General features: G+C 37.0%; 1 protein-coding gene across 11 annotated transcripts; it reads left to right on the plus strand.

Moving 5' to 3' along the window:
- Positions 1-24,843: 24,843 nt before the first annotated feature.
- Positions 24,844-120,444, plus strand: DEUP1 (deuterosome assembly protein 1). Of its 11 annotated transcripts, none has more exons than XM_054439298.2 (16): positions 24,844-25,121; positions 27,108-27,180; positions 53,026-53,197; positions 54,607-54,702; positions 61,927-62,061; positions 67,525-67,638; positions 68,502-68,744; positions 80,745-80,890; positions 84,375-84,480; positions 89,144-89,341; positions 90,915-91,001; positions 91,802-91,893; positions 92,753-92,774; positions 103,008-103,204; positions 109,800-109,914; positions 119,521-120,444. In XM_054439298.2, the coding sequence occupies exons 2-16, from the start codon at positions 27,152-27,154 to the stop codon at positions 119,695-119,697; spliced, it is 1,929 nt and encodes a 642-aa protein (XP_054295273.2). In that variant the 5' UTR covers positions 24,844-25,121; positions 27,108-27,151; the 3' UTR covers positions 119,698-120,444. The 11 variants fall into 11 exon arrangements, with proteins under 11 accessions (XP_054295273.2, XP_054295277.2, XP_054295272.2 ...); XM_054439297.2 differs by lacking the exon at positions 24,844-25,121 and adding an exon at positions 25,533-25,662; XM_054439299.2 differs by lacking the exon at positions 24,844-25,121 and adding an exon at positions 25,690-26,310.
- Positions 120,445-144,179: the final 23,735 nt, after the last annotated feature.

Genomic DNA, 144,179 nt, shown 5'->3' on the forward strand with positions numbered 1-144,179 from the left:
ACAAAAAAGAATGAAGAGAAATGAACAAAACCTCTGAGAAATATGGGATTATGTAAAGAGACCAAATTTATGACTGATTGTTGTACCTGAAAGAGGCAGAAAGAATGGAACCAATATGGAAAACATATTTCAGGATATCATCCAGAAGAACTTCCCTAACCTAGCAAGACAGGCCAACATTCAAATTCAGGAAATGCAGAGAACCCCAGTAAGATACTCTATGAGAAGATTATCCCCAAACCACATAATCCTCAGATTCCCCAAGGTCAGAATGAAAGAAAAAATGTTAAGGGCAGCCAGACAGAAAGGCCAGGTCACCTACAAAGGGAATCCCATCAGACTAACAGCAAACCTCTCACCAGAAACCCTACAAGCCAGAAGAGAGTGGGGGCCAATATTCAACATTCTTAAGGAAAAGAAATTCCAACCCAGAATTTGATATATAGCCAAACTAAGCTTCATAAGCAAAGGAAAAATAAAATCCTTTTCAGACAAGCAAATGCTGAGGGAATTCATTAACACCAGACCTGCCTTACGAGAGCTCCTGAAGGAAGCACAAAATATGGAAAGAAAAAACCATTACCAGCCACTACAAAAACACACCAAAGAACACAAACCAGTGGCTCTATGCAGCAACCACATAAACAAGTCTGCAAAGTAGCCAGCTAGCATCATGACAGGAAAAAATCCACACATAATAATACTAACCTTAAATGTACATGGGCTGAATGCCCCAATTAAAAGACACAGAGTGGTAAACTGGATAAAGAATCAACACCCATTGCTATGCTGTCTTTAAGAGACCCATCTCACATGCAAAGACACACATAGGCTCAAAATAAAGGGAGAGAGAAAATTTTACTGAGAAAATGGAAAATAGAAAAAACCAGGGGTTGTAATCCTCAGTTCTGACCAAACAGACTTGAAACCAACAAAGATCAAAAAAGACAAACAAGGGCATTACATAATGGTAAAAGGTTCAGGTCAACAAGAAGAGATAACTATCCTAAATATACATGCATCCAACACAGGAGCACCCAGATTCATAAAGAAAGTTCTTAGAGACCTTTAAAGAGTCTTAAATTCCCACACAATAATAGTGGGAGACTTTAACACTTCACTGACAATATTAGACAGACCATTGAGACAGAAAATTAACAAAGATATTCAGGACCTGAACTCAGTTCTGGATGAAGCAGACCTGAAAGATATCTACAGGACTTTCCACCAAAAACAACAGAATATACATTCTTCTCATCTTCAGGGCACTTACTCAAAAATTGATCACATAATCAGAAATAAAACACTCCTCAGCAAATACAATACAACTGAAGTCATAACAATCTCTCAGACCATAGTGCAATCAAATTAAAACTCAAGACTAAGAAATTCACTCAATGCCATACAACTACATGGAAATTGAACAACCTGCTCCAGAATGACTCCTGGGTAAATAATGAAATTAAGGCAGAAATCAAGATGTTATTTGAAACTAATGAAGCAAAGACACAATGTACCAGAATCTCTGGGACAGAGCTAAGGCAGTGTTAAGAGGGAAACTTATAGCACTAAATATCCACATCAAAAAGCTAGAAGGATCTCAAGTTAACAACCTGACATCTCATCTAAAAGAACTAGAGAACCAAGAGCAAAACAAACCCCAAAGCTAGCAGAAGACAAGAAATAACCAAGATCAGAGCTCAACTAAAGGATATAGAGATACTAAAAACCTTTCAAAAGATCATTGAATATAGAGGGTTTTTTCCAAAAAAAAATTAATAAATAGATCATTAGCTAGACTAATAAAGAAGAAAAAAGAGAAGATTCAAATAAACACAATGATAAATGATAAGGTGGATATTGCTACTGACCCCACAGAAATACAAATAACCATCAGAGAATATTATAAACACCTCTATGCATATAAACTAGAAAATCTAGATGAACTGAATGAAATCCTGGACACACATAATCTCCCAAGACTAAACCAGGAAGAAATTGAATCCCTGATCAGATGAATAACAAGTTCTGAAATTGCAGCAGTAATAAATAGTCTACCAACCAAAAAAAGCCCTGGACCAGGATTCACAGCCAAATTCTGCCAGATGTCCAAAGAAGAGCTGGTACATCTGGGAAAAGTCAGCTGTGAATTTGTCTGGTCCTGGATTTCTTTTTTCATTCCTACTGAAATTATTCCAAAAATTTGAAAAGGAGGGACTCCTCCCTAATTCATTCTATGAGGCCAGCATCATTCTGATGCCAAAATCTGGCAGAGATACAACCAAAAAAGAAAACTTTAGGCCAGTATTTTTGATGAACATCATTGCAAAAATTCTCAACAAAATACTGGCAAACCAAACAAAGCCAGAAGCTTATCCACCATGATCAAGCAGGCTTCATCCCCAGGATGCAAGGTTGGTTCAACATACACAAATCAATAAATGTGATTCACCACATAAACAGAACTAAAGACAAAAGCCACATGATTATCTCAATAGATGCAGAAAAGGCTTTTGATAAAATTCAACATCCCTTCATGTTATAAACTCTCAATAAACTAGATATTGAAAGAATATACCTCAAAATAATAAGAGCCTTATATGACAGCCTACAGACAATATTATACTGAGTGTGCAAAAGCTGGAAGCATTCCCCTTGAAAACTGGAACAAGACAAGGATTCCCTCTTTTACCACTCCTATTCAACATAGTATTGGAAGTTCTGGCCAGGGCAATTAGACAAGAGAAAGAAAGCCTATTGAAATAAGACTAGAGGAAGTCAAACTATTTTTGTTTGCCAATGACATGATCCTATATCCAGCAAATCCCATTGTCTCAGCCCTAAAAATTCTTAAGCTAACAAGCAACATCAGCAAAGTCTCAGGATACAAAATCCATGTGCAAAAATTACTAGCATTCCTATACACCGACAATAGGCAAACTGAGAGCCAAATCCTGAATAAACTGCCATTCACAATTGCCACAAAAACAATAAGATACCTAGGAATACAGCTAACAAGAGAAGTGAAAGACCTTTTCAAGGAGAACTACAAACCACTGCTCAAAGAACTCAGAGATGACACAAACAAATGGAAAAACATTCCATGATCATGGATATGGAGAATCAATATCATGAAAATGGCCATACTGCCCAAAGAAATTTATAGATTCAATGCTACCCTCATTAAATTGCCATTGACATTCTTCACAGAACCAGAAAAACAACGATTTTAAAATTCATATGGAATCAAAAAAGAGCCCAAATAGCCAAGACAATACTAAACAAAAAGAACAAAGCTGGAGGCATCACATTACTTGACTTCAAACTATGCTACAGGGCTACAGTAACCAAAACAGCATGGTACTGATACAAGAACAGACACACAGACCAATGGAACAGAATACAGAACCCAGAAATAAAACCACACACCTACAATTATCTGATCTTTGGCAAACCCGACAAAAACAAGCAATGGGGAAAGGATTCTTTATTTAATAAATGGTGCTGGGAAAACTGGCTAGCCATATGCAGAAAATTAAAACTGGACCCCTTCCTTACACTGTATACAAAAGTTAACTCAAGATGGATTAAAGACTTAAATGTAAAACCCAAAACTATAAAAACCCTATAAGAAAACCTAGGCAGTACCATTCTATACATAAGAATGGGCAAATGTTTCATGACAAAGACACAAAAAGCAATTGCAATAAAAGCAAAAATTGAAAAATGGGATCTGATTAAACTAAAGAGCTTCTGCACAGGAAAAGAAACTATCAACAGAGTAAACAGACAGCCTACAAAATGGGAGAAAGTTTTTGCAATCGATGCATCTGACAAAAGTCTAATATATTCATCATCTATAAGCAACTTAAACAAATTTACAAGAAAAAAAATTTCCATTTAAAAGTGGACAAAGGACATGAACAGACACTTTCACAGGGCCAAAAATCATATTAAAAAAAGTTTAACATCACTGATTATTAGAGAAATGCAAATCAAAACCACAATTAGATACCATTTCACACCAGTCACAATGGGTATTATTATTATTTTTTTTTTAGATTGGGAATTTTTATATTTCAGTGGTAAATACATTTGTGATCTTGTTTTTATTATTATTATTATTATACTTTAAGTTTTAGGGTACATGTGCACCATGTGCAGGTTAGTTACATATGTATACATGTGCCATGCTGGTGTGCTACACCCCACAATGGGTATTATTAAAAAGTCAAAAAATTAAAGATGGTGGTGATGGTGTGGAGAAAAGGGAACACTTTTACACTGTTGGTGGGAGTATAAATTAGTTCAACTATTGTGGAAGACAATGTGGGGATTCCTTAAAGACCTGAAAACAGAAATACCATTTGACCCAGCAATTCCATTACTGGGTATATACCCAAAGAAATGTAGATCATTCTATTGTAAAGACACATGCATGCCTATGTTCATTGCAGAACTATTCACAATAGCAAAGACATGTAATCAACCTAAATGCCCATCGATGATAGACTAGATTAAAAAAATGTGGTACATATACATGATGAAGTACTATGCAGTCATAAAAAGAAATGAGATCATGTCCTTTTCAGGGACATAGACAGAACTGGAGGCCATTATCCTTAGCAAACTACCCACAGGAACAGAAAACCAAATACTGCATATTCTCACTTATAAGTGGGAGCTAAATGATGAGAACACATGAATACATAGAGGGGAACAACACACACAGGGTCCTATCAAAAGGTGGAGGGTGGGAGGAGGGAGAGAATCAGGAAAAATAACTAATGACTACTAGGCTTAATACCTGAGTGATGAAATAATCTGTACAACAAACACCCATGACACACGTTTACCTATGTAACAAACCTGAATATCCTGCACATGTGCCCCTGAATAAATAAATAAACCCTTTGAACATTATTTGCTTAGAGACAACTTGAAAGAAATTTGTGAAAATTGTGTAAGTTTTTTTGTTTTTTGTTTTCTGTTTTGTTTTGTTTTGTTTTGTTTTGTTTTTGAGATGGAGTTTCGCTCTTGTTGCCCAGGCTGGAGTGCAACGGCGCAATCTCAGCTCACTGCAACCTCTGCCTCCCAGGTTCAAGTGTTTCTCCTGCCTCAGCCTCCTGAGTACCTGGGATTACAGGCATGTGCCATCACACCTGGATAATTTTGTATTTTTAGTAGAGATGGGGTTTCTCCATGTTAGTCAGGCAGGTCTCAAACTCCCGACCTCAGGTGATCCACTTGCCTCAGCCTCCCAAAGTGCTGGGATTACAGGCATGAGCCACCGTGCCCAGCTGAAAATTGTGTAAGTTTTTAAAAGATCATTTACCTTGATTAGAAGAAACACATAAAAGCATTTCAGAATATTCTGTTTTTAAATAAAAATTCAAAAGTGAAAAAAAGAAAACTATAAAACATTGATGCAAGAAGTTGAAGAGGACACCAAAAAATGGAAAGATATTCCATCTTCATGGACTGGAAGAATCAATATTGTTAAAATGTCCATAGTACACATAACAATCTACAGATTCAATGCAATCCCTATCAAAATACCAAAGACATTCATCACAGCAATAGAACAAAATGATCTTAAAATGTATATAGAACAAAAGACCCAGAGTAGCCAAAACTACCCTGAGCAAAAAGAACAAAACTGGAGAAATCATACTGCCTGACTTCAAATTATGTTCCAGAGCTATAGTAACCAAAACAGCATGTAGTGGCATAAAAACAGGTACATAGGCCAAAGGAACAGAATAGAGAATCCAGAAATAAACCCACACATCCACAGTAAACTCATTTTTGACAAAGGTGCCAAGAACATATGTTGAGGAAAGGATAGTCCCTTCAATAAATGGTGCTGGGAAAACTGGACATCCATATGTAGAAGAATGAATCTAGACCCCTATTTCTCACCATATACAAAAATGAAATCAAACTGGATTAAAGACAAATCTAAGACCTCAAACTACGAAACTACTAAAAGAAAACATTGGGGAAACTCTTCAGGGCATTGAACTGGGCAAAGATTTCTTGAGTAATACCCCACAAGCATAGGCAACCAAAGCAAAAGTGGACAAATGAGATCACATCAAGTTAAAAGTCTTGGCTGGGCATGGTGGCTCATGCCTGTAATCCCAGCACTTTGGGAGGCAGAGGCAGGCAAATCACGAGGTCAGGAGATTGAGACCATCCTGGCTAACATGGTGAAACCCCATCTCTACTAAAAATACATAAAAAAATTAGCTGGGTGTGGTGGCACATGCCTGTAGTCCCAGCTACTCAGGAGGCTGAGGCAGGAGAATCGCTTGAACCCAGGAGGCAGAGGTTGCAGTGAGCCAATATGCACCACTGCACTCCAGCCTGGGTGACACAGTGAGACTCCATTTCAAAAAGAAAAAAAAACATTTTGCACAGCAAAGGAAACAATTAACAAAGAAGAGACAACCACAGAATGGGAGAATATTTGCAAACTACCCACTTGACAAGAAACTAATAGCCAGAATATAGGTTACTATAGCTCTATAGCATAATTTGAAGTCAGTTAATGTGATTCCTCCAGTTCTGAACAACTTAATAGGGAAAAAAATGTAATGATCCAATTAAGAATGGGCAAAAGATCTGAATAGACATTTCTCAAAAGAAGACATACAAATGGCAAACAGGTATATGAAAAAGTGCTCAACATCATTAATCATCAGAGAAATGCACACCAAAACTACAGTGAGATAGCATCTCTCTCCAGTTAAAATGGCTTTTATCCAAAGGACAGAGAACAACAAATCCTAGTGAAAATGTGGAGAAAAGGGAAACCTTGTACACTGTTGATGGTAATGTAAATTAGTACAACCACTATCTAGAACAGTTTGAAGGTTCCTCAAAAAATCTAAAAATGGAGCTACAATGAGATCCAGCAATCCCACTGCCAGCTACGTACCCTAAAGAAAGGAAATCAGGATATCAAAGAGATATCTGTAATCCCATGATTATTGCAGCAGTATTCACAATAGCCAAGATTTGGAAGCAACCTAAGTGTCCATCAACAGACAAATGGATAAAGAAAATGCAGCACATATACACAGTGGAGTACTGTTCAGCCATAAAAAAGAATGAGATCCTGTCATTTGCAACAACATAGGTGGAACTGGAGGTCATTATGTTAAGTAAAATAAGCCAGGCACAGAAAGACAAACTTCACATGTTCTCACTCATTTGTAGGAACTAAAAATTAAAAGAATTGCACTCGTGGAGGTAAAAAATAGAACGATGGTTACCAGAGGCTAGGAAGGATAGGGGATGGGGAGAGAAAGTAGGATGGTTAATGGGTACAAAAATATATAGTTGGATAGAATGAATAAGATCCAGTATTTGATAGCACAGCAAAGTGACTACAGTTGACAATAATTTATTGTACATTTAAAAATAATGCAAAGAGTATAATTGTTCATAACACAAAGAAATAATAAATGCTTAAGGTGATGAAAACCCTATTTACACTAATGTGATTATTACACATTGTATACCTGTATTAAAATATCTCATATACCCCATAAATATATACACCTACTATGTACCCATAAAAATAAAAAATAATTGTTTAAAAAGGATGTTGTCTGAAAGATGCTGGACACCCTTAAAAGAAATGATGAATGCCTACCACAGCCTCCATGTTTTTAATAAACAAGTTTATTATATACTTTTTATTTTGCATTTCAGATATTGTCTAGGCACTCTTCACTGTTGAAGTTACATCATAACTTCCCTGAATACCCCCACAGAATTTTCACTCATCCACTTATACATAGCTATACCATATGTATTAGTCCATTCTCATGCTGCCAATAAAGACATACCTGAGACTGGGTAATTTATACAGGAAATAAATTTAACTGACTCACAGTTCCACATGGTTGCATTGGGTAAATACACTCATTCCAAATAGGAGAAATTGGCCAAAATGAAGGGGCTAAAGGTCACATGGGAGTCTGAAATCTAGCAGGGCAGTCAAATCTTAAAGCTTCAAAATGATTTCCTTTGACTCCATATCTCAAATCCAGGTCATGCTGAGCTGATGCAAGAGGTGAACTCTCATGGCCTTGGGCAGCTCCACTTCTGTGGCTTTGCAGGGTACACTCCCCTGCTTCTGGCTGTCTTCACAGGCTGGCATTGAGTGTCTGTGGCTTTTCCAGGCACATGGTGCAAGCTGTTGATGGATCTACCATTCTGGTGCCTGGAGGACAGTGAGCCCCTTCTCACAGCTCTAGTAGGCAGTGCCCCATTGGGGACTCTGTGTGGGTACTCCAACCCCACATTTCCCTTCTGCACTGCCTTAGCAGAGGTTCTCCAGGAGGCCCCATCCCTGCAGCAAACTTCTGTGTGCCCAAAGGCTCAACACCACATGAAAGCTGTCAAGGCTGGACTTGCATCCTCCGAATCCATTGGCCCAAGCTGTACCATCATAGCTAGCCACAGCTGGAGTGGATGGGATGCAGGGGGAGCTGGGCCCAGCCCACAAAACCATTTTTTCCTCCTAAGCCTCCCAACTTGTGATGGGAAAGACTGCAGTGAAGACCTCTGATATGCCCTGCAGACATTTTCCCCATTGTCTTAGTGATTAACATTTGGCTCCTCATTACTTATGCAAATTTCTGCAGCCAGCTTGAATTTCTCCTCAGAAAATGGGTTTTTCTTTTCTATGGCATAGTCAGGCTGCAAATGTTTTGAATTGTTATGCTCTGCTTCCCTTTTAAATATAAGTTCCAATTCCAAACCATATCTTTGTGAATACGTAAAACTGAATGCTTTTAACAGTACCCAAGTCAATTCTTGAACACTTCACTGCTTAGAAATTTCTTTGGCCAGGTACCCTAAATCATCTCTCTCAAGTTAAAAGTTCCATAAATCTCTGGCTCATGCCTGTAATCCCAGCTCTTTAGGAGGCCGAGATGGGCAGATCATGAGTTCAAGAGATCAAGATCATCCCGGCCAACATGGTGAAACCCCGTCTCTACTAAGAATACAAAAATTAGCTGGGTGTGGTGCTGCATGCCTGTAGTCCCAGCTACTTGGGAGGCTGAGGCAGGAGAATCGCTTGAATCCAGGAGGTGGAGGTTGCAATGAGCTGAGATCGTGTGTACTGCACTCCTGCCTGGCACAGAGTGAGACTCAGTCTCAAAAAAAAAACACAAAAAAACAAGTTCCACAAATCTCTAGGGCAGGGGAAAAGTGCTGCCAGTCTCTTTGCTAAACATAGCAAAAGTCACCTTTGTTCCAGTTTCCAATGAGTTCCTCATCTCCATCTGAGACCACCTCAGGCTGGACTTTATTGCCCATATCACTATCAGCATTTTGGTCAAAGCCATTCAACAAGTCTCTAGGAAGTTCCAAACTTTCCCACATCTTCCTGTCTTCTTCTGTGCACTCCAGACTGTTCCAACCTCTGCTTGTTACCCAGTTCCAAAGTCACCTCTACATTTCTGGGTATCTTTACAGCAGCACCCCACTCCTGGTACCAATTTACTGTATTAGTCCATTATCATGCTGCTAATAAAGACATACCTGAGACTAGGTAATTTATAAAGGAAAGAGGTTTAATTGACTCACAATTCCACATGGCTGGGGAGGCCTCATAATCATAGAAGAAGACAAAGGAGGAGCAAAGTCACATCTTACATGGCAGCAGGCAAAGAGCTTGTGTAGGGGAACTCCTCTTTATAAAACTATCAGAACTCGTGAGACTTATTCACTATCACAAGAACAGCATGGGAAAGATCTGCCCCCATGATTCAATTACATCCTACTGGGTCCCTCCCATGACACATGGGAATTACGGGAGCTACAATTCAAGATGAGATTTGAGTGGGGACACAGCAAAACCACATCACCATATTTTCAGATAGATTAGTATTGGGGCTTACATTATTTTGTCTATGCAAAAATTATTTATCTGAGCCAAATACTTTGTTAATTATATTCCTTTCTTGTATAATGTTATATGTTCCCTGGAATTAATAACCATCTTATTTTCCCTATTTGATAGTTTTATTTAATGCATTCTAAATTTTATTACAGAATTGTAATCTCCACTCAAAACATCAAACATATTGAAGATTATGTCAATTTTATACATATTACTTCCTCCTTTCCTCCTGGAGGTTCTGTCCTCCTCTTCAATCTGGGCCAGTTACATTCAAGGATGCAACACAGCTGTTGCCTTGGGAATCTTCTTTTGCTGTCATCCAGGGAATTCCCTTTGACTCTCCTGAGTGAGGTCCCTGTTTCTTGGATTCCATATCATGCCCTTTCTTAGTTTACTCTTTACTTAATGAACACATCCTCCTTTAGCTTTCTGAGAAATGATGCATAGAATGTAAATTTGCTGGGATCTTGCTTGCCTGAAACTGTCCTTATTCTAACTTCACACTTTATTAGTTGTTAGGGTACAGATTAGAGGTTGGAAACAATCATCTCTGAGAACTTTGAAGACATTGCTCCATTGTTCTGCAGTTTAACTTGCTGTAAGAAGTCTGACAATATTCTGATTTTCAATCCTGTGTATGTGAGTTTTTTAAAAAATCAGGATGCTTCTAGGGTCTGCATGTTCCCAGTGTTCCAAAATTTCATGATGATGTACTTCTGCATGAATCTACTTTAATGTGGGATGCTGAGTAGTTGGTGGTGTTCATTCAGTCTGGAAATATGTCCTTTCATTCTGAAAAATATTAGATTATTTATTTGACAATTTACCCCTCCATTTGCTCTGGTCTTTTTCTGGTATTGATATTATTCGAATGATAGACATGTAGACTTTATGTTTTCTCTGTTATTTTACATCTTCTTCTTGTTTTTGTTTCTTTTCTTTTGTTTCTTGTCTACATTTTTAAGACATTTTCTTAATCCTTTCCATAGAATATTTAAATTTTTGTTTCTTGCATCACATTTAAAATGTCTAAGGCTTTCATTTTGTTTTTCAAATATTGACTTTTTATAACTTTTTGTGTGTATGTCATGGATGTAACACCTTTTCTTATTTCCCTGATGATAATTAGTTTTTTTTCTTCTACTTCCTACGTGATTTGTTTTGTTCATGTTACCTTCTTCTTTGTTTTGGCCTTTCTGATGTTAAAAGTTTTTCTGAAATCTCTTGTCATTCTTATTTTGGCTCATATTAAGAAAGAAGCCAAGCCAGGTGCAGTGGCATGCACCTATAATCCTAGCCACTTGCCTGGTTGAGGTGGGAGAATCACTTGAGCCCAGGATCACTTGAGACTGAAGGAAACAGAGATAGTACCAGTGAGGTCCTCATTTCTGAAATAATAATTTTAAAAAATAACAACAATAAGGAGAGAGAAGCCTTACAGTTGTGTCTGTGTGAGAGAATAGGGCTTATTAAAGACTGGGCTTCACTGAAGAATAATTGACTCCCGTTTCATTGAAGGACTCCCCAACTGTCTGCATTTTGTTTTGTTTTGTTTTGTTTTGCTTTGCTTTGCTCTTGGGCTGATCATTTTCTTTTTGGAGAAATCCACCAATCTCCTGCCTTTAAATATGGCTGCCAGAATTCTAAAACTGAGCTATGGAAGAGATTGTTTAGAATAGAGACTTTCAGCTACTTTCCCTGTTTTTGGTATGGTATTCTTATTCTCCTCTCTACCTAATGCCCTAAGTCCAGAGTTCTCTGGCTTGACATCTCCAGAGAGTAAACCTCTAATTTTCTGCCAAGGTCAGAAAGAGAAAGTTGCCTGACTAGGGGTGGTGCTAAGAAAGGATCTGGGAAATAAACCATGTCCTAAATAGATTTTAAATCAATCCTCTTGTTTTCTTTTCTACTTGTGTCCCTTACATTCTGAAGTACCCGGTGCTTTCGACTTCCAAGATTGTTTTTGGAAATCCCTGACTTTCACCCTCGTGGGCTTGTATTTCAGCTTCTTCTGATCTGCAAAGGCAATTAACATGCATCAGCTTTCCAGCAGTCAAAATTATATTGTTGTTGTCCTCTCTTATGTTTTCTCTCTCTATCTCTCTCTTTCTGTCTCTTAAATGTGTGTGTGTACACACAGCCTTTACTGACACTGTAGTGGAGTTTCAGGAGGGAAGAGTAGGTAAAGTATGTTTCAGTCTGCCATGTTTCCATTTTAACCAGAAGTCCTTTGTTTTCTATTCTATCTTAAAATCTTGTCAACATTTACTCTGTAGTAAAGCAAATAGAGCTGAAGTTATGTTTTTCATAATTTACATGGCTGATTTTATCTACTTTGAACAAATCAGATCTTCAGTAGTAACTAAATTATTTTTCTCTTGCACATTTATTATCTTGAGACTTCTGGTGGATCATGCCCTCACGTCCATTGTCCTCCAATCTCAATTCAACATTTATAGCTGAGTAAACATTCTCCTCTTGGTAAGCACAGTTGTTAATTGTGTAAGCTACTCATGCTTATTTTAGAAAGTTTTTAAAACATGGAAAAACACAAGTAGAAATTTTAAAATGCATAAATTCTACCTCTTTTTAAAAGTAATATTTAAAACTCATTCTTCTTCTCTTATGTCTCACTAGGCTCATTCCAACTGCCTAACATATCTCTGTAAGAACTATCAACATTTTGGTCTGTAGGTTTCAAGAAATCTTTATGTTTTTACCCATGTATGCAAGGTTAGATTGCTTTCTCCCAAAACAGAATCATGTTATACATATAGATATAAAACTTGCTTTGTTTTTTTACATAATAATATATCAACGTTTTCTAGGTGAAAGGGTAGACCCTAACCCCCATCTCCTGAGTGTGGGCTGAACATTGTGACTCACTTCTAATGGACAGAATGTGGCAGAAGTTATAGTGTGTGACTTCTGAGACTACATCATAAAAGACGTTGTGACTCAATCCTTGCTTTCTCTCCCAGGTCACTCACTCTTGGGGGAGCCAACTTCTATGTCATGAGACCATTCAAGCAGCCGTAAGGAAAGGCCAACATAGCAAGGAATGGAGGCTTCCTGTTAATAGCCAGTGAAGAACTGTGGCCCTTTGCCAATGTATATGTGAGTCAGCCATCTTGGAAGTGGGTCCTTGGGCCTCCTTCAAGCCTACAGATGACTGTAGCCCCTACTGACATGTTGACTGTAACCTCATGAGAGACCCTGGGCCATAACCACCCACATAAGCTGCTCTCTGACACCTAACCCATAGAAACTGTGACATAATAAAAGGTTTTGGAGTAATTTGTTACACAGCAGAAAATAACTGATACAGATTTGATACCCCAAAATAGGTGCTGTAATAATAAATACATAAAACTGTGGACGTGTCTTTGGAACTGGATGTGGGCAAAAGCTGTAAAGGCTTTAAGGGAGAGTATTAGAAAAAGCCTAATGAAACTGTTAACAGAAGCCTGATGGCTATAGGAAGGCTAAGGGTAAAAGCTAAAAGAAAAGTAAGAAAAAGTTTATTGGAACTTGAAGAAAAGGGATCCTTAGGATATAGTGGCAGAAATTTTGCAATACTATTACTTGTGGTAATGTGGAAAGTAGAAAATGTACCTAATGAACTGAGTGATCTTCCCAAGGAGATAGCCAGGCAAAGTGCTGAATATTTCACCTGGTTTCTTCTTGATACTGAATGTGAGAGGAAGGAGATAAACTAAAAGAAGAATTGCTAAATGTGAAAAGCCATTACTTGATAGTTTTGAAAATCTCCACCATCTCTAGATGGCAAACAAACCTAAAATAAAGTCATGGCTTCCCAGCAAAAATCAAATTCAGGGCACTGATGGAAAGATATGTTCCAGAGATGAAGATGAGAGTGTGGCTGCAAAACACTTTGTTTACAACCTCAGAAAGATGTAAGATGGTGCCTCCGAGAACCACTCAGTGAAACAACAGAGCTTTGAACAAGCTTAAGGGTATGGTCCTTCCACAGTTCAGCAGAAGCCCAAAGTAGAGAATAACTTCCCTTGAAAATATTTTTGGGTATGACTTTTGTCTAATGAAGTGAGCTTGAATAACGTTCATAGGGGATTCAGAAAGTTTCAAGAATAATGATATTGACAGAAATGCCATCAGCTTAGACTGAAGGGAACAGAAAGAGTACACAATTAAAAGAGGTATTTGAAATTCCAAAGTTTTCCTGAGAAAACTGCACAGCTCCAAAACAGTCTATCTTTCAAGGGGAAGGAAAGATTAATCAGAGGAGAGAACCAATAAACCAAAGGGTACAGCCAAGAGCCATGGAGAACCATTCCTAGGAAGTTCCTTGAGTTAGAATCAAGAAACATTGAACATGTGCCTGGGTGGATTTCAGAATTGCTATGGACCAGTGATTGCTTTAGGCTTCCCATTTTTCCACTATTTGAACAGGATTGTCTACAGTTATCTTATGCATGTTGGATGAGTATGTGGGTAACTTGTCTCTTAAACCCACAGGCCTTGAGTTAAAAGGCACTGTACTCAAGGAGCTGCACTTAAAAAACAACACTAGAGAAGCCGCATTCACATTTAGGTCTGATTAAGATGGCAAATTTCTAGACTTTTAGCTGATGTTGTAAAAGATTAAGACCTGGCACTGGGAGTTGATATGGAAGAGGGTGAATATATTTTCCATGTATGAAGAATGTAAATAATTTGTAGCCAGAGGACAAAGAGGAATAGTTTTAAAATATGTCCACAGATTATTCAACACTTCTCTCTCCAAAAACTGAAGCCTAATTTGCCACCTCTTGAGCTTAGACTGCATTTGGGGATTCAGTGCTAATTGACAGAATATTGTAGAAATGATATTGTGTGACTTCTAAGACTAGGTCATAAAAGGTATTGCAGCTTTCTTTTTTTTAATTAGTTTTTAAACTACAAATAAAAATTGTATATATTTACCATGTACAACATGTTTTTAAATATGTATATATTGTAGAATGGCTAAATTAAGCTAATTAACATATGCATTACCTCACATACTTATTATTTTTTTGTGGTGGCAGCATATATCTTTCTCTCTTTTACATGACTTTCTCTGCAAGAAGTCAGTTGCCATGGCATAAGGATGCTCAATTAGCCCTATAGAGAGGTCCATGTTGTAAGGGACTAAGGTCCTCTGCCAACAGACATGTGAGTGTTAATATAGGAATATACTATTCTGTTGCACTCCTCCTTCCCTTTTATGTGATTACAAACAATACTGCAGTAAATCTCTCTGTCTCCCTCTCTTTCCCTAAAGAGAAAACATATCATTATGTTCTAAAGATATCTTTAGATCTAAAGACGTCTTTATGTTCCCATGATATTATTTCTGTAAGATAAATTCTTAGAATTGCTGGCTATGCACATTTTAAATTTAGATAAATATTTTCAAATTACTCAAATATTGCCAAAAATAATTGTAATAATTTACACACCTCCAAACAGCGGATGAGAGTATGCCTATATCATTGCCAATTTTAAATGTTACTAGTCTTTTTAATTTTTTGCATATAAGAGAAAGTATCTTATAATTTTATTGATTTATATTATTTAACTATTGGTGACAGTGAACATCTTTTTGTATGTTTGTGATTTGAAAAAAGTACTATAATTATTTAGATGAAATTCTCTTTGCATGCTCCTAACCCTTGAACTTTCTTCTTCCACAATGCCCAGCATATAGTTAATGTTACATAAATATGCAGTTTTGAATAAATGAATGAGTGAATATATAAAATTGAGACATGCAGAAAGTCTTCACTTAACCCCCTAGTTTTGACTTTTAACTGGGCAAAAATACTTTAGCAACCATTTAATTTAATTATCTTTTCACTTCCCCTTTATCACTATTCAATATATACCATTCAAGTGTCTTCTGGGTAAGCTCTTTATCGTTACAACTTGTTCTGGCTAATTTGTTTCTAAAGGAAGCCATATACTTTTTCTCTCTGAATATTTTTTAAAACAACAGAATAGTTATATAATAAATAATAGTAATAATAGCAATAACAATAATGATGCTACATGATAGGTGTGTTATATACATAACTGACCTAATTTAATCTTTACTACAGTCCTGTAAGTATTGCTATTCCCACTGTAGAAACAAGGGAACTAATTTTTGATGAGGGCAAATAAATTAGCCATACTCATTTAGCTATTAAAAGGCAGATTTGGGATTCAAATTCTTGTTGTCTGAATGCAAAGTCCATATTCCTTCTACAATGCTCAGCTGGCTTTCTTAGAAATAAATCATTTGTAGAGTTGTTTTCTCATATAGTATGTTCAAAAAAAAGAGGAAGACTCAAGAAAAGAAAAATATTCACAATTTTAAAAAATGTAAAATGAAATTAAATATTTTTTCCTGCCTGGGAGGGCTTACTGCTATTGATTGTTTTTTCAATCAGTACTGGAATGAAAAAAAAGATTAAGTAAGATGAAGAAACATTTTCCTTTCCTTCATGGTTTACAAACTTAATTCAGCTATCAACGGGCAAGTGACTGATACCTAGTTAAAATAAGAAAATGCAATTGAAACATTTAATCATGAAAAGAGAAAGAAAAGGAAATGTGATTTCTTCTCACAATGATTGGTCTCTATCATCTGAGGATTTATGTCAAGCTGAGGAATTTCTCCCAGTCAGTTCAGAAATAGGACTGCATGGTGGATTTTAATGCAACACTGTGATAATGAGACTGATGCCTTCTTTACAAAGCAATTTACACACTTTCAGAAATAATTTGGGTTTCTGGGTGTTGAGGTCACCTCAGACTGAAGATAGGTATCCTTTTCAGGTGACATTCTGAAATGTTCCAACAGAATGATGTAAATTTACTCTTTAGAGGAGATAACTCCCCAAAATTACCAAAAATTGTTTTCTAACAAGGCTTATACAAAATCATTGCATTTTGAAGTGCAACCATATGGGGAATAAATGGTACTGTATGTGAGGACATTATGAACTAGGTTTCATGTGTAAGCAACTGAGACATGTCTAAGAGTTTTACAATCTTAGTCTGGGAAAAGGAAAAGAGAAAATTGTTGTTATTTTCTACTGTATGTGGCAAGCTCATGTTCCTCAGATGTGTCCTAGAATAATGTTTTATAATAGGTATTACCACATATATTCAACAGCAGCAGCAACAATGCTAACATGCTTTATACCAAAAACAAAAACAAAAAAGGCATAATGGTGGCAACATGATGAGTGGTCTTACAGCACAAACCTAAGTAATGAGGACACTGAGAGTCATTTTTCTTCAACCTGCATGTTGCCCCACCTGATCATTGAAGGCTGACACTAAAATGGGTAAAACATTGGTATCTCTCTAAAACAGGTGCCGCAGTCTCAAGGTAATGACAGAATGTTTATTTATTAATATTTGTTTGAAGTATTTGCTCATATATTCCTAGCTCAGTTTTATTCAGCCAACTGCATATTAACATTGTTTATAGGGTAACCAGAAAACATGACACTCAGAGATATACAGAAAGTAATTCTCAATTCATGGAAGTCATTTCAGTAAAATTAAATAATAACAACAAAAATAACAGTTGAATTTCCTAATACAAAATTCTTGTTCTAAATGTATTTTAAAGACATGTTCTCTTATTTTATAAGTGGCTATATTGTATTCTTTAATTTTTCTCTAACATCACTATTTATAAAAGATGGAATCTGATCTTGAATCATTATTTATTTAACTCGCTCATAATTTCCCCTTTTTGTTTCCAAAAATAAAGAGCTGAGGAAATTTAAAAGATGTTTATAGATAATGAAATATTTTTTAAAAATTAAATAATGTAAAAAGGACTTCCATTTCTGGTAGCATGTTTGATTAGATACGCTGAACAATCTAATTGAAACAAGTAAAACATTATAAAAATGTAAATATCTTACTGAGTTTGAATGAAATAATAGAATCAATAGATTTCATAACCTAAGTTATGTGAGAAGTGAGAAGAGGAACCCCAACAAGGGAGTGAATGCTAAAACAAACTTTTGCTCTGAGTGTTTCTGCTTACACTGTGGTGGCTACGTGCAGAAGGATAATAGGACATAGGGCCCAAGACCAGCCCAGGTGAAGATTCCAACAGACTTCTGCATAAAACTGGGATTCCAAAAGGCTACCTTCACTATAAAAGTAAATAAGATCAGGCACAGTGGCTCACACCTATAATCCCAAAACTTTGGGAGGCTGAGGCAGGAGATTCACTTGAACTCAGGAGATCAAGACCAGCCTGGTCATCACAGAGAGACGTCTCAACAGAAAATAAACAAAATCAGCTGAGTGTGGTGGCATATGCCTGTGGTCTCAGTTACTCAGGAGGTTGAGGTGGGAGGATTGCCTGAGTCCAGGAGGTCAAGACTGCAGTGAGCTGAGATCATGCCACTGTACTCCAGCCTGGGCAATAGACCAAGACCTGTCTCAAAAAAAAAAAAAAAAAAAAAAAAAAGGAAATGAGTCTCAAATTGTGAACCTTAGTGTATGCAAATTTAAAAAAATATTTAGGAGGCCGGAAGATCCCAAAAGAGAATGGAGAATGTGACAAAACATCCTAACTGTATTACAGATTTGTAAAACAACCTCACTAAAAGAGGAAGACGGAAAAGGTACTGATTTAAGTAACTTTGGAAATGAGTGAAATCTATTGAGGCTAAAGGCAAAATTTACTATATATATGCACTGTACTCTAATTGATAACGTCGTTTTCCATATGGTACAGGTTAACAATTCTGATACTGTTATACACCTATACTGCAGTTGTGCGGTTAGGTAAATGGATGGCGGATCATGGGAAGCCACTTTTTTACCATTGGAGTAGGAATTTACAGATAAGTAAGGAGAAGAAGCTAGAACGATCTGTCTAACAGAGTTGGAGATAACAGTGTGAACTCATGTCCTTTTAGCTTAGATAAACTCATGTCTGTTTAGATACAAATGGTTGCATATAGAAATACTTACAGTTATTTGTATATACAAAGGTCAGTATTACACAAATATATTTCCTTGTTCTGTCAGCTGAGAGGGTTTAGGAACAAGAACAATCAAGTAGCAAGGAGCGTTCCTAGTGCCCAGGTACTGGTTTATAATTCATTGTTAATAAGTGCTCCCTGAAGAGAGCTGATTGCAGGAGCAGGAAATATACATACACAAGATGAGACTGGGACATCTTATAATGATAGAAAGTAATGAAGTTCTCAAAACCAAAAATCCCACAATGATGAGGTATGTTAAAGGAACATAGGAGCCAACTGGAAGAGCTCCCAATGACCACAGCTGGAATAATATGAGAAACTAAATTTGTTTATTTTCTCAAACAAAGTAGCCTTGGATTATAATTCAAAGTATACAATAAATATCCATGTGTCCATACTGATATAAATAAATGGGGGAGATGAGACAAATCTTCCATGAAGAATTCCAAATAATTGATATATACACTTTACCCTTTGGAAGGCAGAGCATAACTCCCTACCTCTGAAGCGTGTGCTGCGCACAATGACTTCCATTCAAAAAGTACAGTATGGAAGTGGGGGAAAGAGTAACTTTACAGCAGAGAGAGCTGACAAACACCATCTCAAGCCGATGATCAAGGTCAACATCAACAGTCATAAATCAAGTTGATAGTATGTACCCTTGATACAATGTGATGAAAATGGCAGTTAATTTCTGTGAGTTTCCTTCCAATCTAATCATGAGAAAAACTGCAGACAAATTTCAATTAAGGGACATTCCATAAAATACCTAACAGCGCTCTTTAAAACTGCCAAGATCATTACAAAACTCTTGGAAACTGTCACAGCCAAAAAGTGCCAAAGGAGACATGACCACTATTTAGTGTGGTGTCCTGCAACTGAAATGACATTAGGTAAAAACCAAGAAAATCTGAATAAAGTATTAATTTTGGTTAATATTATCAGTATCAGTTTATTAATTGTAACAAATAGACCAGACTAATGTAAGATGTTAATAATAGACGCTACTGGATGTGGGGTAGATGGGAGCCCTCTGTACTATGCTAATAATTTTATGTAAATCTAAAACTGTTCTAAAATAAAAAGCTGATTTTTTTTAAAAAGGCAGAAAAATTGAACAGTAGAAAACATGCCTATTTTGACTTTGGCACTGGGTGAAGAAAAACTAAGAAAAGGAAAAAAAAGTTTTGGAAATTTGTATCATAAGCTGACTCTAACACTTATTTTTCATTCATCATATTACCTGTGTTGTCTGGAAAACCTCCTGTAAAAAAAATTAATGTTAAGTAGTTTAGAGTTGGTGATACCCCCAGACAATTCTCATAAAAAAAAGCAAAATCAAAAAGTTCAGCCTCCATCCTGGCCTCAAAGATGTCCCAGAAATAAAGCTCCCCCTCAAAAGTATCTCATAGTTAAAAATTATAAACCCACACAAGAAAACAAGACAACATGAGTAAGAGCTAGCAGTAATAGATCCAAAATATTCTAGAGACTGGAATCATAACACACAAAATAAAATAGAAAATTCTTACTAATATGCTTTAAAAGTTGAAATAAAAAAATAAAACAGAAGCTTGAACATTTTGGCAAAGAAATGGAAATTATATAATATGAAAGAGATTACCTGCAAAATCAACAAATTAATTTTTTAAAATTTCAAATTCAACAAACACTTTTTGAGTTCTTCCTATGTGCTAGGGCATGTATTAAATACTTGCACACATATTATCTATTTTTACTTTCATAACAACAAATAATTCTATTAATAAGTACCAAAGTTACAAAAAACATGATACTAAAATATTTTATTATTTTTATTTTCTCTACAATCTGGATACTTTCTTCTGTTCTGTTTTCCAATTCACAAGTTATCCCTTCACGTGTACCAAATCTATCATTATTCGTATCTGTTGTGTTCTTATTTTTGGTTATTAGTAATTTTTTTCTAGTTTTAGAATTTCTATTTTTCTCTTTGTTCTGGCCTTTATATTTGAGAAGTTATTTCTAGGAAAATTTCTGCTTGCTTCTTCCAGGTATCTTAACCTACCAGTCTAGTATGACCCTATTCTGAGTTCGAAGATGGAGGTTGTCCCAAATTACAGATGATTGCAAGCTGGCTGCGAGTCAGTAGGAGTACTGATTTATTTCCACCTCACCATTTTCCTGAGGGCAAAGTCATTTGGAGCCCTAGCTTAAAGACAGGGGATGTTTATTTATTTATTGAGCCCAGGCTTTGTCTTCTGCCCCTTTTTTTCACAAGACTATCAAATGGCTGCTCAGTTTTGCAGCTGTTTCTTCCAGAGCATCAAATGCCTTTGAAAGCAGCCTTAAGTGCTGGGCTCACTTCTCCAGGTTCATGTCTTTTCCTAGATTTTGACCCAGTAATTTCTATCATATTAGCTAGTGACCCGAAAGGTTTCTGCAGAGTTGAGCTCAGAGAAGAAGTTGACCCAAGTGAAAAGAGGCCATTAAGCAGGCAGGCCCAACTTTCCTCTCTGGTTACAAATTTGTTTTTCCCATTAGGGCCCTTTCACTTCAACATTGTCCTAGTCATGAATGGCTCCAGGAAATAAGTATTACATCTTTAAAACTTTAGCTCATGACTATACAAAAATCTTTCTCCTTTAGCTCCCCTTAATATCCGAAAAAGGATGACATCTTCAAAACCACAGTTTCGAAACTCTAAAAGTCCATAAAAAGTAAAAGAGAATTTTAAAAATCATAATAGCCATTTTTCAAAGAATTTGGCTTTGTTTTCTGATCCTCAAGTGAAACCTGGTGCTTCTAAATTCCCATCAGGAGGAGAAGCAGCCCTGATAGTGATGATTGACAGGCCTAGCAGGCATGACACAATGAAAGGCCTCATGCTGCCTGGTTAAGGGCTCAAATTTATGCATTTCTCTTCAGATGTCTAATGCCTATCGCAGCCCAGAGCAGGTTGGTAAGGATACTGAGGTAGGACACTTTCAAAATCTCTCTCAAATCACACCCAAATAATTAAGAATCTCTCTCTTTGCATTGCCTTTCACACTTTAATGAAGAGCTTTAGGACATTGACCAGACACCCATATTCTCCAGCTTCCCTGTCCAATATGAGAGCCACCAGTCATGTGTGACTATGAAGCACCTACATGTGGCCAGAATGAACTGATTGAGCTTTAAGTAAAAACTATGCAAAAAATATATAAAATATCTCAATTTTTATATTGACTAGGTGTTAAAATGATATTTTAGATATATTAGATGAAATAAACGTATTATTAAAATAAACTTCATTTGTTTTTTACTTTTTAAAATTTGACTACTAGAATATTTAAAACTATACAAGTGGCTTGCATTATATTTCCATTGGACAGTGCTGCTCTAGGTGATCTTAGTTCTAAATACTGAATCTCTTCCTGCTGAATGGTTATTTTCTCAACTAGAATGTGTATTAAGCATCTCTGGAAAATTCCTTTGAAAATGTTTGCCATTAACTAACAATGAGACTAATCAAATAATTACAACTATTTGGATCTGAGTTTCTTCATATCCAAAATGAAGAGGTTAGACCAGCAGTCCCCAACCTCTTTGGCACCAGGGGGTATGGTTTCAGGATGAAACTGTTCCATGTCAGATCATCAGGCATTAGATTCTCATAAGGAGTGCACAGACTAGATCCCTGGCATGTGCAGTTCACAATAGGATTCGCGCTTCTATGAGAATCTAATGCCACCACTGACCTGACAGGAGGCGAAGCTCAGGCCGTAATGCTTGCCCGCTGCTCACCTCCTGCTGTGTGGCCAGGTTCCTAACAGGCCACTGACCAGTACCGGTATGCAGCCCAGGGGTTGGGGACCCCTGGGTTAGACTGTATCTCCTCTACAGTTTCTTACAATTCTATGATTATTTCATTATAATTGTTTTAAAAATTTTTTTAAGGTATGTTCTATGCATAAAGATATACTTGGTTTTTAAAATTATAATGTATATATATAATTTTTAAACTTGCTTTTTAAAAAATATAAAAATAAATATTTCCTTGTTGATACAAAGACAGACATGAAGTTATTTTATATAGCCACGCATATGCTAAAGTTGCACATTCATTTACTATATCGCTATTATAAATTTTCCCATGAAATGATTTTGTTATGAAGGTTTTTAAATTTTAAAAGTTTAGCCTATTGCTTTATTATTTATTCCCTATAATTCGTCCCTTAGCTTTTCTTCCATAGGTCATCCTTATTCTTCATCCATTTATGCCCCCTATATTCTCCTTAGAACATTTCTGGTTACATTTTATCTTATCCTCATTTTGCCATGTCCTCCAATTTTCTTTCATGACTAAGCTCTCTTGTCAACTCTCACTAACTCTGTTTAGGAAGATTTCCACCCTGGCCACCCTCTTCCACTCCTTTAAACTGGAGCCTTCCTGGTCTCATCCCTTTCAAAACAAACTTACCTGAAAACAGCTAATAATAAGGACATTTCAAGGTGAATTCAAGTCTTTACTGTTACTTCTTACTAGCAGGGTAGGGAGCAGGTATTTGCATTTTAAATCTTAACTCTCGTCCTGAAATGAAAACCTTTATTTGTATTAAATTGAATGGGATGTTCCTATTCTATATTTAAATTTTCCTGAAATCCATTATGGTATGTGTCTTCTTAAATGTTTTTGCAAGCATTCCCCTGCAGCTATTCTTCCATGTGAAAACATGAAACCTGGCCGGGTGCGGTGGCTCACGTCTGTAATCCCAGCACTTTGGGAGGCCGAGCTGGGTGGATCATGAGGTCAGGAGTTCGAGACCATCCTGGCTAACACAGCGAAACCCCGTCTCTACTAAAAATACAAAAAATTAGCCAGGCGTGGTGGAAGGTGCCTGTAGTCCCAGCTACTCGGGAGGGTAAGGCAGAAGAATGGCGTGAACCCGGGAGGCGAAGCTTACAGTGAGCCGAGATGGCGCCACTGCACTCCAGCCTGGGCAACAGAGCGAGACTCCGTCTCAAAAAAAAAAAAAAAAAAAGGAAAACATTAAACCTACAGTTTGCTAAGGAAGATCCTGACTGCTAAAGAAACTGACTCAACCTTAATGTTTGGAGAACACTGGATTTGGAGTAAGATGATCTAGGTTTATATCTTGATGTATCATCCATTTCAAGTGCAAATCCATGGACAAATCCATGGACATATCCTCCATTCGTTCTAAGCCTGGGTCTCCTAATCTTCTGAAAGGAGCTATTAATAACACCTGATACACTTGCTGAGTGTATTTCTGAGCCTCTAAAGAAATAATGAACATGGAAGTACTTAGCAATGTTACATAGCATTACTGATCTTGGGCATACTGAGATTTCATTAAATTTCACTCCTAGTTCCATTTTCCCTTCCTTGGGTTAGAAAAAATACATTGACCCATTCATTCAGACAAGAATAAAGAATATAAGAGTTTTCAGAATAATGAAAAGTTTCAAGTTAAGATAACACAGTCACTCTCTTCATGCAAACATGAGAGCTATGAAACACCTGTTAGAACTAATATCCCAGGTGACTGTATACAATTCATCTATGAAGCTCAATTTGTCAAGAAACAGCATAATGGTTTTATAAAATTCAGATGGAACCTGGACGGAGGGATATGGGTGCGCATTAAATTCATAGAATATTAAAGTAGCAAATTAGCGTTAAAGTGATGAAAGTAAAGTGCAAATAAAAGACTTTAAGAATTAACTAGTCGACTCCATGTATTAGGAAGGAATTCTTTGGTTAAAATAAATCAAACACAAAATTCAAGTGCTTAAAACAAATCACTCAAGATGTCAGTTGGAAAACATATATTCTTTCCTATTATTTCCTCTATGAAATGGAGAAAGAAATTCTGTCATCAGTGACTCTTGGAATTTGGTGGAAAAAGGAAAGAATCTGGAATCAGTCCCGTTGAGTTTCGTTCCAGCTTCTCCTCTTAGAAGCTATTCTTTTCTCCCTGAAGGGAGGCAACACTGTCCGTTCGCCTGACTGGCAGTGTTTTAAGGACCCATCGCGCTTGACGGGAAAGTCAGGTACAAGCTGATGCTGTTATCACCACAGGAACCAGGGGCTGAGCGGTGAAATCCAGCTCCTACCAGCTGGAAGACACTAGGGTGAACGGAGATAAAAGCAGTTCTCTTTACCCGAAGTTTATTTCTTTTTCATACCACTTCAAATTTGGGTAAGAGGAAAGAGAGCCAAGGGGATTTAAGGAACCTGGATGATGAACTCCCCAGCGGTTTACAGTTCCTTCGTGATCTATTTGGTTCATTCATTCAACAAGTATTTCCGGGCTGCAGCTTGGGTGCCCGGACCTGGGGTAGGCAGTGGGACTACAAAGAGGAAAGGACCCAGAATAGAGGGGGCACTGGACGCATAACTGCGGGACAGCGAGGTCGCGCTCGCGCGGGGTGAGGTTGGAGGCAGCCGAGGAGCCCCCACAGGGCAGCGCCTGCCGCCGCCGCCGCCGCCGCCGCGCCCATCCCCCACTCCGACGGCCAAGAGTTCGGGCCGCGACGTCCCCATGGCAACACGCGGCGGCTCTGCGCGCGGGGAGGGAGAGGCCCAACTGCCTCGTTGGTCGCGCGGCGGGAGGGCCCAGGCGGCGGGAGCGCGGCGGCGGGTGGCGGGGCACCTTGGGGCGGGTCTGGCCGGGCGGGAGGTGACCTACGCGGTCCTGCGCCCCCGCCTCAGATCTCTCGGGCGAGCGCGGCGCAGCGCAGGTAACGGCTTCTGGCCTTCCCAGCCCCACCTCGTCCCTGACCCTCACCCAAAGGCCAGGCTGCGCGGGTCCTCGAGCGGGACAAGGGGACCCCAAAAGGGCGGCCTCTCTGCGGGAGGCTGGGCTTGAACCGAGCGCGGGTCCTGGAGGGGCGCGTGGCGCGGGGACAGAGGCTGGGAGGGGAGACCCGCGCTTGCAAATCCAGAGCAGAGCAGCGCCCTAAGTTAGGACTGGGCTTTAGTCGTGTGGCCTTGGGCAAGCCACTTAACTTGTCTGTGCCTCAGTTTCCCTGACGTTTAAGTGAGAGATTTGAGAATCTACAAAACCATTTATTGGTCTGCTCGTTCTGGTCAGGTTTTCCTTCACCATCCCTGCTCCTCTCCGCTCTGTCCCACACACAATTCCAGGGTCTCTCTCAAACTCTTCCATTTGGAAGTGATGTGAGCTCGAATCTTCCTCCTCTTTCTACCTCCTTGAATGCTCTTTAATTGACTTTTATTCAGTGATTCGGAGGAGATGAAGTCCTTTTCAATACTTTCTCCAATTATCGTCATAGATTATTTTTTAACTAAAATTTTGTTACTGAGAAAAACTTTTTTTTTTTTTTTTTTACTTTAGGCAAATACTAACATCCCTATTTTGTCAAGAGGTGAGCCAGTGCCCATAGAGCCATTGAAGAATTTCAAGATTTCTTTTTAAAGGCGTTCTTAGCTTTTTTGTCCTAAATCTCATAGTTACATTCATCCTAACAAAACCCAGAGAGGGCCAAAGAAAGAATGTACTCAAATAAAGGCACACCTTTAGGGGAACCACAAGAATAGAAAGTTTGAGAACATTTGGCTAGAATTTCTCTTTTAATGGGAATTCGGTTTTACTCATTCTCAGGTACTGACCCCTTTGCAAACAACGTAGTACAAGCTATTATTCAATAAGTAGTAAATGGATGCTCATTTTAGTCCATACCACTTATTTCAATTCATCACTAAGTCAATATCATAAATGCATAGGGGTCGCTAAACAAAAAACTCAAGTTTGGGAGGCTGAGGTGGGTGGATCACGAGGTCAGGAGTTCGAGACCAGCCTGATGAACATGCTGAAACCCCGTCCCTACTAAAAATATAGAAATTAGCCGGGCATGGTGGCGATTGCCTGTCCCAGCTACTCAGGAGGCTGAGGTGAGAGAATCGCTAGAACCTGGGAGGCAGAGGTTGCAGTGAGCTGAGATCGTGCCTCTGCACTCCAGCCTGGGCGACAGAGCTAGACTCCATCTCAAAAAACAAACAAAAAACCAAAACAGAAAACTCAGGTTTCTATATTTTGTAGGATCAAGAGCTACTACACAGAAAAACTCATACTAAATGGTTTTTGCTAGTAGCGAAATTTTCATGTTTTATAGGTTAAAGAATGTAAACATTTTAGGAACTTGTATCATTTTCCTCCTAACAGATTAAAAATCAAGAAATATAAACCAGATGTAGCAGTTTCTTGACATGGAGAACCAAGCCCATAATACCATGGGGTAAGTGCTGAGAAATTTCTGTTTAATAAGTATGTACTTAACTATGCCAAAAACTTCCTGAGAACACATGAATTTTGAAATTTACTATTAATAGAAGGATATGACAATTATTTTTGGTGAGGCAGATGAGAGGAAATATGAAGTGACTGTAATTAAGGATTATAATGCGAGACTTTCTGATTTTGACACTGCAGATCTGCACTCAAAAATCACTGTTTTCCAACTTTTAGTGACTGTCCAATATCTAAGGGTGATGGATGCGGAGGCAGGCCTCATGTGCTCTTCTGTTACCACAATGCAACCTCTCTTCGCCAGCTTGCTCCTTTTTTGCTGCATTGAGTATCTCAAGTTTCCCTCTACTCTTGCCCCTTAAGGCTGAACTCAACGCTTAAACATAGCCTGAGAATAGATCCAACTCCGTAAAAACATCATCAAGAACTAGATATCTTACCAAAAGTTTCACAAAGAGATAAGAATAAAATTTGTATAGCATTTGTCGTTGTAGAAAATCAAATTCCTGTTTACAAATATCTGTCCTAACTCTTTACCTGCTACCAGCATCACAGAGTTTTCTCTTCCTATTGTTTCACTAGCCAACCGACCACTGGCTGAACACAGAGTTTGGGGAATGAAGGGGTGAAGGGGTGGTTGTATAGTGCCTAATCTTGATTGCAACTGACTTTGGCACTAGTCACACCACTTCAGGTGTCTCACTTTCAGAAATTCTGCCCAGACCATAACTTTGATATCAGGCTGAAAGAAAGCTGCACAAGGTTGGATAATAATCATAGCTATCGCTTTTTAGCTCCTACTGCATACTCCTTCTTACAACAGCCCTGCTAGGTATTACTCTCATTTTACAACTAAGAAAAGTAAATATATTCGAGTACAGTCTAAGCTCTTATAACAAAGAGTCTCCAAAAACAGCGGCTTAAATAAGATTGAAGATTATGTCTGTTTCATATAGTTGTCACAGGTGCTGCACTCACCCAAGATACACAGACCAGGATTGGTTTGGCAACTCTGCCATCTTCATTAATGATTTCTGTCTCTAGGACCAAAGTGGTTGTTTCAGCTTCCACCATCGTAAGTGTGCTCTGCCATCATGACTGTGCTCCTTCCATAGGGAAGGAGAAGGGCAAGAGGAGAAAGACCTTTTCTTTTAGGAGTATAACATGGAAATAGCAGGTCTCACTTCTGTTCACTTTCCATTGGCCAGAACTTAATTCCAGAGTTACAACTAGCAGCAAGAAAGGCTGGGAAATATGGTCTGTAACTAGGTAGCCATATGACCAGATGAAGCTTAGAAGATCTAGAACAAAGGAGGAATAATGGATATTGGTGAAAAACTAGCATCCTCTACCACATTGAGGCTCAGAAAGGTAGAAAGACAAAAAAAGCAGGAGCTCATCCTAGAATATACACCAGATTAGTAGAGAAAGTAGGATTTGAATTCAGGTATGCCTGGCTGCAATCCCTGTGTTCCTTCTTACATTGGAAATGGATGGCAATGAGATGCAGGGAGCAGCCTGCCTGGTATCCATAGCAGAGCCAGGTTAGGATTCTGGGTTAAGTATGTGTTGGGTCCCTGGTGTGATGATAGCACTAAGAGCTAAGATGCAGATTGAAGATGTTGAACCTAAGGTTGGGTCCCAGATATCGCTTCACTCCTACAAATCCAAGGCCATGGAGTCATTTAAGAAACAGATCTTGTCCTTAAAGAACTTAGAATTTAGTAAGGAACAGTAGAACTTGTTTGGGTATGGTGTAATTACAACCCCCCAAGTTAATGAGAGTTTTTAGAGGTTTTCCTGAGGGTACTGTTCCACTCATCACAGTAGACATGGGACCAGACATTGCCTACCATGGTCTCCAAAGCATGGAGACCCCAGGTTGGCATTGCCTCAGTCCCACATGCTATTGAGAATTATATATAAATCTAGATCATGAATACGATAAAACTTCATCATCAGGGACTTGTTATGTAGCTTATTAAACCATGTCACCTACATATACACTAATGTTTTGTGGAGCAGCCTACATTTAACAGATACCTATTTAGAGTCTACTGTGAGCTGCTCACTGGTCTAGGCACCAGGAAGGTAGCAGTGAACAAAACAGACAACTGTTTCTCAAGGGGCTTATACAATAGTGGAAGAGACAGATAATAAACATATAAATTTGTATCATATGGTGATAAGAAGAAAAATAAAGCAGGTTAAGGGTGGGAAAAATAGAGAGTGTGAATGGAGTGGTCAAACAAAGATGCTTTGGTAAGGCAGCATTCGAGCAGAGATTATATCTGGGGGAAAAGATTACACAGAGCAGAAGCAGAAAGTGCCAAGGCCTACAGTGGGAGCTTTCCCACAGAACATTTTCAGTGTGAGTGAATCAATATTCTCTGATATCATGGTTATAACCAGGTTTGATGTTAATTTATCCATGATTTCTTCCAATTATAGATGTTTGTATTTGTGTCATAATAATCTAAACTCCTTGTAATTGAAACTCAATTTTATGTTTGTTCTTTTTGTTTTTAAAGTGTGTTTCCAGAACATAATTATAGAATGAGTAAGTGATCCCTTTTATTGGCCTTTTTAAGAAAACCTTCTCTAGGTTTTTCCTTGTTTTTGCTTTCTTATTCATGAATTTCTACTTACTAGTTTTCCCTTTTATGGTTTATTTTATCTTGTTCCCATGGGTTGAAAAATGTGCTTCAGTTATTTTCATGATTTCTGGATTTCATGATTTCTTTAAATAATAAAAGCATGTAAGTTTCCTCCTGAGCACAGCTTTGCTGCCTGCCATAGGGTTAGTGTTCTCACCATCATTTTCTAAATAATCCGTCATTTCAAATTTGATATCTTCTTTGACTCAAGAGATATTTAGAAAACGTAATTTTGAGGGGCATTTAGTTATCTTTTTATTATTACTTTTTAATCTTTCTACTATCATAGTCATAGGATATGGGCTATATGATTTTGACTCTGTCAGTTTCACTAAGATTATTCTTGTAGTCTGTTGCAGGATCAACTTTTATTAATGTCCTTTGGGTATTTGAAAACACATGTACGTTCTCTTTTGGTTGAGTAAAAAGGCTAAAAAAGTTATATAATCAAACAATTTAATTGTTATTATGTTTAACTTGTGTTTTTCAAGTACAGTTACATTAATTTTTCTTTATTTGATCTGTCAAATTCTAAGGAAGATCTTCACTATAATTGTAGTTTGTCCAATCCTTCTTGTATTACTAACAATTTTTGGTTTACATATTTCAGTGTTCTGTTGCTTGATGTGTCAAGGTTTATGGGTATATCTTCTCAGCATATTATATGATTAACATGATAAAATATAGCACAAGTATAAACTAATGTTTTCTGTTTTAATTCTACTTTGCCTGATATTAATATTACCATCCGTGCTTTCTTTTTAATTTACTTTAATCAATAATATCTTTGTTCATCACCTTGTTTTCAACCTTTTTTATGTCATATCAAGTTTGTCTCCACATATAAATAGCATTTGGTTAGATTAACAAACAGAGGCCAGGCGCAGTGGCTCACGCCTGTAATCCCAGCACTTTGGGAAGCCAAGACAGGCGGATCACCTGAGGTTGGGAGTTCAAGACCAGCCTGACGAACATGGAGAAACCCCATCTCTACTAAAAATACAAAATTAGCCTGGTGTGGTGGTGCATGCCTGTAATACCAGCTATTCAGGAGGCTGAGGCAGGAGAATCATTTGAACCTGGGAGGCGGAAGTTGCAGTGAGCCGAGATTGTGCCATTCCACTCCAGCCTGGACAACAAGAACAAAACTCCATCTCAAAACAGAAACAAAAAACAAACCCCAAAAAACAAATAGGAAACATAGCTGGGGAGACCTCAGGAAACTTACAATCATGGTAGAAGGCGAAGAGGAAGGAGGCACGTTTTATGTGGCCAGAGCAGGAGGGAGAGAGAGAGAAGGGGGGAGTTGCATCTCCTGAGAACTCACTATCACAAGAACAAGGGGGAAGTTTGCCCGCATGATTCAGTCACCTCTAACCAGGCCCCTCCTCCAACACTGGGAATTACTATTCGACATGAGATTTGGTTAGGCACACAGAGCCAAACCATATCGGCGGGCTTATTGACAGTGGTCTTTACTCCATAATCATCAGGCTAGGCAGTTTCCTTGCAGGACCCCAGGTCACTCTCTTTCAGTCTTTTTTCTCAGGCTAATCAGATTCCAGAGAATTCTAATTTCCTACCTGGAGAGTATACCAGCATTCTGGGAGCTGAAAAGGAGGAGGGGGCTGAATTCAGACTTAGATTGTTGACCTTAACCCCCCAGTTTCCAGTACGGTGGTCCTGCCATCTACTGTACCTGGTGTTCCCCAACCCCAGTCCAGAGCCTTTCTGTTTTAGCTTCTCCAGAGAATGTGCCTGGATTTGAATGCCAGTGAGGAGATCTAGGAGTCAACCCCTCTTAGCCATTCCTCCTGTTTTCAGGCTGACACTCACTTGCTACTTCCAGATGTATCTAGTTGGTTTGCTACTTGGCTTTGTCCACTGCTAGTTCCTGTTATTTTTATCCTTGTAGGTTTGACCTTCTAGGTTAAAAATATCCCTTTACTTTGTGTTAGTAGGATTTGGGGAGGGAACAAAATGTGTGTGCATACATCTTCAACCAAATTCTCATTTTTCTCTACTGAATCTTTTACTGTACCTTTTATTCTGTGACTTTTATCTTAGCCATTCATCTCATTCATAGAATCTTGTCAAATGCTTCCTAAACATCTAGGTACTGCTACGTGATCCACCAGATTCTTCTTATCTGCTATGAAGATTATTATTTTCAAAGAACCAAGGTAGATGAATATTAAATCATAACTTCTTGCATCTGATTCAAAAGGTCCTTTAAAACTATACTCTTCTATGTGTGCATCTTTCTTAACCCTTAAAGTGTTCTTTCCCTCTGAGATATATTAATCATCTTTACTTTACTTACCAGGTTCTTGACTTTATGAATCATAACTTTACTTACCAGGTTCTTGATGAGTTAAACACAGTTTTAATAACAGTTTGTAAAATAAAATCTAATTTTTCTGATGTAAGTCAACATATTGGTACCTGAATAAATTATAGTAATATATTATTTTTGCACATTGAAAATTCTTTTTAAATTTGGTTAATTCCCTTGCTTTCTGGTTAGCCCAGATTATACCCCCTTACTCTCCCTCTCTTCATACTTTATTCACCTCCCCCCATATACACGTATATTCCCCCCCCCAGAGTAATCAAACTGGACAAGTTCTTCCAGTTTCTTGTATCTCTGAAGAAGAAACAAAGTAAAGTACATCTGGGTTAAAATCCTGATATGTCAAACTTGACGGTAGACTCAGAAATGTTAGCAGTGCTGAGTGACTGTAGGAATTAAATGCATGATTTTGAAAGGAAGGAAAGTTATTAGGAAGGAGAGAGAGGGAGGAAGGAAATAAGGAAAGAAAGGGAAGATTTCTACAAGAGACCTAGTCAAGCTACTAGTAAGTTTAAGGAAAGATGAAAAAGTACCACTGTGTAGGATAAATTTGCACATATATTTTACAGGAAAATCTTTACAAAAGATTAGTTACAACATACATTTTCTTAAAAATCTGATATGTGTGAATATAGATATGTACATCAGGTGCATATCCACCTAACTTGACCTGGTTGTCTATGGTGCTTAGTTGTGTGGGACCTTGGAACCACCTGGAATTTTGTGAGCCTCTAATCAGAGCACTGGTGAAACAGAGAAGTGCTAAAAACATGAATATTACAGATATGTGATGAGTGGGTTTGTTCTCTCCCCAAAAGAAAGAAGCAGTCTCATTGGACAGCAGTTAGTATAAAAGTTGTACCCTCCTTGAACTCAAGAAGCAGAAGGAAAAGGAGAAATAGAGACAAAAATAGAAAAGCTGGCAAGAGAAGTAGCAACACAAGTATCAGTGGTAATAAGAACATTAAGAAGTTAGTCCTATAACACTGTACGCCAGCGTATTCCAGGGGCCCCAGCTCAGTTCAGCAATGTTTTGTCTTCTCTTCTGTCACACCACAGGGACAAGCACAGTGCCTGACATAGGGTAATTGTGCAGTCAACTTTTTTTTTTTTTTTTTTTTGAGGCAGGGTCTTGCTCTGTCACCCAGGCTGGAGTACAGTGGTGTGATCTTGGCTCCCTGCAATGTCAGCCTCCCGGGCTCAAGCAATCCTCCACCTAAGCCTCCTGAGTAGCTGGAAGTTACACACCACCAAGACTGGTAATTTTTTTGTTTTGTTTTTTGTAGTGGTAGGGTCTCACTATGTTGACTAGGCTGGTTTCAAACTCCTGGACTCAAGCAATCCTCCCACTTTGGCCTCCCAAAGTACGAGAATTACAGGCATGAACCACTGCTCCCAGCTCAGTCAACATTTGTTGAATGAATGACTGAACTGAAAGAATGACAGCCTATTAAAGGCAATAAACTGTCAAAAAACAGGGAAATAAAATATAAATACCAATTTCAAAAGACTAGAGAAGAGTTGAATCAAGAGTTCAGAATTAGGTAGAAATGAGGTTGTATAAAAGCAGGGTGTGAAAAAATGAAGAGAATCCAGGACTATTTTCGTAGATACACTTAGGGTATTGAGGACTTGCCTTTTTAACTGGAGAATGTATGGGGAATGGTTACATAGGAATGGCTTCAGCCGGGGACAAAACATACCCATGTGCTTTCATGGAGTCTCCGAGGGTAACATACTAAGACTCACAGTTTTCACCCTTAAATGTTATTTAAGTTAGGTTGTGTCTTGAAATCAGAAGATAGGTTTGGCTATTATTCCCTTTTTCCTCTAAAAGCAATTGTTAAGTTATTGTTGCTTCTTATAATAGAAAGTGTTATAGAATGACAGAAATATGTTTCACATGTTGCCATATTAAAGCACAAACATATATGGCATAGCCATTTATGGGGAAATCCACTGGCCAACCCATAGTGCCGTGGAGTAACTATACCTATAATCTGTACAAATGCTAGAGTACAAGATGAGCAGCACAGAGCTAGGTGCACTATAGAATCCATGCAATAAAATGGTTTCCAGATTTTCTCTAAAAAGGAGAAAGGGGAAAATGCAAATACTTTATGCTAATCTTATAAATCTTCAAGTTATATACTACTTAAAATGGTTCAAGAACAGGAAAAAAAAAGATGAATCAACAAAAGAGCTGGCTCATAAAGGACAGCTAGTCAAATTACCCATAGAGGCTATCCATTTATATTAGAAACAGGTGGTATATGAGGCATAATTGGTGCAATGGCCCAGGGACTCAGGAATATCCAAATCTTGCCTCAAATCACCAACAACCCCAAGGGAGACTTACCATAGCAAAGGAAAGCAAGATACTTTTAGTGGTAATGATAACGAGGGAACCCACCTCACACAGTGTCGGAGGAGGCCATGTAGGAAAGAGTAATGAGGCATCCCTACCCGTCCCAGCCAAGGTGGTATCAGCACAGAGCTACTAGGGGCCTGAACTGTCACTCCCATCCAGCATTAATGAGGAGTTCCTCCCTCCAAGTGGCAACAGAGGCTGAGTCAAGAACCTGAACTTCCACCACTGTCTGGCAGTAATGAGGTGGCATTCTATTCCCCTGCTGGAGTATTGTCAGAAGAGTTCTGCTAAAACGCAAAATTTAAATAAAAACCAGAAGCTCATAATATAATACCCAAGCAAATTAGGGTTCCTATTTTTCTGGAGGTGGAAAATTTAGAGCTGATACTATAGCTCTGCGATGGTATCAGAGACCTCATTGGAGCTTACAATCTAGTGGAGGGAAACAGATTATAGCAAATAAATAAATCTATATTATGTTGGGGGGTGGTAATAATCACTATGTAGAAAACGTAAGCAGATTATGAGAATAGAGAGTTACAGAGTAAATCTGGCTAGGTGACATTTGAAGAAAGACCTAAAAAAAGTGAGAGATGTAGACATCTGGATATCTGGGGGAATGGCATTCCAGGCAGAGGAATCAGCAAAAGCAAAGCTTCTGTGACAGGAACATGATTGACGTTTGCAAGGAACAGCAAAGAGGCCAGTTAGAGAGGAGGAAGCAAGGGGGAAAGTGGAAGGAGATGACCTCAGAAAGGCAAATAGGGCCAAGTCCTGAAGGGCTTCGCAAACCTTAGTCAAGGCTTCAGATTTCACTGTGTAAAATGGGAAGTCACTGGAGGACTCTGAGCAAAGGAGTGACGTTTTCTGACTTAATATTTTAAAAGGCTCGCTCTAGTTGCTATGGGAAGAATAGACCATAGGAGGGTAAGGGTGGAAAAGGCAGACAAGCTAAGCTCTGGGAGATGACAGTAGATCAGATTGATAGATGTAGACATAGTGACAAATGGGTTTGTTTTCATGAAATAGCTGACAGTGTTATAGATCCTGGATTGGATATGGAGTGTGTGAGAAGATGATGAACAAAGGATGGTCCAAAGACTTTTGGCCTAAGAGCTGGAAGGGACAGAATTGTCATTTATTAAATAAGGAAGACTGGAGAAAATGCAAGCTTGGTTTGAGATGCCTGTTACATATCCAAGTGAAGACGTTTGTTGTATGTCCAAGTGAAGCTGCCTGTATGTACAGCTGTATATAGCTGTTTGTGGTCACCTTATCGTTTCAAGATAGCTGAACCATCTACAACATCATATCTGCCTTCCAAGAAGGAAGTAGAGAAAAGGCAGTGGGTAAAAACAAAAGAGTGTATGCAGCATTCTTATTTTGGGTTCCTAGAGAAGCCAGCTCTGAGATAAGAATTTGGATACACATTGTTTATTTGGGATATGAAGATATGGTGTAGGCTGGGCGTGGTGGCTCATGCCTGTAATCCCAGTGCTTTGGAAGGGCAAGGCAGGAGGATCGCTTGGCACCAGGAGTTTGAGACCAGCCTCAGCATCATAACAAGACTCTGTCTCTACAAAAAAAAAAAAAAAAAAAAATTAGCTGGGTGTGGTGGCACACACCTGTAGTCTCAGCTACTCAGGAGGCTGAGGCAGAAGGATCACTTGAGCTTCTTCCTCATTTTCTCTTGCCTCTGTTATATAAGAAGTGTCTTTCACCTCCCGCCATGATTCTGAGGCCTCTCCAGCCATGTGGAACTGTAAGTTCAATTAAACTTCTTTTTCTTCCCAGTCTCAGGCAAAGCAGCATGAAAACAAACTAATACAGGCAGGTATGGGGAGATACTGTAAGTCTTTAGACAGTGAGGTTACTATTAGTCATATACATAGTAATATCTTGGGTCTAGGAGGGTCTATTGAGTTTCAAACAAAATGCTTAGTATAACAGCTAGGATTATAGCAACTGTTAAGAGCCCAGGAGTTCTAGGCTGCAGTTGCCTATGACTGCTCTGCTGCACACCAGCCTGGGTGACAGAATAAGACCCTGTCTCTTAAAGATGTGGTGTGTTAGTTTCCTATGGTTATTATAATAAATTGCCACAAATTTAGTGGCTTAAAACAACCAAAATTTATTCACTCACAGTTCTAGAGGCCAGAAGCCCAAAATCAGTATCAATGGGCCAAAGTCAAAGTGATGGCAGGATTGCCCCCCTCTAGAGGCTCTAGGGGAGAATCTTTTCCTTGTCTCTCCAAGCTGCTGGTGACTGCCTGCATTCCTTGACTTGTGGACTCCAATCTTACAGGCCAGCATCTTCGGATTTTTCTCCGCTTCATCCTCATCTCCTCTTTTTCTCTGTGTGTCAAATCTCCCACTGCCATCTCAAGATTCTTAACTTACGTGAACCTCTCCATCTCAAGATTCTTAACTTATGTGAAGATCTTTTTTCCAAATTAAGTAACATTTACAGTTTACAGGGTTAGGACCTGATTATCTTTGGGAACAATTTTTCAGCCTACTTCATATGGGAATAGGAAGTGAAACAGGAAAGGCAGGTTACCAGCTACCACTGTGGGTGACTGAGTCAAATCCTGACGGGGAAGCTCTGGAACCCAGCACAAATCACACCCCACAAGAGTTCTCCCAGCCAAGGAAAAAGTGAGTATTTACACACCAATAGCGGACAGTCATTGGTCAAAGTTACTCCTGGGAGGGTTAATTCTCTGTCACTCTAACTTGTCACAGAGGCAGCAAAGAGGACTCTAGCTGCAAGAGAAGGCACTGAGGCAAAGGATGCAAGTTTTGTCTACAGGAAACCAGGCATGTGTCCTTAAGTGGTCACCATCAGGGATGTGTAGGGTACCAACAGTATCTGCTGCAGCCCTCTTTTAAATAGCCTTTTGGCACCTTCCACTTATATTTCATAGGACAGATTTTGTTACATGTCCATGCCTAGTTTCAAGGCAGACTGGGAAATGTGGTTGTTTCTTTAGCTGGTTGCATTTCCTCTCTGAATAATATCAAAGTTCTGTTAGCATGGAACAAAGGAAGGCTAGATATTGGGTAGGAAACTAGGAGAGAATCAATAAGGATGACTCAGACCAAGGTTTATCACTGTTTATGGGGAGAAGCAGTCAGAATTTAGAATATATATTGGAGGTAGTGCCAGTAGGACTTACTGTTGTGGGATTTGAGGGAAACACAAATCTAGGATCATGAAGGGTTTTTATCTCGAGCAACTGGTAGCAGTGGCAGCAGTTAAAGAGATGGAATGGACTGGAGTGGGGGCAGGTTTGCGATGCAGGGAGTCTAGTGCTCTGTTCTGAACATGTGAAGTTTGAGATGCCTCTGGCCATCCTCTGGACATGTCAGTGTTGAATAGATGGTTGGACATAGAAGTCTTCAACTCAGATGCTTAAGCTGCAGATACACAATTAGAAGTTATCAGAGCCAGCTGGCATAAGAATGAGGTTCATTGAAATTTCTGACATTCCAGAAGCAGTATATTAATTAAAACGTTGTCTAGATTAGAAAACAGATTTTATCAGTGTGTGCCTAATTCTTCCCTGTGGGATCCAATGAAACAGCCAGCTCCAGGTTTAATAGAAAAAGGGTAAAATAACTATCTTCAAACACACTAACACTGCAGTCACTCATCAAATAGATCTTCTAGCAAGAAAGAATTTAATTGTCCTAGAGACTGGCTTACAGAACCCAGTAATACATGTGTAGATCAACATTTGTTTATTATTAATTGCATCATACATTTATGTATGTCGATATGCAATAAGAATTAAGATACACAAGTTTATGAGGAGAGTGAAGCTATTAGTATTTTTAGATAAATGTAAAGATCGCCCTGAAGAAAGAGATTAGTGCCTGCTAATATTTCACTGTTGTCTTCTCTCCTCTAATCTGTGGACCAAGGGGTTACTTAGAATGTGAGAAGTTATGACAGAAAAAGTGTATCTGTAATAGAAATATTTTAACAGATCTTCTGCTCTTTTTAGAACATAAAAAAATGCGGCTTTAAATTTGTATGAGCCTATAATTCTGATAAAACAATTGGTAGGGACTTGGAGGCTATGGCGTTGTACTTTATTTCTATAAATATGTCCTTGTTATTATGATGAAGCCTTTAGAACAAGGCCTTTATAAGTACATTTAAGCACTTTTTTTTAGAATAATGAGGTTTATACCTTATCCATGTCCCAAAATTAAGCTTATTGCAAATGAGGGAAATGAATGGATTGAATGTGAGCCACCATCTCAATTATGTAATAAAAATAGGCATTTTAATGCTGCTAAGTTAGCAAACACTAATGATGACAGTAACATTTTTTGGATGACAAAAAAGTGCTTGAGGAAAAGCTATTTTTGTCTATGACTCAATAATTAATTTTGAACAAGAGTTTTCATGAAACTATGACCTAAAAACCATAAAATAATGTATCTTTCACTTTAGTATTTTAGAACAGACAGTTGACTAAAGAGCAGACTGACATCACAGACGTGTCTATGAAAGTGGGCTCTAGGACTTCTGCTGGGGGCTCTCCCCATTTGACCTTGTGTATGTCTCAGGTCTGATACAGTATTTGGTGTGCAGAATAGGGTCTGTGAGCCAGCAAGAAAAGTTAAATTATATTAGTATAGCCTATTAACTAAGGCAAATAAGTATGTAATATATTTTTGAGTGAGTTTCAGTAAAAGATTTTGAAAAAGTTAAGACCTAACTTAATTGCTCATCAGGCTTTGAAAACTCATTTTCTTAGACTATTCCATGTTTCATGACATAGTCTCCTGTCTCTCCTCTCTGTGCATCTCTTTCTTCCTAATTCCTCCCTCCTTCCCTTCTTTTTCTCCATGATGACTTCCATATTTGTCTTTTAAACCCCTCTCCCACGCTCCACACCCATTTCTATTTTAGATATCTCATGTATTCCAAACTGAATTCACTCCTTTGTTTAAATGTAGCATTTAATTACTTATTTTTCTTAGTAGAATTTTTCTCATGCTGTGTTTATTTTTCAAATTGTCCAAATATTTTTATGGCTTAAATATCTTAGAAAATGTGCCCATTGATTTGGGAGCTGATAAAAAACTTCTGAAAGTCATAATGGCATGTCTTGCCAATGTGAAAATGGAAGTAATAAAATTATCCCCAAAGGTTATAGTTTTCTTTTTTTTTTTTTTAACTTTTTTTTTTTTAAGTTCAAAGGTGCATGTTGAGGTTTATTATCTAGGTAAACTTGTGTCATGGGGGTTTGTTTTACAGATTATTTCATCATCCACATACTAAGCCTGGGACCCATTAGTTATTTTTCCTGATGCTTTCCCTCCTTCCATCCTCCATCTTCTGATAGGCCTGAGTGTCTATTGTTCCCCTCTATGTATCCATGTGTTCTCATCATTCAGCTCCCACTTATAAGTGAGAACATGTGACATTTAGTTTCCCGTTCCTTTGCTGGTCTACTAAGGATAATGGCCTCCAGCTCCATCCATGTTGCTGCAAAGGACATGATCTTGTTCTTTTTATGGCTGCATAGTATTTCATGGTATATATGAACCACATTTTCTTTACTCCATCTACCATTGATGGGCAATTAGGTTGATTCCTTGTCTTTGCTATTGTGAATAGTGCTACAGTGAACATAGCATGTGCATGTGTCTTTATGATATAACAGTTTGTATTCCTTTGGTATATACCCAGCAATGGGATTGCTGAGTTGCATGGTATTTCTGTTTTTAGGTCTTTGAGGAATCACCGCACTGTCTTGCACAATGATCAAACTAATTTCCACTCCCACAAACAGTGTATAAAATGTTTCTTTTTCTCCACAACCTGGCCAGCTTCTGTTATTTTTTGACTTTTTAATAATACCGATTCTGATTGGTGTGAGATGGCATCTCATTATGGTGTTAATTTACATTTCTGTAACAATCAGTAACGTTGAGCCTTTTTTCATATGTTTGTTAGCTGCATGTATGTCTTCTTTTGAGAAGTGTCTGTTCTTTGACTATTTTCTAAATGGGGTTGTTTGCTTTTTTTTTCTTGTAAATTTAAGTTCCTTGTAGATGCTGGATATATTAGACCTTTGTCAGATGCATGGTTTGCAAATATTTTCTCCCCTTCTGTAGGTTGTTTGTTTACCTCTGTTGATAGTTTTTTTTGCTGTGAAGAAGTTTTTTAATTAATTAGATCCCATTTGTTAATTTTTGCTTTTGTTGCTATTGCTTTTGGTGTCTTTGTTATGAAATTTTGGCCTATTCCTATGTCTAGAATAGTGTTGCCTAGGTTGTCTTCCAGGGTTTTTACAGTTTGGGATTTTACATTTAAGTCTTTAATCCAGCTTTAGTTAATTTTTGTATATGGTGTAAGGAAGGGATCCAGTTTCAATCTTCTGCATATGGCTAGCCAGTTCTCCCAGCACCATTTATTGAATAAGGAGTTTTTCCCCATTGCTTGTTTTTGTCAGGTTTGTTGAAGATCAGATGGTTGTAGATGTGTCACCTTATTTCTGGATTCTCTATTGCGTTCCATTGGTCTATGTGTCTGTTCTTGTACCCATACCATGCTGTTTTAATTCTTGCAGCCCTGTAGTATAGTTTGAATTCAGGGCACAATCTTGGCTCACTGCAACCTCCACCTCCTGGGCTCAAGTGATCCCCCCACCTCAGCCTCCCCAGTAGCTGGGACTACAGGTGCACATCACCATGCCCAGCTAATTTTTTGTATTTTTTTTTTTTGGTAAAGACAGAGTTTCACCATGTTGCCCAGGCTGGTTTCGAACTCCTGAACTCAAGTGATCTGCCCACCTTGGCCTCTCAAAGTATTGGGATTACAGATGTGAGCCACTGCACATAGACTTTCATAGGAATTTTTTAAAGTAATTTTTTCTGTTTTTTTTTCTAGTTCTGTGAGGAATGTCAGGTAGCTTAACAGGAATAACATTGAATCTATAAATTGTTGTGAGCAGTATGGCCATTTTAGTGATACTGTTTCTTCCTATCCATGAGCATGGAATGTTTTTCCATTTGTTTGTGTCATCTCTGGTTTCTTTGAGCAGTGTTTTGTAATTCTCATTGTACAGATCTTCCAGTTCCCTCATGAGCTGTATTCCTAAGTATTTTATTCTTTTTGTGGCAGTTGTGAATGGGATTGCGTTCCTGATTTGGCTCTCAGCTTAACTGTTGTTGATGTATAGGAATGCTAGTGATTTTTGCACATTGATTTTGTATCCTGAGACTTTGCTGAAATTGCTTACCAGCTTAAGGAGTTTTTGGGCCAAGACTATGGGGTTTCTAGATATAGGATCATGTCATCTGCAAACAAGGATAGTTTGACTTCCTCTCTTCCTATTCGGATGCGCTTTATTTCCTTCCGTTGCCTGATTGCCCTGGCCAGGACTTCTAATACTATGTTGAATAGGAGTGGTGGGAGAGGGCATCCTTGTCTTGTGTCTGTTTTCAAGGGGAATGCTTCCAGCTTTTGCCCATTCAGTGTGATGTTGGCTGTGGGTTTGTCATAGATGGCTCTTATTATTTTGATGTATGTTTCCTCGGAACCTAGTTTTTGAGAGTTTTTCACATGATGCTGAATTTTATTGAAAGCCTTTTCTGCATCTACTGAGATAATCATGTGGTTTTTGTCTTTAGTTCTGTTTATGTGATGAATCACATTTATTGACTTGCATATGTTGAATCACCCTTGCATCCCAGGGACAAAGCCTACTTGAGCGTGGTGGATAAGCTTTTTGATGTGCTGCTGGATTCCGTTTGCCAGTATTTTGTTGAGGATTTTTGCATCTATGTTCATCAAGGATATTAGCCTGAGGTTTTCTCTTTTTGTTGTATCTCTGCCAGGTTTTGGTCAGGATGATGCTGGCCTCATAGAATGAGTTTGGGAGGAGTCTGTCCTCCTCAATTTTTTGGAATAGTTTCAGTAGGAATGGTACCAGCTCTTCTTTGTATGTCTGGTAGAATTCAACTGTGAATCTTTCTGGTCCTGGGCTGTTTTTGGTTGTTAGGCTATTTATTACTGATTCAATTTCAGAGCCCATTGTTGGTCTGTTCAGAGATTCAGTTTTCTTTTTTGGGTTTTGTTGTTTTGTTTTTCGTTTTTTTAGGCGGAGTCTTGCTTTGATGCCCAGGCTGGAGTGAAGTGGTGTGATCTTGGCTCCCTGCAAGCTCTGCCTCCCAGGTTCATGCCATTCTTCTGCCTCAGCCTCCTGAGTAGCTGGGACTACAGGCGCGTGCCACCATGCCCGGCTAATTTTTTTGTATTTTTAGTAGAGACAGGGTTTCACCATGTTAGCCAGGATGGTCTCCATCTCCTGACCTCGTGATCCGCCCACCTCAGCCTCCCAAAGCACCGGGATTACAGGCATGAGCCACTGCACCTGGCCCAGAGATTCAGTTTTTTCCTGGCTCAGTTTTGGGAGGGTGTATGTGTCCAGAAATTTATCCTTTTCTCCTAGATTTTCTAGTTTATGTGCCTAGAGGTATGTATAATATTCTCTGATGGTTATTTGTATTTCTGTGGAGTCAGTGGTAATTTTCCCTTTGTCATTTCTAATTGTGTTTATTTGGATCTTCTCTCTTTTCTTCTTTATTGGTCTAGCTAGCTGTTTATTTTATTCATTTTTTTCAAAAAAACAGCTCCTGGATTCATTGATCTTTTGAATTGTTTTTTATGTCTGTCTTCTTCAGTTCAGCTCTGATTTTGTTTATTTCTTGTCTTCTGCTAGCTTTGGGGTTGGTTTTCTCTTGATTCTCTAGTTATTTTAGTGTGATGTTAAGTTGTTAAATTGAGATCTAACTTTTTGATGTGGGCATTTAGTGCTGTAAAATTTTCCGCTTAACAGTGCCTTAGCTGTGTCCCAGAGAATATGGCATATTGTGTCTTTGTTCTCATTAGTTTCAAAGAACTTCTTGACTTCTGCCTTAATTTCATTATTTACCAAAAAGTTATCCAGAAGCAGGTTATTCAATTTCTATGTAATTGTACGGTTTTGAGCAAATTTCTTAGTCTTGATTTCTAATTTGACTTTTCCCCCCACAAAGTTGTCTCTGCACCTCTGTTTTCCCATTGGTAATGGGTAGGCTAATCCTGAATCCCAGTTTGTCCAGAACAGTAACTGTTTATACCTAGTGTGCTGGCATAATTATTATTAGTGCTCCTTTCACTTTCAAAATTGTCCTGGTTTGGCTAACAAGTCATGTGATCATTATAGCAATGTATCTGATGAAGGTTGGTCCATTTTTTCTTTTTAAAAAACTTTTATTAGTTAATGTTCAAGTATTTTTATCCAATTTTTATTTTAGGTTCATGTCTGCCCTTTTATGAGTTAGCACATAAGGCTGGGCATGGTGGCTCGTGCCTATAATCCCAATAATTTGGGAGGCTGAGGTGGAAGGATCACTTGAGGCCAGAAATTCAAGACTAGCCTGGACAACATAGCAAGTCCCTGTCTCTAGAAAAAATTTAAAATATTAGCTGAGCATGGTGGTGTACACCTGTGGTCCTAGTGACTCAGGAGACTGAGGCAGGAGGATCACTTGAGCCCAGAGGAGTGAGCTATGATCTTGCCAACTGCTCTTCAGCCTGGGTGACAGAGTAAGACCCTGTATCAAAAAAAAAAAAAAAAAAAAAAACGAAAAAAGTTGGGGGGAAAAACTAGCACATAAACCCTATGTTAAAGGGCTTTGGGTATGAGCCCACCAGCCACAAAATTGCTCTGGGCCACCTTCATATATGTCCATATATCTTACCCTGGGTCTTTTTACTTTGAACGTGACTCTCTCTTCCATTCCCCTGCCCTCTTTAGTATACTTGCCACTATTTAGTTTTCTATTTTGCCCCCTCTTCACCTCCAAACTTGATATCCTGATAATTTGATTATAGGCTCTGATGGGTATGTCACCCTGAAAGTCTGTGTGCCCCCTCTCTTCTGGCTTAATGAATTGAAGGATTAATGCAGAAAGATCTGGCCTGACGGCAGGACCTTCCTTTGTGAATTGCTCCCAAGATACACCTTATAGTAAGGAATAGAGTTTTGCATGTCTTAAGTAGTATATTAGACACAATCCACCTGGTTTCCAAAGCTGGAAGATGCAGAGGACTTTTTTTTTTCTTTTTTAACCACTCAATCAACTTTTCTAAAATTGGATAATAATACCTATGTTATGGGGATATTGTGAGGATCCATGAAAAGAGATTCAAGAAGATACTTGGCATAGTGTTAGTTAGTATTTGACTAAAGAAAGTAATGGAAATATAAGTAAAGAATGCCAATGCCCAGCTACGTGAAGGAGGCTAAATTGAACCTTTTTAAAAATCTTATTTTAAAGTTCACTAGATTTACGAGTAATTATCTGAAAAGCTGAAGAACAGAAGATACACTAGAAGACTGAAAAATTGAATTTCAAAAGGGAATATTAAGTTTGATAAAAATCTGAGTTTGATGTAAAATCGAGTTTGACTAAATCTTAGGTAAGACTCTGGAAGAGAGACTAGCATTGGTTTGCGGGCCTCAGAAGAGGAAGTAATGGCCACCAGGACTCACCGGGGATGCCTGACTCCTTGCTCACTAGACCAGCCTCACCTCACAAGGTTAGCATGCTGGTGCAGCAGAGAAACAGCATAGATTTGTATTTGGGCTTTGTCATGATATTTTTGTGGGAAAGAAAGAAAAAATTGCAAGGTTAATTAAATGGATTACTGTCTGATCATAATTTTTAAAAATAATCCACAGATCACTGTCACCCTGAAGGGCTTGGTAGGGAGTGCTATAAGGGTCCATCTTCCACTTTGTCCTTTATGGCATTTTATACAATGACTTGTATATATATATAAAAAATGCGGGTATATATATATATAAAATATGTATGTATATATTTTACATATTCTGTATATTATATATGTATAATACACATTTTATATGTACCTGTTTCATTTATATACTAAATACATATATACTATATATGTGTGTGTGTGTATGTGTATATATGTATGTGTATATATATGTGTGTGTGTATATATATTATATATATATAATTATCTATATCTCCCAGCTTTGTGTGAGCTGCAGACTTGGTAAGCATTACCTGCTCTGTGTGTGTATATATATATATATGTATATATATACACACACATATATACATATATGTGTATATATACATATACATATATGTAGGTATACGTACATACATACACGTATGTATATACGTATGTACGTATACGTACATACATACACGTATGTATATATGCATACGTACATACACGTATGTATATACATACGTATGCATACGCACGTATGTATATACATACGTATGCATACGTACATACACGTATGTATATACATACGTATGCATACGTACATACACGTATGTATATACATACGTATGCATACGTACATACATACATACACGCATGTATACATACACACATACATACACGCATGTATACATACACACATACACGCATGTCGATGCATACGTATGTGTGCGCGCACACACATGTCGATGCATACGTATGTGTGCGCGCACACGCATGTCGATGCATACGTATGTGTGCGCACACGTATGTATATGCATATGTATGCACACATACATACACGTATGTATATACATATGTATGTGTGCACACATACATACACGTATGTATATACATATATGTACGCACATGTGTATATGTATGTACGCACATGTGTATACGTATGTACGCACATATACACATATGTGTATACGTATGTACACATATATACACACATATGTATATACGTATACGTATATACACATATACATATACATATATGTATATATATACACACACACACAGAGCAGGTAATGCTTATCAAGTCTGCAGCTCGCACAAAGCTGGGAGATATAGATAATATATTCTCTGATATATATGTATATACATATACATATATGTATATGTGTACATATATATATATACACACACACACAGAGCAGGTAATGCTTATCAAGTCTGCAGCTCACACAAAGCTGGGAGATATAGATAATATATTCTCTGATAGAAACAGGATCCCAAATATAAGCTCAGATGTTACCTCATTTAGGAAGACCTCTGTGATAGCCTACCCTCTGCAATTCTGTATTCAGTACACCTCCTTTTTGAAAGCCCGCATATATTCATCAGTCTTTTATTCTGCCTGCCTGCCTTGCAAGTCTCTCCATTCACAGGCAGTTGCTCTTTTGTCTCTGTTTTCCCTGTACCTTACACAGTGCTTAATGAATGTTTGCTGAAAGAACTAGTGATGATGACCCACAATGAAAGACTGAAACTATCAAGCTGAAATTTAATAAGAATAATTACACAGACCTACCACTGGACCCATCCTCCCAAAAAACTAAACAAGCACAAGATAGTGAATAGGTGGCTTACTCATAGCATGCATAAAAAAGAAGATTTTTAGATAAGAATAAACCCACCTTGAAACAATGTGATATCACTGCTTTACCCTTTCCTCTCCCAAATCCAACTAATGTGATCTCCATCTGGTTAAATAAAATTATATGGCACCTAAACCAAAGGATCTGTGAGACCGCCTCTGAGCTGATTAGACCATACCTGTCGTATTATCCTAAAGTTCCAAATGGTACGTTTCAAGGATGAAATTGGCAAAAAAAAAAAAAACTTGTTCAAAGAAGAGATATAATTTGAAGGGTCTGAAAATCTTACCGTAGTCATTCTTTTTTTTTCATTCAGCAAATGTGTATTAAGCATCTAGTATTTTTCAAGCAGTATACTGGATACTGAGTATAGAGTGGTGAAGAAAAAATCTCTAGGAGCCATACAAGGAAATAAAAATATTTGTGGAAATAAATAAAGACCACCCAAATGAAAACAACTCAAAGTACTTATTTATTCAGAGCTTGCTATACCAAGGGAGTCACCCACTATCACTTGCATTTGGCAGAGACTCAAAGGGAGGCAGAGGAGTGGGAAAGCTTTAAGGTAAAAAAAGGGAGACGGGTTCAGGTGTGCCCTCATTGGAGGGTGCTGGTATATAGAGGCTGGAGACAGAATAACTAAAAGTGGGGCACCCTAGGGGAGTGTTTTGAGGAGTATATTTGGCTTTCTCTAGTTTGTCCTGAGTTGGAAGTGGGGACAGAAATTAGGGAAGATGGCAGTCAGTGATCAAGCCCTGACTATTATGGGACAATTGCTGCAGATTTTGTGGCTTGGCTTTCTGGACTGGTTGTGTTGTTGCAGAAATTATGGGTCAGAGTCTACCGTCATATGGTCTGATTATTATTGTCCATCCATATATTCAGTCTCTAATATTGAACACTGACAAAAGAAGACTGGAAGTACACCCAAAACTGTATTTGACACACTGATGACTGTATTCAATACTTTAAAGTCTACTGTGTTGAAAAGGCATTTGTCCTGAATGGTCTCAGTGGAATCACTGAGATCAAATTAGGACCAATGGATGGAAAAGTTCTTCAATATAAAAAAGATCTGTCTAAAACACATTACTGTCTAGCTACAATCTCAGACAGTGGTTACCTGTTAAGGGAAGAATTCAGACCTAGGATGGATAACTTATTTGCAGTGATATTGAAAAACAGGTCACAAACTTTGGCATGCATCAGAATCACTTGATACTTTTGTTACTGATGCAGCATCTTAGGGTCTTTCCTAGACCTGCTGAATCTGATCAGTAGTGTATGACAGATGATTCTCTTAAGAAATATTTGTAGAGGGGCAAGGTGCGGTGGCTCACACCTGTAACCCCAGCACTTTCGGAGGCCGAAGTGGGAGGATCACCTGAGGTCAGAAGTTTGAGACCAGCCTGGCCAACATGATGAAACCCCGTCTCTACTAAAAATACAAAAAAAAAAAAATTAGCCAGATGTGGTGGCACATGCCTGTAGCTCCAGCTACTCAGGAGGCTGAGGCTGGAGAATCGTTTGAACCCAGGAGGCGGAGGTGTTAGTGAGCCAAGATTGTGCCACTGCCCTTGAGCCTGTGCAACAGAGTGAGACTCCATCTAAAAAAAAATTGTATATATAATTATATATTTATATATTTTTATATGAAAATAAATTTTTTATAAAAATATATTTTTAATAAAAATATATTTTCACATAATATATACATTTTATATATTATATATACTTTTATATATATAATATATATATGTATTCATAGAGGGAATGCAAACACTGGATGGGTAGTTGGGGTAGTTGGACTAGTTGACTTGTAAGAGTTCTTCCATCCTGAGAGTCTAACATTCTAACTTTTGCATAGCATAACCATAACCAGGAAATAAACCATTCATTCACTGAACAATATTGATTGAGTAGATTACATTATGTCCAGACTTTACTGTAGGCCTTATTTTAACTTTCTTAGCATGGTACATTCTTACATGCCAAAGGTTAGCAATTAAAGGAACTCATTCATTCTTCAGAGATTTATTGAGCATCTACTATGTGCTGTGGTTGTGGTACTATACTAGGCTCTGGTGAGATAGTGATGAATCAGACTGATATAGTTATTTTTTCCTAGAGCTTACATTGATATAGTCCTTTTTCTTCAGAGTGGAAAAAATAGACAAAATCTATTTACAGTACAGGGTGATACATGTCATCATGAAAAAGAAAAATGGTGTGGAAACACCAGGCCATAGTTCTATTCTTTCCTCCTACATTATAATTCCAATTAAAATTCAATCTTAAAATTCAATCAAGTTATTTATAGAGGAATTAGTATACATCCTTTTGTCAGATTTATTTTAGGTTTTAAGTAAAAATTGAAAGCCTCTGGGCCTAACATTCCTCCAGGAATGCTAGGAGAAGACTTCAGAATGGCACTTTGTACTTAAAACCTCTCTGATGTCAAAACTGGTGAAAATCATATTGAATAAACCAAAGGAACATCATCTTTTTGGGTTGACTCTGGATATCTTAGAAAATGATTCTGGAAATTCTAAATTCTTTGGATTTTAATACCTGTTTCTAACCTTATTGCAATGGAGCGAATTTGTACTGTATTTTTCAAGCATGTTCTTATTCAAAACACTGTGTCTTTTGCTGTGTAGTATACAGGAAGACACATTAAATGGGAAACAGCTGCCTAGGATCTAGTTCTGGCTTTTCCATTAATTAGCTGTGTGATCTTGGGCCTCTCTGAGCCTGAGTTTTATCAAAATGCTAAATGATCCTTAATTAGCTCTAAAACTCTGATTTGGTGAAACTAAATGGAGGAAATGCTGTCATGTGGCACCTGCCTCTCCCTCCTGTCCTCCTCCCAGCTACACAAATACATTAGAAGCCTCACTACCATCATTGAAATGGATGTTGAAACAACTTGCTTTTCTAATCTGGACATTTGTATGTTCCTTAGGCTGAAGTGTAAGGCCTCAATAACTACCTGCTTATCCAGTTTGAGTGACTGGACTTATACCAGCTCCCTGGAGAATGCTTCAGCTTCTTTGAAAAAGAACTCTGTAGTGAGAGCACTTACCAATCTGTCTTCTTAACTACAGTTGCTATAATCCTAGCTGTTATACTAAGCATTTTGTTTGAAACTCAATAAACCCTCCTAGACCCAAGATATTACTATGTATATGACTATAGTAACCTCACTGTCTAAAGACTTACAGTATCTCCCCATACCTGCCTGCCTTAGTTTGTTTTCATGCTGCTGATAAAGATGTACCTGAGACTGGGAAGAAAAAGAGATTTAATTGAACTTACAGTTCTACATAGCTGGGAAGGCCTCAGATTCATGGCAGGAGGTGAAAGGCACTTCTTACATGGTGGAGGCAAGAGAAAATGAGGAAGAAGCAAAAGCAGAAACCCCTGATAAACCCATCAGATCTCGTGAGACTTATTCACTATCATGAGAATAGCATGGGAAAGACTAGCCCCCATGATTCAATTACCTCCCCTTGGGTCTCTTCCATAACACGTGGGAATTCTGGGAGATACAATTCAAGTTGAGATTTTGGTGGGGCACAGCCAAACCATATCATTCCAACCCTGGCCCCTCCAAATCTCATATCCTCACATTTCAAAACCAATCATGCCTTCCCAACAGTCCCCCAAAGTTTTAACTCATTTCAGCATTAACCCCAAAATCCACAGTCCCAAGTCTCATCTGAGACAAGGCAAGTCCCTTCTACCTATGAGCCTGTAAGATCAAAAGCAAGCTAGTTACTTCCTAGATATAATGGGAGTACAGGTATTGGGTAAATTCAGCCATTCCAAACAGGAGAAATTGGGCAAAACAGAGGGGTTACAGGCCCCATGCATGTTTGAAATCCAGCAGGGTAGTCAAATCTTAAAGCTCCAAAATGATCTCCTTTGACTTCAGGTCTCACATCCAGGTCATGCTGATGCAAAAGGTGGGTTCCCATGGTCTTGGGGAGCTCTGCCCCTGTGGCTTTGCAGGGCACAGCCTCCCTCCAGGCTGCTTTCACAGGCTGGCATTGAGTGTCTATGGCTTTTCCAGGTGCACAGTGCAAGTTGTTGTTGGATCTACCATTCTGGGGTCTGGAGGACAGTGGCCTCTTCTCACACCTCCAATAGGCAGTGCCCCAGTAGGGACTCTGTGTGGGTGCTCCCACCCCACATTTTCCTTCTGCCCTGCCCTAGCAGAGGTTCTCCATGAGGGCCCTGCCCCTGAAGCAAACTTCTGCCTGGGCATCCAGGCATTTCCATATATCTTCTGAAATCTAGGCAGAGGTTCCCAAACCTCAATTCTTGACTTCTGTGCACCTAAAGGTTCAACACCATGTGAAAGCTGCCAATACTTGGGGCTTCTACCCTCTGAAGCCACAGCCCAAGCTCTACATTGGCCCCTTTCAGCCATGGCTGGAGCAATTGGAACACAGGGCACCAAGTCCCTAGGCTGCACACAGCACGGGGACCCTGGGCCTTGCCCATGAAACCACTTTTTCCTCCTGGGCCTCTGGGCCTGTGATGGGAGGGGCTGCTGTGAAGGTCTCTGACAAGTCCTGGGGACATTTTCCCCATGGTCTTGGGGATTAACATTAGGCTCCTTTCTACTTATGCAAATTTCTGCAGCTGATTTGAATTTCCCCTCAAAAAATGGGTTTTTTCTTTTCTACTGCATCATCAGGCAGCAAATTTTCTGAACTTTTATGCTCTGTTTCACTTTTAAAACTGAATGCCTTTAACAGCACCCAAGTCACCTCTTGAATGCTTTGCTGCTTAGAAATTTCTTCTACCAGATACCCTAAATCATCTCTCTCAAGTTCAAAGTTCCACAAATCTCTAGGTCAGAGGCAAAAATGCCTCTAGTCTCTTTGATAAAACATAACAAGAGTCATCTTTACTCCAGTTCCCAACAAGTTCCTCATCTCCATCTGGGACCACCTCAGCCTGGACCTTATTGTTCATATCACTATCAGCATTTTTGTCAAAGCCATTCACAAGTCTCTAGGAGGTTCCAAAATTTCCCCAATTTTTCTATCTTCTTCTGAGCCCTCTAAACTGTTCCAACCTCTGCCTGTTACCCAGTTCCAAAGTTGCTTCCACATTTTCGGTTATCTTTTCAGCAACGCCCCACTCTACTGGTACCAATTTACTGTATTAGTCTGTTTTCACACTGCTAATAAAGACATACCCAAGATTGGGAAGAAAAAGAGGTTTAATTGGACTTACAGTTCCACATGGCTGGGGAGGCCTCAGAATCATGGGGGGAGCCAAAAAGCACTTCTTACATATGGAGGCAAGAGAAAATGAGGAAGAAGCAAAAGCAGAAACCCCTGATAAACTCATCAGATCTCATGAGACTTAGTCACTATCATGAGAATAGCACAGGAAAGACTGGCCCCCATGATCCAGTTACCTCCCCCTAGTTTCCTCCCATAACACGTGGGAATTCTGGGAGATACAATTCAAGTTGAGATTTTGGTGGGGACACAGCCAAACCATATCACTGCCTGATCAAATTCCTTAGAAACAGACACCAGCCATATCATGCCAAATTCCTCTCCTTGAGGAGCCATACTATAGCCCAGTTGGTACCCTTGAATCTGGTCCTACCTAGCCCAGGCTTGCTCTCCTGTCCTTAACAGACACGAATGACATCCAAGTTTGCCTCTGTCAAACCTTCTGAAGTTATGATAGACATAGGTATATGTATGCCTATATGGAAGAGCGTTGATCCTGAAGCTAAGTCTTATAATTTTTCCTAATTAGCATATTCCTTAGAATTAGCCTATTCTAAAAAATGTTATTTTAAAAAATTAAGTATATATACACTGTTAGCTCTGAAATTGGCTTTATTAATTTTAAAAATTAACCTTCAGCTTTTTAACTTATTCCCATTTAAATAATTGAACAATTTCAGGAAATAATGTTCAAGCTATGCAGAGCAATGTAATAATTTTTTTGCCCTCACATTTCCCTACTTTAAAATGTATTTTACTTTCCTACAATTGCCAGAACTTCTCCTTGTGAGGCTGAGCTTCAGGAACTAATGGAACAAATTGACATCATGGTAAGCAACAAAAAAATGGATTGGGAAAGAAAGATGCGGGCTTTGGAGACACGATTAGATCTTCGGGATCAAGAACTGGCAAATGCACAAACTTGTTTGGATCAGAAAGGTCAAGAGGTACTGAATACATACGTTAACAAATTGCTAATTCATCAGACTGTTATATATAGTATTCTATCAGAATATGTTTTCATTATACATATTTTTTATCAGGCATCAGCAACAGCATTTATTGCTTGAAATTCTGTCAGCAAATTATAGGCTAAATGTATTATATCAAATAAGTGAAAATCAGAACCTAAATCCATAGATGTTTGCTGATAGAGGCAGATAGATAGTGTCAATGCCATCTGTAAAAGTAAGCAAATATTTAATATATATGTAAAATATTGTTTGCAAGTAAAGATATAAGTACTTTTGCTGCTGTAGATACAAAGAAGTAGTCATCAAAACTGTGGACAAGGCAGAGTTCAGTAACATTTGCTTCTTTGAATATGCTGGAAAAAAATAGAAGTAAGATATCAAGAATTGATAATAGGACAAAGGAGAAAAGAGTTTGGTAAAGGGGTGTGTGTATACCTGGGACACCCACTTAAGAGGAGTTCCCTTAGTCCCTCTAGGCTGCTCACTGCCAAGCTGGTGGTCATAGAAGAATTTATGAGTGCTCTCAGGCCTGCGAAGGAGTTCAGGAAAACCATATGCTTTATTTGATGTGAACTTTGTGTCTGTGAATTTTTCTTTTGGAAAAAGAAATGTTTAAGAGAAATGTTTGCTAGTTATATACTGTAACAAAACATCATTAGTTAACTTGTTCATCAGCCATTTTTCTACCTTTATTGACTTCTCAGTGGAACTTAGTTTTTTGGCATAGTTAACTATATTATTGTTTGGCATAGGTAACTTAGTTATTGGCATCTAGTTTTCCTTCACAGTAAAGGTAGGTCATCAGACATGGCATACGCATTCTTCTTCTTCTAGCTTTTATATGTATACTGACACAGATATGTAAACAAGTGCCTCATCTGCCTTTTAAAGAAACAAATTATATAAGCCAAATCCTTAGGAACTGCTCTTAGACAATTTTCTTTTTCTTTTTAATGTATTAGTTGTTATAAAAATGTAACAATTATTTCATAATACCACTAAAACAGAGATCCTCTTGAAGGTAATGGAGAAAAAAAAAAAGCTGAATTATATTGGTAGAGGTTTTGCCTGAGTAATGATGACATAGCCTCCCAAAAGGATAATGCAAAGTAAATTCTAACCCTGAATTTTAAATGTGATGATGATAAGGATCTTTTGTTAAACATCCGTACTGTCCTAATGTGTACCTTGTGGAATAGTGCTAGCAATGTTTGGTTTTTGTGAATTTAATTATTGATAGCTATTTTAAGAAGTGCAGTACAAATATTTACTCTTGGTTTGGTACAGCCATTTTATTTGAATTGTTCTTCTCTTTTGCACATTTTCTGATTTTGTCAGGCAAAATTTAGAAAAAGCAAAATTAAATTTTATTCTTCATGCAGGTAGGGTTACTTCGACAGAAATTGGACAGTCTGGAAAAATGTAATTTAGCAATGACTCAGAATTATGAAGGACAACTACAAAGCCTAAAGGCTCAAGTAAGAAAATTTATTATAATTTAATATCACACATTTTGATACATTTTTGACCTGTAGAGTTGTGTTAATTTTAAACTAATTGTTTTTAGTATAAACAAATGTCTTGTATTTTAATTATAAGTTTGGTCATGTCTTTCTCTGTTTTATATGCATTGATTTTGTCTCTTACTAGATTGTTGTCTTGCTATATTTTCTGTACCTCTGTTAGCACAGTACTAGACAAATGGCTTTCTATTTCTCAAGAGACTTGTTGACGAAATAAATGATAATTAGCTCACAAAAAATAATTTTGTGAGCAACAACAAAAAACAATTTTTTGTGGTTATTACTATCTAATAAAGATGTTCTCAATTTTGTGATAATTTAAAATATGGAAGTTTGCTATTATGAAATAGATAATTGAAATAATAAAACTGGTCTTTATTACCTTGTTACTGGTAGGACTGTTTCTTACATGATAGTGCTTCTGCATAGGTATTGAGAAGGATACAGATTTCTTTTTCACTTATCCCTGTATCTTCACACAAAGAAGGCACACAAAATGCCTTCTTTACCACAGATAACACGTAGGGTAGTAATCATTTGAGTATGTCAAATGTAGTAGATGCTATATCTTTGCTTAACTTAGTGAATGAATCAATGGGAAATATGGTTTGATTATGAAATTTTACTTTATAACCAACTTTTTTTGGAGTACAAATATTTCACATATGATAATTTAATTAAAGGAGCCTAAAGTAGTTACTGAACCTTTTTAAATACCTTTTAGGGAGGTAATTAAGCCATTAAGATTGAAATATGAAACATTTGATGCCACTTAACAGATGATTTTACAAGACTAGTTCTTAGTCTACCTAGATGTTTTTGCCTGTAGTTCAAGTAACTGCCACTATATGGTAGCTTAAGTTATAAAAGTATATATATGGTTTTTGCTAGCTTAGACTCTGAGCATTTATCATGTAAGTCAACTCAACCTTTGTTTTTCTATGAAGATAAGGCTCTAAAACAACAACATAAACATTAAATCATTACATATTGGTCAATATAAATAAACAGATCACAATCTGTAGTAGGTTTGAAAACCATACAGAAATCTAGAAAGTTAGGTGCCATCTCTAAGTTGTATTTAACCAGTTCAGTCACTGCTTTCCAAATCTTTCATTTCTGTTTGGGTATGTTTTCCTCTTCTTAAAAAGTTCTTGGCTTTGTTTACAGGTGCCAAGCAGTCATTTAATATATGAATCTTTGCCATTTGATGCTTTGCAGTTCTATTTTATTATTTGGCTGATGGCTGGTTTTCAGTGCTAACCAAAAAATATCTTTATGGTAACTTCATAAAAATTTGTTCTGTGGAAAACACTGTGAGTTTAGGAAACGCTGTTTAAGCTAATGCTGGCCAAGTTAAGACTCCTCCCCTCCTGGAGATTAAGGGTACACATTAGCATATTACAGGCCATAAGAAGTCCTGCCTTAAACAAACTGATTTAGCCTTTCCAATCCATCATGTTCCAAAGATATTGGACAATGGAGCTCTTCTTTTTATGTATTTATTTATTTATTTAATTGAGACGGAGTCTTGCTCTGTCGCCAAGGCTGGAGTGCAGTGGCATGATCTCGGCTCACTGCAACCTCAGCCACCCTGGTTCAAGTGATTCTCGTGTCTCAGCCTCCAAATAGCTGGGACTACAGGTGCGCACCGCCACACCCAGCTAATTTATGTATTTTTATTGGAGATGGTGTTTCGCCTTGTTGGCCTGTCTGGTCTTGAACTCCTGACCTCAGATAATGCGCCCGCCTCGGCCTCCCAAAGTGCTGGGATTACAGGCGTGAGCCACCTTGCCCAGCCTCTTCTCTTTTTTTAAGCTAAAACCTTCTAATACCACTGTAAACAGGGATTTCATGGAATACACTGGGAATGCTACGTTATTGTTGAGAGCCACCTATTTTTGCTGCAGTTTTCTGCTTCTCTTTTTCTCTAGTTAAAAGAAAAAGAGGAAGAAAGGGAAGGAGAGCAAAAGAGAAGGAAGGAGGAAAGTAGGGGAAAAGAGAGAAAAAGAAAAGTACTATGTACTTGATTTGGTTTGCATAAAGCTAGTAATATGCTGTTTTTCTAAGCAGAAAATGGTATCTTGTGGCTAACATGCTTTTGTTGCTGCCAGCTCACTCTACAGCTTCCTCCTTTGAAATTTCTGGTTTATTTACAATTTCATTTTCCTGAAACATCTTAAGGATACACTTTACCACACTCTGCCTTGAATAACTTAACTCTGTCAAAGCTTCCTTTTAGAAATTGCTTTCCTTTTAAAAAGGATTTATTTTTTTCCTTCTAACCATTATAAAACTATAAGTTTAAGTACATATATTTGAGGCTTTTGCTTCTGGAATAGATATACTCTTCCCTATCCTCCCACTAAATTGGACATCATTTATAAAACAACATAAGACTCTGAGAAATGGAGAGAAGAGACAGACTAGCTAAGGACCTTGGGACTCAAGAATGTCACAATAGTGAGTTCCCTAGGATTTGTTTTTGCCTCATATATCTCAGACTGAGTAACAGAAGCCGGCAAACCAGTTATGCCAATGGGTGCAAACAAACAAAAAGAGCCCCAAGGAAAGTCTGCTCTCTCCAGCCAAAAGACCAGAAGAGAGACAGCCTAGCAAGATAATACACTTTTAGATAACAACCTCTCTACTCCAGCCTAATAAAACAGAAAACAAACAAACAACAACAACAAAAAAAACTATAGCCCCACTGCCACCTACAAAGGCTTAGTGGAAAAACCTAGATTTCTGCCTTCACTAAGCTGTAACAAGGTAACCCTGGCCCTTTTTCCTGGGTAATGTCTGAGAAGACTGAGTGGAGAGCCAGGACTTTCATCCTCACTAGACATTAACAAGGCCGTCATCAACCCATCGTGACAGTGGAGAGCTTGGACTTCTATACCTACCTGGTGGTAAGGAGGCACCTCTCCCTGTCTACTCTCGGGTGGTATCATAGGAAGGCTGTTGAGGAGTCACCACTGCTTAGTGGTGACAAGTTCACCCACCCCCACTAATAGTATCACTGAAGGCCATGTGAGAAGAGTTACAAGGCACCCATGCCCATTCAATCAAAGTGTATTAGTGAAAGACTAGTGGGAAGCCTGAACTCCCACTTCCAATCAGCAGTAAGAAGGAGCACTTCCCACTGGACACCAACTGAAGCCAAGTGAAGACCTGGACATCCACTATCCCCTGGCAGTAATAAAGTGGCACTCCATCTTCCCTTCTAGAAATTGTCAGAGGAGGACTGCTAAAACACAACATTTGAATAAAATCCAGAGTCTCAAAATGCAATACACAAAAATGCCCAGGTATCAATAAAAATCATTCATTATAGAAAGAACCAAGAAGATCTCAACTTGAATAAGAAAAGACACTCAACAGATGCCAAGGCCAAGATGACACACATTAGAATTATCTGATTTTAAAGCAGCTGTTATAAAAATACTTCCATGAACTATTACAAATATGGCTTGAAATAAATGAAAAATTATAAAGCTTTAGCAAATAAATAATATAAAGAACCAATTAGAAATTTTATAACTGAAAAGTATAATAACCAAATTTAAAAACTCAATGGATGGACTTAAAAGCAGAATGAGGAGGACAGAGGGAAAAGAATCAGCTCGAAGATAATACAATAGAAATTATCCAATCTGAACAACAGAGAGAAAAAGTAAAAGAAAACGAACCTTGGGGACAGGTAGTATGATAACAAGCAATTTAAAATTTATATCATCAGAGAACCCAGAAGGAGAGGAGAAAGATGGGGAGGGTGAAAAAGCATTCAAAGAAATAATAGCTGAAAAGTTACAAAACTTAGCAAAAAAAAAAAAAATGTAAACCTACAGATTGAAAAGCTGAGTGAACTTCAAACAGGATAAATCAAAAGACAGCCATGTTAAGACACATCATAGTCAAAGTTCTGAAAACCAAAAGACAAAGAAAAAAATCTTGGAAGCAGCAAGAGAGAAATGACACCTTACCTATAGGGGAAACCAATTCTGATGATGGTGGCTTTCTCTCTGGAAACAATGGAGGCTTTCAAGTGCTGAAAGAACAGAGCTTTCAACCCAGAATTCTATGTCTGGCAAAAATACCCTTCAGGAATGAAGGGGAAATTAAAACATTCTCAAACGAAGTAAAACTAAAAGGATTTGTTGCTGGCAGACCACCCTAAAAGAACAGCTAAAGGAAGTTCTCTTACCAGAAAAGAAATGATAAAGAAGCAATCTTAAGACATCAGCGAAGAGGTAAAAACACCAAAAAGAGTAAAAAACATGGGTGGAAATGCAATAGATTTTCCTTATCCTCTTGTATTTTCTAAATTTTTTGATAGCAAAAAATTATAACCATGTCTAATATGGTTTTCAGTATATGTACAGGAAACACTAAGATAATTGTGTTATAAATGGAACAGAGTAAAAGAACATAAAGGAAAGTAAGATTTTTACACTTGAACTGGAAAGATGTCAAAAACCAATAGACTGTGATAAATTATGTAAATATAGTGTAATACCTACAGCAACCACTAAAAAAGATCTACAAAGAGATATACTCAAAAACACTATAGATAAAATGGATTCTAAAATAATGCTCATGTAATTCCCAAGAAGACAAGAAAGTGAAAATAGAGAAACCAAAAGCTAGAGAACAAACAGGAACAAAAAAAGGCTTAAGCTTTGACATATCAATAATTACATTAAATAGAAATGGTCTAAATACACCAACTGAAAGACAGAGATTGAAAATAAATTTAAAAATGACAAACTCACTTCAAATATAACTGTATAGGCAAGTTGAAACTAAAAAGATGGAGAAATATACCATGCAAATATTAATAGAAAGCAGAAGTGGTGCCAAGATAATTCAATAAAGAAAGTCTCTTCTACAAATGGTGCAGTGACAAGAGGATGTCCACATGCAAAGGAACTAAGTTGGACCCCTACCTTAAACCATAGACAAAAATTAACTCAAAATGGATCAAAGATCCAAATGTAAAACCTAAATCTAAAAAGCTCTTAGAAGAAAACATAGGAGTAAATCTTCATGACCTTGGATTAGGCAATCGTTTCTTAGATATGGCACCAAAAGCACAAGCAACAAAAAATTAGATAAATTTGGTGTCATTAAAATTTTATAAATTTTGTGCTTCAAAGGACACCATCAAGAAAGTGAAAAGACAGCCAGCAATGGGGAGAAAATATTTGTAAACCATATATTTGATAAGGGACTAGTATCGAGAATATATGAATAACTTACTAATTAATAATAAAAGGCAGATGACCAAATTTTAAAATGGATAAATATTTGAATAGATATTTCTCCAAAGCAGATATATGAATGGCCAATAAGCACATAAAAAATGCTAACATCATTAGTCATTAGGTTATGGAAACCAAAACCACAATATCCATTCACATCCACTAGGATGGTTATAATAAAAAAGAAAATAACAAGTGTTGGTGAGGATATGGAGACCTTGTAACCCAATGCATTGTGAATGGGAATGGAAAATGGTACAGCCATTTTGGAAGACAATTTTGCTGTTCATCAGAAAGTTAAAGTTACCATAAGATCCAACAATTCCACTCCTAGGTATATACCCAAGAGAAAGTAAAACATGTATCTACACAAAAACTTCTATGTAAGTGTTCACAGTAGCATTATTTATAATATCTCAAAGTGGAAACAACCCACATTTCTATCAGTTGATGAATGGATAAACAAAATGTAGTGTATTTATGCAATGGAATATTATTCAGGAGAATCTTATAGTAGGTGAATTATATCTCAATTTAAAATTATGAGGAAAAAAGCAGAAGTGGCTACTTTAATTAATCTGATAAAGTAGACACCATTGTTCATAGCATTATTTACAGTAGGCAAAAACTGGAAAAAATCAAAATGTCTCAATATATGAATCGTTAAACAAACTGATACATTTATACCATAGAATACTATTCAGCACTAAAAAGGAATCCACTACTGATTCATGCATGGCTTTCACATTAAGCTGAGTGAAAAAAATACAATCCCAAAAGGTAATGTGCTGTATGATTTCTTTTTATAACATTCTCAAAATTATAGAGATGGAAAACAAATTAGTGGTTTTCAGGGATTAGGGGTTGGGGGATGAGGGGACTAAGTGTGATTCTAAAGGGATAGCATGAAGATCTTTGTGGTGACAGAATAGTTCTATATCTTGATTGTGGTTGTGGTCAGATAAATCTGTATATGTGATAAAACAGCATAGAACTATATACATATATTGATCCAATTTCAATTTCCTAGGTTTGATGTACTGTGGTTCAATAAGATGTAAATATTGGGGGAAACTGGGTGAAGAGAACCTGAGACCTCAGTAATAACTTTGGAACTTCCTGTAAACCTATAATTATTTTAAAATAAAATGTGTAAACAAGACACATTTGAAAACACATACATGTGTTTAGAATTTACTATAGAAATATAGTATAGAAATATATAGTATATATATAGTATAGAAATATAGTATAGAAATATAATATAGAAATATAATATAGAAATATATTATAGAAATTTCCTCACAAATGTTCATAAACTATGCTACTTTGAATCTATTATTTGAAGGTAGAACAGGAAATGGAAAAAAATACAATGTTATAAAAAGAATTATCAGTAAGAAAAATATTAGATCAATTTTGATATTAAAATTTATTTAAACCTATCCACATTAATAAGTGGTTTATGTTACTTATGTCTTTTAAATTAATAAATATTCTGTTTTCTTAAATAAGGTATAAGCTAGTTATTTTGTAGATTGAGTTGCTGGATTTAAAATTGTAAACACAAAATGGCACTAACTAAAAGTAAGAAAAAAACTTGTTTTTTAAAAAAATTGTGAGATTTGCTGCATATGATTAAAACAAAATTGAACAAACCATTTATCAAGTGAATCATTGTTTAACTGTGCAGTTAATGAAGTCTCGTGTTTACATGAAAGCTGCATTGTGTTCAGCTTCAATAATTTAGTTTTAATAACTGGTTCTGTCTTCACTAATTGAAACATTTAAGCTTTACTGCACTTTCTAATCATGACTTAAATTTTCAAAGAGGTACACAGGAAAAGAGATATAGTGAAATCAGGTTAGAAATAATTGGTAATAGTAAAATGTTAACATTTTCTGTGATTTACAGTTTTCCAAACTAACAAATAACTTTGAAAAACTGAGATTACATCAGATGAAACGAAACAAAGTTCCACGAAAAGAATTACCACACCTTAAAGAAGAAATACCCTCTGAACTGAGCAATTTGAACCAGAAATTAGAGGTGAGATATATTATCTTAATTTCTTCATGTGTATTAAAGATTGATTCCTATTGTTGTGGGCTATTTGTCTCTAGTGTCCACAATGGTGTCTTCAGTTGTGATAATAAACACTATTACAAACTAACTTCTCACTGAATATATTTTCTTAGTGCACCTTCCCCTCAGGCACTTAGTGAATTAAAACATCACTTTGATGTATACATCTTTTCTATATATCAGCATTTTGGGAGATTAAAAAAAAAGAGCCAAAAAAGTCAAAAGAAACTGCAGCTGTTGAGTAAAATTGGACACCCCTGGGGTCAGTTAAAGTGAATATCTAATAAATCTTTTAATGGCCATTTAGCTATTAGGTACTTAAATCCCAGTGAAGCCTCATCACAGTTTTTAAAACAGGGCTTGAAGTTTCATGGTTTTTTTTCTTTAAAGGCATAGTGTCACTCCAATTCAATTGCCCCAAAGCACTCAGAATTTCTAAAATTTTGGTCTCTAAAAGAAATTCACTATGTCCTCATAACTACATATATCTACTATGTACCCACAAAAATTAAAAACAAAAAACATTAAAAATTCATTGTGTCTTTGATGCACTTATTGTTATCTTCTTCGTTTTCCAACCTTGGAAAAAACAAACCAGCTATTTTTCTTCCCTGTGTTCTTGAGCATTCCTCCTATAAGTCATGGAACAGCAGAAAGATTACACTATAAATTCCTATCATCTACTTTTACCTGGATTCTCAGTACTGCCCAATTATTATTTTTTAATTGACTTCAAGTTGACGCTTATGTTATCCCACTTAATTTCTTTCATTTTTCTCAAGCCCTAAACCCCAGCATCCCTCCCCTCGCCAGCACTTTTTCATCTTATTCTTTAATTAAAAAGTCCTTCTACTTTAAAATATCTTAAAGCGCAGAAAAAAATTAAATCCGGGATCACAGCCCTAAAATCGGCTTATTATAAGATCTTTGTAGGAAGTCCTAGATTTTAATCTTTAAAAGTCCAGCACATTTTACATGCTTCTGAATAATACATAGTTTTAAAAAAAAACAAACTTACCATTACTAAGTAAGTTGGCCCTCTAGGAAAATGCACTGTGTTGTACTCCCAGGCTCTTGCAGTGGTATAACCATACGGGCTTCAGAAATATCCTGATCTCATGGAAGATGCCGATAGATGTGCACTGTAATATACACGTGCTTTCACTGAAAATGAAGAGATTGAGTCACTAATTTTCCATTCGACTGACTTTTCATGGGCTTTTGTGGGAGAACTACATTAATAAAAATTTTTCAGACAAAAAAGAAGCCTTAAGTTAGTATCAAGTACTTTGTGTATGCACATTTTACATTTAGGAAACTAAATATTTACATTATATATATGTAATGAAATTATAGGGGAAATTAGTAGCAAAATGTTTTGACATGTTTGTACTTACACAAAAGTTTTTAAAGACTCTATGCAGATATACAGTTTAACTTGAAATAATTATAAAAACACTTCATGTACCTATTTTTACTTATAGCCATCTGATAAATTAATGTGTAAGAGATTGGCTCTTCCAGTTTTAGTCTGCAGGTAAACCTGTTTTACCTTTGAGGTATTTAATAGAAGTATAGTAATAGCAGTGTACCACATGTAGTAGTCGAAGAACGTGATCACTGATAACTGAAAACAGGCCTTGCCTGACTCATGTGTTTGCCCTGTGACCTTTAGGCAAGTTGTTTGCCTCACCAAGGTTCCATGTTGTCATCAGTAAATGGGGTTTAAAATACCTTATATGTAACATTGTTGTTATGATGAAAAAACTTTAGATGCACACTGAAGCGTTTAGGGATGAAAACACATGAGGTCTAGAAGTCGCCTTAAAATATACCAACAAAAAGGGTGGAGAGATAGGAGAAGTAAAGATGGACTAAGTTGCTGGTAGTTAAACTGGGTGAAGGGTACATGGAGGTTTGTTTTACTCTCTATGTGTGAAAATCTTCATAATAAAAAGTTAAAACCGTTTTACATGTGAAGGTCTCCAACGTATAGTAATCCCTAAAGACCATCTCCAATAATTATTAGAGAGCTTTTTAAAACATCTAATAATACAGCTATCAAGAGAAGCTAATTTTAATGACCCTGATCCACTCTCAACCTTAAAGATCCAGAAAAACTTTTCCAGCCATGAAGAACTTACTGTTGGAGGTCCAGGCAAGTCTACAGACCCTCTGAAGCCTATCGTGACAACTCCAGTCTCTATAAAAACCCTTATGAAGCTCTCTAGGTCCCTGCATGGTTCCATACTATTGCATATATTGCGCTGACTCACTAGTTGTGAAACCAGTACATCTGACAAGAATAAGGAAGCCAGGATTGTCATAAGCACCTGCTGATATGTTTGTGACACACATTTCTAGCTATTCTTGGCCGTGCTTCTACCTGTTGTAGTATTTATAAGAAGTTGAGGTTAATGCTTCTGCCTCTAAAACATCCTGGGGAATATTTATTTTCAAGATTATTTGAGGTTAATGGATAAGAAATGCTAAATATTTGTATTATCTAAAACATATGAACAGCTTAAGTCAATCTTGCCCAAATTTTGACTTCTAACTCCAAAGATTCCTTTTTAAATTAAAAGTAAACAGAAATTTTTTAAAATCTAGATTGCATTAATTTGAAATGTTAGCTATTTTCTACTAGAACCTAGTTTTATAAATTTGCCGTTATTGCTAAAGACCCTGTTTTTATGTACCTAATTTTTGTATGTTGAATATCAGAATCGAAGTCAATAACTTTAAATGGACTATCTCCATTTATCATAGTGAATATAGTCTGTGTATCATGAGCTACTGTTATATGTGGAGGGTCTTTCTATATTTCTTCTTCGACCTTAATATCATCACTTAATATCAGTTCACCCACCTTTCATTACCGTAAAAACTTCCTAATTTATAGCCTTCCTTCACTGATTGTTTAGGCACTTATGGATTTTAAAAACTAAAATTTCCTTAAATGTTCTTTAAAATTATTTCTGTATAGAAAATATGAAATGACATGTTCTTCTCATTTTAACAAAATAAAGCTTTCATTCTCTAAATTAGCATTTATTTTCCAGCATTGCCAATCCAGTCATTTCAGCCATCTTCAAAACAATAGTAACCACTCTGACTATAATGAACTGTTCCAATTTGATATATTATGGGAAATAGCTAAGATAATCATAATATCCTCTGCATGGCTTTTATGTGTTAGCATTATTGTACTTAACATACTGACATATTGTAAAATGATTTGTTTGTGTGTACATTTCCCTACTTTATTATATATTCCTTGATTTTTTCTTTCAAAAAATTTTTTTAAATTATGAAATAGTTCCAGATTTTCTTCTTTCCACAGAACCTGGTGGATATTAACTGCTCAATAAATATTACTGAATTGAGGGTTGAAAACATCACTACATTCATGCCATGTTTCTATATGCAATAATATATAGCCATGAACTTAGTAGCTATAGAGTTTGTTTCCAACCATGTTGTTTTCTTTACAAAATTTTTTGAGAATGTTTAAATTCTAGGAAATGCTAATACAGTACCATGTTTTTGTTTGTACATTCATGTAATATAAGTGGCACCTGGCATTTTGTCAGGCACTGTGAATGGTACAAAAGTAATAAAGAGCCCTTACCCTCAAGTTGTTTAAAGCCTGGACAGAAAGATAGGATATAAATGGTCAGCCCTAGGCAAAATGGAGAAGCAGCGATATCTTCTTTGGCATCCCCAGAGCTATATCCTTTGCTCATGTTATTAAGATGTGAACAGGTAATCATGCTGTATAACTACACTACTTAAGCAAAAACTTGAAGAACTGATCCTGCTTTATCAACCTACTTCTACCATTTCTTTCCCAGGTATACCAATTGGTACTGCCTAAAGGAGGCCTGGCCATGGCCACAAGGGGCAGTCACTATCTTAGTTAGTTCAGGCTGCTGTAACTAAATACCATAGACTGGGTGGCTTAAACAACAGACATTTATTTTTCACAGTTCTGGAGGCTGGTAGTCCAAAATCAGAGTGCCTGTGTATTAATCCATTCTCACACTGCTATAATGAACTACCTGAGACTGGGTAATTTATGAAGAAAAGCAGTTTAATTGACTCACAGTTCCACAGGTTGTACAGGAGGCATGGTTGGGGAGGCCTTGGGAAACTTACAATCATGGCAGAAGGCAAAGGGGAAGCAAGGCATGTCTTCACGTGGCCAACAGGAGAGAAAGAGAGAGAGAGAAAAGGGGGAAGTGCTACACACTTTCCAACAACCAGATCTCATGAGAACTCTATCAAGAGACAGCACTAGGGAGATGGTGCTAAACTACTAGAAACTACCAGGCTGGGCGCAGTGGCTCACGCCTGTAATTCCAACACTTTGGGAGGCTGAGGCAGGTGGATCACGAGGTCAGGAGTTTGAGACCAGCCTGACCAACACGGTGAAATGCTGTCTCTACTAAAAATACAAAAAATTATCTGGCTGTAGTGGTGCGTGACTGTAATCCCAGCTACTTAGGAGGCTGAGACAGGAGAATCGCTTGAACCTGGGAGGTGGAGGTTGCAGTGAGCCAAGATCGTGCCACTGCACTCCAGCCTGAGCAACAGAGCGAGACTCCATCTCAAAAAAAAAAAAAAAAAAGAAAAAAAAGAAACCACCCCCGTGCCCACCAGCCACCCCGCAACTCTCACACACACACTCGGGATCACAATTCAATGTGAGATTTGGATGGGGACACAGAGCCAAACCATATCCCCCAGCATAGTCAGATTCTGGTGAGGGCCCTTCTCCTGGTTCACAGATAGCTGTCTGCTCTTTGTATCCTCAGATGGCAGGGAGAAAGAAAGAGAGAGGAAACAAAATCTCTCATAGCTCTTCTAATAAGAGCACTCATCCCGTTCATGAGAGCTTCACTCTCATGACTTAATTACCTCCCAAAGGCCCCATTTCATAATGCTGTCACGTTGGGGTTTAGGCTTGACATATGCATTTGTTGTGGGGGACACAAACATTCAGTCCTTAATAGTCACTAAATAAATCCAAGCCCCACCCTCTAAAAAAACAAGAGAACAAATTTGGCAACTGAGCGAATGAAGGAAAAAATATTTCATGTCAAGAAATAGAAAGTAGTGGCTAATGCAAAAAAAAAGTTGCTTGAAATTCCCTTATTAGTAACAAGTATTTGTTATAAGAGAGACTTTTCACATTTTTAACAATAAGTGACAAATTCTGTATTTTCCTAGCAAAAATTAGAGACGGTAAAAAATCAAACATGAATGATTTGACACCTTTTCTTTTGTTTGTTTTCCCTAATAGGTAAAGAATGGATTTACTTTTTTTTTTCTCATAATGAAGGTGTACAAATGAAAGAAGCCTTATTCGCTGTACTTTAAAATGAATAACATTTTTCATACGTTTGTCTCCCCACTTTTTAAAAGGAATTTAGAGCAAAGTCAAGAGAATGGGACAAGCAAGAGATATTATATCAGACTCATCTGATTTCTTTAGATGCTCAACAAAAATTATTATCTGAGAAGTGTAATCAGTTTCAGGTAAGTTATCTAATACTATTCTCTAAATCAAAAGCAGAAGTTAAATATTGGTATCTTTACCATTCAGCATGTAATCTATTTACAAACAGACATGCCAATTAAGAAAAAATAACCAGAGTAGGTCAAAGGTGGGTACAGTCACAAGTGCATAGAATATCTGTTAATGGTGAATTTAGTCTACATGTCTCAAAGGATGGAGCTATTTAAAATTCCATTGTTATTGTGTCATTAAATAGCATATGTTTTCATATGCCCACAGGCAAGGCACTCAGAGAATTTAAGATTGCTTGCTTTTTTGTATTTCCCTGGCTACTTGTAAGATGGAGCATCTCCTCATATACTTTTTAGCCTTTCTCAGGTCTTTCTGTGAATTGCCAATTCATAAACTTTGCCCATTTTTCTTTTGTATTGTTTGCCCTTTTCTTATGGATGTGTAGACGTGTTTGTACACTAGGAATTATTAACTCTGTTACATGCACTGACAACTTTTCCCCTACAATCAAATTGTTTGTTTTTATTTATTTTTGGTTATAGACTTTTTTCAACCATTGTATAATTGAATTCATAATTTTCTTTTTACACCTTCTAGATTTTTTTTCTTGCTTAATATGGCTTTACTACCACTAACCTCCTTCTCTACTCTACATCTTTGCTCTGAGGTTATACAAATATATTTTCTCTTAATGCCATCTGAAATTGAAATTTTGAAACAAATACAAGACTGAATTACAAAGACCCAACTTTCATTATGTAGTAACATATTTAAAGATATTCCTACTAATTCTTTTCTATCATTCTTGAACTTCATGTAAGCTTAAATATGACATTCTTCATTTGACTTACACAGTTTTTATATTTTTCAGAAACAGGCACAAAGTTACCAAACTCAACTAAATGGTAAAAAACAGTGCTTAGACGACAGCAGCTCTGAAATTCCTCATTTGATATGTGACCCAGATCCCAATTGTGAAATCAATGAAAGCGATGAGTTCATTATTGAAAAACTGAAATCAGCTGTAAGTGAGATAGCACTAAGCAGGAATAAATTACAAGATGAAAATCAGAAGCTCTTGCAAGAACTGAAAATGTACCAAAGACAGTGCCAGGTGAAGATTAATTTTTCGTTTTTCAACTATATTGTCCATGACTTGTATAAATGGTAACTCAACAGATACAGGGATTAGAATGGTAGTTTTCTATTATTAATATATGTGAAGATTCCATTCATATTTCCTCTTAGTAATTCGCACTTGATGCGTAGATTCAATAATCCCATAAGTATGTTACCACACTTAGAGTGCACTTTGGTTCTGCAGTGGCATAATAATAATGTATTACCAGTGCAATATAACAATGGTCACTTATGGACCTCTATGCCTTTAGCCATGTACTACCCTCTTCCCCCACTATTTTCTCTTACCCTGTGTTTCTTTGACTCAGAAGAATCCTGGATTAAAGATACAGGAAATCATGAAGTGTTCAACAATTTAGTAACCTCAGTGAGAGCTATGGAAGTGACTCCAGTGATTTATCACTGGTAATCTTATCAAAATCATTTATCAAACAGTAACCTAGAATTTATTTTTAGGTAACTTTCACATTGACATATATGATTGATGGTTTAACAAGCATTAATTTTTTTCTTAACCCAATAATGTTTTTTTCTTTTTTGTCTGTTTCTTGCAATCTTTAGGAAGGTTATACAGCATTCATCAAAATTGGTCATTACCAATTTCTTTACAAAATATGTATTTCTTATTCATTAGTACTTGAGACATTCTTTTATCTCCCATTTTAGGTTTTTTCTCCCACCTCCAAATATTCAGCCTCTTTCTATCACTTCCTCCATGACAGTTGGCCCATATCTTTTCCTCACTCTATTCCCTCCTCTACCTAGCATACATGATTGAGGTAAGGTCACTGCCTGAGAACTTCCATTTCATTTCCTTGAGATATACCACCCCAAGATCTTTTGCCACTTAAACTCCCAGGGTCATTTCTTGGTCCTGAGCCAACTCCTCATTCCCCCACCCTGCCACATCATATTTGGGATTATATAGGGAGTTAGTCCTTTAACTTCTTTCTCTGCCAGCATCTACTGTTCTATGTTCCTCTTTCCCCATGTTTGGTAAGGGACAGAATACAAGGCTCCCAGTCTCTCCCATTCAGAGGCAATTCTAAGACATACATATTCCCCACCTCAAACTCCAGCTTTAAGGAGGGAGGTCTTATTCTAATACAAGTTAGAATACAGATGCAAACCAATAAAGAAAGCTAAACTACAAACACTAAATGCAGAGGAAGCCAGAAATTGTCTGGAAATAGCAAAGTTATTGATGGTGTTTTCTCTAGCTTCATTCTAATATAAATGAGGTTAGCACTCATTCATCTGCTCTAGAGAATGCCTAGGGGCTTCTAAGTGCTTAGCATCAGCCCACCTCCGACTGTCTGAGCTGTGTTTGCATGACTGCGGGTCATGCAGCGATGGGGTCTTTCCTTCTCAGAGGCTGCTGCCTTTTGCTTCCCTAAGTATATGATAACTGGTCATGCTTTCTATTTAAAGGCAACCTAAACTTACATTTTGCAGCTGTCTTTGTACTGCTGGAATCTGCATCAGAATCACATTCAGTAAATAAGAAAATTGTTGTTCTTGGTACTTCCCAAGTATTCTCCTCTAGGCTTTGGGTCATCCAGTGCCAACCAAAGCATTCTCTGCTTTGTCCCTTCTTCTTTTGGCAGGGGAATGGGTGGTGGTGGTGGTTGGTTACATGAATAAGTTCTTTACTGGTGACTTCTGAGATTTTGATGCACCCATCACCTGAACAGTGTACACTGTACCCAATTTGTAGTATTTTATCCCTCACCCCCCCACCACCCTTTCCCCTGAGTCCCCCAACATCATTCTTATGCCTTTGAAGCCTAATAGCTTAGCTCCTACTTATGAGTGAGAACATAAGTAGGAGCAATAACCAAATGATGTTTCGTTTTCCATTCCTGAGTTACTTCACTTAGAATAATGGTCTTTAATTCCATCCAGGTTGCTGCGAATGCCATTATTTTGTTTCTTTCTATGGCTGTGTAGTATTCCTATATATATATATATATATGCCACATTTTCTTTATCCACTCATTGATTGATAGGCATTTGGGCTGGTTCCGTATTTTTGCAATTGCAAATTGTGCTGCTATAAACATGCATGTGCAAGTATCTTTTTCATATAATGACTTCTTTTCCTCTGGGTAAATACCTAGTAGTTAGATTGCTGGATCAAATGGTAGATCTACTTTGAGTTCTTTAAGGAATCTCCACATTGTTTTCCATAGCGGTTATACTAGTTTACATTCCCACCAGCAGGGTAAAAGTGTTACCTTTTCACCACAACCATACCAACATCTATTATTTTTTTGATTATGGCCATTCTTGCAGGAGTAAGATGGTATTGCATTGTGGTTTTCATTTGCATTTCTCTGATCATTAGTGATGTTGAGCATTTTTTCATATGTTTGTTAGCCATTTGTATATCTTCTTTTGAGAATTGTCATTCATGTCCTTAGCCCACTTTTTGATGGGATTGTTTGTTTTTTTCTTCCTGATTTGTTTGAGTTCCTTATCAATCCTGGATACTAGTCCTTTGTCAGATGCATAGTTTGAGAGGATTTTCTCCCACTCTGTGGGTTATGTGTTTACTGATTATTTATTTTGCTGTGTAGAAGCTCTTTAGTTTAATTAGGTCCCATCTATGTATCTTTGTTTTTGTTGCATTTGCTTTTGGGTTCTTGGTCATGAAGTCTTTGCCTATGCCAGTGTCTAGAAGGGTTTTTCCAACATTATCTTCTAGAATCTTCATGGTTTCAGGTCTTAGATTTAAGTCTTTGATCCATCTTAAATTGATTTTTGTATAAGGTGAGAGATAAGGATCCAGCTTCATTCTCCTCCATGTGGCTTGCCAATTATTCCAGCACCATTTGTTGAACAGGGTGTTCTTTCCAGACTTTATGTTTTTGTCTGCTTTGTCAAAGATCAGTTGGCTGTAAGTATTTGGGTTTATTTCCGTGTTCTCTATTGTGTTCCATTGGTTTCTATGCCTATTTTTATACCAGTACCATGCTGTTTTGGTGACTATGGCATTATAGCATAGGGTATTTGGTAATTTGATGCCTCCAGATTTGTTCTTTTTGCTTAGTCTTGCTTTAGCTATGCAGGCTCTTTTTTTGGTTCCATATGAATTCTAAGATTTTTTTTCTAATTCACTGAAGAATTATGGTGGTATTTTGATGGGAATTTCATTGAATTTGAAGATTGATTTTGGGAGTATGGTCATTTTCACAATATTGATTCTACCCATCCATGAGCATGGGATGTGTTTCCATTTGTTTGTGTCATCTGTGATTTTTTTCAGCTGTGTTTTGTAGTTTTCCTTGTAGAGGTCTTTCACCTCCTTGGGTAGGTATATTCCTAAGTATTTCTTTTTCTTTTTTTTTTTTTTTTGCGCTATTGTAAAAGAGGTTGAGTCTTCATTTGATTTTCAGCTTGGTCACTGTTGGTGTATAGCAGTGCTATTGATTTGTGTACATTGATTTTGTATCCTGAAACTTTACTGAATTCATTTATCAGTTCTAGGAGCTTTTTGGATGAATCTTTAGAGTTTTCTAGGTATATGATCATGTCATCAGTCAACAGAGATAGTTTGACTTCTTTTTTACTGATTTGGATGCCCTCTTTTTCTTTCTCTTGTCTGATTGCTCTGGCTAGGACATGTTCCATGTGCTGATAAAGAGAATATATATTTGCAGTTGTTGCATAGACTGTAAATATCTGTTAGCTCCATTTGTTCTAGGGTATCATTTAAGTCCATTGTTTCTTGGTTGACTTTCTGTCTTGATGACCTGTCTAGTGCTGTCAGTGGAGTATTGAAGTCCCCCACTATTACTGTGTTGCTGACTATCTCATTTCTTAGGTCTAGTGGTAATTGTTTTATAAATTTGGGAGCTCCAGTGTTAGGTGCATATATGTTTAGGATTGTGATATTTTCCTGTTGGACTAGTCCTTTTATCATTATATAATGTCCCTCTTTGCCTTTTTTAACTGTTGTTGCTTTAAAATCTGTTTTATCTGATGTAAGAATAGCTGCTCCTGCTTGCTTTTGGTGTCCATTTGCGTGGAATATCTTTGTCTGCCCCTTTACTTTAAGTTTGTGTGAGTCCTTATGTGTCAGGTGAGTCTCTTGAAGACAGTAGGTACTTGGTTGGTGAATTCTTATCCATTCTGCCATTCTGTATCTTTTAAGTGGAGCATTTAGGCCATTTACATTCAACGTTAGTATTTGGAAGTGAGGTACTATTATATTCATCATGCTAGTTGTTGCCTGAATACTTATTTTTTTCATTGCATTATGGTTTTATAGGTCCTGTGAGATGTATGCTTCAAGGAGGTTCTATATTGGTATATTTTCAGGATTTCTTTCAAGATTTAGAGTGCCTTTTAATGTTGGCTTGGTAGTGGTGAATTCTCTCAGCATTTGTTTGTCTGAAAAAGACTGTATCTTTCCTTCATTTATGAAGCTTAGTTTCACTGGATACAAAATTCTTAGCTGATAATTTTTTCATTTAAGGAGGCTAAAGATAGGATCCCAATCCCTTTTAGCTTGTAGGATTTCTGCTCAGAAATCTGCTGTTAATCTGATAGGTTTTTTTTTAATAGGTTACCTGATGCTTTTGCCTCACAGCTGTTAAGATTCTTTCCTTTATCTTGACTTTAGATCACCTGAGGACTATGTGCCTAGGCAATGATCTTTTTGTGATGAATTTCCCAGGTGTTCTTTGAGCTTCTTGTATTTGGATGTCTAGATCTCTAGCAAGGCCAGGGAAGTTTTCCTCAATTATTCCCTCAAATATGCTTTCCAAACATTTAGATTTCTCTTCTTCCTCAGGAACACTAATTTTTCTTAGGTTTGGTTGCTTAACATGATCCCAAACTTCTTGGAGGCTTTGTTCATTTTTTTAAATTCTTTTTTGTCTTTGTCAGATTGGGTTAATTTGAAAGCCTTGTTTTCAAGCTCTGAAGTTCTTTCTCCTGCTTGTCCAATTCTATTACTGAGACTTTCCAGTGTATTTTTGAATTTCTCTAAGTGTGTCCTTCATTTCCAGAAGTTGTGATTGTTTTTTTATTTATGCTGTTTCTCTTTTTTGATTTCTTAAAGTTGGTATTCACCTTTCTCTGGTGCCTCCTTTAGTAGGTTAATAATTGACCTTCCGAATTCATTTTCTGGCAATTCAGAGATTTCTTCTTGTTTTGGATCCATTGCTGGTGAGCTAGTGTGATCTTTCGGGGTTGTTGAAGAACCTTATTTTGTCATATTACCAGAATTGTTTTTCTGGTTCCTTCTCATTTGGGTAGACTATGTCAGATGGAAGATCTGGGGCTCAGGGGCTGTTGTTCAGACTCTTTTGTCCCATGGGGTGCTCCCTTGATGTGGTGCTCTCCCACTTTCCCTAGGGATGGATTCTCTTGGCCCTCCTGGCATGTTCCTACAGTAGTTCTTGGAGCAAAAGTTCATGATGTGTCTCTCCAGACACTGCTGTGTCTGTCCAAGTGGGAGCTGCAGGTTAGTCCTGCCTCCCATCTGCCATTTTTCCCTGCTTTGTCTCTTCTTTAAGTCTTTTTGGATTTGATCCATACAAATCAATGTTCTGCTCAGGCTTATTTTGCTCTGTTCTATTTAGTTGCCTGAAACATATTTCACTAGTAGGCCCAGTTATCAAGTCTGGTTCTACCCTTCAGTGAGGTTCGCCTTCTTCACTAACATCAGATCCTTTTAATATCCCCAAAAATACTTCTATTTGGGCCTATTTACAGGATCCGAGAGCATCCTCTTTTTCAGGCTGAGAGTCAGCTCTTGTTTTTGGCTCACCTGTGGGATAGAAGTGGCTACTTTTACACCTGTATTCTTTGGGGAAAAAAAGATCCTCTGTACCTCTTTCTTGGCAGTATGACTGACTCTCTCTATAATGCTTTCCTTGATGAACTCCACCTTTCTCCTCCTCAACTTTATTGTTTATATTTTTCCAGGAAGTAGAATGGAAAATCTTGTTAAAAGAAAAAATGCTGCAAACAGGGAAAGACTGTACATTGAGGAACATTATTATAACATTCCTAGCTAGGATCACCATCTCTACTCTCCCTCCAAATAAATGCCTTAAGCCTATGCTTCTCACACTTATCACAATGACACACTCCTGGTGGCAAGGAGAGGGAGAGTGCATGCAACTTGGGAGTCAATGTGTAGCAGGAAGTAAGAAGAATCAAACCAGCTGCTGGCCAAGCTTGCCCTATCATTTACTGATATCATTTAATTAACTTACTCTTCTGACCCAAGTTCAACAGGATGTAACTTACCACACTTCTTCCCTACTCCTCAAAGATTTCTACAAACTTTTAGGGGCTTACATGCACACCTGAGAAGGCTCTGTGGGTTGCCTCGGCTAAGGAAAGTCCATGTTGCCTATTTTGATTTTTTCTTATGGTATTTATATATTAATGTACTTAATAATTTATTAATGTTCCTGAATATAACTAACAAAATTAAAATCCAGCTACTCATAGAAGTCAATATAATTGTGAAGTCTTTTTACTTATACTAAAGGTTGCAAAACAGCAGTACTCATTGCCTAATTTTTATGACTTTCATTTAAATTAGTGGCTCTATACTGGGGTGATTTTTCCTCCCACGTGATATTTGGCAATGCCTGGATACATTTTTGGTTACCACGACAAGGAAAGGAGTGTGACCAGCATCTAGTGGGTAGAGGCCAGAGATGCTGTTAAACACCCTACAGTGCACAAGACAACCCTACAACAGAGAATTGCCCAGTCCCAAATGTCAATAGCGCTAAAATTGATCAACCCTTTTTTAAATTTTGAAGCAAGTCATTTTTCTCAAATTCTTCACTAGTAATTCTCTAACTTCATTTTGTGATGTCTTCCGTAGCTAATAACAACTACCTGTGTGGCTTGCATTTGTAACTCACATTATATTTTTAGTGGATAGCACTTGATTGAGAAATTTCATCCTGCTCTGTTTTTTTGGGTTTTGTTTTGTTTTGTTTGGTTTTGTTTTGTTTTGTTTTGTTTTTGAGACGGAGTCTGGCTCTGTCGCCCAGGCTGGAGTGCAGTGGTGCAGTCTCGGCTCACTGCAAGCTCTGCCTCCCAGGTTCACGCCATTCTCCTGCCTCAGCCTTCCTAGTAGCTGGGACTACAGGCGCCTGCCACCATGCCCAGCTATTTTTTTTTTTTTTTTGTATTTTTAGTAGAGACAGGGTTTCACCGTGTTAGGCAGGATGATCTCGATCTCCTGACCTTGTGATCTGCCCGCCTTGGCCTCCCAAAGTGCTGAGATTACAGGCGTGAGCCACCGCGCCCAGCCAGCTAATAACAACTTTTAATGTGACTGATATTTATACTGATTTCTATGAGGAAGTTTACCAATATTATTTTTTTACAAGTATTTGTTCATTTAAAAAAAAATTAGTTATCCTTGGATCTAGGACTATTATTAAATTTGAACTAAGAATCCGCATTTCATATTTTACAAAAGAATCACATGTATTAAAAATCAAACCAAATTATTCTGGACCATGTTTTATGAAAAACAAAATCTGTTGTAGAACTAATGAAAAGATTTTGAAAAGTAATTTGGTTCAAAAACTTTAAGGTGTCTAAAAGATTTCTACTCTCGGGAAAACACTAAGTATTTTTCATCCATTTAGGGAAAAATCCTGAATATATTGCATTAATTTACCTTTTCCTCTGTTTCATTTCCAAATCTTACTCATGTTTCATTCTTTTCTTTAGGATAAATCTAAATGAAAATATATCAATTATTTATATTTGATAGTTGATTTGAAGGATTAGAATCACTGCTCCTCTCAAACCATTAGGCAAATCTCTAACTAAACAGATGGGCTTTAAACATGTTTTACAAAATTTATATTTTACCAAATGGGAATAATTAGAGGTAACTGATACTATAACCAATATATGTATTTGGAAAGAAGTTTCTCTTCCCTTTTCACAAAACTGTCATGACAGTGTTCCACATCATACACATAAATGCAAAAAGACAACCATTTACATCTGAATTACTATCATTTCTTGTATGTAAAATTCTTTTTGTTTATGGCACACTTTAATGCCACATGCATCTCAATTTTCACATGAATCACATCTCATTTGTCTTTCCACAACCTTGAAATGTGTCAGTATGCTTATTAATTTCATTGCATATATTTATTCATTATGCTACACTCTACATGTTTTTTAAATGTGCAATATTTTTCATGGGAAGTTAATGACAAAAATAGATTGCTCTGCATTTTTCTAACATCTATGACAGAAAAGTTAACCTTTTTTGTTTGCTTGTTAATGTGTCATTAAGGTGCTAGAGCAACATTGTCCAGTAGTAATATAATGTAAGCCACAAATATAATTTAAATTTTCCTACTAGCCGAATTAAAAGAAGTCAAGAAAAATGAGTGAAACTAACATATCATAACAATATATTTTATTCAACCCACTATATATCCAAAATATTATCATTCTAAATTGTAATCAACATATAAAAAAGTTATTGAGGTTTTTACGTTTTTTCATACTAAGTCTTCAAAATCTGGTGTGTATTTTATGCTTCCAACATATCTCATATTACATGCTAAGTATTCATCTAAAGTACCTGATCTGTGTTTAGATCCCATACAATTTTACAGTTGATTTACATACTTAAGTTGTTCCAAACAAACTTGAAAATGTTCCAGTAACTGAGTCAAGTACCAAAGAATCATTTTCCTCAATATTTGCACCCACATTCACAAATAATTGATTTGACTTTCATGCAGAAGCATACTAATTTTAAAACATCTCAGTTAAATCAATTCACTCATTCTTGTGTTAATTTAGTATTAATCTTGAATTCAAGGTCAAAAAACAATTTTAGATTTATCAATATCAAGAAAGCTTTCAAATTTTTCTTGTACTTTTGCAGCCAATTTACATGCTGTTATTTATAAGTAAAATACTTTGCATATTCATTCACATGTCAAATCATTATTACTCATTTGTATTATGAAAAGTTTGAATTTTAACATATATGCTTGTACCTGTGTAGTTAGGTCATGAATAAGCTTTTTTCCTCTCAATGATGTCTCCAAATTTCACTCTTACAGATATTATTTTCTAATAACAGTAAACAAATATATTCTATTATTAACATATTTTACAGAGTTTCAGCTAACTCTAGCCTGTGGCAACACTGTATTTTATAGGCCTAAGGTTAGAGCTTTTTGTGGACTCCCCTTCCCCAAGTGAAAGCAGATGCACTTTTCTACATGCAACTTCATATTTGATTGCTCCCTAGTGGCAAATTTGCAAACCAGGGAGCCCACATAGTTCTTCTTCAACTGGGCAAAGTTATGGGAGACGTTCACATTGTCAGTTTGTATTTCTGATTGGTAATCTATTGTTTTGCATTTCTTTTATTATTGAAATGTTTAATCTTGCCTGAAAAATCTCCACTGTTCAAAACGGAGGCTTTATCCAAACAAGTCTTTATCCAAAAAAGTCTATTAAGTCACCAATTTGAATCTTTTTATATTTATTTCCAAGGTGGCCAGGAAGTTCTGGGGCTAAAGTAATGCTACTATGCCCCTCACTGAACACAGGCCTCCTGGAAAACAGCATATATTTAAGGCTTGGTAAAAATAAATTATCTGGGAACTCATTATATCCTATATCTTCTATACAATTATTCTTCTAGGCTTTGTGAACTTCTGTATAAGAATTAATAAGAAAGCATATGTCCACATAAGAGCTTATACATTAATTTTCATAACAGCATTATTCATAATAATCAAAAAGCAGAAACAACCCAAATATCCATCAACTGATGAATAGATAAACAAAATGTGGTATATCCACATAGTGGAACATTATTCAGCCATAAACAGGAATCAACCACTGATAGATGCTACAACATGGATGAACCTTGAAAGCATTTTGCTACATTAAAGAAGCCAGTCACAAAAGGCCACATAGTATATGATACCATTCATATGAAACATCTTGAATAGGCAATTCCATAGAGATAGAATGTAGATTAGTGGTTGCCAGGAGCTGGAGGAAGGGGAAAATGGGGAGTGACTGTTAATGAGTATGAGGTTTCCTTTGGGGATGATGAAAATGCTCTGGAATAAAGTAGTGGTGATGTTCAACTTTGTGACTAAATTAAAAACTGCTGGATTGTACACTTTAAATGGGCGAATTTATGGTATGTGGATTATATTTCAATGAATATTAATAATTCAATAATATTGATTATATTTCAATGAATATTAAGCATATCTATATATTAAGAATTATTGAACAAATGACTTTTTTAAAATATAGCGTTTTCTATAGCCTTTACTAGCAGAGAAGACCCTTGCCCTTAGAACCTCCCATCCTGTCTTTACCAATACACTAGAGGTCTATTTAACTTATTTTGAGTGGAAGGAATTATTTTTTCATCCTGAATGTTCTAACTGGACTAGGAGTCAAAAGATCTGGATTTTCCTCTTCCAAAATCTGGTAGTTATGAGTTGTGTAACTTTGGATCGAGTCTGGCATTCAATTTCCTCATCTGTAAAAATGGCAATGGATTTAATGACATAAGTCAGACATTTTTTAAAGACATTAATTTCCTTGTATAATTGTGTGGAAGGGACCTGATGATATTAAAAGACTCTTCCATTCCTCTCTCGTAGAGAACAGCCAAGTACTGCTGCAGAAAATCACCCAACAGGCCATGGTCCCCAACCTCAAATGGGCACTCAACACTGCCCAGCAATCCAGCATTTTTTCTCCAAGTAGCTAATTCTTTCATTCCCATTGTAAGCCATTTAAACTCTTCACCACTCTCAAAAATCACTCCTATACCCTGCACTTCTCCTTCTACTGTTAGAACATGATGTTACTTTTTAATTCACAGAGAAAACAGAAGCCAAGAGATAGCCAGTCTCTTAATATCCCCTTAGCTAAATGCATAAACTTGTCTGCATTCCATCTTCCTTCCTTCCTGTTACAGAGAGGAGGGCCTTACTTTTGCTTTAGGCAATTCTCCCAGTGTGCTTTGAGGGTCATCCTATCCACCTTCTTAGGAACCTGACACCACTCCCTTTACCTCTACTCTCTTCTAATGGGTCCTTGCCAACAACTGCTAACCTAGTTCAAGCTTCTCTTATTAACAAAATAAAACACTGAACCCAGAGGATTGCTGGTATTTCCAGTTACTGACTAAAGAATAGCTGCCATTGGGCAAGGGTTGAATCAAGTTTATAATTCATTTTGTTGGCCAGCTTTGCCATTACGTTATTCTTGATTATTATCTTTTTACAATTTGAAAGTATTTGTATTAATTAAAATTTTATGCATTGCACTTTCTTCATACTTCTATGTTTCATTCTTTCATATTCACACTCAGTGTGATATTTGTGTGATGATTTGATTATTCTTTGTCTATGCCACTAGATTGTAAGCTCACTGAGAACAGGTTCTGTGTCTGTATCCCCAGAGCACATAATAAAAACTCAGTAAATATTTGTTAGAAAAAATGAATGAAGGAGGCCAGGCACAGTGGCTGACGCCTGTAATCCCAGCACTTTGGGAGGCCAAGGCGGGCGAATCACGAGGTTAGGAGTTCGAGACCAGCCTGACCAACATGGTGAAACCCCATCTCTACTAAAAATACAAAAATAAGTTGGGCATGGTGGCACGAGCCTTTAATCCCAGCTACTCAGGAGGTTAAGGCAGGAGAATTGGTTGAACCCAGGAGGCAGTCGCAGTGAGCCAAGATCGCACCACTGCACTCCAGCCTGGGCAACAGAGTGAGACTCCATCTCAAAAAAAAAGAAAAGAAAACATAAATGAAGGAATGGAATTCTATAAGACAGAACAAGCAAAGGACTAAATATCAGTTTGTTTAAAATTAGGCTGGTTTATAGATGTTAAATATTTTTAAATGCATTGTACATTATGATAATCAAAAATGAGCATGAAATTTTTTGATGTTTTTATTCAGGCCATGGAAGCAGGTCTCTCAGAGGTAAAAAGTGAGTTACAGTCACGTGATGATCTCTTGAGAATTATAGAAATGGAACGATTGCAATTACACAGAGAATTATTAAAAATAGGAGAGTGCCAAAATGCTCAAGGAAATAAAACAAGGTATAATCTTTATATTTGACAATCTGAGAGAACTGTTCAAAACATGATGTTTGAATGTTTTTAAGAGTTTTATATTTGAAATGAGAATAAAAAGTCTATTTTGTATTAACATGTTAATTAGTGGGTAATATTAAATATTAAAAATAAAATTTATGGTTATTTTATCTTCAGAATTAACATCTTCACTTACCTAGAAAATTATATCATGTCCTGATTTATGGATATTTCTGTCACACTGAGTCAGACCTGGTGGCTCCCAGCACTTTGGAAGGCCAAGGTGCGAGGACCACTTGAGCCTAGGATTTCAAGACAAGCCTTAGATAGTGAGACCCTGACTCTTCAAAAAAATTTTTTATTACCTGGGCATGGGGGTGCACACCTGTAGTCCCATCTACTTGGGAGGCTGAGCTGGGAGGGTCGCTTGAGCCTGGGAGGTCAAGGTTGCAGTGAGCTGTGGTTGTGCCACTGTACTCCAGCCTGAGCAACAGAGTGAGATCCTGTCTCAAAAAAATATATATATTATACAAAAATAGTATAGAACTGGTATTCAATTATGTATACTCAGAGAAATAAGGTTTATTCTATATTTTTAAATGCCTTTGTTTTGATTGCGTATACCTGATGTCAACTTTTTCATTTGTACATATTGTATTTATTTTGGCCACCACACTTGCCATCTTGTTTGTTCCATTGAGGGTTCTTCTTAAAACAGATTTTTTTTCTCTTTTAAAATCAGACAGATACTGTATATTCCATAAACCCAAAGGAAATCAGACAGATATTGTATATTCCATAAACACAAAAGAAATGGGACTGCTGAGGATTGTTAAATGTTTATGCTTGTGAATAGACAGTTTGACTGCTTTAATAGTTCATTGATGCTCTTATTCTCATAGAACTTGAATCTTTCTCAAAATCAGAAAGCTAATGCCAGATCAATGATAGGATTTTAAAAATTGAATAGCCAAATAGTGAGGGATGCTTTATTGAAAGATTGTTATATTGTTTTAAAGGCAATAATTATTTCTTCAAAGTTGTGAGACCTTCAAAGTTGTGAGACCTGCTAGCATTTCTTTGAGGTCTATGCTTAATAACAAATGGCAAGTTAAGATCCCTAAAATGACCTATTTGTGTGTCTCACCAAGGATGGTGACAGAATGCCTATTAGCCAATCTGCATTATCGAATGCTCTGTATACAAGATGTATATTATCATCACTGATTACTAATCAATCTGATTATTTATTACATGTAGTGCTGTTCCAGTATGATGAGTAATGTCTTTCACACGAAGAAAATATATTCCTAAAAACATAAGACATTTCACAGAAGAGCACACCAATCAACCCATGTCTAGCTCTGGCTTTGTGAAGAGCATTGTGGGTACTTTTTATGGTGCTCTTAAGACCCATGCTGAATTCCAAACAGTGCCAACAGGCCTTCAATACACTATTTAATCTAAAATCTTGCACTTATTTATACATTTGGCCAGTAAAAACTTTTTTGTTCTGCCTGTTTACCATCCTCTATTTAACTTGGCATTTATTTTGGTCTCCAGACTACATCTTTCTTATCCTAGAATTCAGTTCTAGAATTCTGAGATTTGATGAAAAGGTATAAGTTTAACTTTTCACAACTTCCATTGTATTTTAGAATTCTCAGCCTTCATCTTTTCCACTAAAAGAGTCTAATTTTTTTAGTTTGTTCTCATATGAATGCTGTTCTATCAGCTTTATTGTTTTGGTTTATTTTATTTAGACTGTTGCTTCTTTGTAGTTGTATCAAAGTGAAATACCCCAGACTATTGATAATAGATGCATAGTAGTTTTATAAAAGTAGCATGGTAATGTTCTTATTCACTTTCAGAAACTTTCTCAATAATGCCAAGCTTTTGTTAGCTTTTTCTATTTTTTTTTTTTAGTTGTAGAAGCACCCTGGGTTGATATGTTCTGAGAGTTATTAAACTAATTTCATACTCTCATTCTACATGACAAATAATAGTTCTCTTATACAGGTACATTAGCATTTTATATTATCATGATTACGGTTTTCTTCTATGCACTTGTCCACATTGGAGTTTGATGTTTGTTTCATTCACTCACTGAATTTTGCAAGATCACCATGAGGATTTTAGCATTCAATTCAGCATTCTACTTCCTGAAATTGCTTAGGAAGAATTGAAAAATACGGAATTTTTTCACTCTTTTCAAATTATAGGAAATAATGAAACCTTAAGACTGATCCTGAAATAATATTTTAGGAGAATATTGGATAAAATGGAAAATGCTCACAATATATTACTAAGTGGGAAACAAAAGGACACTGAAAAATAATGTGTACAGTATTTTAATTGTATGGGACGTGTATAATCTTTACACATATATATGCATAGGGAAAAATATATTTACTGCACATAAAAATGCTAATGATGGTTTTTCCTGAATGTTAACATTACAGCAGTACATTATACTCTGATATACTTTGTTATCCACAGTTAAGATATATATTTGATAATCAAAAAAAAAGCAATCTAGTCTAGATACATGTAGCTCAGGGATGTCACTACCAACTTATACCTTTTATAATAGATCATCTATTTTCAATCTTTAAATTAGTAATTTCTTTATCATTACTCAGATTTGGGTTTTTTATTTGTGTGGTTGAAGTTTCTGAAGGTGTGGAATCTTCTCAAAAGTTATCTGGAAACCTAAAATTGTACTCACAAGTGGATATGTTCCTCAAAACAACAGATTCCTCCAGAATAGACAAGCCTGACTTCCAGTAGAAAGCATGCTGCTTCCCCTACCTGGTTATCTTTATTTTTGTGTTTTTGTGATTTTTATTTCACTGGTTTGTCTCATATGAAAGTGAACATTATCTGCTTAGACATCTTCAAACCTCCTGTGGGTATTATACTCTTTATACTAGTTTCTGCTTTTCTCCTCTAATATTAATATGTGGTTGCAATTCCACTTTATAAATTAAGCAGCCAAAGAATAGATGTATTTGAGTACTCTCTGGTTAGACTGTCAGAGTTAATGATATTTTATCTCTTTTATAGAACAGTTGCTCCCCTTAGACTTCTCATGACATAGTTCCTTTCCACAATACATTAGCAAGTTGGGTGTGTTTCCTTTTTTCAAATGGGTTACCAAGCTATTTTATTATAGGAAACAGTCTTTTCTTTTTATCCCAAAATCTTGTCTACATATGCAGTCCCAGTATTCTGCCAATTTTTAATGTATAATTGAAATTCTTTATTAATTGCTTCCTTTCTTCCATTAAAACCATTTGCACTTAAAGATGTAAATACTTATGGGATCTGAATGTATTAGAACTTGCAATTTCTGTAACTAAAAATGTTTCCAACAAAGTAATGATCTATCTCCGCAGGCTGTAATGGTCTAACATATATTAACAATATAATCGTAACAATTTATCAGGTTAAGCTTAATTTTAATCATTATTTTATGTTTAATTTGTAGACTTGAATCATCTTATTTGCCTTCTATTAAAGAACCAGAAAGGAAAATAAAAGAGCTGTTTTCAGTGATGCAAGATCAACCAAATCATGAAAAAGAATTGAATGAGGTATGAAAAATAATGAGCTCCATTCTTCCAGGTAGATGTGAACTCTTTACATACAAAGGGAGTTAAAAAAAAATCTTTCTTCTCACTCCCTTTGTTTTCCTTCTGTATTTTTTTGTAAGGTGATAATCTACCAAGCTGCTAATTCCGACATTTTTCTGTGTGAGACTACAAAAAACACAAACCTTAAGTTATCACTCTGCTACTGGGAGACTGCCTACAACACGTGGAGGGTGGAGGGCCGGAGGCTGCGTGATAGGTGGCTTATAGCAAGAAAGTTGAGAGCACAGACTCTGGTGCTCATCCACACACGTAAGCTTGGAGAAGTTTCCTGTGCAAGACACTGAGGAGCCTCATTTCTAAGGTGGAAATAATTAGTACCTACCTCATAAGTTTGTGATGAGGATTAAATGAGTTAGCTGCTACTTAAATAGCAGTTAACATGTGCCAGGAACTGTTCTAAGGACTTAAGAAATCCTACTTCATTTATTCCTCTTAACCATCTAATCAAATAGGTCCTAATATTACCCTCTTTTTACATTTGAGGAAACTAAGGCACCAAGAAAAAGTAACTTCCTTCAACATTACACAACTATTAAGTGGCAGAGGCCATATTTGAATCTAGGCAATCTGGCTCCAGTATCCATACTCTTACCCTAAGTTAAAATCTATGAGATAATGCACTTAAAGTGCTTAAAATAGGATCTAGCTCAGAGGAAGTATCTAGTAAATGTTGGCTCAATAGTTATTTATTGCACCCACATTTTTTCACTGAGCACCTAACATGTGCCAGGAACTCTGCTGGAGCTAGAAATACAAGGATGAGTAAGTCCTGGGCACTGTCCTTAAAGAGCTTGTGGTTCTTTACTCTCCTACAAAGAGTATGATTCTCTCCTCCCTCTAGTACAATCCATTAATGGCCTTCTTTCTGTGAATTTATCATAGCTACTCTCCACCTCTCTGGTCTTTAGGTTTGAGGATCAGGCAGAATATTTAATGCTATAAAATCTAAACAATTAAAAGTTAAATAAACCTGGGTGTGGCTTTGAATTATCAATTAGTGCACTGCATAGTGCTTGACACACAGTAAATTAAAATAAATACTTAGAGAATGAGTTAATATGAAGGCTAAATTTTCCCATAAATATATAGGGTCATAAATTCAGTTGTTTGTACAAATTTAACAAACATTTGTTGAGTATCTAGGAGAACTATAGCTATTCTGCTAATTTCTTTAGGAAACACAATAATATGAAAGACAGGTACCGTCTGCCAAAGAGTTGAGTGTCAGAGAACTAACAGAGGTTAGGTAGAGAAAAGGTATTATGAATCAATGATCATTTTTCATATACGTTGAACACTTTAATGCCATATAATCTCACAAAATTTATTTTGCTGACTTAAAAATATAACTTTAAAAAACTCTTTTTTACTGGTGTCCCCAGTGAATGATAAAAGATTGGTTAAAGCCACCTAAAGTATAGTTATATGATTCTTAACCTCATAGATTTAGATAAAGTAATACAACTTTGAGTAATATAAAGAATCTACTGATTTTGCACAGTTTTGACATGGTGGGAGAGAGTATGAGGCACAAAATTCTTTATAGGCTCTTGGAGGCCACTAAATACCGGAATGCTGTGCAAAAAAAAAGGTAACAAATGAATTTTATATAAATAGCTTCCAAGTGGCCGGGCATGATGGCTCACCCCTGTAATCCCAGCACTTTGGGAGGCCGAGGTGGGCAGATCACCAGGTCAGGAGTTTGAGACCATCCTGGCCAATATGGTGAAATCCCGTCTCTACTAAAAATACAAAAATTAGCTGGGCGTGGTGGCGCTCACCTGTAGTCCCAGCTACTCAGGAGGCTGAGGCAGGAGAATCACTTGAACCTGGGAGGCGGAGGTTGCAGTGAAGCAAGATTGTGCCACTGCACTCCAGCCTGGGTGACAAGGCAAGACTCCATCTCAAAAAAAAAAAAAAAAAAAAAGTTCCATTTTAAGTGGAACATGTTAAACTATGCCAAAGGGATGCAATCAACAAAATCCATACTGGGACAAACTATAAACTGACCATGTTATTTCATCAAATAAATTGGAAGGTAAAAATTTGGAAACAGAAGAGATTTAAAGGAGACTTGTAATATTGTCCTCCGGGTTAGGATACTTGTGCTCGTGTCCGTTAGTCTCCACCTCATTCTCCTTCCTGTGAGTCTTTTTAAAAAAAATCTGTTAAATGATGAGGTTCGATCATGTGATTTCTAAGGTCATATCCAACTCTGAAACTCTGAATATGTTGGTAATACGAATAGAATCAGATGAAGGAAGGGTTGGTGGCATAAAGCCTGATGGTAGATCACATTTGCCTCTGGACATGTGTACTTTCCATGTTAGGTCACCCCACTCTAAGTGCCATCCCCTAAAACACAGCTTTTTCTAATCTCACTCTAGGTGTCATCCCCTAAAACCCAGATTTTTCCAATCTCTTTGTAGGTGTCAACCCCTAAAACTCAGGTTTTTCCAAATGTGAACCACCTTCCACACCTTCCAGGACCCTTCCCACAGAGGTTGCAGAGCACAATAGTTCACAGGTCCTGGAATTAGACTGCCTTTCACAAGAAATGTGATGTGAAAAGTTATGCACGTTAATTTTCTAATCTGCTAAATAGAGTAGTCTGCAAAATAGAGAGACATTGTGGGGATCAAATGAGATGATGCATGTAAACTACTTAGAACACACAAAAAGAGAGGCTTCAAAAAGATATCTGAGCCAGTCACAATGAATGGATCATGTTTAGATCCTAATTCAATTAAACTTAAACAACATTTATTATATTTTTGAGACAAGCTTAAATTTGAATACTGCCTAGATACTTGATGATATTAAGGAATTCTTAATTTTTACAGACATTGTAATAACATTCTGGCTACATTTAAAAAAAAAGAGAGAGAGAGCCTCGTTCTTTTAAAGAGATATACTGAAATGTTTAAAGGTGAAATGAAAAAAAAATCCATTTTAAAAAAGTGCCCTGGAGAAAATTCATATGTTTCTTTTGTGGCTAGCCTCTACTTAACTCTCCAGCCTTATTTCTCAGAGCAGCTAACTCCTAGCTACCGCAAACTCCTTTTAGTTCACTGAGTGTGCCATGCTTTCACTCACTGAGCTCTTTGCCTGGGAGCCCTCCTTCTTCTCCTCCCTCCTCTTCTTCCTCCTCCTCTTCCGAGCCCTCCTCCTCCTCCTTCTACTTCTTTCTCCTTCTCCTCCTCCTCCTTCTCTTCCTCCTTCTTCTTCTTTGTTTTTTTTTTTTTTTTTTTTTTGGAGACAGGAAGGATCCTGCTGTGTCATTCAGGCTGGAATACAGTGGCGCAATCAGGGCCTACTGCAGCCTAGACCTCCTGGGCTTAAGGGATCCTCCCACCCCAGTGCCCCTTCCACCTGAGTAACTGAGACTGAATGCACATGCCACCACACCCGGCTAATGTTTTTACTTTTCGTAGAGCATCTCTATGTTCTATTTTTTTCTATGCCTTTTTATTTTTTTTTGAGACAGGGTTTTGAGACAGGGTCTTGCTCTGTCGCCCAGGCTGGAGTGCAGGGACGTGATCTCAGCCCACTGTACTGCAACCTCTGCCTCCCGGGTTCCAGGCATCCTTCCCACCTCAGCTTCCCACACACGCCACCATGCCCGGCTAGAGCATCTCTATCTTCTAATTGGCATTCATTCATCCTTCAGTTTTGGGTCTGATGACCATTCCTCTGGGAATCCTATCCTGACATCCCTAGGCTGGGTTAAACACACTGCCACTACATACTGCTGAAACTAATTGCTACACTGTCCTGTAATTGTCTATTTTTCTGTTTCCCCAATGGACTATGATTTTTTTTAGATGGATGATTATGTACTTTAAGTCTCAAGAATTAGAAACAGTAAGTGGTTTCTAGAAAGATGCTAAGAGGCTGGACCAAGACAGCAGTTGTAGGAATGGAGACAGAGGCAAGACTTAAAAGAGTTTGAAATAGAATGCACAGAATTCACTGCCTGACCAGGTTTGGGAGGACAAGGGTGGAGAGGAGTCAGAGACAATCCAGAGCTTTCTAACATGGAAGCTTAGCCAAGATTCAGAAAATAGAAGGCTTAAGTAAGGGAAGTGATGAGTTTTCATGAAGACATTGACGTTTACTGTAATGTGATTCTGAGAAACAAATGTTTCGTTACAAACAGTATAGCCTGTTTTAGTTTTAAAGAAGCACTGAATTTAAAGCCAAGAGTCCTAGATTCCAGTCCTAGCTTTGCCGATTATTAGCTTTATGACTTTGAGCAAATCATGTAACCATTTTAAAGCCAATTTTTTTCTCCATGAAAATACTTGATAATACTTTCTTCACCTTCCTCTCAAAGTGGTTATCAAAGTAGTATCAGTCATAGGTGATCATTTGCATCCAACAGAAAATAGAAATGAGAAATGAAATGTTGGAATTGAAAGGAAAAAAGGTAACGAGTCATTATTACATGTATCTGTTTTTAATTTAGCATTGATCAGAAAAGGGGGGTGAAGTGGGCCCTGACAAAGTTTCAGAATAGGAGGACTGAACATGGCCAGTAAAATTTTAAGCTACTCTATAAATAAAAGGATTCAATAATATTTCCAGTCTCTATCTGCTGCAGATAAGAAGCCAACTCCAACAGGAGGAAGAGTACCGTAACTCTGAGCAGGAAAGAATGAGGAATGAAATCTCTGACCTAACAGAAGAGCTTCATCAGAAGGAGATCACTATAGCAACTGTCACGAAGAAAGCTGCCCTTCTAGAAAAACAGTTAAAAATGGAATTAGAAATAAAAGAAAAAATGTTAGCAAAACAAAAGGTATGCAAGCAGGCAGAATAGCACTTGTCTAGGGCACATTCTTGCTCAGTGCCAATAGTAGCCTTCATTATTGACTAATGAAAACATTACATTTCTTGGTATTATTTCTGAGACTAGCTTCACAGAAATGCTTTGTGGTGTTACATAAAACCTTTCAGAGATAACACAAAGTGTCACCAACAAAAAGGACTAGGCAAATGACAGTGCAAGACAATTTCATTAAATCTCATCTTTCCATTTTCTTGTAACCTATATTCTGATCACCTCCCACAGTATACTCTAATCAAATATTTCTTTCTGAGTATTTTTTCTGTATTTCTCTTCCATTAACATTTTTATCTTTAAAAAAAAAGTCTCTATTCCAGCTCTTCTTCAACACTTCCTACCCCTCCCCCACATTTCATGTATTTCTTTCAGGCTTTTTATAAATGGATGTTGAAACATGAAAATTAGTTCGTATTTACTGAACAAGCAGTCAACGCACAGCATGGTGTGTGGGGAAAAACAGCAATTGTAACGTTCTTCTGTTAAAATACTACAAGTAACTTCTACATCCTTCCTTTCCTTCCTGCCTATTTATTTTTTAAATTCCCTCCATCCCTTACTCATGATCAAATGGATGGCCTACTATTGAGAGCACAGGGTTTATCTGTTTTTTTACCCCAAATCTAAAGGTTTTGAGAGCATCATTTAATAATTTTCTAGGCATATGAGGGTCACTTCACAAATAACACAACTAAAATCATGTGAATTATGAAAACAGAAAAGATTTAGCCTTTGCCCAGTTGTAAGCCTTAAACCGTGATTTATTGTTGCAGTACACAGGAAAACAGCACAGATGGGATAATCACTTTGGTTGTACCTGTATAGGCAGGGATATTTTACAGGTGTTAACAGTGATCTGGGTAGTTGGATTATGAATAATTTTTATTTTCACCTTTATATTTTTGTACATTTTCTAGGTTTTGTCAATGAGCATATAATTAGTAATTTACAAAATTAAATCTTTTTAAGGCAGGTGTTTTATACAGAAATGAGTTCTAGTGAAATAAAAGGACAGATACCATATCCAAGTCCTGTCAAGTAGAATAAATCAGGGAAAGATAAAATTGAGAGACAAAATTAAGTAGTCACTAAAAAAGATGGAATTTTGGCAGAAATATCAGAACAAAATTAAACATGAAAGTTATGTATTGCCTATTGTAAAAATTAATCAGGTGTTGAATAAATTTAATTGACAGTTACTCAAACATGTTTTTAACATGTGCTTTTTCTGGTGACAAATTGCATACAATAGAAAATAGAAACCAGAAATGGAATTTTGGGATTGGAGGACAAAAGTAAATGAATCATTATTGAAAGTATGTGTTTGTAGTTTAGCACTGATCAGAAAAAGACGTAAAGTGGTGCCTGCCAAAGATAGGAGAACTAAGTAAGAATACCTGAAATGTTATTGAAGAAGTGTTTCCCTTCATTACACTTAGAAAATATTTGTATTTACAAAACAAAATTTTAATAGAATTATGAGTTTTTATTATGAATTTTACATTTGCCTTTTATCTGCTAATTTCAGGTCTCAGATATGAAATATAAAGCTGTCAGAACTGAAAACACACATCTAAAAGGAATGATGGGAGATTTAGACCCTGGACGATACACGGTAATATGCTGACATCATTCAATAAATTGAACAAAGAGATTACTGAATTGGTCACGATTAACCTAGACATCATTTATTGAGCACTTGCTGTGTGTTAGACATGAAGGAGTTGGGTGGTAAATTATCTTGCGCTTCAGTTGAGGTTACTTTTATCCTCAGGCTACAACACTGGAATGTCTGGTTTTCTCCCTTGTTCTTTGGTTGGATTGGGCTCAATTCTGATCATTTCCCTCAAATATGCCAAGCATGCTATTTCTTTGCTTTTCTTCTTGCTGTTGCCTTTGAAATCCTATACCCTACGTGGCCTGATTCAAGTGCCAATCTTCCCCTCAATGAAGCCACCCCTGAGACCCCAGTCAGAATGAATGCCACATTTAGTTTGTATTTTGTTCTGACTTGTTTTGTTGCTTGTCACTTTCCCAGTGGATGGCAAGCAGAGAACCATGTCTTATTGGTATTTGTTTCACCAGTATCTCACATCTTCAGGCATAAAGTAAGTGTTCAATGAGTGTTGGTTGATTTAAAAGAGGGAGAAATAAATGAATTATTCAGGATAAAGGACTACTGGTTTTAACCAATGGCTCTATAGGTTTACACAAAGGAACTTAAACAGGCTCTGTGCATCTCCTTTCAATTGTTTAATGTAACAATAGAAAATTGATCTTTATATGAGAATTTTTATTTATTGAATGAATGAAATATTATTGTTAACTTGTTTATCATTTATTTGCTCTGAGAAAATTCTAAAATAATTTTCTGTGATATTATATACTTGTTCTCATTAATGGTCCATATTCTAGCATCAAAAGAGTACAAACATTCTGGAAGCATTCTGTCTTCTTCTTTGGGCATGGTTAGTGAATCCTGTGATTGGAGTACAGATGGATAAAAAGTAAGGCATAAGTTATTTTCCTATTTGTTACATTAAAAAAACTGTGTGTCATCTATGACATTTTTATTTCTAAATGCTGAACACACAAAAAGTTAAATCAGATCCTGCCTCCGTGAGTGCTTTTTTCACTCACAAAGTGGTATTTGTATTTTTTTTAACATTTCAATCTGAATGTTTTTAAGTGTATATTCTGGGTCATCACAGCCCTCACTGAGCCTGCCTAATTCTGGCTTGTTTAGGTGTTTGACTTTGTTCACCTTTTTGTGTTTTTAAGAAATAGCAGACACAGAGATGTATAAAGAAGCTAATTATCCACAACCCTATCCCAATCCAAAGCTATCCAGTGCTAACGAATTAGTGTTTGTTGTAGCATTCTGTAACTTTTTCCTTGCATATGCACACATAAGGAGGAGATGGGTTGAATGTTCTTTTACAGAAATAAATGTATAATATATACATTATTCCAAAACTGCCTTTTGACAGTCCATGAACATCTCTACAAATCAGTAGATGAACATCCTTTTATTTTTCCTAATTTCTTAGAAAAAAATATATGTTCATAAAAGATATACATAATTTTTTATAAATTTAATCATAACTTACATAAGGGCAATTTTAGTGCAGTCATTTTGTTCTTGCTGCTTGCTTTACTCCTGCCTCTTTCCTCCACTCATCTACCCGCATTATACCCCCTCCTCTAGATGATACTTGTTAACTACTTGGTATGTATTATTTTAAACTTTTTCAGATATATATATATACATAGAGTCATATAGTACCTATTTGGGGATTTTATCATCTTTTTAAAGTTGAATCATAACACATACTTCTCTGTGTCTTGTTTTTGTTCACTCAACAGTATCCGTTGGTATCTTTCCAAGGTAACTAATTTAAGCCTATTTTATTTTTATGATAGCTTGATAATATTCCATGGTGTGTATCAAAATTTATTAAACCATTTTTATAGTTATTTCAGGGATAATTTATTCAACTCTGTTTCCAGAGTTTTGCCTGAATGAACAATACTGTAAGAAAAATCCTTATACTTACACCATGGAATAGCTTGCTAGGAGTAAAATTGCTAATTCAAAGGATATGTGTGTTTTAATTTTAATAGCTATTGTTAAATCATGTGTCTACCATCTTTGTATGAGTACCTTTTAAAATTTCATTCTTGTAGGCATAGGTGTTATTGGTCTTTTTAATTTTTGTCATTCTGATGGTTATAAAGTAATTTCTCAATAGCTCTTTAATTTGCATTTCCCTGACTACCAGGTGAACATATTTTTGTATATTTATTGACAGTATGTACCAATATGAATTAGATATATCCTTTGCCCATTTTTCTTTTGGCTTATTTGTCTTTTTCATGTCAAATTTTTTTCTTTTTGAGATGGAGTCTCACTCTGTCACCCAGGCTGGAGTGCAGTGATCTTGGCTCACTGCAGCCTCTGCCTCCCCAGTTCAAGCAATTCTCCTGCCTCAGCCTCCCAAGTAGCTGGGATTACAGGCACATGCCACCATGTCCAGCTAATTTTTATATATTTTTAGTAGAGATGGGGTTTAGCCATGTTGGCCAGGTTGGTCTTGAACTCCTGACCTCAAGTGATCCACCAGTCTTGGCCTCCCAAAGTGCTGGGATTACAGGTGTGAGCCACCCCATCCACCCTCATGTCAATTTTTAACAATGCTTTTCCAAATCTGTTGTTTGTAACTTTGTTTATGACTTTTTTTTGGCTATGCAAAATCCTTTAAACTTCTACTTGATCTCTTTGTTTATAGCTTCTGAGTTTCCTTCCTTGACTAACAGGGTTCTCCCTTCTAAATATATATAGCTTCAGTTTTTTTCCAAAGATTATTATATCTTTCATCTAAGTCTTTAATCCATTTGTTTTGCATGGGATATAAAATGGAAACCAAATTTAAATTTTTATGTAAACATTAAGCTCAGTTTATTTAGTTTCTTCTGGTAATTTCCTGTTGGATCCTATTTGGAATTGAAGTAAGTTTATAGATTAACTTTGATTTGGCATTTTCATTATAGTAAATTTTTCCATCTAAGAATGGCTTTCCATTTCTTCATATTTTATGTTTTTCAAAAAGATCTTACCATTTTCTTTGTATAGGTTATGTCCTTTTCTTTTAAAATGTATTCCTAGGTGTTTTTTAAGGATGAGTTTGCTGTTAAAATAAAAAAATAAAAAATAAAATAAATAACAAAATTTATTCCCAAGTGTTTTGCGATTTTTTGTACTGTTATGAATAAAATATTTTCCTTTTTCAATATCTTGGAACTTATTGTTAATATAGAAAAAATACAAATTATCTTATTAATTTAAGTAGGCTTTTTACTAGAGGTTTCTTAGGCTTTTCTGAGATACAAAATCATATCAACAAAAATAGATAGTCTTATCTGTTTTCCACGGCTCATAGCAGGTTTTTTCTTTTTGATCATATACCATTTGCTAAAAACTCCAAGAAAATGTTAAATAATTACAGTGCTTGATGGAAAGTTTTCTAGTTTTTGATTTTAAGTGATGTGGTTTTAGAGGTTTCCTGTTTCATATATTTGTTCTTAATTTCTGGTCTTAGTTATATCTTTTTCTATTTTACTTAGAGTTGTTATTAAGAATTGCTGCTGGTCTTGTCAAATGCCTTTTTAGGAAATATGACATTATGTGGGTTTTGTTTTTTAATTTATTGATGTGTAATAGACTATGGTTAACAGATTCCCCAATACTGATCCACCTTTGAGTTTTTGGGATAAACCTTTTTAGTCATAGTCTTAGTTTGATAGGGCTGCTGTAACAAAGTACCAAAAGCTGGCTGGCTTGAAACAACGGAAATTTATTGTCTTACAGTTCTAGAGGCTTGAAGTCCAAATTCAAGGTGTCAGCAAGGCTATGCTCCCTCTGAAACCTGTAGAAGAGAATGCTTCATTGCATCTTCCTGAATTCTGGTGATTTGCCAACAATTGTTGGCATTCCTTGACTTGTAGATACAGCAGCCCAATCCTCTGTCTTCATATGAATTTCTCCCTGTACCTCTGTCTTCTTCCTGTGCTTCTTCCCATCATCCTCTCTCCTTGTGTGTCTGTTTCTGTGCCCAAATTTTCCCATTTTATAGGATGCTAGTCGTATTAGATTGTGGCCCACCCTAGTGACCTCATTTTTACACTATAAAGACCCTATTTTCAAATAAGGTCACATTCTGAGGTACCGAGGGTTAGGATTTCAACATGTCTTTTTGGGAGTGGCACAACTAAACTTATAATAGCCATATTTTAGGAATTTTGATATACTATCGGATTCTATGTGATAATATTTTATTTAGAAATGAAAATCTGCAGACTTCCAGTTTCAAAATGGTGGCATAAAAGCAAGCTGGCTTCATTCCCCCAACAGAATACCAAAAACAAATATGCAAATAAAGGCTATATATGACAAACTTACAGCTAACATCATACTAAATGGGGAAGAATTGAAAGCCTTTCCTCCAAGATCTGGAACAAAATAAGGATGCCCACTTTCACCACTTTTATTCAACATAATACTCGAAGTCCTGGCCAGAGCAATTAGGCAAGAGAAAGACACAAAAGGTCATCCAAATTGGAAAGGAAGAAGTCAAATGAGCCCTGTTCACAGACGATATGATCTTATGCTTAGAAAACCCTAAAGACTCCACCAAAAAAATTGTTAGAACTGATAAACAAATTCAGTAGTTTCAGGATATAAAAATATACCAAAACAAGTAGCATTTTTATATGTCAATAGTGAATAATCTGAAAAAGAAATCAAGAAAGCAATCTCATTTACAATAACTACAGAGAATATGAAATACCTAAGAATCAATTTAACCAAACAAGTGAAAGATATATACAAGGAAAACTATATATCTCTGATGAAAGAAATTGAAGAGGATTAAAAAATGGAAAGATATTCCATTCTCATGTATTGGAAGAGTTAATATGATTAAAATGACAATACTACTCACAACAATTTACAGATTCAGTGTGATCCCTATCAAAATGCCAATGACATTCTTCAAAGAAACAGAAAAAAAACTATTATAAAATCTATATGCAAACACAGAAGACCCTGAATAGCCAAAGAAATACTAAGTAGAAAGAACAAAGATGGAGACAGTATACTACCTGACTTCAAAGTATACTACAAAGCTACAGTAACCAAATCAACATGGGACTGGCATAAAAACAGACACATAGACCAATGGAACAGAATAGAGAACCCAGATATAAACCAATGCATTTAGAGCCAATTAATCTTCGATAACCACAATGAGATACCACTTCACACCCACTAGAATGACTAAAATTAGATATATTGAAAATAATGTATTTTCAAGAATATACAATAGGGAAAGGACAGCCTCTTCAATAAATGGTGCTGGGAAAACTGGTAATTACATGTAGAAGAATAAAACTAGACTCCTATCTCTCACCAAACAAAAATCAAATAAAAATTGATTAAAGACTTAAATCTAAGACATGAAACTATGAAACTACTAAAAGAAAACATTAGGGAAATACTCCATGACTTTAGTCTGAGCAAAGATTTTTTTGTGTAAGATCTCAAAAATACAGGCAATCAAAGGAAAAATAGGTAAGTGGGATAATATCAAGCTGAAAAGCTTCTGCACAGCAAAGAAAAGAATCAACAAAGTGAAAAGATGACCCACAGAATGAAAGAAAATATTTGCAAACTATCCATATGACAAGGAATTAATAGCCAAAATATATAAGGAGCTCAAAAAAACTCAATAGTAAAAAAACAAATAATTTGATTTAATAATGGCCAAAAGATCTGAATAGACATTTCTCGAAAGAAGACATACAAATGGCCAACAGGTATATGAAAAAAAAAATCAGTATCACTAATCATCAAAGAAACGCAAATCAAAACCACAATCAGATATCATCACATTCCAGTTAAAATGACTTTTATTTAAAAAGACAGGTAATAATGGATGCTGGCAAGGATTTGGATGAAGGGGAACCCTCATACACTGTTGGTGGGAATGTAAATTAGTATAGCACCTATGGAGAACAGTATAAAGTTTCCTCAAAAAACTAAAACTAAAACTACGATATGGTCCAGCAATTCCACTACTGGGTATATATCCAAAAAAAAGGAATCAATATATCAAAGAGATACCCGCTCTCATGTGTTTATTGCAGCATTATTTTCAATAGTCAAAATGTAGAATCAACCTAAGTGCTTATCAGTGGATGAATGGATAAAGAAATGTGGTGTATATATACACAATGGAATATTATTTAGCCAGAAAAAATAAAAAATAAAATCCTGTCATTTGTAGCAAATGGATGAAACTGCTAAAGGTCATTATGTTAAGTGAAATAAGCGAAGCACAGAAAGACAAATATTGCATGTTCTCACTGATATGTGGGAGCTGAAAATGTGGATCTCATGAAGATAGAAAGTAAATTGGTGATTACCAGAGGCTAAGAAGGATAGGGAGGAAGGGAGAATGAAGAGAAGTTGGTTAACGGATACAAGTATACTGTTTGGAAATATTACCTATTGTTCAACACTAGGTAATATATATGTATACATATATGTATGATGTATTATACATTTCAAAATAGCCAGAAGAGAATAATTTTGTTTCTAGCATAAAGAAAAGACAAATATTTAAGGCGATGATACCTCAAGTACACTGATTTGATCTCCACAAATTATTTAAATGTACTAATTTATCCTACGTACTCTGAAAATACATCTATTGTGGATCAATAAAAGAAGAATTTAAAATCTGTGTGTATAAATGAAATTAGTATATGGTTCTTTTTCTACTTGTTTTAAGGTTATACTATATTTATAATATGAATTGAGAACTTTATGAGTTGTTTAGAATAGTTTAAGTAATATTGGAAGTATCAGTTCTTTAAAGGTTAGAAAGAATTTAGCTGTGAAACTGGACCCGGTAAATCTTCAATTATTTTTCCACTCTCTTTTAGAGTACTTGGTATATCCAAGTTTCACTACTACTTCTTAGTAGTACTTCGTAGGTTATTTCGGTAATTTGTATTTTTCTAGGAAATCAATTTCAACTTGTTTTATTATTACCAAAGATAGTAATGTCCTACAGTTCTTTTTATCTCTTCTATATTCTGTTTATAATTCCTTTCTTATTCTTAAGCTTGTATAGTTTAGCATGCTCTCTATTTTTTGTCTTAACTCTGACTCACAAGTGATTTATTTTATTAGTATTTAAAAATATTGGCTTTTGGATTTATTATTCTTTTCATACATTTTTCTTAATTTTATTATTTTTAGTTTCATCAGTTAATTTTCTCTTTCTGCTGTTTTATTTGGTTATCCTTTCTTAATGAAGAAAATTTCTTGAAGAAAACTTTATCATACCTATTATATATTAAAATTTCATAATTAGGAAAAAATCCATAATTAGTTAATTCTTCCTGAAATAATTGGAATGCATAAATATAAAATTAAATAATTGGTGCTGAAATTTTACGTCAGGCAACAGAAACAAGATATTTACATCATTATTTTTGTCTTCTAAAATATGTGCTATTTGGAAAATATTAAAATAATAACTTTTCCTTTCTACAAGGAAATTACTGATCTTAAGGTTGGTTATTTCTGACCAATTATAGCTTTGAGAATCTTTCTACTTGACTACCTATGAAGCTCCCTGTTCATTTCCACTTAGAGAATGAAAGTTTACCACAGGCAGCCACCCAGTTCTAGGAATGCATGGGGTTATGCAGCTCCCATTTGGGGAATGTACTGATAGGACTTACTACCTGGTATCTAAGGTTTCCTGGGTCTCAGTGAGGAACGTAGAATAGTGGAGAAAAGTGAAGGGTTTTCTCTTATTCTGCTCTTGGGTAGCTAACAAATAAGCTTATCGTCGTAGGTTTTTTAATGCCATATTTACTTAGTCCTACAATTGTATTATTAATTTTTCTTTTATTTAAGAAAGTTGTAATAAAATCAGATTTAATTAGAACTCAGAATCTGTGGTAATTTTTAAGAGGACTAATTTGCTTTTCACTGTCCATAGAGTTTTCTAGATAAAATAGTAACATAAAAAATTAGTACCCTTACAATGATTAAAACATCCATTTACGTATTGAAAATTAACATACCAACTACAAAACATCATTAAAGCCAGTCTTTCTGTCAAAATGCTTTTTTAGCCTAATTGTTACTGTTAAATATACGTAAGTAAAAAGAAAAACCATACATGCAAAATATTATTTAGACACTTCAGTAATTAAGCCAGCCTCATCCTAATCTGTTGAAGTAAATGAGCACCAGGAGGTTTTGCCATTTCAAGAATAAAGAAATGGATTAAAACTATCAAACTCTAAAATTTTGAAAGAAACAAAAGTTGAGTAAATGCGTAAAAAGAATCCATCAGAAACACAAGAGGTGGGGGTGGATATATTCCTGAAATCATTAGAAATGCATTTAAGAAAAATATTAAATTAAATGAGAGGGTCCCAAAAAAGGGTTTTGTAAAGGAAAATGTACTCTTAAATGTAAAACATGCAAATACATTACCTGTGTAATTCTTTTAGTTCATGCTCACAACACTTATTTAATTATGGTACATTTAGGAAATTGCAGGGTTTTAAAAAATCATTATTATCATTCTTAATTACTTTAAACCAACATTGGATCAAAAATAATCACAGATTAAATCTAATTTTATAGGAAAAGCTTAAACAAAATTTTAACTGAGCAGCCGACCATCAAGAATTCTATACTTTGACTGGTAGATATCTTATTAAGAGTCAAATTTTCAGTCTTATTCTCAACCCTTTTCAACCAGGTCTGCGCATATGATTATTTTTCCTTATGGAAGGAAAAAATTTATAAGACCCTGCCTCCTTTATTTTTATCACAAATCTACTCTAATTTTAGAATAAGCACTCCTTCCTCTTCTAAAGCAAGAGACTACAGATTGCTCTTTTATCTGCATTTATGCCTCTCAAAAAGAATAAATGTTGAGAAATCCTAAAGGCAGAGCTTAATAAGCAGAGAAATACCTTCAATGGCCTTCCTTTTTCAAAGAGCACCTTGGTCAGTAGCTTTAGAAGCATATAACCTTCCCTGTATTGATTTGTGGAAAAGTTTGCCCTCCTGAAGCATTTTCTTCCATTCAAAAATGAGACTTTGCTACATATTTACTAAACCTCCATAATAGGTAGTAAGCGGAAAATGTAGTAAGCAGATTTGGCCTTTGAAGCAAAAAATGAAATACGTAAACATTTTAATACCTAATATGTATGTATTTCTGCATTTATTTATTACTATTGATACTAATATGATAGTATGTAAACAATTTTCAATGTGCAATTAGTCAAAAATTTTACAAAACTTAGGATGATTTTATGGGATGCCTTTATGAAAGGCACTCAAAGCTTTAAGCTTAGGAACTTAGTTCTAAGCTGTAATCATTTATTGTTTTATAGACTTTGAACCACAGATATTTGGAGCTTCGAAAAAGATGTTTTACTCAGGTTATTTTTGTATGCTAAAATATTACCCTTTTGAAAACATAGAACTATTGTTTAAACAGCAGCTACACAACTCATGCATATTCAAATCTGAGGAGTAGAAAGAACTGTATAAAATCATTAAGAGCATTTTTCATGAGTTTTTATTGTAAGAATATATACTATTTTTTAAAATTTTGTGAAAAGTTTAGATACTCCCTAGGAAACTTCTTATGTTTAATTGAAATGGCCTCAGCAATCTTTATTCTTACTCTAAACCTCTCGTTTTGTAATTTAGACATGCTTCATATTCTATTCTGAGGACACACTAAAATTGAGTGTCTCCTACCAGGTAGTGAAACTTCATAAGGCAGATAACATTGCTCAGAATTGTGTAGAACTGGCACAATCTCAACTGTAAGATCAGTAAGTAAGATAGAATGATCTGGAATCAGACCGCAATCTATATTAATTTAGTATATAATTTGCTGAATCATCCAACAGTGGAGAATAGATGTTTTCATCAATATGTGATTAGAACAATAATTATTAACTTTAAGTCTTTTCTCATTTTGTATGAAATTAATACCAAATAACTAAATAATTAAATGTAAAATAACAAAATTATAAAACAAATAGAAGAAAATACAAGTGAATATTTCTTAGCTTTTAGGATGAAAAGAAAAAATATAAAAGCAAGGAAGAAGTCACAAGGGAAAAAGACTGACAGATTTCATTAAATAAAAATTTTAAAAAACTTTCTGTATAAAATATATCACACACTAAAATTAAAACTTAAAATCACATGGAAATCATATTTTCAACTAACTTAAGAAACAGTAACTTAGGATTAGTACACCTAATGTAAAAAAAAATTCCTTCAAATTAGTAAGAAAAACACAGACACCCTAATGAGAAAATAAGCTAAGGACACAAATAACACAGACGCCGTAATGAAAAAATAAGCTAAGGACAGAAATAGACAATTGACAAAAGATAGAGTAAAATTTGCCAGGAAACATATATATTTTACTTCACTAATAGCTAAATAAAAGTTACTATTTTTATCTGTCAAGTTGGCAAATTTAACGAAATGGTAATATTGAATGGTTGTGAGTGTAGTAAGACAGGCTCTTTAATACATTAGTGGTGGGTATTTATGAGATTGAAATTTATAAGATTTATAGGGGAGGAGGCTGGACATTTTTAAATCAAGGTCTTCAACAACATTCACACAATTTAACCCAGTGGTCCCACTCCTTGGACTCTAGCTAAAGAAATACAGACCAAGATTTATGTATAAGGAAATCAACACAGTGTTAATTATTTTGAAAAACAAAACTAAATTCAACAATAGAAGAATGGTTAAATGAATTTATTTGTACCTCTACCGATGCAGTCATTAAAAATCTTATTTTTTAAGAATATACAATGTTAAAGGGAAAATAGCTTCCAAAACTTTACTGCATTTTATACATTACAGTTTTGTAACTATAGTTACAATGTTGTAAGTATGCATATGTTATATTTTATACTGACTATATTTCCTATTGATATTTATACAGTCTTGTACTGCATAGCACTGTTTTAGTCAACAATGGACTGCATATTAGGACAGTGGTCCCAAAAGATTATAATATTTCTATGTTTAGGTATGTCCAGATACACAAATACTTTTATACAGGTTTGTAGCCTAGAAACAATAGGCTTTACCTTACAGCCTAGGTGTATAGTAGGCTATACCATCTAGGTTTGTGTAGGCACACTGTATGATCACATGATGAAATCAGCTGACGTCGCATTTGTCAGAATGTATCCCCATAATTAAACAACACGACTGTATATTGATTATAATTTTCTAAGTAGCCATACATTATAATTATATTGATATTTTATGTTGATATTGTATTTTCTCTTGGTAGGAAAAAGACTAGAAAGATATAAATATAAATGTTAATAGCAGTTATCACTGAGTGTTGGTAGTACGGAATATTTATTTTGTTCTTAATACCTTATATTTTCTATAATGTCATATATATGATTTTATGTGCCCATATATTAATACGTGCCCATCTTATTTTAATCAGAAAAAAATTCCTTTAAAATTTAAATGCATGCTATTTCTAGTTCCATTATTAATCAACACTAGAAGGTATATCCTATGAACACAAAAAAGCTTGAAATCTAGCTAATTTGTTCTGTTAGATTGGTGCGAAAGTAATTGCAGTTTTGCCATTGAAAGTAATGGCAAAAACCGCAATTACTTTTGCACCAACCTAAATAGATACAGACAGCAATAATGCATAGAGTAAACCTTTTCTGTTTTGGAGCATGAGCAATATTGTATGGATTGCACCATCCAACAGTGGGGATGATGCAATATATACATCATTGCAAATGTGTTCCACGACAGCTACTCCTGGGTATCTGCTTGTCGTGAGGAGGTGAGGGGGTGGAAAGGAGCATTTAGAAAGTGAGCAAGAGTACAGCCACATCACTCGGCTCAAATGAAAGGGCCTTTCCAGCACAAGTCTCCAAACACACAGAAAATATGCATTACTTATAAGGGGCAGTTTATTCAATGATAGTTTATTTTATTCTCTAGAGTATGGACTTCACTAACAGGGAACATTCAAGGCATACATCTATTAATAAACTGCAATATGAGAATGAAAGGCTCCGAAATGATCTTGCAAAACTTCATGTCAATGGCAAATCAACCCGGACTAATCAAAACACCTATGAAGAAACAGGAAGATATGCCTATCAAAGCCAAATAAAAGTGGAAAAAAATGAAGAGAGGTATGCTGGCTCCATTATATAAGGGCATAAATTTAAAAACATGTAATTAAAATTTATTTTTAAAGAATTCAAATTATATCTTTATACACTTTCTCTTCTGTGGTTTAAAATTTATTTTATAATGATAATGCAGTAGGCTAGATACATTGCTTTATAAGAAATTGTGTCGATTTGAAGTGCGTGGAGTGTTACAGTGGATTTTAGTTTGTTAGTCATCTCAGATCTTTTTGGGAGCTGAGGAGGTATACAAAACATACAGATAAGTAATTTTACTTTTGATGTCATGGGAACAGAGAAAACTAGATTTAAACAGGTATATTGTTCAAACAAAATAGAAAATATAGGAACATGTCACTTCTCACCTACCTTCAATAATAGATACACTTTCTTTTTTGTTGTTTTTGTTTTTTGGGGTTTGTTTGTTTGTTTTGAGATGGAGTCTCACTCTGTCGCCCAGGCTGGAGTGCAGTGGTGTGATCTCGGCTCACTCCAACCTCTGCCTCCCGGGTTCAAGTAATTCTCATGTCTCAGCCTCCCAAGTAACTGGGACTACAGGCCCCCACCACTACACCCGGATAATTTTCATATTTTTAGTAGAGACAAGGTTTCACTATGTTGGCCAGGCTGGTCTCGAACTCCTGATCGCAAGTGATCCACCCACCTCAGCCTCCCAAAGTGCTGGGATTACAGGCGTGAGCCACCACACCCGGTCAATAGATACACTGTCTATTGACATTCTAGCAATGGCAACAAATTATTGGTCATTTTGTAGGGAAGGAATCTATGGATGTATAAGAGGTTTTCTCCAAATGAAGAGAAGTGTATGGAAAATAATTATCTGCTGTCCACATTATTCCCATACTCTGTAAAAGGTCTTATTCAAAATTAAAATCTATCAAGCACAAAAATAGGCTAATTTATTCAATTTTAATAAAAGATTTATGGAGTCATAACAGTCTCTGAAAGCCTTTTACTGTTTTCCCAAACTTGGAAAATGCTGAACAAAATAAGCAAGTTTATTTTATACAATATTTCTCAGAGCCATTAATATGTTAACTTACACTGTGAGTGTCCAACAAGGGATATGGTATGCAGCACTCCCCAGACATATTTGATACCAATTTATTATTTCACTTTATAGTGCCAAGAAATGGTGGATTAGTAGGTCCAGACCCAACTTCATTGCAACATTTGCTCATAAGCTCATAATAGTTAGCATGAAAAACCTTATATTTTGTTGTTATATAACAGAATTAATATTTACAGCCCTGGAAAATTTTCTTAACCTTTGTCACCCTCGATTTTCTATCTGACAAACAAGATTAATAATTGTAAGATTTTCGTGAGGACTATAGGAGAAAAACCGTACACAACTTATAGTTCCATAAATGTTAACCATTATTACTAACAAAATTGTTAGTATTTATAATAATATTAATATTTCTCCCACAACTTATGGTACATAAAAAGTATATTTGGGCAAATAGACAAATGGCTGAATCTGACATAGCCTCAAAGATAGTTCTGTGGCGGAGAGGTGGTGCCAGACTCATCTTTTTAAGTAAGCATACTCAGCTCTACAGGTAGATAAATCCATAAGTCCATGGAATATATTAAAAAAAATGTTCAACATAAAACAGATGTTCAACATTCTTATGGATATAGTACAGCCCCCTCCTACTTTCAGCACCTCAGCCATGTGTATATTAGAAGGATATATTGTAGCCCCATGCGGGAAACAGTAACCATTCAAAAGTACCAAATTAATAACCCCTTTTCAGGTAAAGAAGCAAATGAAGGAGGACTGACTGCCACCCCTAAAAAGTATCATGGGGGGGTGCTGTGGTGGGGTGTTGGTAGTGGCAGCAGCAGCAGGATAAAAGCAGTGTAGGAAGGATGAAAGAGGTCACTGGGCACGGCCATGGACCAGTTCTATGGTGAATGTGTCCATTTGAAGATCTGTCCAAAGGAGTGTAATCTTGATTTTGGTGTAAGAATATATGTTCTAATATGGAATCAATAAGCTTTACAGAGTACTTATGGATTCATTCTCCATTGGTCAAATTACGACTCCCATGTAGTGTATATAGTTGCCTTATTGCGAGAGAAAAGCAAGCCCATGAAGACACTAAAAAGGGTCACCTGCGTATGTTAGTCACTGATCTGTATTGAGCACCCATTGGGTACACAACACTATTTCCAATTCGTGCTAGTTGGGAATAACTTTGAAAGCTTTAGATGGAGATACCAGGTGTTGTTATTTAAACAAAAAGACAGTTACTCTGCCTTTTATTATTTTTAGAAAGTATTTTTATTGTTTGGGTTACCCCCTTTTTTCTCTTTGTCAGGCAGTACAGAATGTGTTAAAAGTTATCTAACAAAAACAAGACAGTAGGAGACACAAAAAGCAACATAAGAGGTAAAATGCTCAGCAGGAGATTATCTTAATAAGCAGTTTAGACTGCTATTCCTGCTGCAAAGCCTTGTGTCCTGCCAGTTTCATTTGTTGAAAGTTTCATTAAATTTGTTTTAATGCCTTGTCTGATTTCAGTGTTCTCCAGTGACCTGTTTTTTAAAAGAAACAGTATTTCAAATGTTCTGAATAATTTATTACCATGTAAAACCTACTATGGGGAAGAGTTGTTGAGATGCTAGGACACTGTGAACTCACCAGTGAAGAACTGCAAAGCAGATATCTCTCTGTTAATGTTAGCAACTGAAAAACGAAATCACCTTTTTTTCCCTCACAACACAGCTCAGTGAAGTGAAATAGTAAAAAACTATATATGTATATTTGTTAGGCATAAATTAATCAAAAACATACAAAGTATCTTTACATATCAATGGCTAATGCAGTAAGGTCTTGTTAAAGTATTTGAGGAAGGAAAAAGCTTTTACATAAAAGTATATGAAGAAAATGTTCCACAAAATGTTAAGATCCATAGTCTAATTTTAAGGCAATTCTTACTTTTAACTGAGGAAGATTTGTATAATACATTCTTAACCTTTTATTTCACTTTGAAGCAACTCGGTTTTGTTGTTTTTCACTCCTGTTCAAAGTGATACATTTTTAATGCTCACTCACTTAAAATGTGAAGCATTTTAGGATATTCTAAAGCATTTGCTTTCCAATAAGACAGCTACTTAGCACTTTCTTAAAAAATATGAGTGAGAGGTGATTGAATTTGGTGTGGATGTTTTAAATATTGTTTTTAAAAGTTAGAGTTTTGAAGTTTCAGGATAATTTACAAGCTAATTTGGAGTAGTGGTATCCAGAGCTATTAATATGTAACTAATTTTAATGACAAATCAATTTTGTAATAAATGGAGTTTTATCTCTATATAAGACACATACTTAAAAATGAATTTATGGTTTTAAAAGTTGTATCATGTACTAGACAGATTTTAGCAGTCAAACATTAATCATTAAAATGCTTCAAGTCTAGCTAATAAAGAGTTTCTAATACTAAAAAACCACAGTCAGCAGGTTTGTAATAACCACTCACAAGATCTCTTGTCAAGGAATGAATAGACATCTAGAAGCCTAAATCTGAGAATGTTTGTACTGTGGTTTTGCTCAATAAGGAGCAAAACATAGGTTGACAGTTCTAGTACAGGAAACAATGAGCAGTTCATGGAATAGGGAGTTTAGTGGAGTGTTGGAAGGTGAGGCTGGAAAAAGGTAAAGAAGGAATCTTGCTCCATGCTAAGGACGTTATCCTATGGCCAAGGGGAATATTAATGGAGGGACAGGACTGGATATACATGTCTAACAAAGCTGAAAATTGTGAAGCATTGACTCAAGTCTCAAGTGGACAGAGTTCTGCTCCCCAGCAAAGCAACTGGGGCCTGCTGTCCTGGTGAAACCACGCAGCAGCCTTGGAATAGGCCTGTGGAAAAGATCATTGAACAGATCAGCTTGTGAGAGGATATTAAAAGCCTTCCGAAATCATTTTTAAGATAGCTTTTAAATTGATATGTGTAGCACTTTATGCAAGGTGGTTTTATGAAGTATTTGAATAGCTGTATTCTTGAAGAAGAACTTGTCAGATATAAAGATGATTTAAAACAAAAGTACCTTACTTCATAATGTTGTCTGTACATTTTATTGAACTTACACTAAAAAGAATGTCCCTATATAAATGTTAGTAATTAACACCATAAAACTGTATCTGTACATCCAAAGCAAAATGGATAATTAAGATAATTATTTGGATAATTTAGCACAAATAATACTTTGCCTGAAATCTCTGTGAGATAACAGACAGATATATACTTCTTGAATCGCTACTAATTTTTTTTCATTGTGCTTTGAAGTATAGATAGTAACCTCACTCAAAAGGTTCAGCTAAAGATTATATGCAGATATACTATGCAAATGTTACAATTCTACTTGAATTGTGAGATGTTTCATCTTATTGTGCACATCATAAACCATGTTATTTCAGCTTAATTTGCTGTTCTGTTTCCATGGTAATTATAGTTTGGAAGAATGAGTAAAAAAAAAAAAAGATGTATCTCAAGATAAGCAAAAATGGAAAACATGTTGTATTTGTTTTTGTGCACTAATTTACAGATGCCTCACTTAACTTTTATTGCTATTTGCATGCATAGCTTTGAAAATGTTTGTATAATAAGAAACAAGTCTGTAAATTAGATAGTCTTTGGATAAGACCAGAGAAAAATAATGTGAATTTTTTTTTAACTCTGTTAAATTAAACTATGAAGGCTTTGAAAAGGGCTAATCAATACCTGTGGAGAATTTGAACCATTAGTAAAAATAAATAATTTCAAATTGAAGGGATTTTCGTTTTGATGGTCTTTGATGATTTTTTTTTTTTTTTTTTTTTTTTTTTTTTTTTTGAGAGGGAGTCTCTCTCTGTCGCCCAGGCTGGAGTGCAGTGGCGCGATCTCGGCTCACTGCAAGCTCCGCCTTCCGAGTTCACGCCATTCTCCTGCCTCAGCCTCCTGAGTAGCTGGGACTACAGGCGCCCGCCGTCACACCAGGCTAACTCTTTCGTATTTTTAGTAGCGACGGGGTTTCACCATGTTAGCTGAGATGGTCTCGATCTCCTGACCTTGTGATCCGCCCGCCTCAGCCTCTCAAAGTGCTGGGATTACAGGCATGAGCCACTGCGCCCAGCCTCTTTGATGATTTTATTACATGTAAACCCCAGTTTCATGAAAGATATTTATTTAATCCCAAACAGCCCATACCTTTAGGACCTTTTTTGTGAAACTTTAGGATAAATTGGTTTGTTACTTGTTTTATTATTCATTTGCTTAGTCAACAAACCAAAATTCAAAATCTCAATGTTATTGTTTTCACTCTCATTTTCTAACCTATGTTTTAGCACAAACAAATTCCATGCTATGTGACTTTCATTGAAATAATGGGGTTTTTTAAGTCAAGAAAATCTGGATTTGAGTCCAAAATCTAAAGACATCACTTCCTAGCAATTTATTCTGATTTAAAAAGTAAATAATTAGACGAATAATTGAACTTTTAAATCTTAGTCTCCTCATCTGTGGATAGTATCCAGCGTATTAGGGTTATTTTGAAGATCAGATTAGTTTAATAATAATAATACCTAATCTTTACTAAACATTTACTATGTGCCAGGCATTGTTTTCTAAGTGTTTTACATATATTAATCATTCAACTCTCATAACAACCCTTTTATAAGTGAGAAAATTAAAATCACAGAGAGATAAAGTTACCTGCTCAAGATCACACAACTAGTAACTGGAGGAGCTTAGGAGATGGTGTAAATTGAAAGCATGTTTTAAATTATCAAAATCTATAGAAATTAGAGTTATTCAAAGACTTGTTGGCTGGGCACGGTGACTCATGCCTGTAATCCCAGCACTTTGGGAGGCCAACGCAGGTGAATCACAAGGTCAGGAGATCAAGACCATCCTGGCTAACACGGTGAAGCCCCGTCTCTACTAAAAATACAGAAAATTAGCCTGGCGTGGTGGCGGGCGCCTGTAGTCCCAGCTACTCGGGAGACAGGAGAGTCTCTTGAACCTGGGAGGCGGAGGTTGCAGTGAGCTGAGATCGCGCCACTGTGCTCCAGCCTAGGCGACAGAGCAAGACTCTGTCTCAAAACAAATAAATAAATAAATAAAATAAAAGACTTGTTTAGCATAAAAATAGTATAATTCTGTTAAGAAAGCCAGTGAGGTTAAGTGTAAAAGAGAATAGAAAAAGAGTATCTATTTAGAACTGTCAAGGGCAACAGTGTAATTAGCTTTTTGGAGACTTTTCTCAAACTGCTTTACATTATTAAAATAAATGACAAAGACATACAAAAATATAACACAGAAAGGGAAGCAATATAGGCAATAAGGATCGCAAAATATTTTTAACAATTGTTAAGTTTTCTGCCTCATTTTTAATCATTCTAATCCTTTAAATGAAATAGAAATTATTTATCAGGAAAGTCATATTCAAAGAAACGCCCAGGTAACAAGCCCAAACATTTTGTTGTGCTTTCCCCCTACTTAGACATCTGAGAGATTAAAATCCTTAGCTACATAAATAAACATGTGTCCTTGATAGCAACAACAACAACCATTTCTTCTCTTTTAGACTTAGTCACGATTGTGAGCCAAATAGAAGTACAACGTCTCCCTTGCCACCTTTGACATTTCAAGCCAAAGAAATGACAAGTCCTTTGGTTAGTGATGATGAACTATTCCCACTGGTGAGTTGCTGGTTGTGAGCTTTTCTTTTCTTTAATGGGTTATTGCTTTACTCTTACACTGATGTCAATAAACTGATGTACATAGTAGTTTGTTTGTTTTTAATCTCACTCCTTGAATAGGACTCCAAGATGGGTCTGCGAGTCATTTGGCCATACCTATCTATACAAGAAAAAGATATCCATAATATTTCATAAAGTGTTTCAGTCAATGATTATTAACCTCTAATGCAGGCCAGAATTACTGGAGATGGTTTTTTTAAAAAAAATGCAAGTGCTTGGGACTCACCCTTCAATATTCCACGAGTCCTCAAGGATCTGTATATTTTAAAGAGCTACAGTGATCTTTTGGACTGGTTTAAAACACCTTTTCTATTGACTCTGCCATACGTGCAGACACATGTATAAATCATAAATGGACAGGTTGATGAGTTATCACAAAGGGAATGTAACTACCACCCAAGTAATGAGCAGAACATCCCCAGCACTCCAGAAGCCCCACTCATGTTTCCTTCTAGTCTCTACTTCTGCTTGCTCCCAACATAACCACTATCCTGACTTTTAACATTATCGATTTGTTTTGCCAACTTGTAAATTTTATATAAATGATATCATATGATAGATATTATTTTGTTTCTAGCTTCTTTTTCTCAACCTTGTTTTTTAGATTCATCATCACCCATATTGTTTTATACAGCTGTAGTTTATTTTTGTTTCTCTATAGTAATCTATGGGATATAAATACCACATTCAATGACAATAAAATTCATTTATTCATTCTACTGTGGATGGACATTTGAGTCATTTCCAATTTGGGGGTATTACAAATACTGCTGCCAAAAAATTCTTTTATGAATCTTTTGGTGCATGTGTATATGCATTTCCACTGGGTATATATACCTAAAATGGAATACCGAGGTCATAGGATATGACCAGCTTTAGTAGGTACCGCCAAACTGTTTTCCTGTAGGAGCCAATGAATATCTCAAGTAGTGTATAAGAGTTGTCCTTGCTCTACTATCTAACACATGGTAATATAAGCCTTTTTAAATTTAGCTATTATGGTCAGTGTGTAGTAAGATCCTGTTGTGTGGTTTTAATTCATGTTTCTCTGGTGAATAATGAGACTGAGCACCATTCATATGTTAATTGGCCATTTTGATATCCTTTATAAAATATCTGTTCAATTTCCTCACTTAATTTTCTGTTGGATTGTCTTTATTGTTATTGATTTATGGGTATCCTTTCTATTCTTGATATAAGCCCTTTGTTGCTTTTATGTTGGTTTTGCCTTGTAATAGAGACTAGAAGTAAAAGTTAAGCTATTTTGGTAGAAGAATGCTTAAAACCATTAGCTTTTGAAGTATTAGAGATGTCTAAAGCCCTGAAATGCTCTTTTGTGTTCGTCTCAACATAAAATGCCAACGTTATTTGAACAGACTAAAATCCATACCAATAATGTAAACTAAATAAAATTCCTCATTTAAGTTATGAGAAATTCTAAGGGGATTTTGCAAATTCTGCATCAATAAAACTTTGATCACTAAGGACTTAAAGTAAGCACATATTTCAGTCAAGCAATGGAAAAAGTTGCTAAATACTGCACTGTGCTGATATCAGATGATTTTAGGATTTTTAGGATCACAATTAGTGTCTGCTCAAATATCACCTTATCAGAGATGCCTAAGCAAACAGTCCGAAATAGCACCTTCCTCTTCACTCCCTGCCCCTCATCTTGCCTTTTTTCATAGCACTTCACTGTTAGACATTTTGTTGCTTGTCCTCCCTCCTTTAGAATGTATGCTCCATGAAAGCAGGGGGTGTTTTCTATTTTTGTTTTTGTGGTAACCCAACACCTAAAATAGGGTCGGTACTAGTAGGCACATAAAAGACATGCAGAAGTATCTGTTGATTTCATTTAATAACATGGGGCTTCCTTCTATCTCTAAAATTCTACATTACTCTTTTGAGGAATTCCTAACCTCCAGAGTAACCAGGAAAGAAAATTCTCAACTCTTCTAGGAACAGGGCTTGGGGAACTTAATCTGTGATGGAGGCCTTAAAAATCCTATGGGAAGCCACTGCATTTTGACATCCACATCAGTACCATTCCTATCAAGACTACTGCCGATCTTCTAGTTGCTAATTAAATGCACATTCTGAAGTATTCATCTTTCTTATTCTTTTTGTCTTGAGACTCTTATGTTCTCTGGCTTCTATGACACTATACTCCACTGATTCTCCTGCCACCCTCTGGCTACTGTTTCCCAGCCTGTTTCTAAGGTTCTCCCTCCTATTTCTGTCCCTTCAATATTAGTGTTATTTATTCATAAAATAAAATAAACATGTATTGAGCACCAACTATATGGCAGCTCCTGTTCTAAACATGTCTTTGAATAAGATAGATACATAAGTAGTATGGTGAAAAAAAAAAGAGGAAACTTCATCAATGGATGAATGGATAATCAGATTGTGATATATACATACAATGGAATATTATTCAGCCATTAAAAGCAGCTATGCCAAAAAAGGCCAAAAATTACTACAATGTGGATGAGCCTCAAAACATGTTAAGTGAAAGAAGCCAAACACAAAGGCCATATTGTATAATTCCATATATATGAAATAGGCAGAATAGGTAAATGAAATCCATTGAAACAATGTAGATTGGTGGTTACCAGGGGCAGTGGGGAGGGAGAAATAAGGAGCAGTGGCTTCAGGAGTACAGAGTTTTCATTATGGATAATGAAACTATTTTGGAACTAGATACAGATGGTCGTTGCACAACATTGTGAATGTACTAAATGCCACTGAACCGCTCATTTTGAAATGGTTAATTTTATGTGAATTTTATCTCAAAAACAAACAAGAGGAGAAAAATTAATGATTGGAAATAAATGAACAAATAAGAAAATATCAAGGCCAGGCGCTGTGGATCACGCCTATAATCCCAGCACTTTGGGAAGCCGAGGCAGTCAGATCACCTGAGGTCAGGAGTTCAAGACCAGGCTGGCCAACACGGTGAAGCCCCGTCTCTACTAAAAATACAAAAATTAGCTAGGCGTGGTGGCGCATGCCTGTAGTCCCAGCTACTCCAGAAGCTGAGGCAAGAGAATCGCTTGAACCCAGGAAGCAGAGGTTGCAGTGAGCTGAGATAGGATCACTGCTCTCCAGCCTGGGCAACAGAGCGAAACACTGTCTCAAAAAAAAAAAAAAGAAAAAGAAAATATCAAATAGTGATAAATGCTGTGATGAAAAGAAAAGCAGGTAATGTGATAGGGAGTGATGAAAGTATGGGGGATTATTTTAGGTTGAGTAGCCAGGAAAATTATCATTGAGAAAGGGAAATTTAAGGTGAAACCCAAACAACAACAAATCCAGCCTTGCAAAGATCTGGTAGAAGAGAGTTTCAAGTAAGGGAACTATAAGGCAGGAATGAGTTTGGCAGGTATGAGAACCAGAAAGGTTGGGGGACCTTCTGGAGCTTAGAAGGGAAGAGGGAGACTGGAACAAAAGGGAACAGATAAGTTGTCAGGGGAAGTCCAGTATATGAGGTCAGTAGGTCATGGGAAGGAGCTTGGATTTTATTTTAAAACAACGGGAAGCCATTGTAAAGTTTCAGTTAGGAAAATACTGGTCTGTTTACTCCATTTCAAATTATTTTACTCTGTTTAATAATAAACAGATATGTTTAAAATTTTAAAAAGATCCTTTTTACTGCTAAATAAAGAATAAATTATAGAGGGGCAAGGGTAGAAGAGGAGACAACTATTGTAAGACTATTTCAGTAGCCTAGGCAAGAGATGATGCTGGCTTGGTAGCAGTGAAGACAGAGCAACATATTAGATCCAGGAAATATTCTGGTGTGTAGACCAGACTTGAGAATGACTCCTAGGATTTCAACCTGAGCATTGAGTGGATGCTAATACCACTTTCTGACATGGGAAGACTAGGGAAGAAATAGGGTTAGAGGAGAAATCATGATTTCTAGGTTGGACATATAAGTTTAAAATGTTTACTAGACACCCAAACGTAGACATTAAATAGTCAATAGGATATGTGAATCTGATATTCGAGGGAGAGATCAAAGCTAGAAATATAAATGTGGGAATAATCAGCATATGGTTGGTATTTAAGTCTATAGAACTGGATGAAAATACTTCAGTATAAAAAAGAAATCATCCCAATACAAAGCCTTAGGTCATACTATTGAGTGACCTAATGGGAATCCTGAAGGAAAGGAGGAAAGTTTGATAATGAAGAGGATGGGGCTCAAGGAGGGTCCTCTTTCATTTGCAGAAACAAAGTCACTGAGAGGTAAGAAGAAATAGGATCTGCAGTATAGGAGGAAGGATGAGTTTCTGAAACAGGAGGATGGCCTAAAATTCAGCTACAGATACAAATGGATGTGGAATGAGGGAGCTCCCCTCTGACTCCTAGGAGGAAGGCAGGCCACAACGTAATGAGTAAGAAAGTGTAACATACTAGGGAAGTGCAATAGAATCACCCTGCAGTGTACACTGACCACATGATATTTATGGTCATGAATTTAAAGTGAAACTAGTCCATGCAGTAATTTACCCCCAACCTGTTGGCCCCGGCATTCAGCTGCTCAGGTGTAGGCAAGACCCGGGCAGATGGGTCAGCTTAATTAGGGGTGGGTTTTACCAGGTTATTAGGATAGAGACAAGATACAGAGGTTTACCAGGTAATGAGGATAGAGACAAGATACAGGGAGGGATAAGTTGCTGAATGGTTATGAGATGGATGGGAATAAGCAGAGTTAGAAAGGAAGAGAGAGTATGAGGAAGATGATAGATAGTGAAAAGGAAAGAGTCTAAATGAGGTCAGAGAAATGCTGGTGTGGGAGTACTAGATTAAGCATGCTGGAAGGATGATGGATAGGTTGCTTTAAATCTCAATTAGTAAATAATGCAGTTCTCATTGATGATAGTGTCAAGGACATGCTATGTGGGTGGATGCCTGATACGAAGGATTCCTCAGGACTCCATCTTTTAACTTCTTTTTTTCCTTTTACTTGCCTATCTTGGATAATTTCAGTCAATCTCATGGCCTTGTCATCCATAACTTCCAAGTCTGTCTCTCTGATTCAGACCTATATTCTGAGTCCTAGATTGACGTATCTCACCGTTTACTTGAGTCTGTTAAGTCTCAAGTCACCTCAAACTCATTACTATTCAAAATTGAATCCATTTTCCTCATTCATAAACTAACTAAAAAATTTTATTGAAAACACCCTGGCCCAGAATCTGTGCTAGAACCTGATGAATCAGAAATAAGTAAGAGGCCAGGAGCTGTGGCTCACACCTATAATCTCAGGCCAAGGCAAGAGGGATTGCTTGAGCCCAAGAGTTCAAGACCAGTCTGGGCAACATAATGAGGCTCCGTTTCTATAAAAACTTTTTAAAAAAAGAGCTGGGTGTGGTGGTGTGTGCCTATAGTCCCACCTACTCGGGAGGCTGAAGTGGGAGGATCACTTGAGCCCAGGAGTTGGAAGTTAGAGTTAGCTGTGGTTGCACCGCTGTGCTCCAGCCTGGGCAATAGAGCAAGACATTGTCTCTAAATCAATCAATCAATCAATAAAAAGAAAGAAAGAAAGAAGATCCTACTCTTAATGGCTTCTTTTACCTTTTTTTCTTTCTCAGTAAATGGCATGGGTGTCACTAATCACTCAGGCCAGAATCTACGAAGTCATCTCCCTGAGATCAGGTTTCCTAGAATCTGAGATGAGATTCTTGTGAAAGCGATTTACCGAGGGAGTATTTTAGTATTTTCAGGAGGAGAGTGAAGGAGACAGGCTAGGGGAGGGGAGGAAAATTAAGCAAAGACGTGGTCTCAGCTACCAACTAGTATAGCCTGGTGTCCCAGGAAGCTTGGCACATGAATTGCACCACAGCATCGGTTCTCACCAAACAAGAAGTCTGGTATTTTATGCCCCTGTGTCCATCAATCAGTCATTGCCTCAGAGAGGATAGCAAATGGGCAGAGGAGGGACTGCAGCTTCCCAGGTGAGGCAGGAGCCTCCAGTTCAGTGGAGGGCAGTTCCCCAAAGGAGCCAGCTGTGAGCTGTTAGTAGCCAACACCCACCCAGCTGGAGGAGAGATGCATCAGCCTGGGGAAGGGGATCCGGGTAGGGGACCAACCACCATGGTCCACCTCTTGCACCACTCAGAACCACCTTCTTCCATAGCTTCCATTCAGGCATAGCTTCTTCACGATTCTTGCTGGTCATAATTTCTGGAAAAACTGTTGAGAGGAAAGTTAGTGAAATAAGCCACAGCCCCTCATGCTGCAATTGGTTGCTGACACCTATCACTGCCTCACCGATTCTAGATTCCTCTCCCTGTCAGCCAACTCTTCTGTTGATCCAGGTAGCTTTTCTTTTGGGGTGAGCCCCTAATGTCCATGCCCTTATTAGGATATGGTTTCTGTATTTGCCAATTAAAATTAAAACTGGGCATGAGAGTACCAAAAGATGCCTCAGAGGATCATCAGAGTACCAAACACATTCCTCACTGCCTCTGTTATGCAGTAGCAATCTTACCTCTTCCGGATGACTTAGGGTCAGCGACCTCTGCCAATATAGGAACTCCACTCTGTGTGTCTGATCTGTTGGCATGAGGAGCCCAAAGTGACCACATGGGAGCCAAAGCTCTAAGTTTGGTGGGACTCTCACAGGTCTTTTGGTAGAAGCATTCCGCCTCTAAGAGCCAGGACCTGTAGAACAACAGAGCCTAAAGATATATAGACAGAAAGCACAGATTCTCCAAGTGGGTTAACAGAAGTGATAGAGAGTGAAGCCATTCCTACTTCCTCCCTTTTGTTCCCAGATCCATGTATTCTACCCATTGGAAACACAGAACCATAAAACAGCCATTGGTTTAAAGTCTATACCACATCCTGAAGAATGGCACCCCAACCTCACAGGATATAATCTCCAAGCTGGTGCCTCAGCTTTGCCCTCAAGAGGCCATCCCAAAGCTCTATCATGTTAGCATCCTCTGGATAGTGCTGTGTGTGGTTAGGACCAGTGGATACCATGGTTGTGCCCCCACTGCCATACTCTTTTGCTACAAAGTAGGTACCTTTACTATTAAGCAGGGTCTTTCTCATGTCTGCAGATAAGTGATTCTGTGAGCCCTAAGATAGTGGTGCAGCCAGGAAAGGCAAACACGCAGAATTCTTATCCATTCTGATAAGCATATAGCATTGCCCTTTCCAAGGTACTAGGGATGTAATGCAGTCAAGTTGCCACCAAGAGGCTGGTTGGTCTCCTTGAGGGATGATGCCATATCAAGAGCTCAGCTTTGGTTTCTGTTGCAAGCAGGTCAGACATTCAACAGCAATAGTAGCTGGATTACCCTTGGTGAAAGGGGAAATCATGGTATTGGGATGATGCATAATTTCCACTGAGGTAGCCAAAGACAGAGGCTGGATCAAATCATCCTGTCCACTTGCTGGAGTCTCAACCAGGACTCAACAGCATGACAAGAATTGTCTTGCAAATAGTATATAGGTTTCTGCTACAGGTGGCATAGCCTTGTTCCAGAATCTTAAGGGTCTGCAACACAGCTTTCCTGATGAAACTTGCCAGAGGCTCCACAAGGCACTTTTCTCTACCAGAGATTCATCTAGTATGGGATCTACCAAGTCATTTGACCAAAGTAGCAGGACTGCTTGTACGCTATCCTGAACCTACTACACAGCTCTTTCTTTCCAGAGTTCTGGGCTTTCTCAAAAAAAAATTTTTTCGCCGGGCGTGGTGGCTCACACCTGTAATCCCAGCACTTTGGGAGGCCGAGGCAGGCAGATCACGAGGTCAGGAGATCGAGACCATCCTGGCTAACATGGTGAAACCCTGTCTCTACTAAAAATACAAAAAAATTAGCCGGGAGTGGTGGCGGGTGCCTGTAGTCCCAGCTACTCAGGAGGCTGAGGCAGGAGAATGGCGTGAACCTGGGAGGCGGAACTTGCAGTGAGCTGAGATCGCACCACTGCATTCCAGTGTGGGCTACAGAGTGAGACTCCGTCTCAAAAAAAAAAAAAAAAGAAAAAATTTCTGTGTCGCCCAATAAATGAATCAGATTATTCAATTATTTGATCCAAGGGTGGAACATTTTCAAGGTGCATTAATTTTTGCTTTACCTAGAATGTTCTGACATGCCACATAGCAGTAGACACCTAAAAACAATGTTTCAAGCCCCAATCTTTTATGGGGTTTATCTTTCACCCTCTGGAGTACATGCATCTTTCCATCTCTTTAACATACTTACTAATTCTTGCTCATCAAGTCTCATTAACATGGTGTTAATGTTAATATATGATGTTCCATGTGATAGTCTTTGGAATGTCCAGATGGGCTAGGCCCCTTCAGAATTCATTGTGACAGCTTCATTAACATAACATTGGGGCAAAACCATGGATATATATTGCTGGCCACCCCATGTGAATGCTAACTGCTTCCTAACCTCCTTTTTATTAGATATTAAAAAGAATGCATTTGCCAATATTAAAAATAATGCATTTGCCAGATCAATAGTAGCATACCATCTACCCCAGGCTGTGATAGTCTTCTCTAGTAGAGATACTATCCCTGACACAGCAGCTACAGTTGGGGCTACTGGTTGGAAAAGTGTGCAGTACTCCATCATTTGCATGATCCCTAGTTTTGGCAGGGGCCAGATTGGTGAACAAAATCCACCTATAACAAGGTTCACATGTATACAGATTGTCGACTCCCCAAACACTACTAAAGTCCCATTCTTCCTACCAAAATGAAAATCAAAGAAGAATATAGTAACCACAGAACTGGAAAATTAAAGTACAAATTTCCCCAACAAAAAAAATTACTTAATTTTTGTATGTGGCTTTTCAAAATGAAGAATTGTAAAATTATCTGATGTTGTCCTTTATTCCTTAGCCACAGATTTTTATTTTTATTTTTTGTAAATAAGCACTAAACAGGTCACAAACAGTTAAATAGCATTTTCATGTCACCATGAAGGGTGGAATTGGGGCACTCGTCCCTGATACTTTCCTCTCTGTGATAAGACAAACAAGATACATGACAGCATCACAGCCCTCCCTACTAGGGAGCCACCTCCACCCCAAGACACATCACGCAGCCAGCCCTCTCACCTGGCTAACTCCGAGCATTGATTCTCCCTGTCAAAGCCAATCCTTATTTTCTTCTATATAAACCTTCTAGTGCAATTCCACTATAATCTTTACTTTAGCTTTTTGGAGTTGCGTATTTTCAAATGAAAATCATTGGCTTTGCAAATGATTGCAGCATGTTTTAGGCAGGTTCCACGGTGAGTGCATTGTCCCTGCATTTGCAGTTGGACAATATAACACTCATTTCTAGAGCTTTTTAATGTAATGGTGCTGTGATGTCTTACTTAGTTCCTTGAGGATTTCATTAGTGGTAACTGAATTACACTAGTAGTGGGAATTCAGCCTAAGATGTATTCTTTCATTAAGAGCTGCGGTGTTTGACAGTATGTCAGAGATGAAGCATGCCTGGAAATGTGAAGATTTTTTAAAGCTCTGTATTCCTCACTCACTTTTCGTTCTTTCTCTCTTTAGTCTCCCCCAGATATGTCCTTCCCAGCATCTTTGGCTGCACAGCATTTCCTTCTGGAAGAAGAGAAACGAGCAAAAGAACTTGAAAAACTTCTAAATACACATATTGATGAACTGCAAAGACACACAGAATTTACTCTTAATAAATACTCCAAGCTAAAACAAAACAGACACATATGAGCTTTTAAACTTTTTTATTTGCTCCCCCCCAACCCCCGCAAAGAAAAAAAGCTCTGGCAAAATATTTACAAAGCTGATTAATGAAACCAAGAAATTCTGTTCTGTTTCCTTGAGTACATAATTTCTGTAAGGCAGCTAGAAAACAGTATTTTGTTCGATAAAGCTGTTTGCATTTCTGCATTAACATGCTAAATTGTCCTGCTGTAGAGTTACTACAAAATAAACATGACTATTCCAAAAGAGATTTTTTTCCAGTCTGAGGAATATTTTGGAATTAAATATGCAGTTTTTTTCCCCACTTGAATCATGTATACTGAAAACCCATTTCCTCGGCAACTACACAAAATAAGAGAAAGGGAAGTGCTATATTCCAGATACAAATGACTCAAAGGCAGCTCAGTTGTACTGGTTTTGAAAACTCAAGGATTTTATAAATAAAAATATTTAAGTATTTCCAGTTACATAAACACTCTAAAATTCTATAATTTTTTGAAAAAAAAAAGCTATAGCTTTATTGTTTTTACATTCACCTTTATAATGTCTGTCTGTTTCAACACAATGAAGATACATGGAATGTGCAATTTACAAACCTAAAATATATATGCCAAAAATTAACGCTTTTTTGTTAGTACTAATTACTTCATGGACACAAACGAGATAAAGTAAATATAAAGCATTACTGTTGCTACATTTTCCTTTGTAATCACCTCTGTTTTTAATACAATAAAGGAATGTAAAATTCAATGGACTTGAAGCATAAATGCTCAATCTGTATAGAACAGTAATAGCATGGCTGTGAACAATAAAACAGAAGTTACAAATACACAGCAATAATACAATATACTTTAAGAGTTTCATATATGTGTGCGTGTGTATATATATGTCTCTCTCTCTCTTTTATATATATATGTATATATGAAGAGAGATTATGAAAAAAGTCCTACTACAGCTTTTACAGTTTTCTATTTCCCTTTAAAGAAACAATCTCAACATACTGAAAGATAAACCAAAATGCCATTAGATACCAAGTGTCATTTTCATGTGAAAAATGCAGAGCATTGTAGACTTTAGATGACATGACCACATTTATTTGTATAGCTCTGGACGTTTGAAGAAAAGAAAAGATGTATTTGTATAGCTCTTGATGTTTGTCTTAGTTCAGCCTGCTATAACAAAAATACCATAGACTGGGTGACGTAAACAACAAACATTTATCTCTCACAGTTCAGAAGGCTGGGAAGTCCAAGATCAAGGTGCCAGCTAATCTGGTGTCTGGTGAGGGCCCACTTCCAGGCTTGTTGACGCCACCTTCTTGATGTATCTTCACATGGCAGAGAGGAAGTGTCTCTCTCAGTTTCTTCTTTTTTTTTTTAATTATACTTTAAGTTCTAGGGTACATGTGCACAACGTGCAGGTTTGTTACATAGGTACACATATGCCATGTTGTTTTGCTGCGCCCATCAACTCATCATTTACATTAGGTATTTCTCCTAATGTTGTCCCTCCCCCAGCCCCCCAGCCCTAGACAGTCCCTGGTATCTGATGTTCCCCACACTGTGTCCATGTGTTCTCATTTTTCAACTCCCACTTATGAGTGAGAACATGCAGTGTTTGGTTTTCTGTCCTTGTGATAGTTTGCTGAGAATGATAGTTTCCAGCTTCATCCACATCCATGCAAAGGACATGAACTCATCCTTTTTTAAGGCTCCATGGTGTATATGTGCCACATTTTGTTTATCCAGTCTATCACTGATGAACATTTCAGTTGGTTCCAAGTCTTTGCTATTGTGAATAGTGCCACAATAAACATACGTGTGCATGTGTCTTTATAGTAGCATGATTTATAATCCTTTGGGTATACACTCAGTAAGGGGATTGCTGGGTCAAATGGTATTTCTAGCTCTAGATCCTTGAGGAATCGCCACGCTGTCATCCACAATGGTTGAACTAATTTACACTCCCACCAACAATGTAAAAGCATTCCTATTTCTCCATATCCTCTCCAGCATCTGTTTTTCTTGACTGTTTAATGATCGCCATTCTAACTGGCCTGAGATGGTATCTCATCGTGGTTTTGATTTGCATTTCTCTGATGACCAGTGATGATGAGCATTTTTTCATATGTCTGTTGGCTGCATAAATACCTTCTTTTGAGAAGTGTCTCTTCATATCCTTTGCCCACTTTCTGATGGGGTTGTTTGTTCTTTTCTTGTAAATTTGTTTAAGTTCTTTGTAGATTCTGGATATTAGCCCTTTGTCAGATGGGTACATTGCAAACATTTTCTCCCATTCTGTAGGTTGCCTGTTCACTCTGATGACAGTTTCTTTTGCTGTGCAGAAGCTCTTTAGTTTAATTAGATCCCATTTGTCTATTTTGGCTTTTGTTGCCATTGCTTTTGGTGTCTTTGCCCATGCCTATGTCCTGAATGGCATTGCCTAGGTTTTCTTCTAGGGTTTTTATGGTTTTAGGTCTAACATTTAAGTCTTTAATCCACCTTCAGTTAATTTTTATATAAGGTATAAGGAAGGGATCCACTTTCAGCTTTGTACATATGGCTAGTCAGTTTTCCCAGCACCATTTATTAAATAGGGAATCCTTTCCCCAATTGCTTGTTTTTGTCAGGTTTGTCAAATATCAGATGGTTGTAGAAGTGTGGTGTTATTTCTGAGGCCTCTGTTCTGTTCCATTGGTCTGTATATCTGTTTTGTTACCAGTACCATGCTGTTTTGGTTACTGTAGCCTTGAAGTCAGGTAGCATGATGCCTCCAGCTTTGTTCTTTTTCCTTAGGATTATCTTAGCTATGCAGGCTCTTTTTAGGTTCCATTTGAACTTTAAAGTAGTTTTTTCCAATTCTGGAAGAAAGTCATTGGTAGCTTGATGGGGATGGCATTGAATCTACAAATTACCTTGGGCAGTATGGCCATTTTCACAATATTGATTCTTGCTATCCATGAGCATGGAATGTTCTTCCATTTGTTTGTGTCCTCTTTTATTTCGTTGATCAGTGGTTTGTAGTTCTCCTTGAAGAGGTCCATCACATCCCTTGTAAGTTGGATTCCTAGGTATTTCATTCTCTTTGTAGTAATTGGGAATGGGAGTTCACTCATGATTTGGCTCTCTGTCTGTTATTGGTGTATAGGAATGCTTGTGATTTTTGCACATTGATTTTATATCCTGAGATTTTGCTGAAGTTGCTTATCAGCTGAAGGAGATTTTGGGCTGAGACGATGGGGTTTCCTAAATATAAATCACGTCATCTGCAGACAGGGACAATTTGACTTCCTCTTTTCCTAATTGAATACCCTTTATTTCTTCCTCTTGGCTGATTGCCCTGGCCAGAACTTCCAACACTATGTTCAATAGGAGTGATGAGAGAGGGCATCCTTGTCTTGTGGCAGTTTTCAAAGGGAATGCTTCCAGTTTTTGCCCATTCAGTATGATATTGGCTGTGGGTTTGTCATTAATAGCTCTTATTATTTTGAGATATGTTCCATCAATACCAAGTTTATTGAGAGTTCTTAGCACTGAAGCTCTGTTGAATATTGTCAAAGACCTTTTCTGCATCTACTGAGATAATCATGTGTTTTTTGTCGTTGGTTCTGTTTATGTGATGGATTACGTTTATTGATTGGCATCTGTTGAACCAGCCTTGCATCCCTTGATCGTGGTGGATAAGCTTTTTGATGTACTGCTCGATTTGGTTTGCCAGTATTTTATTGAGGATTTTCACATTGATGTTCATCAGGGATATTGGCCTAAAATTTTCTTTTTTTGTTGTGTCTCTGCCAGGCTTTGGTATCAGGATAATGCTGGCCTCATAAAATGAGTTAGGGAGGATTCCCTCTGTTTCTATTGATTGGAATACTTTCAGAAGGAATGGTACCAGCTCCTCTTTATACCTCTGGTAGAATTCAGCTGTGAATCCGTCTGGCCCTGGACTTTTTTTTGGTTGGTAGGCTATTAATTATTGCCTCAATTTCAGAACCTGTTATTGGTCTATTCAGAGATTCAACTTCTTCCTGATTTAGTCTTGGGAGGGTGTATGTGTCCAGGAATTTATCCATTTCTTCTAGAGTTTCTAGTTTATTTGCATAGAGGTGTTTATAGTATTCTCTGATGGTAGTTTGTATTTCTGTGGGATCAGTGGTGATATCCCCTTTATCATTTTTTATTGCATCTATTTCATTCTTCTCTCTTTTCTTCTTTATTAGTTTTGCTAGTCCTCTATTTTGTTGATTTTTTCAAAAAACCAGCGCCTGGATTCATTGATTTTTTTGAAGAGTTTTTTGTGTCTCTATCTCCTTCAGTTCTGCTCTAATCTTAGTTATTTCTTGCCTTCGGCTAGCTTTTGAATGTGTTGGCTCTTGCTTCTCTAGTTCTTTTAATTGTGATGTTAGGGTGTCGATGTTAAATCTTTCTTGCTTTCTCTTGTGGGCATTTAGTGCTATAAATTTCCCTCTACACAATGCTTTAAATGTGTTCCAGAGATTCTGGTACATTGTATCTTCGTTCTCATTGGTTTCAAAGAACATCTTTATTTCTGCCTTCATTTCGTTTTTTACCCAGTAGTCATTCAGGAGCAGGTTGTTCAGTTTCCATGTACTTGAGTGGTTTTGAGTGAGTTCTTAATCCTGAGTTCTAATTTGATTGCACTGTAGTCTGAGAGACAGTTTGTTGTGATATCTGTTCTTTTGCATTTGTTGAGAAGTATTTTACTTCCAATTATGTGGTCAATTTTAGAATAAGTGTGATGTGGTGCTGAGAAGAAAGTATATTCTGTTGATTTGGGGTGGAGAGTTCTATAGATGTGTATTAGGTCCACTTGGTCCAGAGCTGAATTCAAGTCCTGGATATCCTTGTTAATTTTCTGTCTCATTGATCTGTCTAATATTGACAATGGGGTGTTAAGGTCTCCCATTATTATTGTGTGGGAGTCTAAGTCTCTTTGTAGGTCTCTAAGGACTTGCTTTATGAATCTGGATGCTCCTGTATTGGGTGCATATATATTTAGGATGGTTAGTTCTTCTTGTTGAATTGATCCCTTTACCAATATGTAATGGCCTTCTTTGTCTCTTTTGATCTTTGTTGGTTTAAAGTATGTTTTATCAGAGACTAGGATTGCAACCCCTGCTTTTTTTTTGCTTTCCATTTGCTTGGTAGATCTTCCTCCATCCTTTTATTTTGAGCCTATGTGTGTCTTTGCATCTGAGATGGGTCTCCTGAATACTGCACACCAATGGGTCTTGACTCTTTATCCAATTTGCCAGTCTGTGTCTTTTAATTGGGGCATTTAGCCCATTTACATTTAAGATTAATATTGTTATGTGTGAATTTGATCCTGTCATTATGATGTTTGCTGGTTATTCTGCCCATTAATTGATGCAGTTTCTTCATGGTGTCAATGGTCTTTACAATTTGGCATGTTTTTGAAGTGGCTGGTACCTGTTGTTCCTTTCCATGTTTAGTGCTTCCTTCAGGGGCTCTTGTAAGGCAGGCCTGGTGGTGACAAAATCTCTCAGCATTTGCTTGTCTGTAAAGGATTTTATTTATCTTTCACTTATGAAGCTTAGTTTGGCTGGATATAAAATTTTGAGTTGAAAAGTCTTTTCTATAAGAATGTTGAATATTGGCCCCCACTTTCTTCTGGCTTGCAGGGTTTCTGCTGAGAGATCTGCTGTTAGTCTTATGGGCTTCCCTTTGTGGGTAACCCGACCTTTCTCTCTGGCTGCCCTTAGCATTTTTTTCTTCATTTCAACCTTGGTGAATCTGACAATTATGTGTCCTGGGGTTGCTCTTCTTGAGGAGTATCTTTGTGGTGTTCTCTGTATTTCCTGAATTTGAATGTTGGCCTGCCTTGCTAGATTGGGGAAGTTCTCCTGGATAATATCCTGAAGTGTTTTCTAACTTGGATCCATTCTCCCTGTCACTTTTAGGAACACCAATCAAACGTAGATTTGGTCTTTTCACATAGTCCCATATTTCCTGGAGGCTTTGTTCATTTCTTTTCACTCTTTTTTCTCTAATCCTGTCTTCTCGCTTTATTTCATTAATTTGACCTTTGATCACTGATATCCTTTCTTCCACTTGATCGAATCGGCTATTAAAGCTTGTGCATGCATCAGAAAGTTCTCATGCTGTGGTTTTCAGCTACATCAGGTAATTTAAGGTCTTCTCTACACTGTTTATCCTAGTTAGCCATTCGTCTAACCTTTTTTCAAGGTTATTAACTTCCTTACAATGGGTTAGAACATACTCCTTTAGCTCAGAGAAGTTTGTTATTGCCGACCTTCTGAAGCCTACTTCTGTCAACTTGTCAAACTCATTCTCCATCCAGTTTTGTTCCTTTGCTGGCGAGGAGCTGCAATCCTTTGGAGGAAAAGAAGTGCTCCAGTTTTTGTAATTTTCAGTTTTTCTGCTCTGATTTCTCCCCATCTTCATGGTTTTATCTACCTTTGGTCCTTGATGTTGGAGACCTACAGATGGGGTTTTGGTGTGGATGTGCTTTTTGTTGATGTTGACGCTATTCCTTTCTGTTTGTTAGTTTTCCTTCTAATAGTCGGGCCCCTCAGCTGCAGGTCTGTTGGATTTTCCTGGAGGTCCACTCCAGACGCTGTTTGCCTGGGTATCACTAGTGGAGGGTGCAGAACAGCAAATATTGCTGCCTGATCCTTCCTCTAGAAGCTTCATCCCAGAGGGGCACCTGCCTGTATGAGGTGTCTGTCAGCCCCAACTGAGAGGTGTCTCCCAGTCAGGCTACACGGGGGTCAGGGACCCACTTGAGGAGGCAGTCTGTCCATTTTCAGAGACCAAACGCCATACTGAGAGAACCACTGCTCTCTTCAGAGCTGTCAGACAGGGATGTTTAGGTCGGCCAAGGCTGTCAGCTGCCTTTTGTTCTGATATGTCCTGCCCATAGAGGTGGAATCTAGAGAGGCAGTAGGCCTTGCTGAGCTGTGGTGGGCTCCACCCAGTTCAGGCTTCCCAGCCTCTCTGTTTACACTGTGAGCATAAAACCACCTACTCAAGCCTCATCAATGGTGGACACCCCTCCCCACACCAAGCTGCAGCATCACAAGTCTATCTCAGACTGCTGCGCTAGCAGTGAGCAATGCTCTGTGGGCGTGGGAGCTGCCAAGCCAGGCAGGGGAGGGAATTTCTTGATCTGCCGGTTGTGAAGACTGTGGGAAAGCACAGTATTTGGGCAGGAGTTTACTGTTCTTCCAGGTACAGTCCCTCACAGCTTCCCTTGGTTAGGAAAGGGAAATCCCCTGACCCCTTGCGCTTCCCGGGTGAGGCGACACCCCGCCCTGCTTCAGCTCACCCTCTGTGGGCTGCACCTACTGTCCAACCAGTCTCAGTGAGATGAACCAGGTACCTCAGTTGTAAAAGCAGAAATCACCAGTCTTCTTCATCAGTCTTGCTGGGTGCTGCAGACCAGAGCTGTTCCTATTCGGCCATCTTGGAAGCAACTTCTCATTTCTTCTTTATGAGGCTGTAATCCCATTCATGAAGGTGTCTAACCTCATGATGTAATTACCTCCTAAAGACCCAATTTCCTAATACCATCACATTGAAGTTAAGATTTCAATACAGTCATGTATCACTTAATGACAGGGATATATTCTGAGAAACGTTTTGTTAGGCAATTACTTTGTGCAAACATCATAGAGTGCACTTATACAAACCTAGGTGGCACAACCACTATACACCTAGGCTATATGGCATAGCCTATTGCTCCTAGGCTACAAACCTGTACAGCGTGTTACTGCACTGAATGCTGTAGGTAATTGTAACACAATGGTAAGTATTTGTGTATCTAAATATAGAAAAGGTAGAGTAAAATATGGAATTATAATATTAGGGGAACACCATCATATATTAGGTCCATTGAAATATTATTATGCAGTGCATGACTCTATAAATTTTGGGTGGGCACACACATTCTGTCCACAACACCTTCCCATAGGATTATTCATTTAAATTCAAAATGAGCCTGTGAGGTCAGCAAGCCTGATATCCTTGTCCCTGGGAATCAGAGCTGTTAAGAAACTTACTCAGAATCATGGTAAATGGGAGAGTCAGAAGGGAAACCCCTGGTCTTCTGATTCCTGGCTCTAGCTTTTATTACTTCCCAGTATCACTTCTTGTAAACAAGCAGATGGTGAACAAAGCTGCATTCACAGAAGCCAGGTTTGATGACAAAACATCAGAAGGTCCAAAGCCATTAGTATACTCACAAAATCTCCATGTGGAAAAGTAATAAAATTATGATACCTTCAAATTATTTAGTAATTGCTAGCCTAGACATGAGGAAAATATTTTTCAGTGTTATCTTTAGAAAATAGGAAGAAGTATGTTTAGGAAAAAGGCATTCCATAAACAAATTTGAAAACCTTAATATCCCTAATACAAACAATAAAAAAGTTTAAATATATATATCTTGATAATCCCCTAAGTCAGAATGACATTTCATTCTCTTCAGGGTAAAGATATAATTGAAAATTGTTTGTTGAAATAAAGATCTAGGCTACAATAGTCTCAGAACTTAGCAGAGTCAACACAGCATGAGTTTGGACTATGTCCAGAACTAACGGTAAATTTGCCCCTATGGACTATTAATACTTAAGTCCATATACAGACTTCTTTTAAATTACTATTTCAGCATTCCGCTTGATACTAACTTTCTTAAAATTGTGGTTTTCAATATGCTTTGCTTAAGAACAGGATTCAGTGTTCAAAAGGAATCATATGCTGAAGTCCAACATCGATATACTGTAATCAAGATAAAAGGCAAGTAGTCCTTGTTGAATGTTGAAAAGAGGTAGTGAGGCCAACCCACCCTCTCTACTCCCCATCTCTATTCTCCTCTCTTCCCCTTCTGCTCACCATAGGCCAAAGGCATGGCCATGGAGCAGCTTCCCTAGATGTTGTGGAGGGGGCCTGAAGGAGAGGCAGATTTGCTTGGTTATTACCTTAGTACAGAATACATTTTCCTGCAGAAACTGTTTCATGGATACTGGTTATAACCTCCACACCAAAAGCAGGGTTTCAAACAGGGAAGCCTTCAGCAGGGCCAAACATAGAACTAAGGAGATCCTCAGAGCTACCTTGCTGATCCCAGGACCGGACTAGAAATGTTTAGGTCTTAAAGGTGCTCCGTAGAATGGGACAAGTTAGACCTGTTGGAGACAAGGTTCTCCATGCCTTGGCGCAGTGACCTTAACAAAGCTTCCATTTCCTTATCTATAGAAAAGGCATAATAATACTACCTACCTCGGAGGACTGTTGTGAGGATTAGAGGATGTAATGTACATAATGTGTTTAGCATGGAGCTTGGCACAGTCAGTACTCAGTACATGCTAGCTGTTAGCATTTGCCATCCTTGCCCTCTGAGGCATTAGGTCTGAACTCCGAAGACAAAGCACATCCTCAAGGAACAATACTATCATTTTTTGAGGACCATGTGACAGCCACCATACATAAGTTAAACTCAATCATTAACAGTTTTCTTTAAAATAATTACACACCATAAAACTCACCCATTTAAAAGGTATATTTCAATGATTTTTACTAAGTTTACAGAGTTGTGTAGCCATTGCCACAGCCCAATTTTAGAACATTACCTTCACTCCAAAAAGATCCCTAATGCCTGTTTTTAGTCACTCCCTGTTCCTATGCCCAACCCCAGGCAGCTACTAAACTACTTTCTGTCTCTACAGATTTACCTGGACATTTTACATAAATGAATTCATATGTGGGTTTTTTTTTAATCTTAGCATAATGTTCTCAAGATTTGTATTGTAGTGTATATCAGTATCTTGTTCTTTTTTTATTGCTCAGCAGTATTCTGTTGTATGAATAAACCACATTTCATTTATCTATTTCACCAGTTGATGGACATTTGAATTGCTTCCAGTTTAGGGCTATTATGAATAAAGCTGTTATGAATACACAAGTCTCCATGGGGACATATGTTTTCATATCTATTGAATCATTTCCTAGGAGTAGAATTTCTGAGTTACATGGTATATTTATGTTTAACTTTGAAAAGAAATTTTTAGTGTGTATAAAAGAATATTTCATTCTGGTTTTAATTTTCATTTTGCTAGTGGCTAATGATGTTGAGCATCATTATGTGTGCTTACTGACCATCCACATCTATTCTTCAGTGAAATGTCTATTTAAATCTTTTGCCAATTTTATAATTAGGTTATTTCTTTTGTTGAGTTATAAAAATTCTTTATATATTAGATATTAATCCTTTATCAGATATAAGATTTGCATATATTTTCTCCCAGTCTGTGACTTGTCATTTTCTTAATGGTGTCTTTTGAGGCAAATAAGTTTTAAATTTTGATAAAGTATATTTCATTAGTTTTTTTATTTTATGAATTATGCTTTTAGCATCATATGTAAGAAATATTTGCCCAATCCAAGTCACAAAGTTATCCTTTATATTTTCTTCTAAAATTGTTATAGTTTTAAGTTTTACATTAGATCTAGAGTCCATTTTGAGTTAACATTTTTGTATGGTGATAGGGTCTAGATTCATCTTTTTACATGTGGATGTCTAATTGTCCCAGCACCATACGTTTAAAAAAAAAAACATTCTTTTTCCCCTTTAAATTGTCTTGGCACCTTTGTTGAAAAATCAATTGGATGTGAACCTAAGGGTTTATTTCTGGACTCTTAATTCTCTTCCATTGACCTATATGTTATTCCTTATGCCAGTACCACACAATCATACTTATTGTAGCTTTGCCAGAAGTTTTGATATTGGGAAGTGTAAGTCCTCCAACTTTCAAAACGATTTTGGCTATTTTGGGTAGTTTGACCAGCTTGTCAGCTTGTCAATTTTTGTAAAAAAAAAGTAATAATAATAATAGTAAGCCTGCTGAGATTTCTATGGAGATTAAGATGGCAGTCCTCTCCAAAATGACCTATATTGAATCTCAGTTTGGGCAGTATTGCCATCTTAATAATATGAGTCTTCCAATTTGTAAACATGAAATTTCACATTTTTTCAATTATTTAGTTCTTCTTTAATTTCTCTTAGAAACGTTTTAGTTTTCAATGTATAATATTATGCTTCTTTTGTTAAATTTATTCCTAAATATTTTATTTGTTTTGATGCTGTTACAAATGAATTGTTTTCTTAATTTCATTATTGGATTGTTCATGGTTAGTATATAGAAATACAATAGAGTTTTGTATACTAGTTTTGTATTCTGTGACCCAGCTGAGCTCATTTATTCTAGTAGGGGTGTGTGTGTGTTTGTGCACGTGCACGCTCCTCGGAATTTTCTGCATACGGGGTCATGTTGTCTTTACATAAAGACAGCTTTTTTACTTCTGCCGTTCCATTCTGGGTGCGTTTTCTTTCTTTTCCTTACCTGATTGCACTAGCTAGAAACGCCAGTATAATGTTAAATAGAAGTGGCGAGAACAGACACGTTTGCCTTGTTCTTGATCTTAAGAGAAAGCTTTTAGTCTTTCATCATTAATTATGATGTTAGCTATAGGTTTTTTATAGATGCTTTTTATCAAGTTGCGGAAGTTCTCATATAGTCCTAGTTTATTGAGAGTTTTTATGATTGGCCATTAGATTTTGTTAAATGCTTTTTCTGTGTCTGATGAGATGATCATGGGGTTTTTGTCCTTTATTAATATAGAATACTATATTAACTTTTAAAAGGGATAAACCAATCTTATATTTCTGGGATAAATCCTACTTGATCGTGATGTATAATTCTTTTTATATGTTGCTGGATTTGGTCTGCTTATATTTTGTTGAGAATTGTGTCTATATACATGAGGGATATTGGTCTCTAGTTTTCTTGTCATGTCTTTGTCTGGCTTCGGTATCAGGGTAATTTTTACCTCACAGAGTGAATAGGGAAGTTTTCCCTACTCCTCTGTTTTCTAGAAGAGTTTGTATTATTTATTTAAATGCCAATGAAATTCATTAGTGAAGCTATCTGGTCCGGCCTTTTGTGGGAAAATTTTAATTATTACTTAATATCTTTCCTTGTTATAGCTCTGTTCAGATTTTCTATTTCTTCTTGAGTCCATTTTGGTGATCTGTGTCTTTTAAACTTGATTTAACCTTTATAATAACCTTGAAAGTAAGAATTAGGCCTATTTTATTTTGAGACTTAAAAGACTGAGTGATAGTATTCCAAGATCAAGTATCTGGAAAATGGCCAGTCTGTGGAGTGCTAACATCTGTGCTGCTTCCACCAGGCCACACTGCCTCTAGCAGACATAGGGCTTCTTGAAGGAAAAGGTGACTCCTCTCTGCACCACCAAGGCTGCCACCAAAAACAACCTTCTTTTGTGGGTGTCCTAGTTCAAGTTTTTTTTTTTTTTTCCTCAATGACTTGTGCCTCCTGGGAGTTCCAAATGCTGGCAACAGGGAAGCTAACAAAACCCAAGCCTGCTTCTGCCCAAAGACCAGAGTTCTCCTCACTTGAAAGCCCCCTTGAAAATTGCTGCCTTAGGAGCCCCAGCCTTCTGGGAAAGCACCCAATGATAAGGGCTGTACTTAATTCAGATGGACACGTTTTCCTACCTTGCCTGCCGAGGAAAGGAAAAACAAAATGCCAAAGGACCAAGGTGTGGTTTGCAATGAACCACACTTGTTTTGATATTTACTGCTGACAACTGATGACCAAGACCTCTGCTAAATAAGAGGAGCTCAGATGCATTGACTTCCCAAATGTTGTTTACTCACACAGAAATGAAACGGCTGCTCCCCCAACAGGAGGAACCCATCCAAGATCAAACTTACTGGCCCTGTGGGTTTCACATAAAATGAAAAATTAGGCTGGGTGCAGTGGCTCATGTCTGTAATCCTAGCACTTGGGGACGCCAAGGCAGGCGGATCGCTAGGTCAATAGATCGAGACCAGCCTGGCCAACAGGGTGAAGCCCCGTCTCTATTAAAAATACAAAAATTAGCTGGGCATGGTGGTGCACACCTGTAGTCCCAGCTACCCGGGAGGCTGAGGCAGGAGAATAGCTTGAACCTGGGAGGCAGAGGTTGCAGTGAGCTGAGATCACGCCACTGCACTCCAGCCTGGCAACACAGCAAGACTTCATCTCTAAATAAATAAGTAAAATGAAGAATTAAGCTTTTCACTTATCTGGTCAATGTGTCTTTTATCAGGTGTGGTGACCTGCTGCCTCAGTCTGTTAAGGCTGCTATAACAAAATACCTTAGAGTGAGCAATTTATAAAGAGAAAATTGTTGCTCACAGTTCTAGAGGCTGGGAAGTCCAAGATCAAGGCACCAGCAGATTTGGTGTCTCATGAAAGGCCCTTCCTTATAGATGACACCTTCTAGCTATGTCCTCACAGCAGAAGGGACAAACAAACTCCTTAAGGCCTCTTTTTATAGGGTCACTAATCGGTCCTCATGATCTAGTCACCTCCTAAAGGCCCCATCTCTTAGTAATATTGCACTGGAGATTACATTTCATATGAATTTTGGGGTAACACAAACACTCACATCATAGCACTTGCCTAAAAAAATTATTATGTAACATAGGGCCAACAGGCTTTTTTGTACTTGAGGTATGCACGACAGATCTCCCTTCATTACAAAATTGTATACATTAAATTGATAAAACAGAAAAGAACTGAGCTATCATTCTTCCCATTTGGTATGATTTCTTTTGGTTTTTGTTTGGTTGGTTGGTTACAAAAACAACATTGCAGCTTGGAAATTCTTCCTTTTCATCAGCTTGAGGAAAATCTTCCAAAAGTCAGTGCTGATTGAGCTGAAACCTTTTCTAATCCTAAATATATCCGTTGGTCATGAAAAATTATTTCATGAATCATTACCAAGGAATTTTGATAGATAAAATGATGAGTAATCAAACTAAAACAGTTCTTTGGCTTCAGATAAAATGTTTGCTACATATAAAGTTTACTTCATAACCAAAGTTTTTATATTAACAAGAGTTGCACCCAAGAATTTGGGGAGAGTATATATCCATATACGTGTGTGTATTCACTTATGTGCATATATACGTATATACATAAATAAAAAAAAAATATATATATATATATATACACACAAAACCCTGAAAATAATCAATAAAACATGAATCGAGAACAGTCCCAGAGCTTGGAAAACAAACATATATCAGTCGGTCATTATTTTTAATATTGAAAATATGAGTACTTAAGAATAGATAGGATTTAATGGCCAAACATAATAGCTGTATTTTGGAGAAAATACATTTATTTTATTGAAGATAGTATGCTAAATGTATAAGGCACCCAAACTTTTGGGGAGAATAAAACTTTAGATATATAAAGATTTAAAAATTCTCAGATGAGAGTGAGATTAACCCAGAAGCTGAGTTTTGAGTTGGGGCCATAAAGGATGAGTTGGAAAAGAAGTGAAGGAAGAAGAAGCTAAGTAAACGGATGTTCTCATGTGCTTGCTACCTGGCTCATCATTCGTTCCACAGAATTCACTGAGAACCCACCGAGGGTCAGACATTGGCCCAGATGCTAGATGATAGCCCACAATCCTGAATAAACATGGATAGTGTTGTCCAATGTTATGTTCATTGGTTAGTTTACCAGTCAACATAGCTGTTTTCTACTTAGATATTCACAAATAAGTTTTAAATAATTTTAAAGATGGTCTTAAGTTGTCAGCTTTACAGAGTTTGTAGCAACACTTTCATGTTGGATGGAGGTGGAGGAGATGAAGGAAGTGGGAACAGGTTCACCTCATTAGTTTGCCATTTCTTTCACTCAGTTCAGCAGTCAGGTGAAAAAGCATTTCTTGACTGTCTATTGCAAGCCAGGCTGTGCTAGGTTTTAGAGGTATGAAGTTGAGTCAAAAACAATTCATGCTCTCAAGAAGTTCCCAAATGAGTGTCAGACACCTATACAGATCATTAAAAAACAACATGCAATATTAAAAACATGTGCACAGCATTATGGAAGCTCAAACAAAGATACCTAACCCAACTTGGGGGGGCAGGTGGCAGTGTGTGTATTAGGAGAGGGTGGAAAATAGGAGTTATCTAAAAAAGGCTCCCCAAGGAAGTGATGTCTAGCTGAGTTTAGAGGCTCAATAGCAGTTAGCATCAACGGATAGGAGGGATTGACTTCACAGGCATGGGACACAGGGTCTTGTGCTCAGAAAGGCCCTTGTGCTCAGAAGGGCTTGGTTGAATGCTCTGCTCTTGACATCTTGAACTTAATAATTTTCAAAGCCAGGTCCCTGCATTTTTATTTTGCACTGGGCCCTGCAAATAGTGTACCTGCTCCCAAAGATAGAGTAAGGATGGGAAGCAGGTAGTGCTTTTGATTATATCTGTCCCAGGGCTTCATAAAGTCGTGAACAGTCTATGGGACAAACATAATCAAAACTGTGGCATGGAACTCATGATACAAGTGCCTTTCCTTCATGTTTCTCTGTTCCATCTTAGGCCACATTTTCTCAAGTTGTAGTTACCCCCCAACACACATACACTTATTCTTCCTGCTAAGTACAACTAAAATCTCTGGACTTATATATAAAATAAACACAAGATGACTGAAAGAGAGAGAAGGAAGACTGGCTAGAACCCTCAGGAGCGAAAAAACAAGCTGGTGAGTTTCCTGGATTTTCTTTTTGCCTCGTAATTATGGCTTGAATTGAGTTCTCCCAAAATTCATATGTTGCTGTCTTAACCCCTAGTGCCTTAGAATGTGACCTTATGTGGAAATAGGGTCACTGCAGATGTATTAGTTACTAAGATGAGGTCATTTTGGAGAAGAGTGGACCCTTAGTCCATTCTGACTGGTGTCCTTATAAAAGGGGCATATTTAGACACAGATGCACCCAGGGAGAACACCATGTGAATGTAAAGGTAAACCTCAAGGTGATGCTTCCACAAGTCAAGAAGCATCAAAGATCACCAGCCAACCACCAGCAGCTGGGAGAGAGGTCTGCAACAGCTTCTCCCTCACAGCAATCAAGAGGAACTAATCTACTGACACCCTGACTTTGGACTTCCAGCCTCCAGAACTGCAAAGCAATACATTTCTGTTGTTTGAGCCACCCAATGTGTAGCACTTTGTTACAGCTGCCCTAGGAAACTACTACACTCATACATCCCAGACTTGGAGCTGAACAAGCTGGCAACAGGCACAGACAGAAAAGGCCCCATCAAAAGCCTGCTTTCTCTTGGCAAGGACCGAGAAAGGGGCAGCAGAGCCAGACAGAAAACTTTCAGATAAGAACCACTAAAATCCAGCCAACCACCCCAAAAAAAGCTGTTGGCCACACTAACACCCACACCAGCAAAGGCAGAGGGAGAGCCTAGACTTCTGCCCTCTCTTCAAACACATAGCAAAGTGGCATCGGAGAGGGCTGAGTAGGGCAACAGAACTCTCATCCATGCCAGCAGGTGATGCAATGTCCACCTCGGCAGCATCAGTGCAGATTATGTGGGTATCTCAAACAAGGCAGGAACAGGCAACTCTACCCCTCACGCCTAGGGTGGGGCAGTGGAGGCCTGGTGGAGAGTCAGGATATTCACCTGAGCTTAGCGGTAAAAAGGACCCTTCTGCAGAAACTGAAACTGGACCCCTTTCTTAAACCTTATGCAAAAATTAACTCAAGATGGATTAAAGACTTAAATGTAAGACCTAAAACCATAAAAGCCCTAGAAGAAAACCTAGGCAATACCATTCAGGACATAGGCATGGGCAAAGACTTCATGACTAAAACACCAAGAGCAATGGCAACAAAAGCCAAAATTCACAAATGGGATCTAATTAAAGAGCTTCTGCACAGCAAAAGAAACTGTCATCAGAGTGAACAGGCAACCTACAGAATGGGAGAAAATTTTTGCAATCTATCCATCTGACAAAGGGCTAATATCCAGAATCTACAAGAAAAATTTACAAGAAAAAAAACAAACAACCCCATCAAAAAGTGGGTGAAGGATATGAACAGACAGATTGAGAAATGTCTTCTCAAAAGAAGACATTTATGCAGCCAGTAAACATGAAAAAAAGCTCATCATCACTGGTCATTAGAGAAATGCAAATCGAAACCACAGTGAGATACCATCTCAGGCCAGTTTGAACAGCGATCATTAAAAAGTCAGAAAACAAAAGATACTGGCAAGGATATGGAGAAACAGGAACACTTTTACCCTGTTGGTGGGAGTATAAATTAGTTCAACCATTGTGGAAGTCAGTGTGGCGTTTCCTCAAGGATCTAGAACTAGAAATACCATTTGACTTAGCAATCCCATTACTGGGTATAAACCCAAAGGATTAGAAATCATTCTACTATAAAGACACATGCAAACATATGTTTATTGCAGCACTATTCACAATAGCAAAGACTTGGAACCAACCCAAATGTCCATCAATGATAGACTGGATAAAGAAAATGGGGCACATATACACCATGGAATACTATGCAGCCATAAAAAAGGATGAGTTCATGTCCTTTGCAGGGACATGGATAAAGGTGGAAACCATCATTCTCAGCAAACTAACACAGGAACAGAAAACCAAACACTGCATGTTCTCACTCAGAAGTGGGAATTGAACAATGAGAACACAATGAGACAGGGAGGGGAACATCATCCACCAGGGGCCTGTCAGGGGGTTGGTGGGCCTAGGGGAGGGATAGCACTAGGAGAAATACCTAATGTAGATGACGGGTTGCTGGGTGCAGCAAACCACCATGGCACGTGTATACCTATGTAACAAACCTGCACATTCTGCACATGTATCCCAGATCTTAAAGTATTTAAAAAAAAAAAAAAAGTAAAAAAGAACTAAGGGAGTAGAATACTCATTAGAATTTTTGTTATTTTTTGTGTTTTGGGGAGCAATAATTTATATCTCATTGTATTATCGAAATCCAGAAAATTTAATAAAATGAAATGAAGATCCTTGAAGAGAATCAATAAAATAAATAAAATGATTAAATCACTTAAAAAAAAAGGACCCTTCTGGTTCCAAGCTAAAGCAGTGCTAAGGGGGAAATTAATAGCACTAAATGCATACATTAGAAAAGGGGAAAAGTCTCAAATCATCTAAGTTCCCATCTCAAGAACCTAGGGGACAAAAAAGACCAAAATGAACCCAAAGCAAGCAGAAGGAAGAGATAATAAAGAGCAAAAATCAATAAAATGGAAATCAGAAAAATCGAGAAAATCAATGAAATAAAGAGCTGGCTCTTTGAAAAAAATAAATAAAATCAACAAATCTCTAGCAAGACTGACAAAAAAACGAAGAAAATACAAATTACCATTATCAGGAATGAAACAGAATATCTCACTGCAGACTCTGCAAAAAGAAAAAGGATACAGGACTGCTATGAACACAAATATTTATTTGACAACTTAGTTGAAATGGACCAAGTTCTCAAAAAACACAAATTATTACAATTCACTCAATAGGAAACTAGTAAATTTAAATAGCCCTAAACTACTGAGGAAATTGAATTCATAATTTTTAAGTTACCAAAAAAGAAATCTCTAGGTCCAAATGATTTCATCAGAAAATTCTAGCAAAAGTTAAAAAAACAAAACAAAACATGAATTTCAGAAATCTTTTCTAGGAAATAGGAAAGAAAACATTTCCCAATTCATTTGAAAATAATATTCCCATAATACCGAAATGAGACAAGGACATAGCAAACTACAAACAAAAAATTCTCATGAATATTCATGCAAAAATCCTTAACAAAATACATATATACTATGATTAAGTGGGATTTATTCCAGAGATGCAAGGCTGGTTCAAAAGTGAAACAATGTAATCCACCTAAAGACATGAGAAGACTAAAGAAAAAAATTCACATGATCATATGAATTAATGCAGAAAAAGCACTTGACAAAATTAAACACTCTTTCATGATTAAAAAAAACTTTCAGAAAAATAGGAACAAAAGGGAACTTGATACAGAATGTTTACAAAAACCTATAGATCACATTTTACTTAATGGTAAAAGGCAGAATGTTTTCCCCTTAAGATCAGGAACAAGGGCTGCAATCCCAACACTTTGGGAAGCCGAGGTGGGCGGATCACAAGGTCAAGAGATCGAGACCATCCTGGCCAACTTGGTGAAACCCCGTCTCTACTAAAAATACAAAAATTAGCTGGGCACGGTGGCGGATGCCTGTAATCCCACTACTTAGGAGGCTGAGGCAGGAGAATCGCTTGACACCGGGAGGTGGAGGTTGCAATAAGCCGAGATCACACCACTGCACTCCAGCCTGGTGACAGAGTGAGACTCCATCTTAAAAAAAAAGATCAGGAACAAGGCGAAGATGTCCATTCTCACCCTTCTTATTCAACATAGTGCTGGAAGTTCTAGCCAGTGTGATAAGTGACAAAAAATAAAAGGTACATAAATCAGAAAGGAAGACATAAAACTTTCCCTATTTTCTAGTAAAATGATTGTCTAGTAGAAGGTCCCAAGGAATCTACAAAAAACCTCTAGAACTGATAAGAGAGCCCAGTAAGCTTGCAGGACACAAGATAAACACACAAAAATCAATTGTATATATACCAGCAATAAACACATGGACGTTGAAATTAAAAATCTGATAACATTTACAATCACTAAATAAATTAAATACCTAGGTGTAAATCTAACAAAACACATGCAGGATTCGTATGCTGAAAACTGCTAAATGCTGATGAAAGAAATCAAAGACTTTTTAAAATGAAAGACGTACCATCAATTAGAAGACTTGACATAGTAAAGGTCTCAGATATACAGGTTTAGAAATTGATATACAGATTTAATGCAATTCCAATTAAATGCCAAGACTTTTTGTTACACACAGACAAGGTTATTCTAGATTTTATATAGTAAACAAACTAGAATAGCTAAAACAATTTTGAAAAAGAATAAAGAGAAAGGATTCAGTCTACTCAGTTTTGAGACAATATATAGAGAAAGTAATGAAGTCTGTGTGATATCAATGAAGAACTCAGAAGTGGACCCACACAAGTATGCCTAACTGATTTTTGACAAATGTACAAAAAGAATTCAATGGAGGAATGATAGCCATTCAATAAACTATGCTGAAGCGACTGGATTTCCAAAGGCAAAAATATGAGCCTTACATCTCACACTTTCTATAAAAATTATCTTTTTTTGTAATTAATAAATTATAAAATTAATTATACAAAAATGGATCATGAACTTAAATGTAAAACTATGAAACTTTTAGGGTGAAAACATAGGATAAAAGCTGTGGGACCTAGAGCTAGGCAAAGAGTTCTTAGATGTGACAGGAAAAGCACAATCCATGAATGGAAAAATTAAATTGAAAGTTGTAAAAACCAAACACTTTTGCTCTGATAAAAAGTCTGGGCTTTGGCTTCCAAGATGGCTGAATAGGAACAGCTCCAGTCTGCAGCTCCCAGTGTGATCGACGCAGAAGATGGGTGATTTCTGCATTTACAACCGAGGTACCTGGTACATCTCACTGGGACTGGTTGGACAGTGGGTGCAGCCCACAGAAGGTGAGCTGAAGCAGGGTGGGGATTTCCCTTTCCTAGCCAAGGGAAGCTGTGACAGACTACCTGGAAAATCGGGACACTCCCACCCAAATGCTGTGCTTTTTCCCAAGGTCTTAGCAACCGGCAGACAAGATGATTCTCTCCCGTGCCTGACTCAGCGGCTCCCACTCCCACAGAGCCTTGCTCACTGCTAGCACAGCAGTCTGAGATTGATCTGCAAGACGGCAGCCTGGCTGGGGGAGGGGCGTCCACCATGGCTGTCGCTTGAGGAGGTAAACAAAGTGGCTGGGAAGCTCAAACTGGGTGGAGCTCACGGCAGCTCAAGAAGGCCTACTGCCTCTAGACTCCACCTCTGTGGGCAGGGCATAGCTGAACGAAAGGCAGCAGATGACCTCTGCAGACTTAAATGTCCCTGTCTGACAGCTCTGAAGAGAGCAGTGGTTCTCCCAGAACGGCTTTTGAGCTCTGAGAATGGACAGACTGCCTCCTCAAGTGGGTCCCTGATCCCCGTGTAGCCTAACTGGGAGACACGTCCCAGTAGGGGCTGACAGACACCTCATATAGGTGGCTTCCCCTCTGGGATGAAGCTTCTAGATGAAGGATCAGGCAGCAATTTTTGCTGTTCTGTAATACTTGCTGTTCTGCAGCCTCCACTGGTGATACAAAGGCAAACAGGGTCTGGAGTGGACCTCCAGCAAACTCCAACAGACCTGCAGCTGAGGGACCTGACTGTTAGAAGGAAAACTAACAAACAGAAAGGAATAGCATCAACATCAACAAAAAGGTCATCCACACCAAAACCCCATCTGTAGGTCACCAACATCAAAGACCAAACGTAGATAAAACCACAAAGATGGGGAGAAATCAGAGCAGAAAAGCTAAAAATTCTAAAAATCAGAGCACCTCTTCTCCTGCAAAGGATTGCAACTCCTCATCAGCAATGGGACAAAGATGGATGGAGAATGACTTTAACGAGTTGACAGAAGTAGGCTTCAGAAGGTCGGTAATAACAAAATTCTCCGAGCTAAAAAAGGATATTCAAACCTATCACAAGGAAGCTAAAAACCTTGAAAAAAGATTGGACGAATAGCTAACTAGAATAAACAGTGTAGAGAAGACCTTAAATTACCTGATGGAGCTGAAAACCACAGCATGAGAACTTCATGATGCATGCACAAGCTTCAGTAGCTGATGCGATCAAGTGGAAGAAAGGGTATCAGTGATTGAAGATCAAATTAATGAAATAAAGCGAGAAGACAAGATTAGAGAAAAAAGAGTGAAAAGAAATGAACAAAGCCTCCAAGAAATATGCAACTATGTGAAAAGACCAAATCTACGTTTGACTGGTGTACCTGAAAGTGATGGGGAGAATGGAACCAAGTTTGGAAAACACTCTGCAGGATATTACCCAGGAGAACTTCCCCAATCTAGCAAGGCAGGCCAACATTCAAAGTCAGGAAATACAGAGAACACCACAAAGATACTCCTCGAGAAGAGCAACCCCAAGACACATAATTGAGAGATTCACCAAGGTTGAAATGAAGGAAAAAATGTTAAGGGCAGCCAGAGAGAAAGGTCTGGTTACCCACAAAGGGAAGCCCATCAGACTAACAGCAGATCCCTCGGCAGAAACTCTACAAGCAAGAAGAGAGTGGGGGCCAATATTCAACATTCTTAAAGAAAAGGATTTTCAACCCAGAATTTCATATCCAGCCAAACTAAGCTTCATAAGTGAAGGAGAAATAAAATCCTTTACAGACAAGCAAAGGCTGAGAGATTTTGTCACCACCAGGCCTGCCTTACAAGAGCTCCTGAAGGAAGCACTAAACATGAAAAGAAACAACCACTACCAACCACTGCAAAAACAGGCCAAATTGTAAAGACCATCGATGCTGTGAAGAAACTGCATCAACTAACAGACAAAATAACCAGCGAACATCATAATGACAGGATCAAATTCCCACATAACAATATTAACCTTAAACGTAAATGGGCTAAATACCCCAATTAAAAGACACAGACTGGAAAATTGGATAAAGATTCAAGACCCATCAGTGTACTGTATTCAGGAGACCCATCTCACATGCAAAGACACACACAGGCTCAAAATAAAGGGATGGAGGAAGATCTACCAAGCAAATGGAAAGCAAAAAAAAGCAACGGTTGGCAATCCTAGTCTCAGATAAAACAGATTTTAAACCAACAAAGATCAAAAGAGACAAAGAAGGCCATTAGATAATGGTAAAGGGATCAATTCAACAAGAAGAGCTAACTATCCTAAATATATATGCACCCAATACAGGAGCACCCAGATTCATAAAGCAAGCCCTTAGAGACCTACAAAGAGACTTAGACTCCCACACAATAATAATGGGAGATTTTAACACCCCACTGTCAACATTAGACAGATCAATGAGACAGAAGGTTAACAAGGATATTCAGGACCTGAACTCAGCTCTGCAACAAGCAGACCTATAGACATCTACAGAACTCTCCACCCCAAATCAAAAGAATATATGTTCTTCTCAGCACCACATCACACTTTTTCTAAAATTGACCACATAATTGGAAGTAAAGCACTCCTCAGCAAATGTAAAAGAACAGAAATCACAACAAACTGTCTCTCAGACCACAGTGCAATCAAATTAGAACTCAGGATTAAGAAACTCACTCAAAACCGCACACCTACATGGAAACTGAACAACTTGCTCCTGAATGACTACTGGGTAAATAACGAAATGAAGGGAGAAATAAAGATGTTCTTTGAAACCAATGAGAACAAAGACATAACGTACCAGAATCTCTGGGACACATTTAAAGCAGTGTGCAGAAGGAAATTTATAGCACTAAATGCCCGCAAGAGAAAGCAGGAAAGATCTATAATCGACAACCTAACAACACAATTAAAAGAACTAGAGAAGCAAGAGCAAACAAATTCAAAAGCTAGCAGAAGGCAAGAAATAACTAAGATTAGAGCAGAACTGAAGGAGATAGAGACACAAAAAAAACCCTTCAAAAAATCAATGAATCCAGGAGCTGGTTTTTTGAAAAGAGCAACAAAATTGAAAGACCGCTAGCAAAACTAATAAAGAAGAAAAGAGAGAAGAATCAAATAGATGAAATAAAAAATGATAAAGGGGATATCACCACTGATCCCACAGAAATACACACTACCATCAGAGAATACTATAAACACCTCTATGCAAATAAACTAGAAAATCTAGAAGAAATGAATAAATTCCTAGACACATACACCCTCCCAAGACTAAACCAGGAAGAAGTTGAATCTCTGAATAGACCAATAACAGGCTCTGAAATTGAGGCAATAATTAATAGCTTACCAATCAAAAAAACTCCAGGACCAGACAGATTCACAGTCGAATTCTATCAGAGGTACAACGAGGAGCTGGTACCATTCCTTCTGAAAGTATTCCAATCAATAGAAAAAGAGGGAATCCTCCCTAACTCATTTTATGAGGTCAATATCATCCTGATACCAAAGCCTGGCAGAGACACAACAAAAAAAAGAGAATTTTAGACCAATATTCCTGATGAACATTGATGCAAAAATCCTCAATAAAATACTGGCAAACTGAATCCAGCAGCACACCAAAAAGCTTATCCACCACGATCAAGTCGGCTTCATCCCTGGGATGCAAGGCTGGTTCAACATACACAAATCAATAAATGTAATCCATGACATAAACAGAACCAAAGACAAAAACCACATGATTATCTCACTAGATGCAGAAAAGGCCTTTGTCAAAATTCAACAGCCCTTCATGCTAAAAACTCGCAATAAATTTGGTATTGATGGAACATATCTCAAAATAATTAGAGCTATTTATGACAAACCCAGAGCCAATATCATACTAAATGGGCAAAAACTGGAAGCATTCCCTTTGAAAACTGCCACAAGACAGGGATGCCCTCTGTCACCACTCCTATTGAACACAGTGTTGGAAGTTCT

This window comes from Pongo pygmaeus, chromosome 9, assembly GCF_028885625.2.
Source record: "Pongo pygmaeus isolate AG05252 chromosome 9, NHGRI_mPonPyg2-v2.0_pri, whole genome shotgun sequence".
NCBI classification, from domain to species: Eukaryota; Metazoa; Chordata; class Mammalia; order Primates; family Hominidae; genus Pongo; species Pongo pygmaeus.

Excerpts from the sequence above, each read along its gene's own strand:
- DEUP1 (XM_054439298.2), top strand. The coding sequence starts at position 27,152 with ATGGAGAACCAAGCCCATAATACCATGGG. Across the intron at positions 53,198-54,606 it reads TGGATCAGAAAGGTCAAGAG|GTAGGGTTACTTCGACAGAA; the intron begins GTACTGAATACA and ends TTCTTCATGCAG. Across the intron at positions 67,639-68,501 it reads AGAAGTGTAATCAGTTTCAG|AAACAGGCACAAAGTTACCA; the intron begins GTAAGTTATCTA and ends TATATTTTTCAG.